Below are 122,236 nucleotides of genomic sequence, written 5' to 3' on the forward strand. Positions count from 1 at the left end.
TGTCATAAAATAATAAATAAAATACTTTTCTTCGCTATTCCATATGTATTTAGAGAGGCTAACACATGGGACCATTACGCTACAGTGGTTTTTTTATTTATATTCTCCCCCTTCATCTTTACCTAATTTATACAGATTTATTATTCTCAATTTTATAACAATATGTTAGTCGTAATTATCTTTGAAGTTATTTATATGAATAATGAGAGTTTATCATGTTTCTTTTGGTAATTAAAGGTTTATGTGAATGTGGAAGAACTCATAAACAGTGTAATGACTAGAAATATATTTATATGAATTTTTATAGTAGGGGATCATGTACTTGGAGCTCAAATTTTAAAAAATTATTTCACATCTTAACTATCAATTCTATAAAACCCACTACTTTAAATTAGCAAGTATATATAAATTATTAGATTTTCCTAGAATTAATGATAACTATATGAAATAATTTTTTAAACTTAAAACATGTCTCAATTAATATTATCTAAATCTAATTAAAACAAAATACATTTAGAGATAAACAAGCATTCTAAAGTATGACTTATGAATAGTGATTTAGGAGAAATGTGTAATATCTGCTCTTACTTATTTAGTTTCATTATCAAGGATAACATATAGACCTAAAGTCTTTAGAGGTTAGATTAAGATGGGCACACAGACAAACTAAAATTCATTCTCAAGGTTTGAGACTTTGGACTGTGCCAAGCCCAGTAGTATATTCTTAATAAGAGTCATCATAATAACAAATAATATATTCATTTTTATCTAGGTCTCACACATTATAATTCTTCATGCAATAAAAATAATATCTATTTTTTTCTCACAATGACAAATATTATTTTTATTCTTACTTGAATCTCATAAAATTTATCTTTTTCTTACAACATCTATCTATCTTCTCGGAAGGAGAATAAAGAAAAAATGTGCATTTCCCATTAAAAACAACTATTGTGTAACTCTAACTTAAACGAATATAAAAGTTGTTTCATCATTATTTCAATTATAAGGAAGGAGCGTATCTTGATAAAACTGCCAAAAGAGAATTGCACCGGGATTTGCTGATAGCTAAGACGGTGTTCCTGTGTCTTGAGTATTCTATGGGACCCAGAAGAAACAATGAGCAGCAGACTTTCACAGAAACAAATCTGGTTATAGCTGTAAGCATCAGAGCCAGAGATGGATTTTAATGAAAAGCTGTCTGATTGAGATATTGAGACTGTAATTGAGAGAGCAAGAAAATAAAAGCACCATTATTGGAATTGATGAGCCATAGCACGCAATTGCAAATGAAATAGTTCTGGTTCTAACACCTTATTTTCATTTCTTAAATTATTTTGTCCTTCTTATCATAAAGGGGTGCAGACGCGTGTTACTGAGTGTTGTCATGCGTGTAAAGGAGGGGGAACCGTTATGACCTTAGAGAAGGTTACTGTAGATTCACTATTACACTCTACAATCCATACATCCAACAATATAATTAGATTAGACATGAATGGTAATTTGCATTTTATATGTAAATTTTAGAAGTCATTTAACTTTCATTCCTAAATATTTGCAACCACAAATCATATATAAAACTCACATGTGACATATTTTTGTTAGTTTTCTAAAATGTAACATTTTTATTGACAATTCTGAATTAATCTCTTCTAATGTTTATGGTTATCCTTTCCAATAAGTTTCGCTTTTAGGAATTGAATATTTAGTCTTTTCATCATCCTAAAAATATAGTGAGATTTTACATAGTTAAACCACTTGACCAACTCCTTATTGGTATAACATTACATTAATTACAATTCACTTAACTAACCATAAAATTAAAACAAAGTCTGTATAATTCCCAGGACTAATTAAGATAACTTTTTATTATTATATGGACTAATAAAACAAGACGCAAACATTTATATTTTCTCAACTAAAATCTTAATCTATCCAATATATTTATTTCATGCAAATCAATAGTGTTGCCAAATATTAGATATTTTCATTTTATTATACTATTGTTTTAACTATGTTAAGTTATTAAATTGAGTTATATATATATACCATCATAGTATATCATACCGAACTTATATAAATTAATAAGGGTTAATATATAAATAATATAGATTAAAATAATATAGAGTCAATATTTATCCATATTTAATATAAAGATTTATATATAATCATTGTATTATTTATTATTTAATAGATTAGTTTTTTTGAAGAATAAATAGTAATTAAATATAAATAGTATACGATGCATTAGTTAATAGAACTTTTTTCACAATAATATAGTACGTTGATAATATAGCTTAAAAACAGGGTCAGGGAGACGATTTAAGAAATATAGTGATAGTAAAGATAACACTTAAAAGTTCCACTCCTACCCATTATAAATATTAAATATTAATATTTGACCTAAAAACACTATTTTTCAAGTTTTATAATAGATAGAAATATAGAATCTCAACCTCGGAGGAGAACGGTGTCTAAGTTACGGGTTAGAGAAACTCTATTTTGATTTTATTTCCACCAGGGCTATATTGTCCGGGCTTGTTGTCTCCTTCTCTTGATTCAATGCATTGAAAAGCTGATTTCTCATGGATCTTGTTTTCTGACTATTGATTTCTTCTTCTGCTTGTCGTGAGAAATATCAAAATACATGCCTTCTTCTTCTTCTTCTTCTTCTCTCTCTCTCTTTCTCTCTGATACTCTTTGGAAAGAAATGCTTCCTGAAGCTTAATTCTGCTCCTTCTGCTGTCCCCCCAGAAAACTGTCAATTTTTAATTCTTTCCGTGGTCAGTTTTTGTTGCCATATTCATTTTTTATTCTGTGTGCGAAAAAGGTTTCTATTGTCATGATAATAATCCACAAGTTGGTCTACATGATATTATAGTTGATACTGATTTTTATCAGGCTTACCCGAAATAACCAGATAAAAGGAGGCACTCATCAAATCTGAGTTTTCATTAGAAGGACACATTAATAAATTTCTCATAAGTTCTTCGTGTGACATCAGTTTTTGGACACAGCAACCATGCTAGTGCTTCAGGTGACATGGAGAGATATCATGCATGCATAGTACTCTTATCATTTTACACTTTTTACTGATTTCAGCATCAGGATCTGATTATTATTTTCTCATTCTCTCCTCTTGGTCTTTTTTTCCTCCATCAAGGATAGGTAGGTTGTAGTATGGAAGGCATCCAAAAGTTTAAGGAAAAAAAGTGATAGAGAATGATGCTACTCTTTTTTGCTTTTTTCCTCCCACTTTTTATATTCTAATCTATTTACTTTCATCTTGTTTTCATTCATTCAAAACAAAGGTTTTAAATAAGAATAGTTTTTATCTAGTCATGAAATTCTGTCATTTCAAAGTATAAACATTTGAAAATTATAGATGTAGTTGCTATTACGATTATATTGTGTTAATTATTGTTGTCAAATAGAAAACATAGTAAGTGTGATGGTAATCATGGTTATGATACAATTGTTCAGACTTTTAAAACATTTTTTTTATTTTTCCAACATTCTCAACCATGTACTAGCTTTTGGCAATGTTTGGTATTGAAATGAAAGTATAAGGAAAGAAAGTGGAAGGAAAGAGAATTGATAAAGGAAATAAAAGTATAGAAAATGATATGATAATTTTATTGTTTAGTATGATTGAAAACAGAAGGAAAGTGAGAGGAAAGAAAAATACATTTATATATAATATATTGAAAATGACATAAGTGCTCTCATTATATTTATTTAATATGTAAATATTTAATTTTTAAATTACATAACTAAGTAATTTATTTTTAATAATATTAATTAATATTTTTTAAGTAACATATCATCTAAGTTTAATAACAATATTTGTTTATAAAATTCAAAGAAAATTATTAACATTTTACATACATTTTTTCACAATAGTGTGTCTAGAAGAAAATATAATTGATATTGGCAATCACTTTTATATTTTTAATCACCTCACTTCTACATATGTGTGTTTTGTCTTTCTAATTTATTTATTATTTGTTACTTTGTTGATAATTTTAAGTAATAATTTTTCTTTTTTCTTTTCACTTCATCTTTTAGTATACATAATTACGATTTATTTGTGAGCTCAAAAACAACAAAAATAAAATTAAGTTAACTAATTTTAATATAAACAAAACATTTTACTATATTGTATTTATTTTCACTTAAATTATTATTTTTTCAATTCATGATGAAGGACAAATTTGGAATTTTTGATGGTTTTCCTTCCTTCCTTTATTTTCTTCCCAACATAGGGAGGAAAAGTTTTTTGTGGGACTCATGCATATTTTTTCCTTCCTCCCTATTTAATTTTGAACCAAATGGTGGAAAATGAAAATTTCCACCACTTTTCTTTCCTCCTCTTTTCTTTTCTCTTCTTTTCTATGCAACCAAACATAGTTATAATTTTTGGTTCGTTTTAATAGTATCATTTTTTGCCAAAAAAAAAAAGACTTTTAAAAACATAATGTAGTTGCAATCACACCTTTACAATATTATTATTATTATTATAAATTTCAATTTAAAACTATATGGTCTCTCTCATTTGGTAGACAAAATAATAATAGAAATGATATAAATTAATTTATCTTACCCTTTTGAAGTTTAAAGTTGGGGAGAGATTCAGTTACTACAAGAGTAAAAAATTTGAACTTACTTATCATCCTAGCCCTCAATTCTAGCTAATGGTAGCGACTCATGTGAATAATGATTATTTATCCCTAAAGTCATGTGTTCGAGTCACGGGAGACTCCCCTTTGTGGGGAATAATATTGTAGGGGTATTTATGCTGGTGGGTGGCACGCTCAGTATATTCATGGGATGGGGAGGTCGCATGTCTAGACTGGGGTGTTATCGGTGACTCACTCAATATGTTCACGAGCTTGAGATGTCACATGTTAGAACTGAGGTGTTACAAATAGCAGCACTTATTTGTAGGAGCAACTATGAACTTCCTTACCCAAAAGGATGAAATATACATTTAATAGTGCAAAAAAAGACATAGACTAGATATAATAATAAAGTTTTTTCCCTTACACCCATATGCCTAAACATTTTTATCACATCATGTCCACTACTAACCTTGTCACCATCACATTATTACCATTTTTATTTGGTGTGCATCAAATACTGAACAATAACATATATAAGAGTTTATTCAGGATATATCATGTGTGAGGATCCTCTCCAATACTAGAGAGGCCAGTATTGGATAAGATTAAGATATGTGACAAAAAATTATTTTAACGATTATGATTACATGTTATTTTCTAATAAAAAATAATTCTTTGAACAAATTTTATTCTTATATTCCAGTACGGGGAGGAATTGAACTCATATATCATATATAGTTCTTATCATGCTATCAATCATTTTGTTCTTATCCTATGTCCACCAAGCCATGTTATATTGACGAGTATGGAATCATTATTAATTGATGAGAGAGACTACCCATTGAACCTTAGTTAATTATTGATTGAATAACATTAACTTAAAATACTAATATATAGAGTATATTGTCATATATCATTATTCTAACGTTTAAGCCACTTTCTAGCTACCAACAGGCCATAGACCTCTTGCCCTTTTAAACCTATACACCAGACAAGTCCATGTGATATCTAAATTCTTAGTTTTCACCCACAATATCAGTAATGCATGATAAATAAGCAGCATGCATTAACACCTGCATATTAAATACACTGAAAAGCTAGACGAGTAATAAGGAGTAATAAACAAAATAAACAACCCAAGTAGGAGGAACAACTTCTGAGCCGCAGTCAGTGTAACCATTCAAAATGATAATATCACAAGGAACCACAAAGCTTCCTTTCCGTCTTCTCAGGAAATGAAGTTTAAGATTTAAAAAATAAGAAAGTTCACAACAAGAGAAAAGTAGCTTTATCATCCCTTCAATGAAAAACTCTATTCATCATTACATGTGATGTTATTACATGAATAGATGGAGACCTTGATACTATAAGGAAAGCTTGTTTTATCTTATTTATCAGATTAAACGTAATTTTCATGGCTTAAAAATTTTCAAGGATAAAGGAGTTAGGGAAATCTGTAAAGATCCTAAAACCCATAAATTACTCCACTTTACTCCAGTTTCAATAAAGTCTTCAATCATAACTTTACATGAACCAAAAATGGCAATTTCGATTATTCCCGAATCCCTTCTCTCGCCCCACTGTATCCTTTCTTGTGCTCTTGGAAATAGTATAAGGCAATTACTACCAGTGAGTGTATTGTGCTCTAGCTGTCACAAGTCACACAAATATTTAATGGCAATTCCATATAATTGACATTTTCCAAAAAGGGTCCTACGGTAGTTCTAGGGCAATGAGTAAGTAATTCGAAAATAAAATCATAGTTTTCAATCTCTTACCGTAATCATTACCCAAAAATACTCTTACATTAATTAATATAATACTCTTCCATGCAATATTTTTATTTTGAAATTTTAAATGGCGTTTTGGATATTTATTAATACTACTTTCCAAAATTATAGATTTATTCAAATATATGATTCTTTTCAAGATTTTATACATATTAATTAATGTTGTTATCAAAATATAAAGAGAAAATCATTACTTCATAAGTCTTTATCTTTATTGTTTAAGGCTAATGTAAATAGATTAATAAATTAATAAAAAATTGTATTTTAACTAAAAATCGTTACGTGTTTTCCTAAAATATAAAAAAAGTATAATTAATAAATAAAAAAGATGATATATAAAATTAATGAATTGTGACTGAATTTAACAATTTTTTTTACAAAGGCTTTAAATTATAAAACAACAAAAGAATACAACCTACAATTAAGGAATAAAGAGAGTAGTTAATTGAAATGAATAGAAATTAAATCAGTTTCATTAATGAGTAATAATTATGAAAAATAATAAGTAATTATTAACAAATTTAATGATATAAACAAATTCCTTAGTTCACATAATACTACCCAAAAAACTCTTATAAAAAAAGATTAAATAAAAATTCATTATATGTTCTTTAAATAAAGCTAGAATTTACAAAATAAAGACTTTTTTAGCATTGCTAATTGGTAAATTGAAAAACTAAATCTAATAATAATTGTTGTGATAATTAATCATTTCCTAACATTAGTAATAGTACCCAATAATAACAAACTCATGTCTACATTATTTTATCATGATTTTGTTTATGATTTTTCTTCCATTTTCCTTTACAAATATATGAGAAAAAGTTATTAATATGCCAATAAATCAAATTTTATGAAATGTAAAGTTATTAACTATGATGTCAAATCTAGATTTAATTTAATGAGGTTGAAATAGTAATGCCTATAGTTTACCCGGTATAAGATAAGGTTAGTAATGTTCTTTTTAAAAAGACAGATGTCTAAGGAACCTATCTCCATGCGTGCTCGATAGGGGATAGCTGTAGAATTTGCATGAAAGACAGACAGAAGAAATTAACATCAGGCCATGCATGCAAGATGTGCAGGGGTGCTCATAAACATGCACAATGTTATTGTCCTTTTTAAACAACTTGTTACCTCTAGACTAATATGAAAACAGAGACAATAAGCTAGACACAACCACCTTCAACTTTTAGAAGCATGTAGCTTTTTCTTTTATTTAGTCAACGGTTAGTGCAATAGGCTAAACACTTTTATAAATATGGTATTGGTATCTACTGGGGGATTCCATCCAAAAATTGGTTCCATAGGAATACAATATGTCAACTGTATTAGATATACAATTGAGTTAGTCATTCCTGGTGAATGAAAATTTGATTATTTTTAAAATGACACAGTGAATATTTAAATCTTAAATTTGGTAGTTGTTTGTAGCATAGAAAATATTTATCAATATATTATAATAGAGAAAAGATGTATATACTAACAGTTTATGAGTTTTATACATTGTCCTTGCATTATCATCATCATTGATTTTTAATTAGAAAATGTAATCCAAATGAACGATGAATCTTGAAGTGCATGTGTATAAATCTTATTATGAGTGTATACATTTTACATTATTATAATATATAATTTAACCAATTCTTTGACTAGCGTACCAGTATATTAGTATTTTGTCCAGTTTTTTTAACCAGTTAATTAATATTAATAACATTGCATCCAAAATTAAAATGTTGTATTTTGCTTATTTGTCTCGTGAAATAAATATATAAATACAATTAAATGTCATCACATCAATAATTCTATTATTTAATTGTCGATATTTTATTTTTTAGAAACTTAATTTTATACAACAAAATGACTTTTAAAACTTTTGAAATTTATTTATGTCATGAATCTTTCAATATCTAATAGTTAGTAGTTACACTCTTACCTTTGAAGGAGCCTTAAATAATAATTCTATATCCATCTAACTTTACTTCGACCGTTTTAATATAATTCAATGATATTTAGTTTCACCTTTTTCTTAGTTTATTTATATTTTAATTTTGTATTCATACATGTGTGGTGAAAAGTAATGTGTACACAGAATGTATGTAATTAACATTGTTCTTCCCTTATTCTTTTGTTGTTAAAAAATTCCTTCAAAACAGTTTTTCTAAAGTGAACACAAAATATAACTACTTTCAAGTAATATTAGGTTATTTATTGTGGAAATTTGAGCACACGTCAATAATAAAAAATACATTAAATAAACAAATCACATTTCAATATAATAAACGTGAAATATTTCTATATATGCTTGCACATGATGATAAAACCCAAAACAAATTCATTTTATGGAAGTACTCTCCTTTATTTTGATATTTATGTGTTCTCACTTAAAGATTTATACCTAATTACAACATCATTTTATTATTTATATTTAAAAATTATTGATCATTTAATATAAGTGTTGATGAAACAGTATAACAAACTTATTGTAAGTGCATATATTTTTACTTATTCGTTTAAGTAAAACAAAATTAGAAAATTGCAATCCTATTTGAAAAACCTTCGTAAAAGTGTGAACAATAATACAAGGTGATGTGTTAGGCATGCACAATGAAATCAATCACTTTCCCAATATCCTTCCCGGGAGAAAATAAAATCTGGCAACATCCATTACCTTGTTGGTGTGTGCAATAACTATAATACTATCCTACTATAAACTAGAATCACATGTTCCAAAAAGTTAATATATCAATATATTAAATCAATTATATTCATATATATAATATAAAAAATATATTTTATATTTTTATTATTTTTCTTTTAAATTAATTGTGACTTTTTAAATGAGACACCAACATTCCGTATACACAGTCTATAAATACGACCAAAGCACAAAGAGTTAAACGTAGCAGCATCCAAAACCTCCTTTTTCACTCTTCATAACGTTTCTTTCTGTCTTTCCCTTTTTCCTTCGCCACTTTTAGTCTTCCGTTTACGCCTTTTATTTCTGTAACTGCCATATGGAGGAAGCACTAAGGGTTCTCAACGGCATGCCTCCGATTCCAGAACCCAACTTGCAAGACACCATTATCACCACCGACTACCACCGCGGCAAGAAATCCTCCGCCGCCAACAAGAGAGCCTTGCGAGAGAACGGTTCTTCTGCTGCTCCCTCCACCGGTGGAGCCCTGAGGTACCGCGGAGTTAGGCGCAGACCGTGGGGCCGTTACGCGGCGGAAATACGAGACCCTCAGTCGAAAGAGCGGCGCTGGCTTGGCACTTTTGACACGGCGGAGGAAGCTGCTTGTGCCTACGACTGCGCCGCCCGTGCCATGCGCGGCCTTAAAGCTCGTACTAATTTTGTTTACCCAACTTCACCACCTTCTCCCGCCACTGAATTTTGTCACTTCAATCTCCCAAAAAACCCTCACCCACAACAGCAACAACACTTGAACACAATTTCACCCTTTTCAGCTTCACCTACCCATCACCACCAAGACCCTTCTTCTTCCCTTCACATGCTTCTCTTTCGCGATTTCCTCAATTCTTCTTCTAATCATCACTTTCACAATTACAACAACAATGTCACTTCTGCTTCAACCCCATTTGTGAACTGTTATGCTAATAGTGCTAGTGTTAATGCTAATAATATCACTCGTGGTGCAGTTGAAAACTGTTATGGTAACAAAACCTATACTAAAGCTGATGATGAAAATGAGGACTTGGAATTTTATGACTCTGGGTTATTGGAAGAAATAGTTCACAGGTTCTTGCCAAAATCAAGGACGAAGAAATGTGAAACTCCGCAGAAAATTGCGGAGACTAATTTCTCTAACCCAGTTTGTTCTGATAATGTGTTACTTTCCAATGCACAGTGCTATGAAGAGATGAAGAGTGAGCTTCCCAGGAACAATGGTTTTGGTTGTGTAGCCTCTTTTGATTATCACCAAGGTTATCCCACGCAGCAATGTGGCACTTTCGACAATGGATTTAACGTGAATGCTGTGCAAGCTGTGCCTCCTCTTGGGAATGAACAAATCATGATGAATCATGCTGAGTACACTTCCATCATGGAAGATATTTTTCCGTACCCTGATTTTCTCAATGCTTTTTCACTCAGGGTGCAAAATGCTTAGTTTATTTATATTTATCTGTCTGTTTAAATTTTTAGTCTCTAACATTCATCTAGGTGAAAATGTAACAACTCCAGTGGTCGTTCTTGTTGTTTAATCTATCACTATCTTAAACATGTGCTTAGCCATGTTGTTTTTGGTCTTTTAAAGAGGAAGTGCTCTTTAGGGTTTTGTTAGTTTGTCCTATGGATAACTCACTATGGTCTCTTCTTCTAGCATCTACTATCTTTTGGAAAGTAATATAATTTAATATTTTAATACTTTTGAAAGTCATATCAATTAATGCTTATGTTAAGCACGCCAATTACCCTTTTCACACTACTATTAGTACTATATGCTTTGTGTTTGTTCGTGCCTGTGATCTGAAAACTCAAAAGCTGATGAAAAGGTAGGGTTCATGAGAACGACAGACCTGGAGTAAATTGGAGTAATTTTGTGCCTTGTGTTTCAATAGCTGAATAATGTGAGCTTTTGCGTTGACCGTGGAACTAGCGAAGTTTGTGTCTGTTGCACACACACTCTCTCTGCTTTGTAGTATGAATGGATCTATGCATATTCCTCCTACATTGTATTGTTGTAAGTTGAGTAATTGCCGGTTGTGTTGTCGTTTTCTTTTAGTGTTTGTTGCTTTTGGTTGTTCCGAATAGTGATCATGGAACAGAGAGAAGAACCAAGTCCCAATTATTCTTGTACTCATATTTTAAACTAATCAAATTCCACCGACTAACATAAACAAATTATATTTTGTTTTTATTTATTTTCTTTTTAATTATGTTGCAATTTTCAATTGGATGAGAACACATTGGAACACAAAAATAGGAAAGGTGATGTTTACCTGCATAGAGAAATCTTAGGGAAATTGGAATTAGAGTGTGTCTTATGGGAAAAAGTGTAAGCTAATTTATGGAAGAGGCCGCAATTGTTGCCAGGGTGAGGATTGTCAGTTACACGACAAAATACCATGTAGATTCAATGTAGAAGGTCCATCTGCTACTATTAATTTGCTTGTATTTTACTGAAGTTCTATAATGTGGTTGTGTTTGTTTTTTGTACTTGAAATCACCAAAGAATTACTAATGTTCTGCACCATCTAGGTGCTCTACGTAAACATATCATGAACCAATTTGTCTCAAACTTTTATTAAGGACCCAATGTAACCTTTATGATTAGCTATTAAGTTCTGATTCTTTCTATTTAACTTTACTATCTCAATTATCCTATTTATAAGATGTTTTTAATTAAATTATATATAACAATAAAAATGATTATTCATCGTTATATCATTTAATATTGTTTCTTAACTAATGTACTTATTGAAAATAACAAAAATATAGATAGTCAAAATATTTCTTATAGGAAATAAGAAAATACTAATAAATGCTTTATAGAAAATTAAAATATCATACAAAAAGGCCTATGAGATTATTTTTTGTCAAATATTCTATGTTCCATATCTTTTGATATTTAAGATTATGCAATAAAAATATTTCCATTTAATCCATACTAGAAAATGAATTTAAAATGATGAAATATGTGATGAAAAAGATGAGCAATAGATAATGGTATGTTTGAAAGAAAAAATATTTAGATTCTAAAATAATTAGTAATGAGTCTTTAAAAGAAAGTGTACATGATATTATATTCTCCTTATTTAGTGAATTTAATAACTAACGTTGCTTACTCCTTTGACATGATAAACAAGGATAGTACTCTCCTCCTTATCTTTTATAAGATTGTAATTAATATTTCTCTTAAATCTTCCTTTTTTTGCTTTTTCATTCTAAAACTTAATTCCTAAACAAATCCTAAATCCTCCATTCTATTTTGAGCTATCTTTTATAGTATTGAATTTGTGATACAAAATTGTGAAAATTAGCATTTCGAATAACTGGTTCAGTTACCTTTTACTCACAAATTAGTACATGGTCTTAAGCCCTCAACACAGGAGACAAAATTTGACGAAATTATCAAGGTTAGAATTTTCAGATTCACCAAGTAGGTGTTTGAGTTTGATTGTAGAGTTTTGATTGATCTATCAATTCAGATAGTGAGGACTTGTCTGAGGTTGGCATTGTTAGGAAGTACACTGTTGAATTACATTAACATATGTTATTATTTGCCACTTTTTCTTTGTTTAAAGGACAAGTAATTTGGCTGTTCCCAATGCGGCTAGATGGGTGATACATGTTTCTGTGGATATGGCTTGTTTGCTATCTAATCTTTGAAGTGAAGGAAAAAGGAAGAGGGAAAGCGATATGAACCTTCTCCTTCCTTTATTTGGGACGATTATAAGAAGTGGAAAAATGAAGTTACGGATTTTCTATTCATGGTTCCAACAAAATCTGGGTCCTTTCTATTAGAAATTTCTAATTTCTAATTTTAAAGTGAGTATCATTTATTTAATATAATGATATCATTTATTTATTTTTGGGTTACATTATAAATGATCTAATTATTGACCCCTAAAAGCTAATAACATATATAAGCTTAATGGGTGAATACTCATAAGGTTAACTCATAGAGAATAATGAGAATCATATAAGTTAACACATAAGGAATGTTATGGTCTCCAACACATCAAATCAAATTCAGTTTTCTCATCTCCCCATTAGAGTGAAAACGTAAGTCCAAAGAGGAATTAGAGATTTAGTTGAGAAAGACCATCATACCACAAAACCTCTTTGAGAAACGTAGATCAAAGGAGCTTATCCAGAAACATGAATTCAAGTATGACATTGATTTCTCTTAAATCTTCCTTTTTTTGCTTTTTCATTCTAAAACTTAATTCCTAAACAAATCCTAAATCCTCCATTCTATTTTGAGCTATCTTTTATAGTATTGAATTTGTGATACAAAATTGTGAAAATTAGCATTTCGAATAACTGGTTCAGTTACCTTTTACTCACAAATTAGTACATGGTCTTAAGCCCTCAACACAGGAGACAAAATTTGACGAAATTATCAAGGTTAGAATTTTCAGATTCACCAAGTAGGTGTTTGAGTTTGATTGTAGAGTTTTGATTGATCTATCAATTCAGATAGTGAGGACTTGTCTGAGGTTGGCATTGTTAGGAAGTACACTGTTGAATTACATTAACATATGTTATTATTTGCCACTTTTTCTTTGTTTAAAGGACAAGTAATTTGGCTGTTCCCAATGCGGCTAGATGGGTGATACATGTTTCTGTGGATATGGCTTGTTTGCTATCTAATCTTTGAAGTGAAGGAAAAAGGAAGAGGGAAAGCGATATGAACCTTCTCCTTCCTTTATTTGGGACGATTATAAGAAGTGGAAAAATGAAGTTACGGATTTTCTATTCATGGTTCCAACAAAATCTGGGTCCTTTCTATTAGAAATTTCTAATTTCTAATTTTAAAGTGAGTATCATTTATTTAATATAATGATATCATTTATTTATTTTTGGGTTACATTATAAATGATCTAATTATTGACCCCTAAAAGCTAATAACATATATAAGCTTAATGGGTGAATACTCATAAGGTTAACTCATAGAGAATAATGAGAATCATATAAGTTAACACATAAGGAATGTTATGGTCTCCAACACATCAAATCAAATTCAGTTTTCTCATCTCCCCATTAGAGTGAAAACGTAAGTCCAAAGAGGAATTAGAGATTTAGTTGAGAAAGACCATCATACCACAAAACCTCTTTGAGAAACGTAGATCAAAGGAGCTTATCCAGAAACATGAATTCAAGTATGACATTGCATCCTTTGTTTCATATATGTGTGTGAGAATCATGAGATTCAAGATCCTAAGATTGATATTTCACCAATTATAAGGAATTCCCAACAAGTGGTATCAGAGCATAGGTTATGAATTTTATGATTCTCTATACACGATGTTTTCCCAAATTTTGTATGAACCCTACTTTTAATTTGATGATTTTATGTTTCTGCTATCATGTCATAAAGATTGTAGTCTCATTGTTGAATCTCATTATGTGTCAAGATATTTATTTGGAATCATGTATATTGCATTGTTGAGTTAAATTTCATTGGCTGCACTATATATATTTAAGCATTACTGTTATGTGGATTTTTGTTTCGATACCTCATTTACGTGTTTCAAACAGTTGTCCTAAACAATCCTACACATGCATTCTAAACATGCATCATAAACATGGTGAAATATCAATCTTAGATTCAAGATCATAAGATTGATATTTCACCAATTATAAGGAATTCTCAACAAGTGGTATCAGTGCATAGGTTCTGAATTTTATGATTCTCCATACAGAGTGTTTTCCCAAATTTTGTATGAACCATACTTTTAATTTGAGGATTTTATGCTTCTGCTATCATGTCATAAAGATTTGGAATTTATGGTTTAATTTGGAAAAAATGTGTAGTCTCATTGTTGAATCTCATTATGTGTCAGTATATTTATTTGGAATCATGTATATTGCATTGTTGAGTTAAATTTCATTGGTTGCACTATATATATTTAAGCATTACTGTTATGTGGATTTTTGTTTCAATACCTCATTTACGTGTTTTAAATAGTTGTCCTAAACAATCTTACACATGCATCCTAAACATGGATCCTAAACATTGATCCTAAATTACAAAACAGAAATAACAAAACAAGTAACAGAGGAACCAGTTTCATTCAGTTCAACAATGCTCATCAGAACAAAAATTCAACATCTTCAACATAATCATCATCAGCAGCAACATCACCAGCAAAATCAGTTCCATCTGCAGCAGGTCCAGCAGCTCCTGACCCTTCCGAAAAAGTAGGCCTGGCCTTAGGCCAAGGAAATTGTTGAGTAAAAGTGTCTATGGATCCCCAGAATTGGTTCTCCGGACTCAACTGCTAGAAACCTGTAAACAACTCTTGTTGCTGGAACACGTGTCCTTGTCTCAGCATCTCATCATTGGAAGGCAGTCAAACGTGTTATGCGTTACTTGAAGAGAACAAATGAGTACATTCTCACCTATCGGAGGTCTGCGAATTTAGATATTATTGGATACTCTGACTCTGATTTTGCTGGATGTCTAGACAGTAGATACTCCACCTCTGGATATGTATTTGTATTGACTGAAGGTGCTATCTCTTGAAAGTCTGCGAAACAGACGCTTATAGCTCCTTCAATCATAGTTGTGGAGTTCATGGCTTGCCTGAAACATCAGACCATGGCATATGGTTGTAGAATTTTGTCACTGGCTTACGTGTGGTTGATGGTATTGAAAGACCATTGATGATTTATTGTGACAACAAGTCTGCAGTTCTTTACTCCAACAACAATATGAGTTCTACAAAGTCAAAAGACATAAAGTTTCTGGTTGTTATAGAAGGTGTTCAAATTGGACAAGTTTCCATAGAACATATAGGGACAAACTTTATGTTAGCTGATCCACCGAATAACGGTTTGGTACCTAAAGTTTTTCATGAGCATGTTGCTCATATGGGTGTTGTTCCTTAGGGTACCTTAGTTCATTGGGAGTCTCTATGTTTTATGTTTTGCTTTGGATATTATATACAATTTTTATGCATAATAAAGTTGATGGGTTACTGTTTCATTTTGAAATTGTGCATTGTAACAATTGTGTTGCAATTAAAGACTTTGGATTGATCTCACTAAAGAATAAAGAAGGACTAGTTGGAAATAGACATGTTTGAGATCACATTGAATGAAATTTCTATGTCACTCATACATATTTGATCTATGTCATTGAGTATATTAAAATGGTGATCATTGTGGTCGAGTCACACTTAAATGTGATGAAAGTTGCGGTGGTTCCATAGTTGATAAATGAGATGAACAGGTTGTATTGAGGAAAAATTTAAACGTAAATAACATATAGGTGTGCGCCTAAAGAACTTGTGATATAATTGTTTGAGGAAGATATGAAGCCCAAGTGAGAGATTGTTAGACATTTATAATTTCTAATTAAGCTGTGCATAATATATTTGGTACAATGATATTAGCTATTTATTTTCGGGGTTACATTATAAGTGATATAATTACTGACACCTCTTAGATTTCTAAAAGCTAATAACTCATCAGGTTAACCCACATGGGATAATGGGAGCACTATAAGTTAACGTATAAGGAAGGTTATGATCTCCAACACACCAAATCAAATTCAGTTTTCTTCTATCGCCATCAGAGTGAAAATGCAAGTCCCCAAGAGGAATCAGAGATTTGGTCGAGGAAGAACATCGTACCATAAAAACTCTTTCTGAAACGTAAATCAAAGAAGCACATCCAAGAATATGGATACATGGATTCAGATATGAAACTGCACTATTTGTTTCATATATGTGTGTGAGAATAATGAGATTTAAGTTTTTAGGATTGATATTTCACCAATCATAAGAAATTCCCAACACATTGATGTTATGGAAAGAGAAGGAAGAGAAAATGAAGGAATTTTGTTTTTAGTGAAACCTTTCCAAATGTAAACGTGCCTCTTCATTAGTTTACACACGTTTTCATTTTTTTTATCCTTTAATAAAACCAAGCAAAAGTAATGAAATCACCGTGTCATTTTGGTTGGGTGAGGTGATGATACCAAACAAATAGAGTGTAGTATTTCTGAAGTAAAAACAGAAATAGATTGAACTAAGTACAGATGCAAACTAAAAGCAGATTACATAGGAACTGAGTCTGTAAGGTGTTACTATCTTTCCTTTTCTTCAATTTACCCATAAAAGAAAAAAATGCTAATTAATCTATGCTTCGATTAAAGTATTATTCCCCCTACAATTGGTAGTGTTGGCCAGAATTTGTTCCTTATACTCCCGGCAAGAAAACAAGAAGACTAATACCTCAGGAGTGTTGAAAAACAATAAATTAAAGGTGGAGAAAGCAACTACCTAAGAATATAGAACAATAAATTAGATCCTATTTCGACGATCCATCATTTCACGCCTCCATCGTCTGCAAAATAGGTTGTCCCATCCACAAAAATTGTCTAGATTTGTGTTTCACTGGCTTTTTATTTATGGTTACCAGATGTGAAATAGGGAAAAGTTACACACATATATATATATATATATATATATATAGTGTAGTCAAACTACGCTATTAGATATTTAGTATATGTTTCAAAATATCTATAGAACTATGGTAGTTTTTAGGGAACTTGTGGATGAAATTCACGATTTTCGGGAAGTTATGGATTAGGAATGTGACTTCTCTCACATATTCTCTCTTATCTATGAAAGTCGTGTTTCTCATCCACGACTTCTCCTTCTTTTTAGAAGTCGTGTACTCTAAATACGATTTTCATTGTATATTAGTAATAAAAATAATGTATAGCCTAGTGGTTCTTGGTTTTCACGGTAACTTATAGGTCAATGGTTCAACACCTACCTAATTGTTTAAAACAATATGTCGAGTATAACACGATCTAGTTATAATGTATTAGAGTTCTTGTACAAATAATATATACAATGGACGTAATCTAAAAACCACTAAGCTAAAACATATTTTTGTTATTTATATACAATGAAAGTCGTGTTTTGAGTACATGATTTCTAAAAAAAGTGAAAGTCAATGGGAAATACTACTTCTATGGAGGAGAGAAAATGTGTCAAGGATGTCACATTTCCGGTGCACGACTTCCCCAAAGTCGGGGATATTGTAATGGTTTTTACATTATTAGCAACCATTCACCATTTATATGTTGAACATTATTTATTCTCAAATAAAAGTAATAAAAAAATTAGATTTTTTCTTAAATAATTGGCATTTTTTATAGGGTTGGTCCATAATAAAACACCAAATAATGAACATGTGATTTCCATTTATACTTACGTGTCCTCACCTACGTGGAACCAGACCACCAATGGTATCGTGCTTGAAGCTACTGTCTCTTCCGTTATTTAAACTTTTTTCAGTTTTTGGGTGGAGAAAGCTACTGCTTCTTTATGTAACAGAATGAATTACAGAATTACGCTGCATATATTATAGTATTGCTAACCAGTGCGATAACGATATTGGTTACAAAAATTTATGAAAAAGGACACATTTTTATTCAAGAATTGTCACCTTATTTCTTACTATATTAATTTCATTGACTTTTGATTTGGTTCAATTTTACATATATTTTGAGTTAGGACCAGAATATGTTTTTAGTATAAAATAATATATGATCATACTAAATCTTACAAGTCACACAAAAATTGACTTATATCATAAAATGATATTTGATATTTTGTTTATTAATAATTAATTTACTTGTGACATATATCTTGTAGATAAAGAATTTAGTAGTAAAATATATTATTCTTTTTTAATAAGTAGGGGGTTTACCAAAGATGGCAACAATAAAAAAAGAATATCAATGAGAACCAAAAAATCACTAAAAAAAAGAATCAATCTGAAATTTAAATAATTAAACAACATCCTATTCGTTTAAAACAAGAATTCAATTTAAGCAACAAAAAAATGAACCTTAATCTCAAATCAAATATAATTAACAATTCATCAAGATCAATATTGATAAATATCAGCTTTGACAAACTTCCCACGCAGTCAAGTGAAATGATGTGCTGAAAACGAATATGAGAGCACGTGAGTCCTTCAGCGATTCCAAAGGCTAAGGCTAGTCTTCAAGTTTCTCTGTCCCAATGGACCATAAGCCCAACTCATTGGCATTATTCTCTCACTGTTTCCCTTACTGGACCTGCTTCATTGGGTAGAAGCTCGGTACTTTTCTGGATATACACATTTCCCTAGCTTTACTCTAATGGGCCAATTAATCAGATAGTGGTTCGGGTATTCACCATTGAAGCATTATGACCTAATTTTTTCGAATTTCAAGTGTATACAGGAATAAGATATTTTCAACAATTACAGTCTTAACTCTTAAGGAGGTAGGAGTATGATAATAGAGAGGTAAATACATCAAATACAATATATAAAAATAGAAGGATGTAACATTTATATTCTTTGGATAAAATGATATGACATTTCTTTTACAAAGTGTAAATACAAATAATAATTTATCTCTTTAGTACTAATTAAGATAGATTTTTTTCATTATTAAAAGCATTGTAAAAGTAAGATAAGATAGAAGCTTATATTTTTAGATTTTGTGTAAGCAGGAGGTAAGATTTATTTTTTTGACATCTATACCTTCATTTCTTTGATAGAAAGAAGAGAGTGAGAAGAAATAAAATTTTATTTTTGAAATACAGTAATACTTTTAAAACATTGAGAAAGTAAAATATTATTATAATTTAAGATCATATTTGGTGAGAAAGGAATTGGTGTGGATCTAACTTATTTTTTGTTTCGATTAGCCTTTTATTTTTTCTATGATTCTCTACTCTCAACTTCTTTCATTTCATTCTCTAGTCAACTAAACAAATACTAAGAGTATAACTTTCTGTTATAGAAGGAAAGTGATATTTTTTAGAGTGGTTTACACTGATATCCCATGAGTTTTAATAAAATTACATAAACTAAATTCGGTTTATAAGTAATATACAAATCATCTATAATTATATATATGCATTACAGTGAATACTTACAGTAGATATAAGTGTAATTTCTTAAACAAAAAATAATTATGAGTGTAATTAAGTCAAACAAAATATGATATATTGTGAAGACAAATCCAAATAATATAAGAATCATTGTCTACTTATTATTTTATGTTTGTTACACATTGCTTCAATAATTGCAACTAGATGTTTAAATCACTTATACTATATACTAATTGGACATGTCTTCATAACATATCATATTTTCTTTAACTTAATTACACTCTTCGCCATTTTATATTTAAAAAAATATATTTATCTCCATACAAAAGTAGTCAATATAATAATTATGTATGTGACTTGTGATGATTACTGTATGTTTAAAAATGATGAGGGATTTCTATAATTTTATTAAAATTAAAGGAGTGTCAACAGAGTTTACTTTATTTTTTATGTGTAAAAATAGATATTAGTTTCAAATCTCATGGTAATCTATATAATTCTATATACTATATAAAGCTAAAATGCTTGTAATTACCATCACCATGTATTTTTTATTTTTTTATTTTACCCTTGACCATTTTTCAATTTATAAAATAATCATATACTTTTAAATAATCATCATTGACACTATTCTTAAAAGGATAAAAGTGTTACATATTGTGTTTTGAGTGGTAGTTGTGTCAGGAGAGGATGATTACTCTTAGTAAAAGGCCAAAAAGTCTGTTATCCTATTCCATACGAATATTGCAATTATTTTGAAGGGATTAGGCTAGACTGACGTGAAACATTAGAGTACATCAGATAATGGTGGAGAAGACGTTCACCAATGATGAGGGCATGAGGCCGACATTGACGAAAGAGGACAAAAACTTGGTTGAGGAGTTGAGGTACAAGAACATGACGAAGGATGAAAGATTGACGAAGCAATACGTAAAGAAATTGAAGAGTCATATTATAACAAAGGTTTCCAGAGTAATTTGTGTTTGTTTTAGAAATTTCATTTTTTTACAGCTAAAAAATTATTTTGCTTATATCTGTCCGTGTGTAATATGAAAAGCTTATTTTCTGGTAAAAACTGGTAATACTGTAGTGCCAAAAAATAAAAGTTATCGATTTATAGTTTTTGAAAATTAGCTTAGTGTTAAGTAGCTTATGCACCTCATGTTAGTTTGTATTCTAAAGTTTCGGCTAATAATGTTGTATGACAATCTATTTAGGTGGTCTTTCAGAGATATGATGAACATGTGGCCTCGAAGGCCACATCTTATATCCGAGGTGTCCACGAGTTCTCCAATTCTCCCAGCATATACCTTTTTCTTTTTTTTATTCTTTCGCTTTATCATGTTAACTTAAAGAGTAAGAAAATATGTGTGACATAATTTATCTCTATTTTATCTTTCTTAAACACACTAATACCCAAGAGACATATGAATATAGGATAACACACTTATCCATCATTTTTTTATCTCCTTGTTCCGGACGAATCAAACTTTATAAAATATTAATTTCTATTTTTATAATTTTTCTTTTTAAATTAATGAAGTTTTATGATTAACTTGGATGAGGACATGTAATCACTGTGATAAACCTTTTCAGGAATTAGAACCAATATTATCTCAAGTTCGTGATCTTAGGATAATGATATGTTGTCTATCCCATAGGTCTTTGTCCTTTAGCTTATAGCAAATTAGACTACCCCCACCTGGTGGATCGAATTACAAAAAGTTTAGCTGAACTTATTGAAATTCCGTTCACTAACAGCCTTAGCAAATTATTTTTTGGTTCAAATAAACCCTGGAATTTATATCTGGAGTCCAAACTCCATCGGACAATCTTTTTTTTTGGTACAATCTAGGTGGCTGGTTCTTTAACAAACTATGTAACAAATAAAGTTTTAATTTGAAAAAATAGTATAGTTAATATATTTGATATCCAAAAGTTATGTTTCTTTAATATAAAAAGACACAACTTCTAAATTTTAATTTTTTATTTTCCAATATTAAATTTTAACTATCATAGATCTTTACCACAAACTTAGCTTAAAATTTTCATTTGTAGGTTAAAAAGGACTAGTAATGAATGATTGCTAATTGGTGATTTGAATAGTGTAACATATGTTGTTAGTGTACAAATTTATACATAATCCTTGTATCATTTCTATTCATTTATATTACTATTCTTGAATAGTCAATAATAATTAATTATAAATGTAGATAGTGGTTGTATATATAAAACTTATATACTGTAGATATATATTTTTCTTTATTTCAAGGCAGGATTCGTATTAAAATGGTGGTATAACATTTTTTTAGGGAGAGATCCCAACCCTGAAATTAAATGTTTCTTCGGAGTCTTTCGGTTCTTCCCTTTGTATGTTACATGAGTGATGGTCATTCTTTCTCCAAGACCAAATCCTACTTTTTGACGCTTTCTTTGGGGAATTGACGATCGACTCGGATTCAGTTAGTTTTTTTCACGTTCTTCTGTGTTCCATGTCTTAATATGTACCATACAAAAGAATATTAGTATATCGTTTAATTTCAAGTTATTCTGGTGAATTTTCAAGTGCCAGCTATCCCCTGAGATAGTTTTAATTTTCATTTGGATCAGTCCATTTTATCTCTTGCATGAGTCATCTGGTCCCCCAACCATAAGTGATAAGATTACTGTCTCAAATAATATCCAAATTATATATCAAACCAATAATATAAATTAAGAACAGAAAAAATAATAAATAATTAATTTTTTTAATTAAAATGATATGTTTTTTATTAGTTCGAAATATAACTTGGGATATCATTTGAAAGTCTTCCAACATCACATTGCATCGACATCCCTATTTTGTGTTCACGCCAATGAAGATTCAAACATGTTCTCCGGTGTTCATATTTCATGGTAGCACTTCATTTGAACCTGGCACAAATTTATAACGGGACGTGGACATGATTATTGGTTAAATTCACAAGTAATTAAACACCATAAGACAATTTATGAGGAAGAGAATACAGTAAACAGTACAACGACGCAAGTTCTAAAATAACATGAATTTTTTTTTATGATAACAATTAACACGCATACTCTTACTCTCTGTCCTCCAAAAAAAATGTCATTTTTCAATTTTCCGTCTAAACCAGTATCCTTCTTTATTTTCAAAAAGTATAACTGATAAATGTCAAAATGATTATTTTCCCAAATGATAAATGGGATGTCGGTAATTGATAAATTGCTTAGCAATAGGATAAAGGGTAATGATAAATAAAAGGATAAAGGTTGAAAAAAACTTACAATGGAAACACACCAAATGCCATCTTGCATGGGTAAGATTTATCAGCCTTGTGCTTAAACCTGCAAACTGAAGAGCCAGACTATTAATCAATCCGTGTACAAACTGACAAAAATAATAATAAAAACGATATGGAGAAAGATTGTAAGAACAGTGATGCCAATGAAGGAGGATAAGGCACATCGCAGGAAAAGAAAGTAAAATTACTACAAAAAACAAGCACGGCGCCTTAATGGGATATTGTGGAAGCAGAGCAACTTGGCTATGAAATTCACAACAAATACACAAACGAAAATAACAGACACATGGTATAGAAATGGACAACGAACTCACCATCATCACAAAAAGGAGCCAAAAAATTTGAGGTAAATTCATTAATTGGCAAACAAGGATGACAATCTAAAACCGCAAATCCGCAATCCTTGTCACGATTTTACAGTCCCACGGTCCTTTATATCACACAAATATATACTGGGTCCTTTTCTTTTTCTTTCCATCCCATTTTAATTATCACTTATATCTATAATTATGGGCTAAAGTCCTTTTTGCCATTTTCTTAAAAATGATAACTGCTTCACAATCTTTAAAGTTCTATTCCATGATTTCCAATTCCATCATCCATGGGCAAAATCAAATTCATATCACTACTGCTATTGCCAATGATTGCTGCCGTTGTGAACTAGATGAACATGGCCAGCGTGGCAAGTCTTCCCTTGACCCTGATTTTGGTAACCGTAACGGGGAAGAGGAACATTCCTCCCACTAACACTGCCAGTTTTCCTCTCCACCATAACTGAGTAGGTCGCAGGTGATATCTGATGGACGCAGCGATTGATCACCGGTGCCGCTGACTTCAAACTCCGGACAGAATTAAAACCAGAACTACCACCGGTAGCGCTGTGATATGATGACGAGGAGGAGGAGGATGAGGAGGTAGAGGATGTGGAAGACGTTGATTTTGACAGCGACGGCGACGGAGGTACGGAAACCTTGTTAATAGATCTTGGCGGTGATAGGAAGACTTTGATCTTCATCGACGCTGACGGCGACGCCGCGTGATCGTATTCCTCGATGAGGTTTGCGAGATCCTCATCGGAGGTTATGGATACCAAAGCGTCGAGATCTTCGGTGGGTAACTGGCAGCGAAGGTGCCTCACGGAGGTTCCACACAGTTCTTGCAACTTCAGTAACAACTCTGCATCACAACGCGATTACGGTTATAACAATTTGAAACACTCTCAATTACGTTGAATAATTTTGAACAGTGAGAAAATAAGAAAGCTAGGGTTGCGAAGGAGAGAGAACTGACCGGAAAATGAAATGGTGCGATCAACGGCAAGGACGCGGGTGTGGCCGCCGAAATATCGGAGCTTGCCGTCGGGATAGCGGGGTAGGATCCTGCCACCGTAGCTGCAGAGGAATTTGATGGTGGATTTGGGAGAGGGCTGTGAGGAACCAACCATGGTGGATTCGGGTTGAATGGGGTCCAGTTTTCGTATTCTTATGGAATGATGATGAGAATGAGGAAGATGAAGATGCTTCGAATTTTGTTTCGGGTAGGTCCTTCAAGCCTATTTGTTGAAGCATATGTCCCTTATTTATAGGGATTTTCGCATTGACGTGGGCCCAGTTGTTTGATTTTGATTCTTAATTTGAAACGGTAAAAAACTAACAAGGTAAAGAGTCTGGGATATTATTTTCGCGTGATATTAATTGGCCTGAAAAAAGTAGTTCGTATTTATCTAACAGTTCCTATTTTCAATCATTTTCTCTTTTTTATGATTTTTTTCCATTTTCGCATTCGTAAGTTTTGAAAAAAATACGTTTGTTTTTTAAATGCAGCATTTTATCTTCTCTATCTCTGAAAATTTCTTTTTAGTCCAGTTTTATGACAAAATTAATTACTACAAATATTCTTCGTCATTATGGTCACCAACTTACCAAACCGGGATGGATGATGAAAATTAAAAATAATGAAGGTAATGTGTGTAGGGCATAATAATGGAGACAAAAGTTACTACTAGTAGCAATATGGAGGGAGAGACAATAATGAAAAATGTAATATATTTATTATGGATAGTATTCGGTTGTTTGTATCTTTTTATTTATTATGAATACTTATTTATTTTATGAAAATTTAATGATTCATATAATTTAAATTGGTTAATAAATTTAAGTCATTATATTTCTATAAAATGAATAACTAAAATGTGAAGTAAGTATCTATCTTCTTCCTAAATTAATTGAAATGCATGGTGATATAAATATATGCATAAGAGTTTTATATATTAATATTGTATTATTTATTATTCATCATTCATATTTAATTATTATTAATTCTTCAAAAAATAATCTAAATGAATAATTTGTTAGCTTAGCACTAATAGGTATTACACTTAATACTTTTTTAGTCTAAAAATCATTAGTATTTGTCTAAAATAAGATTCGAATATGAGACTGCATCTTTGTGAAAAACCAAGCTTTTGTTTTGTGAATTACATAATTACTTTAATGGATTCTCTCCGTTCTTGCTGTTCATCCTCTCCAAACCTGTGAAATTTTCTCCATTTAGATGAATGAAACTAGCAATGAAATTTCAATTTCTTGGGATGGTTCAAATGCTCAAGACGAAGCAAACAGTATCTCTTCATGATCTACTCAGATATAAACAATCTTCGTCTACAGACCAATATACGTACTAGTGTCAAATACATTATTATTGTTATATGTTACTTTCGTTGCATACCTAACTTACCCTTCTTTTATCTGCCAATCTAAATATATATCCAAAACTCCCTTCACATTATAAACTGACAAAAACATTTTTATTTCAAACTTTATACAAAGTTGGAGGGATCAAAATTCTGGTAGAACAGGGAAGAATTAAAGGCCACACGAATTCGTCCTAGGCTGAAAGCCAAGTATTTGCGGATTCATAAGTTGAGGATAACAGAATACAAAATTTGCCATAAAAGTGGGAATTGAACAGTTAAGGATACACTATCACAAGAGTTTATATGGTGCAACTGTAAGGCCACGTCGTGCTTTGTATCCATATCTAACTAACAAGTCCTATTCATACTTAGCTATAATCTAGATGGAACTTATGGGTTCCACATCTGCTTGGTCTGAAGGATGATTACCATAACCCAAGCTAGATGCTCCATGTGGACCATATTATAGATGTGCTTCTGAGATGGCATGGTATAATAATTGGACCGACTTTCATTTATTTTCCCTTTTATTTTGGTTATAATTTAAAAAAATTAAAAACTACCAATATCCATGTATAATATATAACTACAATAAAATTAAAAAATTGTATAAACAAATATTGAACTTTATGTTTTTTTTGCAAATAAGAATGAACTTTTTGGGTATATAGATTCAAGTGTTAAATTCCATATCATTGAAGGAGAATTGATCCCCTCATATTTTTATACTAATTATAGTTTTTTTAAATGTATATATAATTATTTAATATTAATAATATACGTACTTAACAAATTACAATCAACTGTGCATATTTTGTAATATATGAAAAATCGGATTTTGATCACTTCAGAAAAATGAACATATATTTGAAGAGTATATAACCACGTGGATAATTTCACGCTAACCTATTAATTTGAGATCCAACTCCTCTCTTATTGGATTTTTTTTCTTTTTCTTTTACCACAAACACAACTCTTGGAATATGTAATTAAATATATATTATAAACACACATTTTTTATATGCAAAACCTTTGAAGGAACTTATCTCAAAGTCGAACTAGGCATAGTTGAAATTACTTTTTGTTCAATACACAATATATCCCGTAATTATCCGAGCCGAGGGAGCCATTGAGTCCTTTCTCAGCTAAACATAATCAAATGTGGTCCAACTCTTACGTGGGCTGTTTTCATTTATATTATTATAATTTTACAATGACAAGGATATCGAGATAACATTATTAAAAGCATAAATATACAAGGCTATTAGATTATATGCATCTATTTGTATAATATATAATAATATCATTTGACGTTTGTGCTTTGAAGCGTTTCCTTCTGTAACAGGCACCAAGCATATCCACTTTCTTGTCATTGGGCTGATGCAATTAAAAATAACGCACTTTGCCTGTTTCATACTTCATTGGCCTTGTTTAAGAGATAGCAAGGAACACAATTAAATTCCAACATTGAAATATTCACAAGCATGGAAAAAGATTAAAAGTTGTATTTATAATTTAACAATGGAAGATAATTGTACCCAAAAATATAAAAAAATATCACGCAAGCTCAAGACATGTTTGTCATATTGCTCAAATTACCACTAGTTTATTAATTCCTATTCCACTATCACTAGTTTTTCAATGAAGCCACGATATCCTCCTAGGTTTCCGCGTCATGCACGCGCATGGGACATATCAAGCTTCCAAAGTGGAGTATTCCTTTTTTGCAATTCTTACACTTTCTATAATCAGAGAAATACATTCACATATTTAAAATATGGTTGAAAATAGAAGTGGATCTGTGTCCCAGCTTTGATGCGTGATGCACTTTTCTTTACCCAATTTCCTTTTATTCTTATATATATCTTTGAAAAGATACTGTCTTTTGGGTTTGGGCTCCCTTTCTATATGGAGAAAGATCAAGTTAGGCAAAACTCCCACTTAATCAAATAGATAGAGTCACATGTGCTAAGAGGGTGTAGGCAATTTATATAAAAGAGACAATTAAAAAGTGAGAGAAGATAAGAAAACTCAACCCGTCGAGAAGCCGTGAGAAACTCGCGACTATGTCTTCATTCACAGTTGGATCGCGCTGAAGTTTGGACATCAGGTTCACAACTTATAGTACTTCATTCTGAACGGTTGGATCGATGAGACAATGTCCGAGGTGGTAGAAATCGAACTGTTACAGCAGCTGTGTTTCTGGTTTTTTCTGGTTTTTCTTGTTCTCATTTTCAAGCTTGTTGCTCTGTTGTATGCCGTATTGTTGAGCATGTTTTGTACTGTATTTTGAAAACACTCTTATATTCCTATTTTGATTATAGTGGAGTTTGATTGACAGTTTGATTGACTGGTTTGTGCCCGTGGTTTTTACTTCTCACTTTGGGAAGGTTTTCCATGTTAAAATTCTGGTGTCCCCTTGTGTGTTACTGCTTGATATTGCTATTCTAGCAACTTGAGAAAATTATTATATGCTGCATATACTTTGTTAGAGTTTACATTGTTATTGTGTTGAATTTCTCATTAGGGTCGCTACTCACTTGGACACTTGTTGCGATGCTGATAGAGAAATGTGTATGGGGGAATATCACAATTCATTTTTTTGTTCCTGTCTGTCATTTTCTTTGGGAATACTACATTTTTTATTTTATGTATGTATAAGGTTCAAAATTATTTAGCTTCATATATTTACATCTACGCATGAAAAACAGTCAAATTCAGTATCAATCTAATCTTAATAAAAATCAAGTCACTTTTAAAATGAGTAAACGTGGAGATTAATTTAATGATGCATATGTTCTTACTTATTTTACATTTGTTTCCATTTTTGCTCTCATTGGAGGAGCTATATATTTCCACAAAAAACAACTTCTCTGCATAACTTTCTTTGCTGTACTCTTGATCTCTTATGCTATTTTGGGTTTTGATTTTTAAATTTTGCAAAGCTTGAGTGATAAAGCCTATATGTGATTGTTGTTCTCATCTCCCTTCTTTATCTATTCAGAAATCTCTGTTTTTATAATAAAAAACAAATAAGACACCGCTATACCCTTTCTCTCCAAGTACTATATCTCCTTCTCTACTCTTATATTCTTATGCATTCATTATAATAATGAAATATAGGTAAAAACTGCAGTACAATTTGAATAGAAAACTATATAATATAGTAGAAAACGAAAAATGATACTCTCTCCCTTTTCTATTTCTTATTATAAGATATTACTTTTGAAGACTTTCTTAATTCTTTTTATAAAATACATTACATTTTCTCTGTTATATTTATTGTTTTTTTTACCTTATTTACACTTTGTTCGCGAAATGATAAATCCATGTACTTTCGAATAAATTTCCAGGATAAAATTAAAATAGTATAGTTTTTTAAAATGATAAAATTAATTATTATTATTGATAGGTATGATTTGATTAAAAGTAATTTATAATAAAGAGGTTGGAGAATATATAATTACTTTTTCTCAGGTGAGATTAGTTCATCATTGTGTGAATCTCATACTACCGCATCTGATTCAGTTCCAAATATTCATTGGAAACTGGGTATTGGAATGTTTTGGTCCTGGTCATAGTCACATAACAAAATAACAAATCTATATCTATTCTATTATCTACTATCTTATTAAGAATAGAAGGAGTCTTTGGTGTTTTGTGAGCATGAAATCCTCTTCAAAATCTCTTAATGGTATATATGATTGTGTTAACTTTATTGTGAATTTATGCTTTATTAACAAATACATGTTTATTATATCATACATTGGCAGTGTCCTTGTGGATTTTATAATTATTCTGGATAATATAAAAGTTATAAAGAGAGTGGTCATATGATAGATATATATATGTCAAATGTAAATTGAATGGTTAACATATCCAATAAAATTAATTCACAATGTTTGTGTTTCTATATTTCATCAAATTATTACACAAAATATATATATATATATATATATTATATATATATATATTTCATTTTATATATATATTGATATATACTTGGAAACAAACATAAAATTAATCTTTCTCATGCTAATGCATGACTAATATATATTTTTAATCATGTAAATATATAAGTAATATATATGTTTTTAACTATATAAACAAATGCACTAATTATATGTTTTTCTTAATCATGTGAATACACGAGAAATATGTATGTTCTTAATTATATGGTCAAAAAATCTTATCATGTGCGAATACACGGATAACCTACTAGTAGCTATGAAATGTTGATTATATTATGTGGACATCCGTTAATTGCACATATTCTTGGGATAAGCGGCTAGAATATGCCTTGGATCTACCTCTTTCCTCAGATATAGGTGCTGCATGCCAAAAATGACTCAGCATTGGAAATGAATGTGGCGTAGCTGTGTGGAGGTGCAGGCTCAATATATATTGTTCTGTTTCTTGAATGACATGGATTAATGAATTATTGTCTTCTTGAGTTTGTGAATGGTGGTGAGACGTAGTATTTGGTCCCACGTTAGGACATTCACGTTGAAATTGATTCTAGTCGTCACATTATTTAATAATGAAGATTTATTAGGGCATTATTTAGGTAACAAAAAATAATTTTATATTAAAAAATATTGTACTTGAAATTCCTATCTTTTTTATTTCAATTTTCTTCTTCTATTAGTTAAAGAAAATTTTATAGGAACTGCCCGACATTAATTATTTTGCTTATAGCTTCCAAGTGTAGCTTGCCATCATGTTTAGCACTTCTTACTATATTTAGAGTAAAAAATAGAATCACAAAAAACTGCACAAGTAGTTCTTCATCCCACAAAGGGAGAGACGTCTCAATAATTTGACATAAAAAACAACTTTTATTAATAAGGATTTAATATGTATATATTAACAATGTAAGTATTTTTATATTGTCAACAAATCATCCACTATTGATTTATTAATCATCATTAATTCTCAAACAAAAGTAATACAAATCAATGGTAAATAATTTGCACTGTCAGTGTATAGATTTTAAACTCAATTAATAAGTAGAGTTCTCTCTATTCTCATTTCACACTTATTACTATATATTTGTTTTATATGTACTATAAATCTATGCACTATGCAAATACTTTTGAAAACGTATTTTATATGATTATTAATTATGTTAAGATTTGAATGCTGAACATCATATTTGTTTCAACAAAAAATTTGTTAGTATAATTTGGAAACTCTGATCATTTTTGTATGAGAAGGAAATATGTATAACTTTTGAAAACCTTTCAAATACAGACGTATGATAAAATTTCTTTACGCTAATAATTTAAGAAAATGAGTAATGTGTCGGTCTAGGAAATTTTAGGCGCTTCTAAAGTAAGAGATTTATTTCCGTTGGTGTCAAATATATATGTCTGACATAAGTTGTAAATACTTATAGTTAGGGATGACAATAAAAATCGAACTCGTGGGTACCCGCCCGAACCGAACTCGAATTTAATGGGAAAAACTCGATGTGATTGGGTACGGGTTCGGGTTTTACCCGAGTTTAAATTTTGGGTTCGGGTTTGGTATAGCAAAGAGCCTAACCCGAACGGCGCCGAAGTAAGTTAATTCAATTTAAAATTGAAATTTCTATCACTTGCCAATTATTTTTAATTTCTAATTTTACGTTACATACTATTGGATCTTCAAACAAAAAAGAAATGAAATAATATAAGAGAAAATAGAAATGTTAGAGAAAAATTATACGAAAATAATATCATATTTCCTTAATACTTTATCATTTTCGGATTTTTTTTCCGAGTTCGGGTTATCCGAAACCCGACAGTTTCGAGGATGGTATTTTTATTTTCATATTTCCTTAATTGCGTACAATGATTCTAGATTCAAAATTGAAAAAGAAATCAAACTCTTAAAGACGATAGAAGAATAATACTAAATCCGATTATATTTTCAATTTAAGGAGATGATGGTAGAAGATGCTGCATATCTTAAATGTCTTGGAAATATAAAAACATTTCAATTCTTTACTATTTTTTTAGTAGTATGTGAATTTATAGTTTGACATAGTATAGGGATTTAAAATTATTCATCTCCCAATTAGAGGGTATCATATACCTATTTGAGCTCAATTCTTTATTTGGGCTGGAGACACCAGTTGAGCCCAATATATCAAAAGAGCCAGGCTTATTTCTCTTCCTTCTTTGACAATGTTAGGCAGATCACAATCATATTATGCTTAGAATGGGCCAAATAGGGGAAGAAGCCCATCGACGAATATGTCAAATTGCAAAATGGAAAATATTTTTTTTGGCAAGCTGAAAAATGTTTTTTATCACCCAATTTTGATACTTATCAAAGATACCTGAGCCAATCAAGTGTTTATCCTAGACAACTTATGTGTTAACCGATTTAACTCGTCTGATTTATAGAACGAGTTTTTAGGAAATGGACAACTGATTTATATTAAACTTATTATTTAATTGGTGTCTACATAAAAATTGAGCATCTGACAATGGGTGTCTAAATAACATTTATTATTTAGTTAGGCACCATCCTATTTTTTCATATTGGTAAAAAAACACATTTCCATAAACTGGTGGAGAGATTAGTATTTGAGTTTAATATATATTTAATGAATGATGATATATTTATACACAAAGTTTATACCAAAATTACATATATATTAAACTCTTACTAATTATTAAGAGATTATTAGTTCCATTGATCAATTCATACAAGTTTTATCTCTTATATTTTCTTAAAGTACACATGTAACTCATAGAGGCATTGCATGATAATCAGATTTTGTGAGCTTGTTGCCTGTGGGTGAATTTGTTTTTTTTCTCAATATTTCTGAACACTATGTTGGTATATGGATATATGGTTGATGAGGAAAAGAAGTTGCTGAAGAATTTACAAGCTACAACAACCACTCATTTCCTTCAACCAAAGCAAGCATCTAAATCCACACACACTCCCTTTCCCAACTCCTCTTGACAAAAAAATAACTATACAAGCCATCAAAATGCACATTCCCACATTCCAATATCAATCTCTCTACTTCTTCTACCACCCTTCTTCTTCTACCTTCTCTTCCTATTTCTGAATAATAATCACATACATATTCCAAAATACACACACCCTTCTTTCCCTATATCAGCCTTCAATTTCCTCTAAGAGACATGAATCCACCTTGTTACCTTTTTTCGACTAAAAACACAACTTCTCTTCCAAAAGGGTTGTTCCATCTTGAAAATTCTCATTTATTCATCTCAAAAAGCTCTTCTCCTTTCCTTATAAATGAGGCTCACCATGCAAACAAACCTTGTTCTCTTTCACAACCACTACCAAAGCCTTCTTCTGCTATTCTGAGAATAAAAAACTCCAAACTATGGCACCCTTTTGCATCTCTATCATCCTTTGCAGAAGGTGGAGGGGACGAAGAACAAAAAGATGGCATCAACCTCAATGTACATCACCAACAGCAGCAGCAACATGAAGCAAAGACTAAGGAAGATAATGATCACTTGCCTGAGATTGCACAAGCCTTCAACATATCTCCAAGCACTGCTTCTGCTATATCAATATGCATTGCATTGGCTGCTCTAATTTTCCCTTTCTTCATGACTTCTTTGGGGAAAGGTTTGGCCTTGAAGACAAAGTTGTTATCTTATGTTACTTTGTTGTTTGGGTTCTACATGGCTTGGAACATTGGTGCCAATGATGTTGCAAATGCAATGGGAACTTCTGTGGGTTCTGGTGCCTTGACACTGAGGCAGGCAGTGTTGACAGCAGCAGTGCTGGAGTTTTCAGGAGCATTGTTGATGGGGACTCATGTGACCAGCACAATGCAAAAGGGTCTTCTTGTAGCTGATGCGTTTCAGGGGAAAGATACTCTTCTGTTTTCTGGGTTGCTCTCTTCACTTGCTGCTGCTGGTACTTGGTTACAGGTGATTTTGGTTCCAATTACCTTTTTAGAATGTATGCATATTGATCTAGTTCTACATCTAATGAAAAGTGGATTTCTGTTTCAGTTTTTTTATGTGTGAAAGTCCCATGTCACTAGAGTAGTTAAAAGGGATTAGTTTCTGTTATATATGCAAACAATCCAACAAAAATGCTATTCATTATTTTGTTGTTTGCAGGTTGCATCATATTATGGTTGGCCAGTTTCTACCACTCATTGTATTGTTGGAGCAATTGTAGGATTTGGTCTAGTCTATGGAGGAGCTGGAGCAGTTTTCTGGGGTTCGCTGGCAAGGGTGGTTTCTTCATGGGTTTTCTCACCACTAATTGGAGCAGCTGCATCATTTCTTGTCTATAAATGCATAAGGAGGGTATGCAGTTGTTATTTAGGATTTTACCCTACATGATTATTGAAATACAACACACACTTAAAAGATTTACATTTGCTGAGTTGCTTTCAAAAGCAGTTTAGGAACAACAATGTCTCTTAAAGTTCAAACATATTTTTGGCTTAAACCTTTTACTATCATGGAAATATTAGTAGTCATTTTCTTGAATACACAACAGGGTAGTCACCAATGTCTCTTACCTAAATTCTTGCAGTCTCTGAATGAGATTTGAACCTAGAGCAAACACCTTTGAATTAGAATCCTTTCTATTCAATTTGAGGCCCTTTAAGAAGTGGCAGTTCGAGTTGATAGCGCAGAATTATACAAACTTTAATCTTGGTGGTTTGGCACTTGTGCTTCTACCATTTATGAAAACCCTTTAATCGTGACTGTGAAATTAAAGAAGCTTCAAATGATACAATCCAACCTAATACACAGCCATAATTATTTACCCGAATTTGCCAAGATTCAAGTGCGGTGGTAAGATAATCATAGTAGTAGGACCACCCATCCAAAGGTTAAAAAGTAAAAATACATGGAAAATCATTCGGGCAAAGGAATTCAAACTATTTAGTATTTTCAAAATTGAAATTGTTGACAGGATAATCTGTTGAATCCTTTAGTCCTACTAATATTTTCTCCCATCCAGTTTGTGTACAGTGCAGCAAATCCAGGACAAGCAGCCGCTGCTGCAGCTCCAATCGCTGTATTTCTGGGTGTAACTGGGATTTCTTTTGCAGCTTTTCCTCTTGGAACGACCGTTCCTTTGGCTCTCACACAGGCTTTAGCTTTTGGAACAGCTTGTGCTTTTATATTTGACAGAATAATCAGAAAACAGCTTGGTCATCTCCTTGTCAAGCCTACTACTACTCAGGAAGCAGAGTCGAAACAGGATACTGTCCACAAAAATAAGGGATTCCTTTCTGATATTGCAGGTCCAACTGGTACTCAACTGGAAATAGTTTATGGAGTATTTGGATACATGCAGGTCCTCTCAGCCTGCTTCATGTCATTTGCTCATGGTGGAAATGATGTTTCCAATGCCATAGGTCCTCTGGCTGGGGCGTTATCGATTCTTCATGGCACTGCCGGAGGAGCTGAGATTGTTATTCCAACTGATGTTCTTGCATGGGGAGGATTTGGAATTGTTTCGGGGCTTATGATGTGGGGTTATAGAGTGATCGCTACAATTGGAAAGAAAATAACAGAATTAACACCAACCAGAGGATTTGCTGCCGAGTTTGCAGCAGCATCTGTGGTTCTGTTTGCTTCAAAGCTGGGACTTCCCATCTCAGCAACTCATACTCTAGTAGGTGCAGTGATGGGTGTAGGATTTGCAAGAGGACTTAACAGTGTTAGGTCAGAAACTGTGAAGGAAATTTGTGCTTCATGGGCAGTTACTATTCCTGTTGGTGCTATACTATCAGTACTCTACACATGGATCTTGACTAAGCTTTTGTCTTCTATTTTATGAGTGTGCATTCTATCTAAGATATGAAGAACAAATTATGTGTGTGAGTAATTCAAGTTACTAGCACCGATGGTTCATATCATTCTTTCTTGTGGTGCACATCAGAGAAGAGGATGGGAGTGACAGAACAGGTATAATGAATCTTTAAGTTTTGTATGTAACTCCAAACCTACTAGTTTGTAACTATGCCTAGTTCATCTCTGAGAGAATTTAATAATTAAGAAAACAAGGATGAAGAACTGTCTGCTCCAGCATTTTAGAAGTCGTGTTTGTCTTAGATGTGTTGAAAGATAAAGATTCTGCAAAGTTATTCTGTACTTTACTTAATAATGTGATTTTCAATTTCCCCCCTCTTGTTTTAATCCACACTCTTAGCATTCTTCAGTAATAGAGTAATGGAGCACATGAATCAAAGGGTACGTGAACACCTTGAAACAATCTTGAAATCTAGATTAGTTCTTTGTGGAAAGTTTGATTTAAATTGAACAACTATGTCGTCCCTGTAAGTAATAAATATAGAACTGAACTAGATGACAGGAAGACAGAAAAAGTTTAATATATAGGATATGATTACATCTCAAAGGATATGAAATTTCAATTTTATTCTAATGCCCAAAATTCATTTTGAAAATGCATGTAGTTAACTTTAACTTAGTTCCATAATCAATTATCAACAAAATCGTGGGAGAGAGCTATTCCACAAAGGTGAGTTCCTGTTGAAGTATGAAGAATTACAAGAAAATCAATTAAAGAGGACTTAAAAACAAGAAGACAATGTTACCTAATTCTACTTTGATTATTAGAAATTAGTTTCTTAGTTTGTTATAAGTTGTTAGTTGGTTATTTAGTTAGTTTAGTTTTTCTTTATTTTGGCAAGATAGTGTGTAGTATATAAATATTATTAGGTTTCTTCTTGTTAATCATCAATATTATTCATAATGAATAAGAGAAGCATTTTCAATATTTCTTTTTCTTTCAATTGTTCTTGAGAAAGCAACAAATCCATGGAGAGTTTGAAGTTTGCACATGGTATCAGAGCACCTTGAATAAAGGTGACTTTGCCAAGTTTTTCCTAGCTTTTTCTTCTTTCCTTTTTCATTTTCCCTTTTCTGTTTCACTATGCACTTCTTGCACTTTCTCTCTCTTCCCGATACATTCACATTTCATTCATCCAACAACAAGTTCAGAGATTCATCAAATTCAGAATCCCTTCCCTTCTCCTCATCGCAAGCTGCATACTCATTCTCTCTTCCAAATAATCATTAACTAACCAACAACTTATAACAAACTAAGAAACTAATTTCTAAGATACAATCAAAGTAGAATTATGTAACATTGTCTTCTTGTTCTTGAGTCCTCTATAATTGATTTTCTTTTGATCCTGTTAATCATCAATATTATTCATAATCAATAAGAGAAGCATTTTCAGTATTTCTTTCTCTTTCAACCGTTCTTGAGAAAGCAACAAATCCATGGAGAGTTTGAAGTTTCCACAATTCTATATAAGAAAAGTGTAAAGTATGTCATTTGAACAGAGATCACCTACCTCTTTCCAAGCTTCTCTTCAATGGCTTCTTTATTTCTTCTTGTTCAAAAAAACAAGATTTTTTAGATACACAGTCAGTAGGAAAAAACTCATATTTTTTTAGCTCTGGAAGTAATTTGATGAATCACTCTCTTCATTCTATATTCTGACCAATCACATTTTAACAACTAATATAAAATATTATGTTTTGTATTAAAAAAATTTCTTTTTACTTATGCAGCATTATATCCTTTTCTCACATTAAAACAAATAATTGAACCGCCTTGTGTACATATAATCTCTGTTCATGCCATTTGTTCTAAGATGTCATGCTATGCTCACATAAAACTACTAAAGCAGTGAGGTCACAGGATACTGGATAGACTTGCACAACCTTTTCTCTCACACGCGATTCGGATTGAAATCCATGATTTTAATGTGATAAGATTTTCCGAACAATTAGGCCCTTTAGTCCTTAGCTAACAAATGAACCCAACTAAACTCATTGACCCAATCCAACATTTGTTTGTCCAATGTCAATTTTACAATAGTACCCTCCTTCAAGGTGTGAACAATTATCCCAATCCTATAAATTACACCAAACCCTACCTTCTCTCCGTCGTTGCGAGTTGCGACGCCGAAACACAATGACGACCCGTTTCAAGAAGAACAGGAAGAAGCGAGGCCACGTCAGCGCCGGTCACGGTCGTATCGGGAAGCATCGTAAGCATCCCAGCGGTCGAGGTAACGCCGGAGGAATGCACCACCACCGGATCCTGTTCGACAAATACCATCCCGGTTACTTCGGGAAAGTGGGTATGCGTTACTTCCACAAGCTCCGTAACAAGTTCTATTCCCCCATCGTCAACATAGACAAGATCTGGTCCCTTGTTCCCAAAGAGGTTAAGGATAATGCCACCAAGGATAAGGTCCCTTTGATTGATGTTACACAGTTCGGATACTTTAAGGTTTTGGGGAAAGGTGTTTTGCCTGAGAACCAGCCTATTGTTGTTAAGGCCAAGCTCGTGTCTAAGATTGCTGAGAAGAAGATTAAGGAAGCTGGTGGTGCTGTTGTTCTTACTGCTTAGGTTTAGGTTTGAATGTTACTTTTTGTTTCATGTTTTTACATTTTTGTTGTACTTGGTTCAAATTTTTAATCATATTTATAATGCTGAGTTTTATAATCGTTGATGAAATGTATACTTTCGAATGTTGCTAGTTATATTTATATGCCCTGTAATAGTCATCAATCACGGTAGATTTTGATTAGAATGATATATTTGGAAAATAGTAGTTGCTATTGGAGTGTCGTTCTTTAGACATTAGGAGTATAATATGATATATATTCAGGTAAACGTTATGGCTATGCTTGTTTGAGGTGAAAATTTGCTGGCTAAAAATGATATGTGGAAAATGGAAAACTTTTGTTGAGCATCTGAAATGGGATACCCATATAAACACTTTAGACATTGGTGAGTCTGAAGGTAAGTTGTATTTAAATGTAAGGTTTGTTTGTGTGTTATAGCCATTGTAATTAGTGGAAATTCAAAATGTATTTGGAGACAATTGTCATTTATGAATTGGAATGAGGCCATTGGCATCTTGTCTCCTCTCCTCTCCTCTCCTCGATAATCAGCCTTGATTTTGTGAAATTAATAATTAAATTCTGATTGATTTTTAAAATCGTGTGTGTAGGCAATTTGGATCTGCTTTACGATTGTTTCATTTTTTGCTTTACCCATTTTCACATTTGATAAAGCTCACAACTAATTTGTCACCTGGCATTTGAAAAATCTATAAATCTTAGGTTTTGTTCCAAATTCAATACTGTTCCTGAGAATGTAATGTCACTGGCTTACAATTTTGTTGAATGAGTTAACCTTGTTTTGATGGTGTCCATTTTCTGCTATCAAATTCTCATGGTTACCTAACTGCATCTGAATTTGTGCATTCTTTTGAATCTATGCTCTTGTTATTTGAAGCTAGAAGGAGGTTATCATGGTTGGTATGCTTCTTTCCTTTTCTGATCATAAATCACGTTCTTTAGATGCCATGTTAGGTATTTCTGTCTCATTGCTGAATCAGACTTGTCAGTGGAACCAAACTTGGATGAAGACTTATCTTTGTTTCCAGCAAGTTTTATTATTTTTTGAAAATATATATAAAAGAAACAGGTGACTTTACTTACTCTCTTCCTATTCCCATTCCCTTCTTTAACCTCTCAATATTATCTCCATGGCCAAAGCTTCAGAACCCCCGCTAGCCTACAAATTTATAGAAAGTTACATTCTCTCATAATACTTTAGAAATGTACAGCAATGTGGTAAATAAAGAGTCAAAAGCATTTTCCATATACGTCAAGGTGCTGTCATTTTCTATTTGCACCCTTTTTCCTCCCATCACCTAGTCCAATTAACATGGAAATGGATCTATTGCTGAAACTTAAAGTGAATGCGTTCCATCACAACCATCAAAATAGCAAGAAAAAACTAGAAATTAAGCTAAACAGTACGAATTGTTGGATTATTGACTACAATGACGATAACAAAATTATGAAGTTCGCACATCGTGGTCCAATTAAAACAGGAGTCATTTTTTGTGCACATAAATTTTCCATATCTACTACAAATGGAGAGCAATTATCTCATTATTACAAATTTAATAATTTGTTTTTAATAGAAGTTAATTTATTTTTTAACAAGTCAACTATTTTTCATTTTTAAGAAATAGAGTGGTACATGTGAATCTTATTGTTAGTTTAATTACTCAGCAAATGTATTTTAGTTACATGAAACTTTACAATATCTTTTATAGGAATTTGGATCCTCTCCTAATTTTAACTCATTTTTTAATCAAATAAATTATAATTATTGTTTTCCCTTATAATTTAGTACTGGACTCTTCAGTACTTGAGAGAAGTTGAACTCTGTTTATAGTATAATCAATGGGATGTGTTAATACTATAAGCGGTGAATTAATCTCTTTTGAATTATCTGATGAGCAGTAAAGTCTTATAAAGCCTAAATCTCGAACAATGCACGCCTAACTAGTCACTAGACACTCAAATTAATGCTAAGTTTTTTGAAGCCATGAAGAACAAATAGTTAAGTATATTGTCAATTATGTTAAAGTTCATCTTTGCAAAACCATCAACTCCAAAATCCGAATTATCTTGTTAGTCTCCCTTAAACTAATCGTTGCTAAAATTAATGTACGACATCTAGACATATCCGTATATGCCAAGTAACTTTGTTTATCTCAACGTTGTCTCCAATAATTAAATTGAAATTAAGTGTTTTATTTATTTATTTTTGATAGACAAATATTAGTATTTTATGGTAGATATGATTTGAACTCTTAAGCTCCTTATCAATTCATTCTTTAAGCTTTCTATCCGTACTATTTGACCACCTTATCACTCCCAAATTAGTGTTTTATTTGTATAAGTCATTTAATTTTCATCAACTATATGACACATCATTTTCCCGTGCATATCTGCAGTCTTCTTTAGACGTGTTAGAATGTTATTCCCTCAATCACAACTCAGATCCCAAGAAATCATTGTTTAATTTACAATACTGGGTGAACCCCCTTTGATCACTCTTGTAACATATTCTTACCTTTTTTTTGGTACCATTTCCACAAATTAAACTATTGAGGTTCTGCTATGTGTGATAAACATTCCATATTTGATAGTACCTATGACACCAAATTAGTATACTAGTGTTCTTTAATATGTCAATTATTGGCCTCCAAAGTTTAGCTTTAGAAGTGCAAAAATAAGGGCTATTTAGCTAGCATAGGATTCTAATATTCCGCTCCACGTGATTTATCGCTTTACCACATAATACTATACGACCTAATGTCACAAATGAATTTGCAGAGAACCATCCCACTATATGATATGAAGCACGGATTCGTCAAACACCCTCACATGTCGGTATCTGACACATATCCGACACGGATATGCTCGGATTCGCGAAAGATATGTATCCATAGAGTATCCAAAAATTAAAAAAATAAAATAAAATAAATAAGTATTAAAACACGTATTCGATTCGTTTTCAATAAAATATAGGATATATGGATTCGTTTTCAGTAAAGTATAGGATATATAGATTTGTTTCTAAATAAAACAGGAGAAGATATATTCGTTTCTAATAAAACAGGATAAGATAGATTTGTTTCCAATAAAACATGATAACATAGATTCGTTTTCATTAAAATATGATAAAATATATTTGTTACGGAAGACAATAATTTTAGGATAGATTCGTTTTCATTAAAATAGAATAAGATAGATTTGTTATGGAAGGCAGTGATTTAAATTTCCATATTTTTTACTATGGATATTTTGATTTAATTTATAATTTTATCATATTTTATGTGTTTTTATTATTTTATACGCGTATCTCTGAATGTATCGTATCCTATATTTTGGAAAAAATATGTGTCAACGTATCAGATACGTATCAGTATCCGTGTTTCATAAATCTCACTAATATATGAGTTCGAAGTTGGAGGGATCATTTGCACGTATATTTATGTTTGTCACGGCTAATTATATTTTTTAAATGGTAATATTTTTAATAAACTAATTTATCTTCCTTTTAATTTTGTTTTTATCATTTTTATTTTCTCTCTATTTAAATACTTATTTCAACTACCCCTCTTAGGTTGTGAAAGTTGTAAAAAAGTCATGTGATGTTTTTAAAAACAGACCGATAAAGTAAACAACTTCAGAATTTTACAAATTTTAAAAATCGTATGATAATAGATATATTTTTAATCTAACTTGTTTGCCGGTGCACTAAATTTGATCGAGGAAAGAGCTATTTATCTACTGAGATGTGGGGTCCCCTGAAAGACCCTAAACAGCTAAACTCCACAACTTGTTTATATGTACTAGTGATTTAACTTTGGACAATATTTCATTCAAATTTTTGTATACATATATATACAATATATTTATTTCTTTATATATATAATAGGATTATATCTGCATGCATTTACATTTATATATGATGAGTTTTTCATAAACTTAAATATAATAGTATTTAACTTTACATATATAAAAATTAAAATGTACAGCAAATGGAGTATATCAAATCTCGTACTAAAACTTTTTTCAACTCTAAAAAAAGAAGATGGCATAAAAAAGATGAAGTAACTGGAGCTGTAGCTACATGACTAAGTGGTTGTGTGGGACTTTGGTCTTCGTGAATTAACTATCAAAAGCATATGCCAACCTCATTTGAAAATAATTATAATCCTACTTTCTATTTTGGAAAACCAACAAAACACATGTTGCTGCTTACCTAGGATTTCGAATTGGAATTTCTCATTCTTGCGCATGGTCATGAATAGTGAGTGACTCACATAGATATGCATACAGGAATTAGCTAGTTCAGGTAGACATTTAATTTACATGAATATATAAATGGAAGAAGTACTACTTCAAACTTTACAGATAAGAAAAGATGACCTTTATACCATATCAAACGAAGCAAAGAAACACACACTAGACAATGTTAAATTATACCCTCATGTAGTTCAGTTGCTATAGGATCTTTTCTTTTACAGGCTAAACATAAAACGAAAATTCATAAACGAAGAAGATATTTAAGTCATGCCACAGCAGTAATAAATATATGTCTAAGAAACCCATAACCATATTAACATAATTCTTTTTTTAAATATAATTATATCAATAGGGTAATATATATAATCTTGAAATATATGCATTTATTCAAGCGTGTTAACATTTCTAACGAAGAAGTTGCCACTTTTATTTATCTCTACTGCTCAGTGCTCTTTATACAGCAAATAGTCTTAATCTCTGAAGTCTAAAAAATTGAACTAAGCTCTAGCTAGAGCAGAAACAACACTTATAAAAAAAGTTACACAACAGAACCAAATGCTACCTATAGCTCTAACTAAGGGTGATGATGGTTATTTCCAATACCTTCATGATAAAATCACTTAGCACTTTCAGCATGGCTTATAAACACAGTTTCTAAGTCAGGTGGAGTGAAGAACTCTCTAGCTCCACCACCACGATAGTTGTACTTCAAAGAAGGTTTTCGCTTCTTAGGAGCAGGTGGACATGTCAACGTAGTTGGAACCCTTGCTTCTTCACCCGTTGGCGTTGTTGTTGAACACTCTTCTTCTATGTCACATTCTCCTTCCTCTTTCTCCACTGGTATTGTGTATATTGGCTTCAAGGGTTCTCTTAAAGCAATTCCATGGATTACCCATTTTCTGTTATCTGATGACTCTTCCACTTGTGGTTTCTTAGAGAACCCCATATTTAACAACCAAAAAGTGTTTCAGGGATATATGTAGGTATATAGCAGCGAATAAGGGAATAAAGGTGGTTTCTCTTTTTTCTCTTTGTTCACTTTTCTTTTGGGCGTAAAACTGGTAGGGACTCGGATGAAACCAGTAGGAAAGTGTTAACTACTGGGGGAAAGGGTGGGGATATGAGAGTGAAAGTGAAGAATAAAGAAAGAAATTTAGAAAGAGTTCGCACTCAGAAAGATGAGGAAAATAAAAGAAAAGGTATTATGGTTCAAAGTAAGAGTTTCTTTGAAGCTTGTTGAAGGTGAGGGGACACTGAAAGGTGAAGTTAGAGTTTGGATACTTTTATAGGGCATTTGGTACGAGTGTAATATATATCATGCAAATCTTAAATTCATTGAGATTTTTGGGTGACCTCCATCTTGCGTTGTAAAATTTATCTTTGCATTGTTTTTTATAAAATAATACGAAACTGTTTCTGACGAACATAAAGTTTTGGTGGTTATCTTCATTTTTTGGGTTATCAGCATAACTTTCCATGTTGAGATGACTTAATGAAAACACTTATCTTTATTCTTTTAAAAAATAACATAATGTTTTTTTTATAAGATTAAAAACATAGGTTTTATATATTATACAGGATTTTGAAACCACACATTCATATTTCATATCCTATAATCGAACCAATTAAAATTTCCCTAAAAGTGTTTTATTATTTATACTTATATAATTTAAATTATAATTGAATAACCATACCTATTTATGTTCTTTATCGTCGAGCAAGTTGAGTTCAGCCTATTGAGAAACAAAAATGATAATCATTAGAGTCATCGCGATAATTTTTATGATTTATAAAACAAAATTATTATTTTATAGAACCAAAAATTATTGTGCAAATTTATACATATAACACTATCCTTAATTGGGAAATTTAGGCAATGTCCGCATTCAGACCCTTAGACATTTAGACATTATTGGGAGTGGAGTTTTGAAAGAGAAGATAAAAGATAGTTTTGAAAAACCTTTCCCTTATTTGAGAGTTGGATGAAGACGAGAGGAAGGTTTTGGAGGGTTTCTCAAACCATCCAAAATTCTATTTTTAAAGTTTCCCCAATTTAAAATTTGTTTGGAGATAAAATGTCAAAATAGCTAAATATTTTTAGTAAAATTACATAAAGATAATTTCTTTCATTTTCCCTTCTCTTTCTCTCTCTTCCTAACCCTTTGATCATTCTCATTCTCTTCCCTCATAATTCCCATAAAAATCCTTAAAAAATTGAATGTGCAGAAGGTGGCCTTAATTTTTGAATAGAAACTTGGTCTTGTATATATAATGAGTGATGAGAAACCTCAAGAGAAGAAAGGTTGGCATCCGATTTAAATTGATATAGGTTATACTTATTAAGATTTTGGTGCTTATAGTTTAGATATTTAAAAAATCACTAGAATCGTCTACATTTTTTTCATTCATTTGAGTTTTTTAGTTAGAGTTTTATCTTTGGCTGATAAAAAACCTCGTCAATTTTATGCAGGCTGTGGATTTTGCAAGTGCTATGCCATAAATTGTGTGTATTTTTTAATATTTTCGTGTGCTCTTACAACTTAAAAGAAAATTATAAAATATACACTTAACATCTGGCACGTATTTGCTCTTTTTTTTGGCACGTATTTGCTCTTTTGTAGGGTTTAAAGTTTTATTAAAGATTAAATAAAAGAAGTTTCGTAATATAATATATATTCATAAGAAGCATTTGATATTACTCTAATAAAAAAAGTTCGGATGTTAGATCTCATGTTACCTCAGCCCACAGTAGAAAAACTTGGACTAAATTGCATTTAATCGAGTCGGTATAAATTAACCTGGATTAAATTCATTAATTCAACTATCAAGTCTTAATGCATTTTATAATGATCATTATATTAGCCTCTATTTTCTTTATTAAAGATTAGTTGAGACCAAATCTGAAATTATGGATGTAAAAGTAGGGATAGACATGACCAAATTAAAAAGTTGTCTAAATACATGTATGAAATGCCTCGTGATATTTGTGAGTGAGAGAAGTTGAGATGAGAAAGATACGGTATTAATGTGGAAGAAAATGATATCAATTTGAATATTGTATTACAAAAGTAGTAGCATGTCGTATAAACAAAATGGAGAGAGAGGAACCACACGGAAGCTCGTGACATAAGCAAAGACCATTTAATAACAACACTGAGAGACAGGGAAATGTGGGTGCCCGTGACAATAGCTGACCGTTGGGCAAGATCTTGAATCGTTTGAGAACCTTTGATGCCTTGAGTTTTGGTGCCGAGTTTTCAGGTTATCGGGATCACCAATGTTAAGGTTGTGTTAATCACAAGTTATTTATATCTTAGTGATGTTATATCATTTTATCACATTTCTTTTTACAAATTTTTAAAATTAATCATTAATAAATAAAATATTATTTTATAATAAATGTCACTTTTTTATGTGTATGAAGATTTATAGGAAAACTTACTAAAAAAATATACATTTTCTTTTATCAGAAGTCTCATCTTCCTCTAAAAAAGAAGTCCTATGGGAACAAATCACCTTTCTTTTCCCCTTTTGAATAATTGACTTTGAGAATCAAATCAATCGTTTGTCAAGGAATTTTCGACTATCAAAATGTTGTAGTGTAACTTTCGTCTTTTTCTTTTCTGATATTGACTTATTAGTGACTGATGTTCATATCCTTTATCATTTGTTAGTCATCCTTGGATACCCTCTAAACATTTAAAACTCCAACATTGAAGATGATAGTAGAGGTTTTAGGATCACCACATAAAAAATTAGGAAGAGTTCATATAATCGAAACTTAAGCTATATGATTAGAAATGTTTCATGGGTTTAGTAATACTATTAACTTATTTGATAAAAAAAATGGGTGATACGTTGTTGTTTGGAAAAATATTCGTTTCAGTAACCCACGAGCTTATAAGCTCATATTTCATTATAGCTTATGATTCTATAAACTATAGACTTATTTCATTTATTAATTATGGCAGTTGATTTATTAGTTAACCTTACCTAACAATTATAATTTAAATACCTACTTTATCAAACACATATTTAACCTTCTTTTAATTCAGGGTAAAAGATAATGGAGGAATGAGAAGAAAGAAAAGAAGTTGAATATAGCTAAGAGGTTAAGAGATTAGACATTAAAAAGGTTTGGAAAGGTCGACCCCTCCCAATATTTTTTAACCTTCTCTTCTTTTTCCACACTAGTTTAAAGGGCCCCAAAATTGGCCCCTGCAAAGTGCAAAGTATCATGTTTATGGGATATTATTATCTATAATATTAGCGTGGTTTGTGGAAATTACACCTCACTATTCATGTAAATTTCGTTCTTAACATCTTTGCACTTCTTGAACCAATAATTGGTCTATTTTTTAATGCTTGAATTTTCAATGACAGCGATTATAATAATAAAACCAAACACTGGACTAGGTACCAAACCAATAAGTGATGTCATCAGGCATAACCAAAACCAGTATATGAACCCCAATTTCTTATTATACAGTCTCTAACCAACATTTTTTAAATGATTTGTCAGTAAATGAACCCCACAACCAAGGTATCCTATCCCTTTCTATTAAACAATGACATTTGCATATCAAACTCTCCGTCATTCTTAAACTTCACTTGTTTGGGTTAATAAATAGAGAGAAAATATGTATTGAAAAAAATATTATGTCTGTGTACCTAAGGACATGTAAGAATAATGTAAAGGTTTTATTTACTTTTTTGTTGGCAAAGGTTAATGTTTAAATGTATTACTCTTCTATTAAATATCAAAGCTTGCTATTCTTTTTGGCTACATTAGTAGCTTGTTATCTAATGCTTGTAAGCTATATGAAACTTTTAGCACTGAACAGCTATGCCTATAAAAATGTTATTGATTCAAATAGTGCATGCTTCGTTGCTTCTAGTTCTATATTCTAAGCAGCATTATGCAATTAAATGATAATCACATCGGTTGTGAATGATAACAAATCCTCATCTGAACAAACAATGCAGTAGTCTCAGTTTCATGTCACAAGGGGCCATCGTGTAAAACCTATCCATGTTGTCCATTTTTCATCATTAGAAGTTATAAAAGACGTGACAATGAGAGAAATTAAAGTATCATAATTAAGAAGAGTGATAGTTCTTGCCAAAAAATAATAAATGTGCTAGAGATACATGAAAGATTGTCAGTTTATTTAGAGGTGATATATATGGAAGAAAATCATCTCCAATATGCTTTTAATGGGATGGATTGAACTGCTTAAAAAGCCCATTATTAGTATAATGCAACTTTTAAGATGATTTTATTACATCCTTGAATAACCTCTCTGGTCTTCATATTGCTCCATGAACTCATCATTAAATTTTTTGAAACTATCCATGATAGCAGGTATGTCTTCTTCAGCTGGTAAAATAGTTGTCCTCAAATGGAAGACCCTATATGAAAGAGTTTGAGATAAAGAAGCATTAGAAAGTAGAAACAGAAAATCATTGGAATATTTGTTTTCTTCATCAGAGTTCGCCTGAGGCCCAAACATAAGGGTAATGATGCCCTTGCTTTAGACCAAGTTAAATCACAATCACATTGTATGACAAATCCATGGGAGTAAGCATGTAAAGGATCACTGTTTATGAATGGCATAGAAGAAAGTATAGAATAAAGGGTAACCATCAGAAAATAAATGAAAGAGTATGTACCCTTCTTTCTGTCCAAATCCTGAACCAGGAACAGTGGATATGCCGGTGGCTTCCAAAAGCTTGAGACAGTAGAAAACATCTGGAACCTTTCCAGCCTGTTTAGCAACTTCTATAGCTCTGGGTGGCAATCTTATTTGAGGGAATGAATACATGGCACCTGAACAAAACACAAAGAATCACTAATGACTTATCGGATAATCAACGTTTGAAATATCACATTCTTTTGGAACAACTGCTGTTTATACCCTCTGTAAAATTGCAAACAACATTTTTGCAACTGTTGAATCCATCAGTCATTATCCTCGCTCTTCTCCTCAGTGATTGAAGTATTCCTTGGCTGCATATATAGAAAGTTTTCAATTCACTACATAGACATGCCATCTTTTCTCATGACTTCAGATGAATGATAAGGTATATTTCTCATGCTCAAACATGACCTATTTAAACATCTAACAAATTAGACTTGGCATGGTTACCTTTCACTAAAATATTGGTCATAAGAAATATCTCCAGGTTTGGGTGGATTGACCATAAGCCCCATCTGTAGAACAAGGGAAGAGATTCTCTTAAAAGGACGACGAAAAAGAGGGAGGGGAAAGCGAGCAATACCTAATGAAGTTATACTTTGAACAAATATTGAGTCCAAATTAAAATATGTAAAAGAAAGACAGTTAGCTCAAACTCACAAATATTTGTGCTGAAACATTTGGACTCAGTGCTATTGATGCAATCTTATAGATCTCATCAACTGTCTGCAAAAGAAAGTAAGAATCAAAGAAAAACATCAGCAGTGTAGCTACAGCATAAATTGAAGGTCTAACACTGTGCTTCAACACCCCACATGTAAGTCAGCAGGTCCTACATCTAGACAAGAGGCAAATGAGTGCAAAAAACTATTTTCCAATGGCCAAATAATTCAGTTCATTACAATACATGTAGCACCAAGTATCAACATTATGGTAAATACATAATAATGTAAAATTTGGGAGCATTACAGTAATTGACATCTTGATATTGTTGTATGTATTTTGTATGCCTTGTTTATGTTAAACAAGGTTCTACCACACTACGTTTTAACATGAGTTCCTCGATGATTTGAATAAATCAACAGGTATTAGGTATAATAATATATCTGTACTCCAAATTTTCCGCATTCCAAACATCGCAATAAATCTTGGTTAGGAACTCAGTAAGTGCAAGAACATTAACACATGCAACAAGCTATAGCAAGACAAACCTCTGGAGGAATATTGGTCATTTCAAAGTATCCACCTCGCTGTCCACATTCACCCCAATACCCTTTGGACACTGTGTGAAATGAAATAAGTTGGACTTCCTTGCTCAAAGGTTCCCCCAAGTCCATCAAAACCTTTGTGTATAGAAATATATAGTATTAGCTCAAGTAAACGACTGAGGCGAAATATCGGGTTAGCAGCACAGGGTATACCTTTTTAGCACTAACAAAGGGTCGTTCATCCTGATATATATTCTGCTGATAAACCTCATCTCCGAGCACGACCAAATTTTCTTCGTAGCAAAATCGCAATATGTCTCTCACATTAGCTTCACTAAGGCATTGACCAGTAGGGTTTCCAGGATTGATGATCACCATTGCTTTAACCTGATCAAATTTCAATTTTTAAGAAAATTAGTAGAATCCAGGAACTAAGGCATCATATGAATTGATAAGATGTGATTTCTGACAAGAAAAAGGATATTAAGTTTTGAAAATCAAATTTTAGTATAACAAAACTGACTCGTTGATAGGGTGCGGGAAAGACCACCCATCACAAGGGTGTACCTGAGGAGGCCACGTGGCAGCAGGGGAATAAACCCCTGGAGCAGTTTTGGTAACTGCCGTGGGTAGGGGGAGCAGAATTCTCTAAATAGGAGTGAGGGGGGTTAGTGTGGGTAGTTTTTGAAGTATTGTGTAGGAGGGGATTTGATTCAGGGAATCAATCTTGTAATGTGTAATTGATTCAGGGAATCAATTAGGGTTCTTCATTGTCTTCTTCTAATCTTGCAATCAATAAAGAGGTATTAGCATCCATAATTCAATTGATTCCGGATCGATTTTGTTCGGAACTTCTACTTTTGTGCGTTCTTTTATCGGTGTTATCACTCGTCATTAACTGATTTCGGCATTGGCAGAAAAACTGTTCTAAGAAACGGTCAAGGTATTTTATAATTACATCTGGCATGATTATTCACCAATCAAACAAACACTATAATTTATTTTCTTTTCCATCTGATGCATGAAGCCGACCTTACCTAGTACGATTAAAGCTTAGTTGTTATTGTTGTCCTGTTGGTGCATGAAACAACCAACCATTTCTGGTTGTCAATATGAGAAGGTTCACGTCTTCACATGGATTCAGTGTTTTCACATCTAGTTGAAAAAGTTTAATCTAGAAAAAAGTGCTTATATCGCATCAGTAAAGACAAAACACATACATTTATTCCTTTAGAGCGAGCCTGTGCAACTGATCGACGAAGTTCAGTAGTATCAAGACCCCAATTTGCTGTTTCTTCAAGGTAATATGGAACAAGAGAACCACCAAGGAGAGCAATTGTTGCTGAGTAGAGTGGGTACTGTGGGACTGGAACCAAAATCTGGCAATAACGAGTGTTGTCACTTCATTGAAATGGCACTGTGAATATAGAAAACCAATTTGCTAATAAGAAAGAGACTTTATTACCCCGTCCCCAGGACCTCCTATGATAGTATTTAAGATCTGCATTACACCCTTGCTGGCACCATCAGTCAGATATATGAGCTCTGGATCACTGTAAAGGGAGCAAGAAGCAATTAACTCCTTTGCCTAAAAACTAAGAAACTGAGCTTAAGAGCCCCTGTAAGAAAATGGGTTTATGATATAAAGGGCAAAAAGGAATGGGACAGTAGGTAACCTTGGATAACCATCACGCCTGTGTATGAACTCTGCCACTTCCTTCCTTATTCCTGGAAGGCCTCGAGAGTCACTATAAGCACCTGTAATATACCATTAGTTGCAGTTCATTAGTGGAGATTCTCAGATCAAAGAAAAGTCTTAACCCCCAAGTCTAAGGAGAACAGTTGGTAAACCTCAATGGTACACTAGAAAGTAATAGCAAGATGTAAAACTTAGATGCTAACAAGAAGTATTTGCAACCAAAGAAGAATGCTAGTAGGCCTAAAAACTTTCTGAGTTCCTATTGCTATGAAATTAATATGGTCTATTGTATTTCCATGTGATAGATTGAGAGTGGATGACCACTGAATATGTAAAGACTTGCTAAACTATTCCCTTATATTCTGTCAGTGTAACCATCTATTTGAAGCAGTTTCATTGTTGGTTAACGAAAAATTGGTCTGAGATCCTTAGGCAAGAAAAGAAAATATATAAAGGAAAACTCAGAAATTTTATAAAGGCTACCTTAAATTTCCGGGTCATATTCTGGCATTGAATCAAGAATTCTCAAATAAACTATAAATACCAAGACCTTGACTGGTGCACTCAAGTAATGAAAATTGTCTAAATTTTTCAGAAAACTATTGTCATGAACCAACACTCCCAAAAGCTCAAGATGTTAGGTAAAGTCATATGAACAACTTTTAATTGTATATCTAACATACACCCTAACACAAATGCCTTTTGGACTTCAAGCATGGACAATGCACAAGCCAATCTTAAATGATGTGCTTATGCAACCCTTATTTAAAAGATTTGGTGAAGCAAGGATTGAATTTTTGGCCGCTCACTTAGTCACAGAGGATTTGATAAATGTCACCAACCAACACTGCAAAAGCTTAAGCTTCTAGGTGAGGTCACACAAATGACTTTTATCGCATGTCTAAAAATCAATTAGGAAGGAAAAGCAAAATAACTGTTCATCACACAGCTTTTATTTTTCATGAACTAATTTTAGTATTTCCCATGATTTCTAAGAATTTAGAAAAGGCTTGTTTTCACACTAAACTTAAAGCGACTGATAACTGAAAAGTGGTAGTCAGTGCATGAGGCTCCCAGCCCCAAACCACCGTCATGTTTTGGGAGGTTAGATGTACACATCCTTATCCTACCAAGTGGAAACTATTTCCACGATTTAATACTTTGACAATGTTACAAAGCCAACCTTACCATAAGGGCTCTCCCTCTAACCAACTGATAAATGTGATCTATTATGTACAGCGTATAAGTGGTAAAATAGATTTCATCGAATGATGCAGCTTTTTGTTGCCAGATATTGCTTCAAGTATTAGACCTAGTTCTTCAAATGTAAAATACTACCATAGTTCCATGTTATAAAACAATGGAGATGGTTGACATATGAATACCTAAACCACCCGAGGTCAATGAGAGATAGTGTTTAGCTCTTGCAATTGCATCAGCAGGGAATAGCAATCCAGCATTAGGATCATCAAGTAGGAATGGAGCCTGGCACAAAGCAACAACCTGCAACAGAAAAACTTGTAGTTTAGCATAATCAACACTCAACAATTTAATTACATAAGAATATGTTGAGCAGTTAACATTATAAAAATTACAAGGGACATCCAGTATAAGTAGAAATATGATAGTTATACCAAACCTGGCGAGGGAAGGTCAATGGTTTTTGTCCCAAAGCATGTGGGTTGCCAACATTAGTGAATATAATCTGCCAACAATTGAAAATGAGTTAGTGTAATATGACTGGAAGCAAGAGCTCAGATATAGAGACGACGCCATGAATACAAAAATAAGACTAAATTGTTTAGTGAATATAAAAAAGCAACTCAGCTATAAGGAGATGTAAGCATAGTATGCACAATAAGACTAGATTTATGTAAGCACATATAGGTAAATACTTGCTCATTTATTAAAATCCACTCTCGGGATATTAAAATTGACAATAATTCAAATATAAATAGGTTCAATTTCAAGCAGCTAAAGAATTTGACACTTTACAACAAACAAACAAACAAAAAACTAGGAAAATATATTTTTTCAGCAAGGCATTTAAGCCATTAAGAACCAGAACTGGCCATGTTATATCAAGCTTACTTTAAAGATTCAAAAAGGAAAACTTGTAATGTGTAACATGCTACCATTACCATGATGGCCATGTTATAATGATCTAGGATTCTAGCTACATATACAATAAGTCAATAACTGCAAATTGTTCGACAAGGAGCACACTTATAGGGAACTCTAAAATCATCTGACAATCTATGAACAATTTGCAATAGCAGGCTTAAATTTACTTCATAGATAGGATACATCCTTTAAAATCTCTCTCCTCTATTATAGCAAATAAAGGACTTCAATCAAATGAATTTTAATGATCAGGTATTCAGGTCCAATTTAGTCTCCAACCTAAGAGTGCAACTAAAACAAACATAACTTTCTGCATATAACCTGGAAAATAAATGACATCTACCTTCTTGCCTTCCGTCTGAAGCTCAGAAGCTCGAAGGTATAATTCACCTCTAACAGCATATTGAGCCTTCTTGACATTTTCATTTATTGACTCATAGTCTAAGGGCTTTGGCGGCATTGTGAAGCAAAAAACTTCTTGCAGACGTTACTGAATAAGAAAAAACCAAAACTACCAAAAGATCAAACCAGTTGCCAACCAGAATAGTTCAGAGTGTGAAAATAAAAAAATATAAATCATCGCCTAGACATGACTAGTTAAATAAAGTAACATAAGACTACTGTATTCTACTCCATTTGAAATGTTATGATTCAGGAACATACGGATGCCGCTGCCGTCTTATAGATTCTTGAATAACAGGACTCAAACTATCTATTGCTTTATTGAAGTAAAGACTGAAATGATTTATGCAAGTATGTCTCGAAAATTAGAATTCTCTTTCTTAATGATGTCTTTAGCATATATCATATGTTGCAGACTAGTAGTATTTTAAGGAACATAGCATATTCCATATGGTGGAAAAATGCAACATCAACAAATTTGCAAGACAATAGAGAAAATAGAATTAAAGCAGAGCAGTAAAAATGAAAAAAACGTGTACGCTACAGAATCTAGGCTCCCAAGCCAAAATTTTAAAACATGAACATACAAAGTATAGAAAATTTGTATGATTATAGATAAACTAAAAAGACCCTGGAACAATGATACATGATATACAACCAATAAAATCACAATCAAAACGTAACAGAATTCCCAATCCATTTTAGATTCCTGAAAAAACCCTTTAAGCTCGTGACAAAGGATCACAAGCAGGATAAAAAATGAGAGAGAAACAAGCATCCCTCAAACAGACCCAGTTGACATAAACCGTGAAAAAATCGATTTTTAGCTTTATAAGTGGGTGCTATGGATCGAGTGGAATAGAGAAATGATTACATTTGGAATTGGTTCGAAGCTTTTGGGAACACTTGCTTCACTTGCAATTGAGGCGAGCCGCCACCTTTGCTTGAAGTGGTCGGCGAGAAAACGAAGGATTTCACAATGTTATACGTATCTGACATATGAGTTGAAGGACTGTTCCAATATAAACTGTGTTTCTAATTTTGATTTAAAAAATAGATAAAATGATGTATACATTAATCATATATAATGGCTTTTGAACAAAAAAATTCATAAAACTAAATACAGAAGTTAGATTAAAAAATTGAAGAGAAAAAACAAAAAAAAATCTTAATAAGTTATATGAATTTGAGCAAATCATATTACATAATACTTTTTAGGTATTATATCATAATTTATTTACATTTTTTAGAAAATTTTAAACACTAAAACTTTGTTTGGTTAACAAGAGAAAGGATGAAGAGAATAAAAATATGAAGGACTTACATAAAATTCTTGAGATAAATAATTTGAAATGATCAATATAACCTTAAAACTCATTTATTATTACTTTTCCATTCTATTTATTTTAAGGGTATTTTCATCTTTTCAAACATATCATTTTTCTCTATTGTTTTATATTCAACCAAACAATAAAGATATAAAAGAAAATATTTCATTTTCTTCATTTTCATTTTCATTTTACTCATATCAAACAATATAAAATCTAATCTCTTTCTCACATTTTCCTTTCTCTTTATTATCTTTCTCACATATTTCTGTCTTCTCAATTTCTTTTTATTTCAACCAAAAAAACATTAACCTTTCCATCCTTAACAAAAATGTCTTATCATGCACCTACCGGTTGCTAGGATGGAGATCACATGTCCCCAACCATGTCTCATTTCCTGTCCAAACCAATCACATGTTGACATGTGAATAAAAAAATATTTTAAAAAATAAAAAGTGATAAAAAATAGTACTCTGATTGACTTGGTACATAAAATGAGACACCGTTCGGAACATGTGATCCCTATCCCGTTTGCTGACCTCAAATCTTTTCAAAATAAAAAGGTAATCTTATTGCACACTAGTTATAATATATCTTATATTTGGCCTTGGAGTATCTTTTATTCGTTGAGTGTTTCTCAAACATTCATAATGTCATTTTAAAGGGAAGAATAGCAAGTTGAAGCAAAGAAGAAACTGAATGATTATTATTATCACCAAGAACAAAATAAAAATGGATGGTGTAGTGCCATGTATAAAGTCTTGGTTGTTTACACTACTTAAGCAGTGAGGCCATGACCTATTGACACATTTAGTTAGTGGACCTACAAATTATCCTCACTTGTCCATCATTCCCGGTCAAAACATTCAAAGAACTCAACTTAATCATCATCTGGGGAAACCTTTTAGCAAACAATTCAGGCTCAGCAGCCATCTTCTTCACAGTTGGTGCAGTTCTAGGATCATCAAGCAAAACATCATCAGTCATTAGCAACGATTTTCGTTTCTCTGCGAGGTTCTTGAAGAAGCGGTTGTCTAGTACTGTTGGTGTCTCATCAAAGTTCACTGGTGGGTTCCTATACTGGGGTGTCCCTGGAGCAGTGCACGTTTTTCTGAGTTCATCAACAAACAGTGCAGCCAATGCAGGGTCTGGTTTTTGAGTGCCTTTGAAGTCATATAACCTTTCATTGAACATGTCACAATGAGCTGAACCAACAGAATGTGCACCTAATAATATAACCATTTCTTCAGCTGTGAACCCTTTCTTTTCAAATATTGCTAACATTTGATCCACCGACCAGTTTGGCAAAGGAAGGTTATTGTCTTCTGCTAACATGGCAAGGGAAACAATGGAATCTCTACGGCCACCAAGGGGAGCCTGACGTGGAAGACCAGCTAGGGATAGAGCCTCATTGGTTGCAAATGCTAATGTGTCAGAACATGACACTGTTTGAGGGCATTCTTCTTCTAACTTTGTCTTAATATCATCAATTATATCAGTACCCTTGAGGAGTAAACCGTTGAGCAATGAACTTTTCTCTACTTGTTCACCGGATGGTAAAACATCTAGCAAGATTGAGGCATCACATCCCTGTTTGTCCATCATGGCCAAAATCGTTTTAGAAATTCTTCATAGCATAGTGTCTGAGAATTTTATTCTCAGTGATTGAGAGAATATTCATCTTGGTACACGTATATGCTTACATATGGGGTACATGTTAACATCTTAGTTCAGGGAATAAAAAAAAACATGTCTGGATAATCAGACGGTAATAATTGTATTTATATATATAAAAAGGGGGCTATGGTTTGCCAAAATAATTTTATTTTCCATAATGATCAATGATTATTATTAAAGTAATTTATAATTCTTTCAGTGCTGAGTTATTTTAATAAATAGAAGAAATTCACATAAGATAAGTACGTAAATGGCATTTGGGGATTCATGAAATATGATTTATTTAGAAAAAGAATGACAATGATGCATGTTTAATTGTATGGAAAATCTTACACCAACGAAGCAATCATGGAACTGAAGACGAAGGAGGTTAGGAACTGCATTTGGATTTGTCTTAGCAATCTGAGCAAGCTCTTCAGCCACAATCTTTTCTGCATTTGGGCAACTCTGGCTATAGAACCCTTCCCTGAGATTACCAGTAACATTTTTTACTTGTTCTCCATTTAGTTTCTCTTGTTCAGGATCCTTTTGATAACCTGGTAAGTCATAATCTTTATTACCATTAAAGACATCATTTCCAAAGCCACGATAGGTTGGAATAGGCTTGGAATGAACAAGTACCACGAGGAACATGAGAAGGGTTGCAAGGGAAACCCATGCCATTTTCCTATTGAGATTAAAAATAAACTCAATATTCAATGGCTTGGTTGGGTTTGCAATGGCATTAGAGGGGGTGAGAACCTTTTATAACCCAACAAGGGGTTTGTTTGAAATTTTTAGTTACATTTTTATGGCCATGTAATTTCCACTAGGTAGCCCTAGAGCCGTAAAAAACAAAGTATATTTGCTTGATTGAGGGTGTTACAGATATAGATGTTGTCTATATTTAGTTCCTACTTGACTGATAGACCGATGTGAGAGGAGGATTACATATTTTTTTTAATTTGATGAGTCAATCAACTTAGAGAGTCAATCAAATTTCTAAAACCTCTTCATAACATATTGTTTTAATTTGATGAGGTAAAACGGGATTCTGCATAACATATTTGACTTAATATATTAGTGACTTTTTTTAATCCAAATTATGATTTGGATAAATAGTCATTAATGAAAAAATAATTGTCTAAAGTGCAATGATGCACGCACCTCTTGGGATAAAATACAAGTGTAACATTGACTAAGAAATCAACTATCTACGCTATAATAAATTATGAAATTGTTACATCTAATCCATAGATTTTTTAATTGAAGGGGATAATTCCTCATTTTAGAATTTATGAAATTGAGATGGGTATGATTAATGAGTGTTCCAAAAACATTGTTAAAATGATAAAAAACAAACAAATTAGTCTTAGTAAACTAAGTTAAATATACTTTTCAATGTATTGAAACGAAATTTATATTCTTCATATTTAAACAACTTACTCAAGACACTTATTAATATTTATTAATTGAAATTATGGTATATATATATAACAAATTATGAAATTGTTTTTTTTGCATGCAGATGATAAAATAAAATATTATTATACAAAGCTTTCTCTTCTATTTTCATGATCTTTCCACCAATTATCTCCATTTTTGTCAAAAATTTCATAATCAATATTAACTTCATTTCCTTCTTAAGCAAAGTCTCGGGTTCGAGTCTTGTTGATAAAAAAATGTTCGTTGGGAGAGTTAGTCTCACGTACCTGTGGATGTTCCCGACTCGGACAAGATTGTCTCCGGTGCGATGATACATGTGGGAAATAAATAAAAAAAAACTTCATTTCCTTCTAAGAGTTCTCTACGCTGTGTCGTGTATCTTTCATATGTACTCCTACTATATATGTCTTTAGTTTCATCAACGGTTCACATTCAATGCTCTTATAAAATTTTAGTTCCAAATCATTTTAATTGGTTTTAGACTTTTAGTCGGTCCAATATTGGCCTTTGTTCATCCTGTGCCTATTTCTTGCTCTTTTATTATGATTAGTGCCTTAACATGGTTACTTGATTTAATTATGAAGGATAATGCATCTTGACCTTGTTTTCTTAGAGCTTCGTAGGAGTTATCTTCATGTCCGATTAATGAGCACATTACATGCAAACCAAAGGAGACAGAACAGTTCGTCAAAACTTTTAAACCCATCTCTTAAAGCTCACCAAACTACTCCATCTTTTTTCCTATCGTTTCTTCTTTTGCAAAATATTATTTTGTGTGGTTGTCCTTTTAAAAAGTTCAAGAACGTATTAATAGCTGAATTTTCATTTCTTACCATAGGATAGTTATGGAGTAATATTAATGATGATTATTAGAGAGATAAAGGATAGGGAAAAACTTAGATGAATTAGTGTTAAAATGGTAGAGCTATGCATGAATCTTGATAAAGAAAGAAAGAATGAGAAAATCTATGAAAAGAAATCTTTTTCATGAATCAACAAGTATGAGAGAAAATCATGAATGAGAAAATAGAAAGTTTCTATATAGAATTAAGTTACAAGAAATAAGGGAATCACAATTTATATACTACAATGTCTAATTAATAACTAACTAACAAACTGAAATCAATTAACAACTTTAACATTCTTAGTTTCTTAGCAACCATGCAAGAAAGAAAAGAAGAGAATTGAAAGAACAAAAAGAGAAGAAACTATTGAACTTTCATTATTGGAATTCATTATGCATAAAGACAAAGTGCAAAAAATTTATACAAAGGAAAAATGGTAGTTGCTTGAAACTCAAGCTACCATTTAAAGTAAAACTAATCTTAACTACCATAACCAAAAACTATATAAGAATGAGTCATTTTCATTTTTAACATATTAATTAACTATAATAAGCTCCGCACCTCTGCAAATAATTAGAAACAAAGCATATTATATAAGAAAAATCATCTCATACCTGCTACTTAAATATTTTGAATTTTTATACAAGATTTTATTACAGTGGTAACTTTTGGTTATCATACTTAAGTTTGTTGTAATACTAATTTTAATATAAGGTTGTTGTAAGGCCATAATATTTGAAACTATGGGTGAGACTAGGTTAGGCTGTTTGATAGGTGTTCCTAACATAACTCATATTTGATTTTGTTATACCTTATTTATTATAGTCTCTAATCATACTAAACTAGAAGGCTTTTGTAAAAACTTATTTAACTATAGATATAGGCTGTAGGAAAAAAAACTTTCGAACTTGACATATATATTGTCTATTTAAATAAATAGATTACATATATACATCTTTACAAGGAATGATTTGTTTATACCGAATTAAAATATATAAATTCGTACTTAGTTAATAATTTTTATATAAAATACGTTTAATCAAATTAACCATTGAATTGAAAATTACACTATATATCATATGAAAATTAAATCTATTTGATTATAACTCAATTGATATTGAAATTTGAAACAAGTAATCAAATGATATAATGATATATAGTTATTAATAGGATTGAAATTTTTTACTATATATCATATTCCTTTTTAACATAACTTCCTCGTACAATGAAAACTACACTATATTAGGTGAACATGATATATTCGAATGATGCATAATGCCCTCTTTAATTAAACAAAAAACACTAACATTCATTTATTTCTTCTCAAAAGAAATAATATCACAACTAATTACACTGACTCATACCAACATATTTCATTCTAACACCTCTCTTTTTGTTCATCTGCCTAACCTTACAATGGACCAGTCAACATCTAGTAATTTAAGTTAAATTAACCATATTTTATAGGTTATACAAAAAAATAGCTTAAGAGAAATGTTAATTAATTAATTAGTGGACCTACAAATCTTCCTAACCTCTCCGTCATTCCCAGTCAGCACATTCAAAGTATTCAACTTATTCATCACCTCAACAAATCTCTTGTGGAACAAGTTAGGGTCAGCTGCCATATTCTGAACAGTTGGTGCAGTCCTAGGATCATTCAACAAATATGAATCTGTCACCAGCAATGTTTTATTTTTCTCCACAATGTTCTTGAAAAAGAGGTTGTCAAGCACTGTTGGTGTCTCATCAAAATCCATAGGTGGGTTCCTAAACTTGGGTGTGTAAGCATCCACACATACTTTTTTTATTTCATCAACTACTCCTGGTGTCAAGTTAGGGTCTGGATTATTAGTTTCTTTGTAGTTATAAGCCCTATCCATGAAGAAATCACAGTGAGCTGAACCAATTGAATGTGCACCTAGTAGGATAACCATTTCTTCCTCATTGAACCCTTTCTTGTTGAAAGTTTCTATCATTTTTTCCAATGACCAGTTTGGAGCAGGGAGGTTATTGTCTTCAACCATTGAAGCAAGGGAAAGGAGTGCATCCCTTCGACCACCAAGGGAGCGCTGACGTGGCAGACCACCTAGGATCAGAGCTTCGTTGGTTGCAAATGCTATTGTGTCAGCACATGACACTGTTTGAGGACACTCTTGTTCCAGCTTTGCCTTTATATCATCAATGAGATCAGAACCCTTGAGGAGTAAACCATTAAACCCAGAACTTTTCTCTACTGGGTCACCAGACGGATTGAAATCTAATAAGAGCGAGGCATCGCATCCCTGTTTTCATCATATGGCCATATCCATTTTAGAAACTCTAATTTCATACCACAATTATTTTCTAGATCAATTTTTTTTTTACAGAAATTAAGAAATGCTAACAGAAAGCTTGCAGGGCTATTACATTTTGATATAGAAAGTTGTCCGAGTAACATTGTGGATAGCATTATTCAAAAAAAGGAGGATGTTAATCTGTACCTCTGTGCACCGATTAAGGATTCATGAATAGAAATTATTTTATTAAAAAGTATTGTATTTAACATATTACAAACCTTAAAACATCACTTTTGAATTATTAATAATTTTTGAATTTTTAATCAGTAACCTTTAAAAAATCCATTAAACAGTTGAAATGTTTCTTGAATATCAAGAAGAGTTCTATTATTGATATTTTTTAAAGTATACACCACATTTTTATTTCAAAATAGGGAACTGTAATATGTCTAATTTTGATATATTTTTGAAATATATGTTTATAAACGAAGATAAATAAAAGTACTATGTATAGTAAAGATAAATAATACTATATTAAAAAACAAATTTAAATGTGATGTTGAACACAAATAACATAGCTCCCAAGTCCCAACAGAAAAATCATGGAAATTTTTTATTTAGAAATATGTAAAAATAAAATAGTTGTCAGGAAGAGCTTACACCAACGAAGCAATCATGGAATAGAAGACGAACAACGTTAGAGACAGCATTTGGGTTTGTCTTAAAAGTTTCAACAAGCATATCAGCCACAATTTTTTCTGCTTTTGGGCAACTCTGCTTATAAAACCCTTCCTTGAGACCAGCTTTGGTAGGCATAGCAGGATCTGCAGTTCCTGGATTTTCTTGTTCATCACGTAGCAACACTAGTGGTTCTCCCGGATCATCTTTCAATAGAGGTTGTGGTTTCTGACCCTCTTTGCTTCCAAACCCAATAAAGTTAAACCAGTCACTTGGTGTAAAAGCTAAGCAATTAGGAATCACCACCAAGTGGAAAATGAGAATGATCTTAACAAAAACCCCAGCCATTTTCATATTGATATATGAAATAAAAGAACAAAAAAACTCTACTCGATGGCTGTGTGTTAATTAATTAGCAAAGTTGTTGGGTTTTGAGAGAAACCAAAAGGTATGAAAACCTTTAATAAGCCAACTTGGTGTTTGAAACATTTTCAATTACTTATGGTGGACAAACGTTTTTTCTCTTAAGGTGTTGATTATTCTAGTAACCTCTAAGGCAAAATTGTGTTTGCTAGTGTGGCAATAAAAACATGGAGAGAGGATTGAGTGTGTGACACTTATAGATGTTGTCCATATATTGTTTAAACCCTTTATACGTACGATTTGACTGATTAACCGTTGGAGGAGAAAGATATAATTAGGCCAATGTGAGAGAATGAAGCAGCTTTTTAAACCACTGTTTTTTTCTCACTTTCCTTCTGTTCTTGTTTTTTTAAATGGAATTGTCATGCGGAATTAGTTGCTCTAAATATGGAGTGCCTTAGAAAGGATAGGCTAACCACTAATCATAATTTGAGGCTACAATTTTTTTCTCCTTTTTTTTTAATGACAAAGATGGAAGAGGAGGAGATGGATTAATTCTTGATGCAAATTTTTTTTTGGTATTACTAAGATATCCCTCAATTAATTATGTGGGGTTTCCTAACAAGTGTTACTCTTAGGAATTGAACCCTTGACATTTTAATATTTCTAAGAATTTAGTGAGATCTTACATAACTAGATAAATACATGGTAGTAGAAAATGAAGAGAGATAAGGTTGAGTTTATTAAGTGTGAAATACGTGGCAGAGAGTGAAATATTTTATAAGTAGAAAAAACTTATAGAACTGATAGTTTTAAGGTTTTGGTTCAAGAAGTGCTGTCTTACTTGTGGCTGTTAACTCTTCTCATATTCTAATAACAATGGAATTCTCCGATGATTGAAGGCTCCCGGTCGCGGTCTGGTCCAACAGATAAAAATAAAACAAAGTCCCCTCCATAAAGATGAGGTAGGCAAATATAAAACTTACTTCCTAACATGCCCCTTCCACATATGCCTGTCGGACAAGGTTTCATATCAAAACCAATTAATAATGAAAAAAGTAGTTCAATATGTATTTAAATCATTCACGAAACAATGAGGTAGGCGATGTGAGACTTACTTCCCAACAACAAGAGCCTTCAAAGTAAACTATCCTGTATGTAGAAGTTGTCTGCAAGGTTAGATTCATTCTAAATACATCCATCTTCATTTATGTACCTATACTATCTTTGATTTTTTGGTACATAACCTTTAATTTATTTTCTTTTTGGAGTCGATCTATAGAAGTTAAGTTTAGAAAATAAAACATAGCAAAAAGGTAGCTTATTTTCTTTTGCTGCTATCTTCTTGGTACTCATTACATGCAAAATATAAGAAGACATGCAGCAATGAAAATTTAGATTTTTTTTACTGGATGTCTGAATCTAAAACTTCAGACTACTAGTGACTAGTCAAGGGCAAAAGAGCAAGCACCTGATCCAAATTTATTATATGTATTTTTCTGGAGTCTATGCATATAATGCTACTTTTCTTATCATGTATATTTATGCCAATATATATGCTTCCCTTTCATATGAATGTTGCAGATGGCAGAACTAGCTCATTGGTTCATGCGCGAAGATCCAATGGACAGGCCTGAAATGAGGGAGGTTCTCGGGGCATTATCACAAATTTTGATGCCCTTCATAGAGTGGGAAGCATCAATATTAATGGAAGATTAAGACTCTTTGCTACTTTAAGATACTGGTTTACATATGCTTGTATTTGCAGGGTAAATATATTAGTATGCTGCTGCCATTTGGGTTAAGCCCAGGTTATGGGGGTGTATAATATTGCATATGTAGATTATTATAGTTTTTAGATAGAAGAATAAGATTATAGGATTAAATCTGATCATGACTTCTTAATGTATTGAAAAATTATATGCTAACATTTGACAAAACGGAAACGTAAAACTAATTTTTCTGCCACTAAATGAATTGAAGGAGACTCATCTTTTTTTTTGTTCGACTGTAACTATGGCAGAATCAGAAGCTACTTTTGTGGTGAGTTATGCAGTACCACCAAGGACAAAATAAGCCACAATGAATACACAAAATTAGCTGCATCAAGAGTTTGACAATCTCACCATGTTAAAAAAGCTGTTGGCCAAAAACAGAATGTCTCGAAGAATTCCAATAATATCTTCTTGGCATGCTTGTAAAAAAACAAAATACTGAGAAGCATTTCAGGTGGATGTGTTTAACTTTGTTAGCATTTTTTTCTAAATGGATACCCCTCCATGTGTAACTTGTCTTTGTTATGATTCTAAGATTTAACATCATACACACAAAAATTTATTCCATCGTCCATTTCTATCAACACAATATAAGTGTGAAATTGTACTATTATCCAATTATGTATTCTAATGTTATTAATGATATTTCATTTTCATAATAGTTATCTCAAAACTAAATATATGACTAATTCATGAGGTAATAATATTTATTCAAATCATGCAAGGGAAAATAGCTTCTCATAATGAAAGTAGGCTATGTTCCCACATTTTATCAACACTTCAATCTTACTGTCATTACAGAGAACTTTATCTAATTATTAATGCGACTTAAAAGTTGGTTTGATAGTTATATTATGGGGTAAAACATATATTTGGGGCTATTATATAGACTATAAAACAATTAATTAAACCAAATTGTATGCCAACTTTATAACATGACGGAGTTAAGTTCCTGATATATTGTTATTTTTAATTGATATGACATATTTTTATTGGTTCAAAAAAGAATTTAGGGAAACAATATTAAAGAGTTGAAATTCTTTTCACATTTCTACTCCATGAGTAATATCACTTTCTTTCATTTTTTGTACTACCAAAAATATCTCATCACGTTTTAGGTAAAGAATTAATCCATTTTGGGGTGTGTGACTGCTCCTCCCAATAAATATCATATTAAATATGTTACATTTTAGTCATCCTAAAAATCTAGCAATGTTTTACCATATTAGACCAACAATTTGGTGTTATTCCTTTCCATTTGCTTCAATTTACAAATATTAAGAAGTAATGAAAAAAATATAAAGCATATGGGCAGAGAATAACTATAAATTCATTTAAAAATCCAAAACTCTTCCAAAGGAAAATAAAAAATTAGACATTATTTTCCCGTGCCACAACGTCGTCGTTTCAGAGATAGTCCTCCTCCTCCTTCCTTCTCTAGTTCTCCAAACTCGCAAGTCACAACGCTGATTTGATTTAGAATTTCAGGATCCAAATCGAGCAATGGCAGGGGCAGCCTCTGCTCTTTTCCTTCTCGACATCAAAGGCCACATCCTCATCTGGCGCGACTATCGCGGTGATGTCTCCGCCGTCGACGCTGAACGATTCTTCACCAAACTCATCGACAAAGAGGTCTAATCATTCTAACACTTCTAATTCATTTCATATCATTTTGCATAAATCAAAATATACTGAAACCGTTTTCTATTAACTTTTTGAATCATGATTTGAACGGCGCAGGTTGATGCGCTGTCTCAAGATCCAGTTGTGTTCGATAATGGCGTCACCTACATGTTCGTACAACACAGTAACGTTTACCTCATGATTGCTGCTAGACAAAATTGTAATGCCGCTAGCCTTCTCTTTTTCCTCCACCGTATAGTTGATGTAAGCAAACTGATATTCGTTGCTGATCTCGAGTTTGATTCTAACCATTTAAATTTTGAATTCGGAAACTAAAATGTTTGATCTGTGTTCTTGTTGCAGGTGTTTAAGCACTACTTTGAAGAATTGGAAGAGGAATCTCTGAGGGATAACTTTGTCGTTGTGGTAATTGCTTTACTAAATTCATTTAATAGCACTTTTGGTTTTGATTAATTTTGAGAGATAGACCACTTTTCTTATTATTTTAATTGTAAGGACCTTAAATTAGCTGATCCGAACATAAACTAAGGACACATTTGGCTAAATGGCTTAGTTTAATGCTTGTGCAATAAACGCTTATCTCCGACAAGATTGTTGAAATAAACTAAAATGGAACTTTGTAAGGTCGTAAGTTATTCTCGGTAACTCTGCCTGACACCTGTTTAAGTGTGTATATGATATGATAAGCTCAAATGAACTCTTCCAAATGCCCTCGAAGTCTGTAATTGTGATATTCTGGTTTCTTCTGTCATTGCCAGTATGAACTACTTGATGAAATTATGGACTTCGGATACCCTCAGTATACTGAGGCAAAAATTCTCAGTGAATTTATCAAGACAGATGCTTACAGAATGGAAGTTACACAGAGACCTCCCATGGCTGTTACAAATGCTGTGTCGTGGCGCAGTGAAGGGATAAACTACAAGAAAAATGAGGTGGTTACTAGAAAAGTGAAGGTTCTATGTCATTTTAAATTATAATTCGATGCTCTATGCCGTTAATTTTACTTTTCTGTTAAATGATTAGGTTTTCTTGGATGTGGTGGAGAGTGTTAACATACTTGTCAATAGCAATGGACAAATAATTAGGTCTGACGTTGTTGGTGCACTAAAGATGAGAACATATTTGAGGTTTGCTTTCTACTTTCCTTGAGATCTATTGAAGTTCAAGCTATTGGTTTGAGATGGGCTGTTAACTAACTTAGATTTCTACTATTGATTGCCTGATCTAAATTTTAATATGTTGGTCTATAGGCTACTCCATGGTCCGAGTTTTCTGGTTAAGTGCTTTTATTTTCGTGTCTATTTGTGTGTGGAGGGTGTATGATTATTGATCAGGATTCAAGAGCCATACATTAGGAAACCAAGCATGATCTACATATTTCTATCAAATATTTCTTAAAACTTGTTCCGGAAACAGTTTCTTAACTTGTGAGGGTAAGGTTGTGTACATCTACCTCCCCATATCTCAGTAGGTAGGAGCCACATGTATTGGGCCGCAATTTTTATTTCTTAAAACTTGTATAATGTATAGCTAAAATTTGAGGAATGCAAATGAAATTAGCAATTTGAAATTGGATTATGTTTAGTGCCTACTGTCTGACATGCTTACCGATTGATTTATTCATTTGAGATTGCTCAAGCTTTTTTTAGGATCTAATGCTAAGCACCCATGTCTCTTGTCCACCCATTAGATATAATGTAGGCAGGTCCAACCACCAGATGCATATTGCTCGCAACATTTACAGTTGAGGGTTGTTTGGAAGGCTGTTAACTGTGTAGTGCCTAGCAGTCGAATTAACTTACATGCTAGAGTATTTATCCGAAAACTGAAATGTGCTGTTCTTGGTTTATCTAATGCAGTGGTATGCCTGAGTGTAAACTTGGCTTGAATGATAGAGTATTATTAGAGGCCCAAGGTAGAACAACCAAGGGAAAGGCAATAGACTTGGAAGACATCAAATTTCACCAGTAAGCATGCTTGACTCTCTTGTCTTCACAAACTGATCCTCTTGGGTCAACATTTTATTTTCTACAAGTGTGTTTCTTCTTCTTGATGCTAGTTCTCAAATTACGTCTGGCATGTGATGAAGGTGTGTGCGTTTGGCTCGATTTGAAAATGATCGAACAATTTCCTTCATACCACCTGATGGAGCATTTGATTTGATGACTTACAGGCTCAGTACACAGGTTAATCTTTTTCTCTAGTTATTAAATAAGTTTATGTTTTTAGGGGATACACAACATGACAACATACATGCGAAGATAGATGAGCCTAGGCAAAAGAAAGAGAAGCCTAGTGGACAAGGTCCCACCTGGTGAGCTCTTGGAAGGGTCATTTTACATAGCCTTACCCTATCCATGGAGAGGTTGTGTCTAGGATTTGAACCCGTGACGTAGAAGGTCACAAGGCAACAAGTTTACCAAGATTTTGAAGAGAAGAAAAGAAGTTGAAGTGTGTTGATTCTACCATCTCTGTTTTCAGGTTAAGCCATTAATTTGGGTGGAAGCGCAAGTTGAAAAGCACTCGAAGAGTCGGATTGAGATTATGGTAAAAGCTAGGAGCCAATTTAAGGAACGTAGGTATGGAGATTTCTTCTTTTCTTATATCTGTTACTTTTCCTCCCCTTTTGTTCCCCTGATGTAACATGGGAGAATTGTTTCCCTTAAGTTCATTTACTGGGTTTTTCGTTCTAGATTTTAGACCACCCTGAATGTGTAATTCCTTGGCTAATGGAATTTATTTTACAGCACTGCTACAAGTGTTGAGATTGAGTTGCCTGTGCCTGTTGATGCAACCAATCCAAATGTTCGAACTTCAATGGGGTCTGCATCGTATGCACCTGAAAAAGATGCATTAGTCTGGAAAATAAGATCCTTCCCTGGAGGCAAGGTATGAGTTCACTTAGAAATGACATGGTATCCTTGAAAAACACCCATCTTCGTACCTCAATTTGATTGTGATTTATTGGACTTGTTTCCTCTCATTTATAATTTCAGGAGTATATGTTAAGAGCTGAGTTTCGTCTTCCTAGTATAACAGATGAGGAAGCAACTCCAGAGAGAAAAGCTCCTATACGTGTCAAATTTGAGATACCATATTTTACTGTTTCTGGAATACAGGTATTGCTACATAAACATACTTCTTCCTGTATTAGCGGTAACTTGGTAAGGCTATCTTCTCACCATTGGAAATCATGTTTGCTTCCTTTGGTGATCTATATCAGTCTTATTAAATTTAGTTAAATGTTTGCTCTATTCTAATATTATAATATTCAACCTTTTGCCTATTGGTAGGTACTGTTTCAGAACCAGATGCATCTGTCATAGTTTACATTGTTTTCACAGTCCAAGTAATATTAAAAAATTCACAACAACAGATGTTTATAAATAGTAATACTAAACTAACAAAAGGATTGATAGTCGGAAAAAAACTGAATTTGACATCAGAAACTAATACAGAATTTTAATTTTATACCATTTTCAAGACTAATGGTTTTAAGTAAGTTGTTTGAACCATATGAAATGTGTAAGACTAGGCCACATATAAATGAAACATTGACATTATATTGGTAAAATTAAAAAAAAAACCACATAATGTGCTGGTGTTGTTCAGTTAGTTGAAGCTTTGATTGATTTGATGAAAGATGGCAACCAACATGTAAATGTTTTGGTTTTATAGGTAAGATATTTGAAGATTATTGAAAAAAGTGGGTATCAGGCTCTACCATGGGTGAGATACATAACAATGGCAGGAGAGTATGAACTAAGGCTTGTCTAAGATATTGTATATTCACTTGATGCTTGTAATCCACTAAACAATTGTGTCATCTTCATTGATCAATGACTTCAAACCGGTGGATGGGAGAGGGACTCTTGAGAGAAATTAGTTAAAGTTTATTCTGCCAAGTCATCTCTATCTTGGTGATAGTTTTTTGGCAACAAATTGTAAGTTGCTCATTGTCTATAAAATTCTGGTCATTTTGTTCAAATCTGTATTGATTGGGAAAAATGCTATGTTCTGGGGTTATTTTTATCCACTCTTGCTTTTTATGTACAATCTGTCTATCTTTTCTCATGATCTTAAAAATTGTAATTTGATTTATATCTGTTAGAGAATTCTTGGCTTTTGTATTACTAAGATTGAATATCCCCCACCCCCTAATTCTATTCCTAGTCTGTCCATTTTTTTGTATTGATATGTAAGTAGCAACGTAATTTTAACCATTCATTCAGATAGATGGTTGCAGGTTAATGACTGAAAAGCAAAATTTGTGTGTTTTTATTGTAAGGTTGTGTCTGTAAAGCTGATAAATTTCAGATAATATAGACAACATCCGTCTGGGCATTAATTAAGCTAAAAAAAACGTTAGTTTCATTTTGATTTGGCCTATAAGTTTATACAGTTTCTCAAAAAGTCAATCTCAATAGCTAAAGCATACATAGATAAATAAACATTCATTCTTTATTTTACGAACCAATCTACAAAATATATGTTATATTGGATCGGGTTGACTACGATAAATATATCATGAATTTGGAAATGGATTTAATGACATTAGATTCAGTAACTTTGACAATTTTGAACCATTGGATGAAAATCAGACAACTTACATGAAAACTATGTTGACTTCGATTTTTAACAACATTGTTTCATCCAACGACTCAAAATAGATAAAGTAACTAAATCCAAAGTTACTCAAACATATCCCCATTAATAATGGGATTTACCCCAGGTCATATGCACCCTTACCTACGTCTGTATAACATGTCTTCACAATTGTCAGCTACCTTCTATACAGGTTGGTGTGCTTAATTAAGAGGCTGCAGAATTGCAGCTACAACTAGATCCGTTTTAAAGCTGTTTTTTAACAAAATCCAAAAAAAGTACAATTGAAAATTGAAAGAGAAAATTATTCACATTTATTTTGGCTCTTTAAAAACAAATAAATGATGAATGATGCATTAAATGTACATAAATCTTTACACCGACAATATATAGATATTCCACTCAAATTGAATTTGAATGGTGTCCCCCCTCTAGTTAAGTGGATTATATGCATATTTCTATCACGCATACACATCATATATGCACTCCTATGGCTACTGTTATAGACTTATATCTTCACACCATTCTTTTGCAGAACAACTTAAATGTGCTCCATGAATGCCATTTACTCTTCTGTCTGTGTCAATGATCATCATATGAGATGGGTCAGTGCCACCGGCTTAATTATATTGCCTTCCAAGTCAACTATTTCTTCACTCGTTTACACTCAATTAATTGCTGGTTTCATTTCGTCTCATTTAATTCATCATTATATATACCTTATTGCATATTTTATACGTACTAAACTAATAGGATACATAGTTGCCAAGATATTAGGAGTTAAATATAAGTAATGAACACCCAACTGTAGGGAACAAGAATGCAAGAAATACCAAGAATGGTAGTATATTTACTATTTCTTTTAATTTTTTTACATAAGAGTCCAGGTGATAATAGTGTAATCAGTGGATGACCTGTTATAGTCAAAATCCAAGAAGAAAAATCCTGATGAACAAAAGAAATATAATTTAACTATAAGAAAAAATTACCCAAGCTCCTTAATTGACCTTAGGAAAACCAATATCACCCAAACCCAAAAATGCCAAAGAAAAAAAAAGATTCTAATGTATACCATTCATCATTCCCTTAGGGACATCTCACATTTCTCCCAGGTCCACCATAGTAAAAATAATTCCCCCAAACATTATTAATCCCTCCTTGTATGTCATAGCAATTAGAGTGATCAGCTAGAACCCTTAGATTTGACAAGGGAATCAAGTTATTATCCCAATCCACAACTTGTATATTCCTAAAGTAAGAAGCTTTTCCAAAACCTTCACTTGCAAAGTGCCCACTACCCATTTGAGTGGAAGTGTGAGACCCTGTTTGCCTTGAATTCACAATTTCTCCACCAAATTGTACCATGCTTGCATGATCCCTTAGGTGTGTGAACAAGAATGATGGCCAATACCCAACTAGGATTCCGGATCCAAATTCAAGCCACCAGTTTCCATGCTTTGGATCCTACACAAAAAAAAGAAGCATATGTCCAATTATTCAATGACACTTTTTTGTTTGTTTTATAAGAAGGCAAAACTACTCATAGATAGACATAATTATGAAGAGCAACATGTTAACGGGTTAGTAAGTTAAATGGGTCAAAAAGAAAAGAAATAAAGGTGGTTAATGAAATTCTCAAAATATTGGGATGTTGCTAATATAAGAAGAAAAAAGGTCTTAAGGTATGAATTAGAAGCTCTTTGGTGGGAAAAGGAAGAGAATCTTATAAAGAAGGATAGCATAATAAGGGTTACAGTTCATTATTGAATTCACCAGTGCATGCGTGTAATGTCCCAAAGTATTAAAGTAAAGGTGTGCATCAGATGCATCTAACTAAGACAGGACACTGTACAAAATTTTGTGCTGTTCTCCTTTTAATTTCAAATCTTGATAATAAAAAATAGAGTTTAAAATCTATGCATCAACAATATAAAGTTTTTTACATTGTCAATACATAATAGATCATTCATTTATATTACTTTTATCTAAGAGTTAATGATAATTATGATGAATGATTTGCTAACATAATAAAAAACACTTCCACTATTTGAAATCTTAAAAAAAAAATATAGTATCCTCTAACTAATCTAAGGTTCCCACATGAGTAGTGGATTGAACTCCACCAAATTTTGACATAGATATACTAACTGAGTATAATATTCTGCATAACTCGTCATATTAAATAATCTAAATTAATTCGCATTAATTAAATGTATATTACAGTAATAACACTCTATATCATGATATTGAAAACTTAAGCATCATGTAAGGAATTAGAATAATAGTTATTATTTAGTTAAAGTTACTTCAAAATTATATATGCTTGTAGTAAAAATATTATTACACGCTTTTAAACTTTTAAAATATTAAATGTATTTTAATTTTAATACACTTAAAAGAAAATAGTCAAAATACAGTTAATAAAATTCAAGTGAAAATAACCTTATAAGTCAGAATATTCAATGGCATTGAGCCCACAATTGTCCATCTTATTATTTATATATAGATATATAGTTTGTGGGCTGCTTTGAGCCTTTGACTAAGAAAATTGAAGACGTTTAAGAACCACACAAAGTACTCAAATCAAACGGTAGGCATTAGCCACTCAGTACTATCGCATAAAATATTACTAGCAAATTAGCAATCCATTAGGTGGGTCCCTTTAGGTGAACCTGTACTGGATTTGGGATTTCAACTAACATGCATACTCTGAACAAATTAATCTAAATTCGAAAGTCTAAACCAAGAAAAAAAAATACCCTCAATCGTTTTATATGACTTGTTTGACAAAGTTCAACTTTTCAATCAACCGTAAAAACTGCACATAACATAAAAGAAACAATAATAAAAAGACAAAACTAAACCCAAAACTGGAGACTTGTAATAACCTGTATAGTATATTCTCAATAGTTTTCTAAGGTTAGTTTTGTAATGGAGCAGGAAATTACCTTCCAAATTAGCAAGCTAATATCAAATTGTCCACCAGCATATGTAGAAGTTGGTGATATTGCAGCTCCAATTGCAATTCTATTGTTAGTTTGAACAAAACCTGAGCACAGTAAGTTGTAGCACCCAGTTGCTTGATATGCATCACTCTGCAAATAATAATCAATTAAATTATTATTGTTATTCTGTTTCTTTGAAAGTCTTATAGTTATCTTACACTTCAAGCAGTGACCATAATATATAAAATTTCTAGAAGTACACTATTATCCTCTCTTTTCTTCAATGACTTTATACTTACCGTCCAATAAGTAAAGAATCTAGGGTAACTGTCCCCATAGAGCTCCGGGCTGACCTGCATAAAAGTCAGTTGAAATTAGTTTGAATGGCTAAAATACAAAATTAAGGACTAATCCATTACCCTTTTTAATGGTGCCAAAAGTGAGTTATATTTAATTGAGTTATAAAGTATTTTGTGATATTTCGTTATATTTCAATATAGTTTTAGACTTTTATTATAAATTTTAACATTTCAATAAATGTTTTCCAATTCAAGCTGGGTATCAAGGTATAATGGCATGTTTGCAACAACTCTCTACAATTAAATACATGGAATACGTAGGTGGGAATTCTAGCTGCATTTCTTTAATGCTAACCAAATACTATAATGAATTTAAGAAATGTATTCAAAGATAGTAAAAAGGGAGTATAAAAAAGAAAGAGTGTGTTTCTGTAAATGAAGAATTAATTAAGATGCAGTAATGGCTGAACCTATACATGCCTGCCAACCAGCTTCAATGGTGTTAAGATCATCTCCAAATGAACCAGATATGACCCACATTTGGGACAAGCTGAATTCATATCGATTTGCTACCTGGGGTGCCCACACATTTATGCTAGCCTTTGCTCCATAATATTTTTCTCCACTTACATACCCAACTGCATGCTGTGCAGGAACAAAAATTGTTTGTTAGGCCATTTTAAATTTTGAAGATGGTTCATAGGGGAAACTCAAAATTAGTTTATATTTCAAGTTGAGTTGTTTTGTTAAATGTTTCTACACAAGATAATGATAGTTGCAGTGCAGCACATATATGAATGAATGATAAGATCACTTGCTTTGGAGTAAGTGAAACATTAGTAAGCTGAGGAACCATGGAATTCAGTGATCATACTATAAATAGGAAAAAGGTTGAAGTTTCACTACTGAAAGAAAGGAATATAAACCCAGCTACTTAAAATTAATTATTAATGGTTCCATTACTGGAGAAACTTCATTACTATACTCATCTTCATAAAAAGAAGACAAATGCACATTAAAATATGATGAAAAAAGAAGTCAATTGTCATGTTTTAATATGTCATTTGATTCTCACTTTACTTGGGAGAGAAAAGAGAAGAAAATATGGGATTATGTTGCTCTTTTTTTCTCTTCTTTTTAGGATAGCTCTGAAGTGCATACCTCATGTCCATTGCTGTTTGTGTCCCTTCTAACAGGTTTTCTTATTTTTCTTCCAAATCTGCTAACTGAACTGGCCCTTAACATATCTTGCTCTGTTGTTCTTCTAATTGGAATTGTCCCTTCAGGACATGATTCTCCAGACAAGCTCCATAGCTGAAAATTCTCAGTCAATTCTTCCATTTGTCTGTGATGTTTGGGTTTTTCAGGAGGATCCTGCACATGCATGAAAATTTCTACTTTTTATTTAAAAAATCAAATTCTCAAAAGCTTAACTTCAAATTATAATCTAAAAATGTTTCTTTAAAATACAAGTTTAACAATTACCAATGGTCTATGTCCTTTCAAATGAGGATGATCAAAAGCTGGTTGTAGATGAGATACAACACAATCTATTATATCACCATCAGGACTCTATAAAGAAAGGAACAAAAGATCAAGTTATATTCCAAAACTGAGTATATAACAGAGGAAAAACAGGGGAATTGAAAACTTTGAAATACCTGAATTGTTTTAATAGAAGGCTTGTTAAGCTGATTAAGATGATTTCTTATAATGTTAAACTTGTGAACCTCTTCCTTTGGCCCAAAAGACTCATTGTAAACTAGGTAGTTGCCAATTTCTGAGGAACAAACAGGACAAACCAAAGAAACAAGAAGAAGGAAATGTACAAGAGTGGAAATGATTGGAGAGTTAAAACACAAGCTAAAATCCATGCTTGAGAAATATGCGTGCACTTGTTTACATTGGCCCTGTCTTCTTCTTCTTCTTCCACGAACAAAACAAAACTGTGTATTCCTAAAATGTTTTGATTCTGTCGAGGAAAATGAATCCATCCAACACAAAATGAGTATTCTAAGAAAACTTAATTACTACTTCTCCATTTTCAATGCCTTGGAAGCATTGAATAACAATATAGTCCTTATATTATATTTCTCTCTCTGTTTGGAGTCTTGTGCTTAAAACTTCTAATACTTGGTTTTTATTACTGACAACTTGAACCCTCAGGCATTAGGTGATTAAAATACATGTCTCTCAGTGGGATTTTATTTAAGTTTTGCCCATGTGGGTTGGAGGAATACTTATGAATGCTAGAGAGTGATGAAATCATAACACATTTTAAAATTTAGATGAAAGATAATGAAGTATGAGTTCAGCTTTTTAAAATGATTGTTTTTTATATTAAAGATGAGAATGATTATAAGTTAGTCAATGGATTTATTCTTCTTAACATGGAGTATAAAATACTTTTTTAAGTTTGCCATTTCATAGTTAAAGAGTAACCATTTTGAGGGCTAGAGATTATTGAATGGAATTTCACTTTTATAAGTTTATCAACAAAGGAGAATAATCCAATTTCTAAAAAGAACTCAACGATCAATCAACTATGCTTATTGATTCTTAGTTACATCAATAAAAAGTACAATTTTCATTAGGAGTGAGTTGCTTAGGTGGTATGCAAATTGAAATGATGTATTGAAAAAAAAAAGAAATACCAAACAAAACATAAAAATACCTTTTCAACAAAAAAAAACTTGTATAAACTTGATCCACTTGCCTACTTGAGGACCTGTATTAGGCCAACAGTTATTAATTTTTTATAATTAATAAAGCTTAGGTAATAACACCACACTAAATTTGGTTATATCAAATTTATACATTATTATCTTGTATAGTTTGTGCAAGTAGGAAAATCAAATATATTTTCTTTGCCAAATTCTAACAATCATTATTAATAGAGGTAAGATTAACAAATGATTTTTGTGGGATAGGGGTACTAAATCATAATTAGAGAGCTTCATTTAATTAAAAAGAAAAGTAAAAAGTAAAATTAATATTTTAATCTTATTTTGTGAAATTTGATTGACTAGGAACATAAGGATAGAAAAATTATGGAACAAACAATCATTATTCATTTTTATGATTGCCATCCGTAATAGTTTCTTTTTAATGCAAAATTTCTTTGTTCATGGTTTTTCATTTGAAAAAAAAAATTATACGTAACTATTTATGAAGAAAAGTTTGAATTATATATTTTGGAGGGGATAAAATTGTGTCAATCACAATCTACTTGTAACCATCAAAAATTCGTGCAAAGGCAGTTAAGGGAGAGGATAGTGAACCAAAAAGTATGAAGAGAGAGAAATGTAGTAAGATATGCTTCCAGTCTCATATACAAGGACTGAAACTTTAGCTTTTGTGCTGTTAAGTTTATAGGGCAAAATGTGGGACTCATTTCTGTTATTCCTTACTTTGGTTCTCAGGACAAATTGGAATTACAATTGGATTTCTGAAAGTTCACTATTTGCTTTAAGGGTCTTGCTTTCTCACTTCCCAAGATGTTCTATTCTGTGTATTGTGTAAGCCACCCCTTTTCTTTTTATGTATGTATTTTGTATAGTTTATATACCATTCCACTACCATGATCTATTTTCTTTAGAAATAATAAAGCCAACCCACTTTTATTACTCAAATCTAACACATGATTTCCTATACTTTTTTAAATTATAATTATATCATATGTCTTTTGCAAGATTTCAATAAGTAAATATGTTTACCTTTTTGCAAAGGTTAATATATATGCGCCAAAACTAAATCAATTATGTCTGAGTATACTTTTTCCATACATATTTATAACTTATATTAAACTAATTTACATAGATTATAAGTTATTACTCTTAATTTTATCTAGAAATATTTTAAAATTATCATTAGAATGATACAACCATTATTATATGAAATTTAGAATGGTTTATTAGAGTATTGAAAATAATAACGAGTAAAAACATAGCAGATATATTTGGTAGAAACTACTTAATACTATCTAAATATTATAAAGTAACTCATATTTAAAGAAAAAAACTTCTTACTTATAAATATAGATAGAAGTCTAGAATAAGTTAGTTATGTGGTTATAAATCACTTGAAAAGTTATAATGTAACTGAGAGCATGTAACCAATGCAAAAGCAGAATACTAGATGCTTATAAACTAATTAATTAATAAAATAAAACTATTGGGTAAGATTAACTTAATTATAAGCTAATTAATATGGGAAAATAAACCTCGTTCTTAACTTATAAGTCACAAGTCACCACTATTTCACCCGGCTTTTATATTATTGATCGTTAAAAAACTCATGCTATAAAAGTTATAATAGTAATAATAGTTGTTATGACTTACAATAAAATGTAAATATGTAATATTCTTTTATAAGATTTGATTTGATTACATCTAACAGCCTGGCCTTTTATTTAGAAATTTCATCAATCTCAGTAAAGTTGATATTATTATTAAATATACTTACCCTTGAAGAGTAGCAATTATATTAGAATCACAATGACAATTTGATGTTTTATATATCCTATGTACGGTGGAAACTGTGGTACTGCATTTCGTAAGGTAGCAAAGATGGGAAAGAAGCCAAAATTGTAGTATTTGTGGACTATGGTAGATAGGGATATGACTCCCAGCCTAATTGGCACGCGCGCACTTGGCTTTGAGCACTGCATGCTCATGCACCCTTCATGCGTATCATCGTTTGTCTAAGGTTTTGGGGACTCAATCTTTTCTTTTGTCGTTGCTTAAGTGAAACCACATTGAGTGCAAGAGCCATTAATAATAGTAATAATGTTTGTCGGCTTAACTACCTTAAGGATTTGTTTACGAGTTGAAGTTTGAAAGAGAAAGAAAGAAAATGAAAGAGTCATGAAATACACTACTGATAAGATAACTTCAAGATTTTCTATTTTTTATCCAAATCTTAGCTCGCAAACAAGGGTTTTATAGATTGAAATTATTGTGTCTTAATATTATTACAATGGCGGGACGGTATAATGGAGTTGCAGGTCAAAATGGTAACGATCTTTTTTGTAATATGTTAGGTAAGAAATCTAAATATTGGGAGTACTACCAAATACCAATAAACAATTAAGGACAACTAATTATATAAAACACATGATTAGTACATTGATAAATGCAAATTTTGCTATATTCTCTCTCCCTGCCATAAAAAATAGGGTTAAGCTAGCTCATTTTTTGCTTAATATACGGGGATCTATTGTTATTATGCACTCGTTAAAGTTGATAAATATTTCAAAAGTTTGAGTATTCTGCAGCTTAAAGTGTAGGAAAATGTCGATTTTGAATAGTTGGATTCAATTATGACGTTACTGTAGGGTCAGATTGTGTCATTGCTAGACAAGGCAAACTTTCGTGGAAAAAAATGTGTTGACTGTCAATCTAGCTTTGAAAAGAAACGAATCTTCTACCTATCACTGCATATAGAAATAAATAAGGATGATAAAATGAATCAACAACAGATTTAAATAGACATTTAATATAAGAAATACCTACCATTCCAGAGAAACTTCTCATATGAATGAAGTTATTTATCATGACTCGAATTTCATATATTTTACTCCTTATAATTATATTAAATAATTTTTTTATCCAATCAATGTCGTGCTCTCCACCCCTTCTAAATCTTAGTAGTCATATTAACCCGTTCACCTGCTTTCTATTTTTCATCCATTCTATAATATGTTTTACCTTGAACTTTAAAAATCTCCACTAAAAGATATAAGTTTGATTCTTCTCATTAATCTTTCTTTTATATTTTATTAATTGGTTAAATAACTTGTAAAATAAAATTCCCGTATATTTTAATAATATTATCTTCTGCGATGAAGACATTACCTTTATCCTTGAAATACGTTTCACTTGCTTTGATACATGATGTTATTTAAAATGTTTTTATTTAAAAAAAATCATGTCTTACATTAACCAAATATTATGCAACCGGCCAGTTAAAATTAACAATTTCCACAATATTAGTGCATGAATTATATACAATAAAACAAAAAGTTATTGCCTAGGTAAGTAATGAAGCAATTAATTATTCTAGCTTAACCAAAGTGTTTGAGCTATTGTAAATTCAGTTGGGTTAAATATTGGTTGGGAAAGCTTTATCACCATATTAAAACTACCCATCTAAACCATGATTTAGACAAAAGAACGATATAAATTTTAACATAAATGACTTCTCCCAATTTCATGTTCCCACCTAATAAAAAAATATTAATTCAATATAAAAAAAATTCTAAAAATATAAAATAACATTCTTATATTCCTCCAAGAGAGTTGATTGGCTATAAATATAGGACATAATAATTTTGGGACACATGATTCAATCATCTCATGAGAGCACCAAAGCTGCAGGATTTGCCTTTGTTTCACAGTGTTCCCTACTTTCCCCGTTTTGGGCTCTGGCAATGATGCCTACCACTTTGCCAGCAGTCTCTTTATTTCTAGCTCTAAATTCTTTAATCCACTTATTTTCTTACTTCTCAAAAAGACCACACCCACCACCAACTTCAGCAGCAAAAAATGGAAATTAAAGCATATGGAGAATCTGGTCCCATGTGTGCACTCTCATTACACCTTATTGGTTGGCATAAATAAATTACACAATTTTAGTGAAACCAGAAACCCATGTATATCTCTTACATCCAGAAACATTCAACTATGTACTTTATATAACTTAATTGAATGTCAAGAATCAAGATATTCCTATAGAGAAACTACAAACACAAAAGCCAAAGATGGACGTTTATTTTTTTCACTTTGCTTGAGTTAAAAGATACCGTTAACATACTCTTGGACAATTTCAAACAAGGGCTTTTTTTTTTGATCGGCTTCAAATAAGGGCTTTATTTAAGTATAGCCTGCAGTTTTATGAGATACATATACACCATTATTGTACAACCAAATTCAGAAGGTCCCCTAGTGAGTAAATGGCTTAAATAATTGCTGCAATTATCTTTTAAATTGTCCCGTATTTGTCATTCGTATAAGTTATGGTTTTCATGGTGGGTTAAGACTATATTGAATCCTTCCTTAATGGATATAGAGTTGCAGGCATTGGAACAAATGCAAGTGTTACTACTCTGACGTTAAATTTTGAGAAAACTAAAATACAACCAAGGTTGCTGCTACTGATTTTGTTTGCAAATAAAAGTCTATCAATCTTTCCTTTCTCCTAGGAAATTATTTGTGAGATGGTTTTTATGGAATAAGACTCGTCTTCATTAATGAATAGGAAAGTGGTGTAAAAAAAATGGTATGCTATGACATTTACATCCTTGTATCTATAATGATACAATATTAAGGATTCTCACCCATTTTTAAGAAGGGAAAATAAAATGTTTAAGAACTACATATTTAATCAATCTTTATATTCCCTAGAAAAACCAACCAATAAACAGTCCCCACGTAACTTGAGTTGAGAAAGGTATATTTTTAATCAAATGATTAGTTTCTTCCTTCCTAGGAAAATATTCCTATATTTTTAGTCTTGAATATTTATTCTTATTGCCTCTTATAGACACATACAGGCATTGACCATCCACAATCTAACTAATATAAAATTCTGATACAAAATAAAACTATTTGAAAACGATGATTCTTTCTGAACCTTCTGAAGAGTCGTTATCCCCCAGTATTGATTGAAGTCTCGGTCATTATTACATCAAAATCTTGTTTCTTTCCATTCATTCCATACATAGCGCTACATAAGTTAACTTTTCAATGCATTATATCATGTACTCGTCTATGTGGTGCTTATTAAGAGTTCTGAGCATTCAAGTCTGTAGTTAGTTATGGGTAGTCACTAGTCAGTGACTCACTTCCTTAACGCTCCTTTCCATCAGAAATTGTTTTGTGCATTAATATTCTAACTTGGGCCTATGTATACTGGTATAATGATGATGTCTCCCAGTTGAAGTATTAGGCTTCAGGCTGAGGCATATTGAAAAAGAGAAAAAGAGAAAAAGAGAAAAAGAGAGGCAGAAAGGGTCACTTTGTGTGGTAGTGTTTACATTGGCATTTCAGAGTGGGAGCCGAAATTCTTCTTTATTGACATTATTATTAATAGCAGTCGGAAGATTGCATTGACTCTAGATTATGGGTTTCAATGAATTTCACATCACTGTTTAATTGGACCATCTAAATTAAAATCACTGTTTTAAATTACGGTTGCGGTCACAATTATGGTTGCGGTTATTGTGATTGGACTAATTGCGGCCGTCGCAATGTGGATTGCAGCTGTTGCGGTGTGAATTATTTTGTGAATAAAAACATATTTTTCACATCGATGCGGTGTGATGTGGCACGATGCGATTGCATTGTGGCTACGATGTGACGCGATTGCGTTGTGGCTGCGATATGATACGGTTGCGGCGGACACCATAACCACAATATTACGGCCGCATCACGTAATGTTGTGCGCAATTTGATGCACCGAAATCACCCAATTGAACTTATGCAAACAGCTGCAAAAGCAATTATCTATGGAAATAATATTTTAAAATAAATGGATTTAAAACACTGTATAGTGTAATATGTTATTTTTGCATTAGAGAAACGATAGTTGCATGTATAGCACTGACAAGTGACAAGATGTGTGACTGTGTAAAATTTGAAAGGGGTATTTAAAATTGCAGAGAAATTGAAGTTTTTGTTACAGAAATAAAAGTTGGTGAATGGTAATTAATTTTCATAACTAGCTTCTTTGTTTCATTGTTTGAGTTCATTCAGAATCATACTAGATCGAATATGTTAATAGAGGGTGCTGTGACTGAAAAAGTGAAAGCACAAAAGAGATTTGAGAGAAATCTTTGTCGCCAGGGCCCCCGAGTTTAGAGACCACTTTGTCTAACTGATGACTCCATCGGCTCGACATGTGCTCCTAGATGTTACGGGTCATGCTCAGTCCATCCCAACAAAATTCAATCAGAATTTCAGGCCACCCCTAAAGCCAGTTGACCAAAATAATGGCTTTGGTAGCAACAATCATTAACATCCATTCCATTTGTTCTTATGGCATGGGCCACCAACTTCAAAAACAACAACCTTGATAAATGAGTTTTTCATGGATATATTTCAGCAAAAATTAGAGAAATTATTTAGTGGTTCAAAACCCAACATTTTTTAGTAATGTATTGATGATTTAAAATTGAATAACTTTATTTTAATTTTTAAATTAATGAAATGATTAGTAGCATTTATCTTGAGAATCTAATAATTTCTCAGAAAAGGGAGTGTCCCACTATATATGTGATGTGAGAGGAACAATAATTAAGGGATAATTCTTAACTTTCTTAGCTAATAACCTGTAAATTTCTGATAAATTAAAATTTTAAATTATTAATCAAATAAATTAAACTTTGTATTCACTATTCATTACTTTAATTTTTAATACAGTACTTTGTTTATTTTTTACTTTTCTATTTAATTTTTTACATCTTCTAGAAGTTAGGCTAGTTACCTTTTTATTATAAGAGAATAAAATATATTATAATTCCTTAAATTTATTGATTGTTTGACATATGTTTTTTTCACTTCTCTCTAAAAAATTTCAGTTTAAATTATATTATAAAAGAATCTCAAATAATCATTATATTTAAGGAAATAAGTTATTCTCTATTACGAGGAAATACATTATTCTCTAGATAATAGTAATTACTCTGTTCTCTTTGACTTATTAATTCCGTAGACCCTAAAAAACGTGCTATTCACCAAAGAAAAAGTTCTTATGAGCTGCTTACTCTGGTTAGCTTGTGGTTGTGGGGTTCAATTTGAAGTCTATAATAATAACTTCCACTACCGCATAATTATATCTGATCCCACTTAAAACAGAAAAAAATAGTATAATACCATATATAATACAGCTTAGAGAGTGTAAGAATTTAGATTAGGGTACATAGATTTCAATCAAAAATTCCTTTAATCCGTTACCTGGCTGTCAAGATTATTACTATAATCAGCTCCCTGTCTTTTTAAGCTGACAGTGTATCATGAACTCATGATAGGCAAGGAAACTCAGCATTTTACTCCACATTCTAAGCTGACAAATATATCACTGAAGCATTATTAAACCTAAAATGCAGGACATGCTAGATCTTATACATAAATAAGTGCAGGTTTTTTGGTTAAGAGAAATAACAGAGGAGTTTATTCCATGTTCCCTCACCTCACCCCTTTCCCAGAAAATCATATTCCACGCTAGATTAGCCCAATGCATCCATCTAACATCAGGAAAAAATTGTTTAAAAAGTGGGATGTTAGTAAAGTTGCTATATAAAAAGAAGAGAACAAATTGATGAGAATCAATGGAAGCTGCTTGGATTTAATTAAATGATGAATATCCTATCCTCTGGAATAGTGTGTATAGATAATATTTAGTACACAAAGGGTTTTTATAAGGTGTTTAAATAGAAATATATTAAGGATTCCAAGCGTGGAATAGTGAATTTAAGCGATGATTTTGTCTAAGGAGCTTAAGGGGCATGAACAACTTTTCCATGTTCAAAATGAAAACACAAGTAAATCCTGAAAAGGTTCGCAAAGTTACGGAAAATTTACAGATGTGGTGCACTTTGACAGAAAAATTACGGTTTTGGTGCACCTTTTAAAAATATTACGTGTATATTATAGAAATCGGCAACTCCATTGCCGACTTACGTATTTTTTTTCTCTCTCCTCCAAAAATCGGCACTGGGGAGGGAGTTTTAGTAAAGTATATTTTTTTTACACTCCCACCTAAATCGTCAATAGGGGAGGAGTTTTATACTTTTTTTTTTTTTTCTCCCCTAAATCGGCAACCGGAGATTTTTTGATTTTTTTTTAACTTGTGGGAGTTATATTATTAGTTTTCGGGTTTAATTTTTCAAACACAAATCCTAACAACACACAACATAATAAATTTTGTCAACTCTAACCCTAATAACATAACACAATAATGAAAAACACACATAATATATTATTAGTTTTATAATGTGTGTTTTTCATTATTGTGTTCTGTTATTAGGGTTAGAGTTGACAAAATTTATTACATTGTGTGTTGTTAGGATTTGTGTTTGAAAAATTAAACCCTAACACTAATAATATGACTCCCACAAGTTAAAAAAAAATAAAAAAATCTCCGGTTGCCGATTTAGGGGAGAAAAAAAATTAAAAAATATAAAAAAAAGTATAAAACTCCCCCTATTGACTATTTAGGGGGAGTGTAAAAAAAATATACTTTACTAAAACTCCCTCCCCAGTGCCAATTTTAGGGAGGAGAAAGAAAAAAAAATACGTAAATTGGCAATGAAGTTGCCAATTTCTATTTAAGTCAAGGTACACCACATATGTAAAAAATTTCAAAGTTGCATAGCGATTGAAAAACGTTGTCAACCATATCATAGGTCCAAAAGATCAGTGTTTGCATACACCATAATTTGTGGTGTATTGCATGCATGCTAGCATCATATCCTGGGCCATACCTTTATATGTAAATATGTAATACATCATCATCTACATATCATGAAGATGTTTCTCTAACTATACACATAATTTGAATGGGACGGTCTTTAAATTCTTTGTTATGTGGGCAAATAATTATGATTAATCATGTGCTTCATCCGCCCCTGCACATGTGCATGGTTGTAAAACTGATCCTTGCAGAAAGCTGTTCAGAGATGTTGGAGGTATATTTAAGCACTTAGATTTGGATATATAATACAGAAAATAACTTTCTGAATTCTCTCGTGGGAATAATATATCTTGCAAGAGTTTAGTATCATGGGCATTATGGAGGTTCTACCTCAATATCTTTTATAATCAAAGTTCTACCTCAATATGCTAGATTAGCCCAATGCACTCACTTTCTTGGGCCTTGAAAAAAGAATAGACAATGTGTAAAGATTTGACCCATAATCAATGTAAACTGTATGGCAGAGCTGTAGAGATGAAGATATTATAATACCATAGTATACAAAGATTTGGCACATTACACCGCACGATCATCAATGTAGGTCAGAACACTGATTGCAAAGTTTAATAATTTTATATAGTCCCTGTTATGGTGTTTGTTGTGTTTGCCATTCTTGCACACCTTGTTTGATAAAATAAAAACTGAATCATGAAGTTATCTTTAAGAGATATTCGTTCATTTAATTGGAGTTAACAAAGTGATGGTAAACTCAATATAATGAAGTTTGAGCTAATTTAAATAATTTGTATTAAAGTCAAATGGAGTTTTAAATTGAGCCAATAATTATTGGGTCGAAACGAGCTTAAGACAGATTTGACTTAGACTAATTTCAAATCCTGATAAATCCAACTAAAGATTTTTATTCGACTGCTATGATCATGGTGGGGTATGGTAAATAAGTTATGAATATCAAAGTCTAGACCCATAGTGAACATATGATGAGCCCAAACAAAAAATCCAAGAACAAATACTGATCTTGGTTTAATCCATGGCTATATACCGGAAATCTAGTTTTCATCGAGTTTCTTTTATGAGGCAGGCATTATTCTGTTTTATCTTAATTGAGAAAATGGCATCTAGGAATAGCCATTGTTGTAATGGTTCTTAATCTTCTAGGCTCTAAATACTGCAAGTTCTATATTTGGTGTCTAGTTCTGTTATATTTTATCTACTGTAAACTCATCTTTTCTTGGGTTTTGAAGACAAGAGTTTGAATTCACATACCTTTAAGCCATTGTATACCCCCAAAAAAACTTTAAGCATTTTGCTCTTCTTTAAATAGTTTAATCACCTATCTCCTAGTCTGGAAGAAAGAATGGTACCATGCATTGCTACAACTTTGTTCTGTCCCTCCCACTATCTTACATTCAGCATTATGTCATTTTTTAAGGAAAAGCTTTTTGTCTCTTTCCTTAACAGCTGACAAGAGTAAATAGGACATACCCAAATATTTTATCTCATTCAACACTGCACAAATAAACTAAGTCAATAGGTACATTCCTAAGGGAAAAAAGAACCAAATTACACCATCACCTTCACACTGTTAAAATATTTTTGTAGAAGGGAAGCTCCCATAAGACCCAAAACTAAAGCTGACAATAACATTTAATAATTGAATTAGTAACATAAACTATGATCACGTGACCTTGCTATCCTCTTGATTGATCCACCACCACTTCTCAAGCAATAATCAATGCTTGAAGGTAGCAAGGAGCCTTGTGATTTTCCATAAGAGTTCCAACATAAAGTTTGTTGAAAACCTCTATTTGTGAGGGATGGCCTCAGTTGAATGTCAGTTAAATCAACATCTGTGCATGGAATGGAATTGCTGCAAGCTAGATGGACAGGTTGTGTTGCATAACTACCACTTATTTGATCAAACTTTACTCCTGAAATCACCACTGTTCCTGTCTGGTTCTTGCAGATATGTTTGTCGCAGTAGTATTGATCGATTGTAATTGGATAACTAACATCATAGACTTGGATTCTGGAAAATGACACATTTTTAACAATACCAATGCCTCCCTATTTGAATAAAAGAATAATCAAATTAGTGCAAATAAATTCTGGAGCCTACTTAATTAGTTAATTATAGCCAAGGTTTAATTGCACAAGTAATTTGACATTAGGATAATACCTGCCATGTTTTGATCCTTGCTCCATATAGTGTATTTCTCATTGTGATATCCTCCACTATGATGTTAGATACACATGCCATACTATTGTCTTTCCCTAATCCTCCTAAACTATATTCAGAAAATTTAATGTACAGTGTTCATTAGTTTGCTATAACAATTACAATAAGGGTGCCAATTTGTACATAGCTAGATGTATACATTTTTTGTTCTTACCTTATACCATGCCCAGGGCCACAATTAATGTGGTGGACATGAACATTTGAACAACCGGTTTGGATGGATACACAGTCATCTCCTGATAATTTAAAAAAAAAATAAGAAGTTATTGATATTATAAGCTTCTGATGGAAAATTAAAAATTAATATATGTACCATGTAGTTCTGGTTTTGGTTGAATACCTACTGTGCCTAGTGCCCACAGTGTCACAAAAGTTAAAGTTAGTTCAGTTATTAGTATATTTTTAAGGCCTCACGTTTAAAAAGTTAGTTGCAGTGACAGTTTACCGTTTAAACTTGAAAAGGGTCTTTCAACTATACATTATTTGTCAAATTACACATCTTTTAACCTCAACATTTCAAAGTGGGCAATGCACCATTATGGTGACAATTTAACAATTTACTAAGATTCTACTTTCTCAGGTGAAAATGGAATGTACAATCATTGACATTAAATTAAAATAAAGGCTCACCAGTTCCAATATCAGAATGTTGAATTTCTACATCCTGTGTGTTCTGCAAGTGAATGCCATCAGTATTTGGGCTATTCTCAGGTGAAGAAATTGTTATATTATTAACATTTATCCCCTTTGAGCTGTCAAACTTTAAATGGCATAGAGGACTGTTAATGATTTTAATGTCACGAACTATAATATAATTGCTGGCGTAGAATCTTATAGCCTGGTTATAAGAACAATACACAAAACAAGACTAGTGAGAATTAATTGTCATAAACCAAACTAAAAAAATAATATAAACACTAATAAATATTATAGGCTGTTAAAGGAAAATCTCACTGTTGGTTTCATGTCTGGAATGTGTTTAGAATAATAGCTCTTCTGCAAGAATTCATCATGAACAACAAAGTTGGTATTTATGTTTTGAAATTTCTATTAACTTTGTCAACGAGTACTTTAATGTGTTTTTGCATAATATTTTGACCTGCATATCATAAGATTCTGAGGAGCTCCACCAGTTATAGCCTTGGCCATCAACTGTGCCAGAGCCTTTGATGGTGAGATTCTGCACCCATTTGAAATTTATCCACTGAAACAAACTGGACTTTGGCCAGGATGATGCATCAGGAGGAGCTAATAGAGTCCCATCTATCTGTTACAATTTAATTATATACCTTTAGCTTCATATTTCTACATTAAACATTTTAATTTTCAAAATGTCACATACAATGTAAATACCAAGGTTAATTGCTGTTACAGTTGTGGACACCATAATATTGTGGACAATGATAGAAAAAGTGGTTGATGTAATAGTAGTTACAGTTATGATATAGTTTGCCGAAAATTCAAAATCCATAGTATTATGTCCACAAATGTGGTTATGAAGCATAATTTTTTGGTACATTTGATGCATAATTTAGAATCTTAATTGGCTAGTAATATCATCAAAGAAATATAAAAAAGGGCTAGAAAAACTGCAATGTTAAAACTTATCGACGGCAAGTAAGAACATTGGTTAAAGACAATGACATAAAATATAATTTTAACTCTTCAACTTTATAAACTAGGAATTGGAGAGTAACTTAAATGACATAAAAAGAAGTGAAAGTGAACCTGAAGAGTAAGACCAGGCAAACAAGGGCCTTGTAAAGTAATGGGCATGATGAGGAACTTGAGTTTTGCAGGAATTTTAACTGTTGCACCAGCAACTTTGCAGGCACCATTCCATGCAGCTCTAAGTGCCTGGATAATAATGAACATTTTAAGAAAGTTACAACCCTAGCCTCTAGCTGTTAGCAAAACTCATCTCGAGATTCTAGTGTTTTTTACTTTACCATTGAATCATCAGAAATTCCATTGCCCTTGGCGCCAAAACACATAACATTGAAAATGCCCATTTGGGTTGGAGGAGGACCATAATGAGGAAGAGGAGCTGGCGCAGGAAGCGGAGAAGATGAGCCTCCTCTAATGTGGCCATTGCTACTGTTTTTGTGAGGTTTATGAAGTTTGTGTTTGTTATGAATCTTATTTCTTGCCTCCACATAAATTATAGAGAAGGTGACAAACACCATCATCAACAATGACATTACAAAACAACTTCGGTTCCTCTTCATTATTTCACAGGGGCACTTTGTTTGTCGCTTACATAAATAACAAACACTAGCTGAGTTGAACTCTTGTAACTTCAGGTGGTATATATTGTGGCTTTATACTGGGAAGTAGTATAGTACTTATAGACAGTTTATATAGTGAAATACGGCTCAAACAACTCGGTTTTCTTTTATTTTTCAAGCGCATGCCATTTATTAGAATATTGAAAGATAGTGGATTTGTTTCTGTCTTTTATTGAATCATTTTATAGCTAGATGCATAGTTTGATAACCAATGATTTTACTTTTCTATTCTTGGCATTATTTGGTGAGGATTTACCTTAGCCGTTCAGAGCCGATTTCTAATAGTTTTGCAGGCATTCTTAATTTCTTATATCAAGAATCTACTCTTAATATACTTTTGGTTCTTAAAGTTAGCCTATATCTCTTTATTTGGATATTCGACTTAAACTTTTGTGAGACTTGTTTTCATTTCTTCGCACAATTTATTGTGGGGAGTCATTGTTTAATGTTCCCCAATATATATGTGCTAATTATTTTTGTAAAAATATATTCGGAAAAAATCTATAAATGTTCATTGAAGGCAAAAATGATACTTTTAAAAATAAGATAATATTAAATAATTGAAATGAATATTATTTTATTTTGAATATAAGTATTTCTTGAGACATTTGATTTGTTTAGTGTTAATAAATCAAATTCTAGTAAATATAAGAATCTCTCAATAGATTGTTTGGTGCTAACTATGATTGGTGTGGGATTTCGAATCTACTTTTAGTTGGAAAAGAATACTTAATTATGCACTAGAATTGTGGTCACTATGATTGATGTATGATTAATGCCGTAGTTAGAGTCTCGAAGATCTTAAATTAGATGCATGGCAAGAGCATTAATGTTATACATTAGATATTAGATAGATAGAGGTGAATATACAATAAACAAACATAAACCGGTATAGAAAAACGAAATAATTATATTTTAATTTGTTAAATATATCATTTATTAAACTTACTTTTTAAGAGTTGTTCATCCTATGCAAGTAGAAAAACCCATATGTCGTATATCTAGATATAAGTCTATACAAGTAGAACAATCTATTACTAAGTATATCGTTCTCCATGCATTGAAATAAGCAAACACATATTCCCCTCAAAAATTTTTTTTTTAATGAAGACACATATAACACGTTACATTTAGAGACAAATACATTTATACTTGTTGGTGTTATTATTTATGATTAAATTTTAATCAAAATTAAATTTTTAATGTGTTGACAATATTTAATTAGTTGTATCCACATGCTTACGTCTCCATGCAAGTCCTTTTCTTCCCCTCATATAGAGAAATGTTGACCTTAGTTTTTGATTGCTAACTTCTATCTTTTGTACTTATTAATCAATACATTTAGAGCACTTGTTAACACAACCATTTTAAAATTACCATTTTCAGTTGTTGATTATTGATGAATTAACTTATGGCTGGGGTTTCATAGCGTAGTATATTATAGTCCTTTACTTTTCTTTGGTGTACAGTGGATGAAAAAAATGTAGTTTCATAGGCTAGCATAGTTTATATATACCTTCTTAGCTTTATTGTTATATATATGCTCCTTTTGCCCTAATAGCGCCACGTAGTCTTAACTATGCTTGATTGGGATAATATAGTTATATGAACAATTGGCTGTCAAAAGAAATAAGATAAAGACGGCTTACTCAAAAATAAACCAGTAATGGATAACCAGGTCATGACCTACTAAATAAAACCCTTATCTTCTCCAAAGCATGCACCGGCTTAATCATGAGCAGAGTCATAATCTCACAGATAAGAGATGTTTGTTATTATTATTTCATTTGTGCTACAATGTATTTTAGAAGAAGTCCAACCTGGTGTTAGGTGGTCCTAGGTTGTATTGTTGCAGACAAATAAGAGTGTAACACTAAAGCACTCACTATTTAAAGAGCATTATGGAAAAGTAATGACAGTTAAACAATTAAATCATGAAACATTGCATCTTAGTCATCTTATCCAAAAAGTCCTTAAATTTGTTTGTTATGTAATTTTTTTAATTAATTAGTCATCATATATGGAGGGTGTACTACAAACTTTAACCAGCTTCACACAAAATAAATCTTAATACAATTGGGACACACAAGAAATAGGCTAATTCTATAGCTTGTTGTTCAATTTCTTGTGGAGTCAAATTCTCGTCAATCTGAGTAAAGAGAATGGGACTATATCCTATAATTTCCATATAAAGGATACGACATGTAATCTTATTTCAACAATTAAAATTAAAAGATAAAAGTACATAATTTTATGAAGTAGAATTATATAATTATTAACCAAATTTTAATTTTCACTTATGACTATTTTTCATCAGCTATGAACTTAATGTGAATACACTTTAGCCCAAAGAAATTGTACAACTACCACCAACCTCTTCAGTAAAGAAAAAGAAGGAACTAAAAATTGAGAAGTTGTGTTTCTATACTTTATTTCCCCAAAAAACGTTTGCGTTGTACAATCTTATTATACAAATAAAATTAGTTGTATTTTTCCTAATAAAATTACAGAATCATTTTCAGAAGGTATGCTGAGCCCTTGCTAGGCAATTTCATATGGTTAATCATGTAGAAAGTAAGAATCTTCCGAGTTCCAACCTAAATACTATTTTATTTTAATCTTAACTTTATGCTATTATGAATTCAGAAGGTGGTCTACACGTATAATAGATGATTAAAAACTGGGGAGGTTCGTAGTATGGAGGTTGTAGAGTGAGCCTAAATTGGAGACATTCTTGGCTTTATGGAGTGCAAATTAGTGCCCAGCTACTTGGTCTGTGTTTGTCTAGTTCTACCACGCAGGAGGTGCACAATGACAATGGGACCCGTTAGTGCTATTCGTCTCTTTTTATGTTATAACTTTTAAGCAAAAGTGCCAAAGTTTAAGTTAATTCCTCTAAGGAAGGGCCAGTGCCACCTGGTGCAGCCAAAAAGGTGTTTAATTTGCATAAAAATACAAGCTAGATTCCAGGAACTTAAAGGTTCCTACTTCCACCACAAATTTTCAGACTTATCTCATTTTCAACGAAACTTCTCTATTTTTTATAGAACCCAATCATACTATTACTGTTATTAGGCATAAAATTAAGCAACAACCTAGTATTTCATGATAGCTTCCATGCAGAGTTGCAGACATGTTAAGTAACAGCGATTCAAAGAAGATTAAGAGTGCATACTTCATTTCTTTTACAAGGTTTGGAACCTATTGTTGATCCAATACACGAGGGATACTATCTGTCAAGGGAAGTACGGATAGTCCTTAATATAGGGTTGCTTTACATTGCGAATGTGATGATTGTAGTGTACAAAACCATATATGAACCCATTGGATTCAACTACTTTAACATACAAATCATGGGCTAAGGCCTTAGGTGGTGAACCCATTGGATTCAACTATCATTCACAATGTAGAAGTCATAAGTTTCACGCAGTTTTAAGACTAGTCCCCAATGTAGAAGTTTAGGTAATCATTGAAATAATGATGTGAGAATAAAAATGCAATCACATACTCTGATTTAGTATCTCGTAAATCACAAGCTCACAGCTGACTCTTGCTGGGATATTCTCCTGGAGAGTCGAGTACTAGCTTCAAATTCTGACTTATGACAACAAAAATTTAAGAATCTAAATTTTTTATTATTTTTAAATAAATTAATTAAAAATTTAAAAATTTATCATTCCCCTCACATTCCAATATTTAAGGGTCCAATCCGATAGAGGATTTCATTTAAATGTATAGGATGTTTATTAACCAAATAAGACCAAGTGCTCCTTAGAAACCTTCGTAGTTAAAAAGATGGGGGAAAGGCCAATCCCAAGGCTTTTAGACTTAGTGCGTGGCCCGTTTACATGTATAGTTTAGTAATTATAATTTTATTATATATTATCATGATACAATTTTATGATTGCTACCAAGTTTAACTCAGGTCCACTGGCCATTTCAAAGGCTTGTACCCTTATTTAAGGATTACTCTCTTCGCTTGTTATACTTTATGTGGATTTTCGAAGTATAGATCCGAAAAAGCTTTATGGTAAATAAATTATATGATCAAAATTTAGCACGTCACTTACAATATAGATCAGGTCCATTAAGTGGGAAGTATGGCACCCATAAATGCCTAATTGTAGAGCAAATAGAACGATCCAAAAAGCTCGGCCGAACTAAATAGCCGAAATTTTTTTTGGACTAGTAGCAAAATATAATTAATAACCTTAATTTAATTAGTCGCGGTGGCCTCGGTAAAAACACGATTTATACCACTAACTAAGGGCGAAGAAACTTTTTAATTGAATTTCTAATTATATTGTTTGTTTTAAATCTACCAAGCTACTCCTCATCCAAAAGGAATTTTCCTTTTTATTAACCATGTAAAAAAAATTGGGAATGCCACTTCTTAATTTGTTTAACATTTGACCCCCAAAAACCAAATTTCTTATCATTCATCATTATTTTTTCAATATTAAAAATAAGTTTATTGGCGGGCCACTGGGCCAGCTAACCTATCCAACTCACAACCCGGAACGTAGTTTAGGTATGCATCTAGTTTTATTCCTATAGCAGGTGCAGTGTACAAAGTACATTCCTTTTGATTATTATCCTTAAGAGTCGATGACCAAATATGAATTTTGAATCATATATTTTTTTTTGTTTCCCAAAAATATCCTTGCACTAGAAGCAATCATGTCTAAGTCAGAAACATCATATGTACATTCATGGCATTGAACGTTCTATCAAGCGTGTACCACTTGAACCAACACACATTGGTAACTATGAATTTTAAATCATGTATTGATAATATATAAAACTCATTCTATATGTCTTCTTCTCACGCTAAAAAAGCAAAATTTCATACTAATGTAACATCAACAGGCTAAGGACATTGAATCAAACTATCATTCACAATGTAAGTAGTTATTTATCAAGATTCAAGAATACAAGTGACGCACATTAATGTGACGATTTACCATTCTATTTCTGGAAAGTAAGCACTTTACCGTCAGTAATAATCTGGTTTCAATTTAGACTTTACAGAATAAAATACGAGCGATAATTAATTAATGGAGATATACATTAGAGAATGTCATGTACATTCACCTCATTCATCAGCTTGGAAACGCCCAGTGAGATTTTCCATCATAGAAAACTGCATATTCTCAGATGGTTTCCAATGACGCTTTCTTTGATTAATAAACCAATTGTTTATTTGCTTCGGGTCTAGTCCTGTTGTCTTAGCCAAATCAATCTTATCAGCTTCCTGTATATTCAAGCAAAAACAAAATTATGAAATAATCTTATTATGAATTTCAATAGTATTGAGCATAAAAAACACTAGCGATGAAACATTACAGTTGGGTAAGGCCATTTGTAGTGAAGATTCCACCACTGTAGCAAGGTTTGTCTTGCTTCCTTTGGTAGCTTACCCTTCTTTTTCTTTTTAGAGAACTCCAATTTCAAAGTGCCAATGTGACTCCCAAACTTACGTAAAAGCTTATCCTTAAGATCATTATCTTCACCCCTTGATTGCCCATCTTGAACATCACCATCTCCCGTACTAAAATATTCGTCTGAAGACACTCCTCCATCATCTACCCAAATAGTACCAAACAAAATATTCATTAATGTCGTACAATATAAATATAACAAACAATATATGATCTATTAAAATGAAGGGGAACAAAATGTTGCATAAAATTGTCAAAATCATAAATCTGAAAAAACGATGTTTATACATGTAACATGTCCATCAAATACATAAATATAAATTTTAGTTTACGGTGTCTTGACATAAATTAATCTCGTGAGAAACTTTTGCTATATATCTATCATTTTGGAACAGTTTATCTAAAATGGGGAATAGGGTTGAGGGAGTGGGCACACGAGCGAGCACTGAGAAATTGGAACTGGGTCGCACTCAAAATCCGACAAGGATTTGACCCTCGCATGAGAGTACACTGTACAAACTAGAGCAGTTGGTCAAAGCAGACTTAGGTTGGAAAAGTAAATAAAAATAAAAGATATCTGTGTCAGTGTCTGGTTCCATCCATGTCATTCACTCACTCCAACCCAAAACACTGTGAGTGACTCCCAGTTTTGTAATGAAGCAAACAGTACGGGCAGCTATCATCTAAACCCTCTCCAAAAAATCGAAAAAGTTCCCCACTTCTGAGCCCTATTACTCTATTCACTGATGATCATAATTCCCAACTCCCGTGTTTAACACAGAATTACAGACCCTTTTTAACCCAAAAATATATCAATATATATAAAGATGAATGATATATCGCATACGAGTTATAAGTCTTCCAAAAGACATATATAAGAATTAATAGGAATATATCAATTTGCATATATAAAAGTGTAATTGTAACATTTATTTTGTGTTCCAACTTCTCCATTGTTTCAGCATCCATCCTGTTACGCCATTCTCCTCCGTCCCTTTTTATTAGTTACTTGTAAATTGTTAACGAAAACCTTTTCTTTCTTTCCTTTTTCAGGGTATCCTTCAATTTAATAAGTGAAATATTAATCTTTCCCGGTCAGATGTCGATCTCAATAATATTTTTTTACATAGACATAAATGCAAAATCGAATCAAGATCGCAAATAAGGGACCCAACATTCTTTCACATCGACCGAAGATTATTAATAGAATAAAATGCAATTGTCGGTTGTTGGCAAGAGTAAAATTAATGTGTCCAAAAAATAAATGTTGAAAGAAGAGAGGCTCCTCTAGTATGAAAGCTTGATATGTATGCATCTAAACTACGAAGGTAACATCTATAGTCGATAAAGATTGATATACATTCAGTGAGTAAAAAAGTCTGTACATATGAAATTGATTAAACTAACCTTAACTACTTCAATCTACATGATCAAAGTACACATTAATTAAAGAAGCTATCCTCATGCCAACTCAAAAGAAGGCACAAAAGACCAAGGGTTCTTTATTTGGGAGAGGGGGCCTTTGTAAAAGAAAGGGAGAGATCTAAAGATCGACAAGTGTTGTGGGTAATGCAATTGTCCAAAGGGTGAAGGGCAGAGAAACATAATGGGGCATATGAGAACAAAAGATTGAAAAATGGAAAAGACAAGCACTAAGGAAATGCAGAGAATGCAGAGCAGAGTGCGTGGGGAAGATATACATTCATGGCATTGAACGTTCTATCAAACAAAAAGCTGTTTCAAATCTCAGCGAAATCTGCGGGAGAACATGTGAAAGTATTAACACGTATATCACCCGCTCTACACGCGCTTTTTCTATAAACTCCTATTCACCACCAAATATTATGGAATGACATCTTCTTTTCAAGAGATTCAATATTGGGCCTATATTTCAAGGACAAAGATCTGTCGCTAATTTCTTTTTATCTATTAGTCCCTTAGTGCCAATGTGACTCCCAAACTTACGTAAAAGCTTATCCTTAAGATCATTATCTTCACCCCTTGATTGCCCATCTTGAACATCACCATCTCCCGTACTAAAATATTCGTCTGAAGACACTCCTCCATCATCTACCCAAATAGTACCAAACAAAATATTCATTAATGTCGTACAATATAAATATAACAAACAATATATGATCTATTAAAATGAAGGGGAACAAAATGTTGCATAAAATTGTCAAAATCATAAATCTGAAAAAACGATGTTTATACATGTAACATGTCCATCAAATACATAAATATAAATTTTAGTTTACGGTGTCTTGACATAAATTAATCTCGTGAGAAACTTTTGCTATATATCTATCATTTTGGAACAGTTTATCTAAAATGGGGAATAGGGTTGAGGGAGTGGGCACACGAGCGAGCACTGAGAAATTGGAACTGGGTCGCACTCAAAATCCGACAAGGATTTGACCCTCGCATGAGAGTACACTGTACAAACTAGAGCAGTTGGTCAAAGCAGACTTAGGTTGGAAAAGTAAATAAAAATAAAAGATATCTGTGTCAGTGTCTGGTTCCATCCATGTCATTCACTCACTCCAACCCAAAACACTGTGAGTGACTCCCAGTTTTGTAATGAAGCAAACAGTACGGGCAGCTATCATCTAAACCCTCTCCAAAAAATCGAAAAAGTTCCCCACTTCTGAGCCCTATTACTCTATTCACTGATGATCATAATTCCCAACTCCCGTGTTTAACACAGAATTACAGACCCTTTTTAACCCAAAAATATATCAATATATATAAAGATGAATGATATATCGCATACGAGTTATAAGTCTTCCAAAAGACATATATAAGAATTAATAGGAATATATCAATTTGCATATATAAAAGTGTAATTGTAACATTTATTTTGTGTTCCAACTTCTCCATTGTTTCAGCATCCATCCTGTTACGCCATTCTCCTCCGTCCCTTTTTATTAGTTACTTGTAAATTGTTAACGAAAACCTTTTCTTTCTTTCCTTTTTCAGGGTATCCTTCAATTTAATAAGTGAAATATTAATCTTTCCCGGTCAGATGTCGATCTCAATAATATTTTTTTACATAGACATAAATGCAAAATCGAATCAAGATCGCAAATAAGGGACCCAACATTCTTTCACATCGACCGAAGATTATTAATAGAATAAAATGCAATTGTCGGTTGTTGGCAAGAGTAAAATTAATGTGTCCAAAAAATAAATGTTGAAAGAAGAGAGGCTCCTCTAGTATGAAAGCTTGATATGTATGCATCTAAACTACGAAGGTAACATCTATAGTCGATAAAGATTGATATACATTCAGTGAGTAAAAAAGTCTGTACATATGAAATTGATTAAACTAACCTTAACTACTTCAATCTACATGATCAAAGTACACATTAATTAAAGAAGCTATCCTCATGCCAACTCAAAAGAAGGCACAAAAGACCAAGGGTTCTTTATTTGGGAGAGGGGGCCTTTGTAAAAGAAAGGGAGAGATCTAAAGATCGACAAGTGTTGTGGGTAATGCAATTGTCCAAAGGGTGAAGGGCAGAGAAACATAATGGGGCATATGAGAACAAAAGATTGAAAAATGGAAAAGACAAGCACTAAGGAAATGCAGAGAATGCAGAGCAGAGTGCGTGGGGAAGATATACATTCATGGCATTGAACGTTCTATCAAACAAAAAGCTGTTTCAAATCTCAGCGAAATCTGCGGGAGAACATGTGAAAGTATTAACACGTATATCACCCGCTCTACACGCGCTTTTTCTATAAACTCCTATTCACCACCAAATATTATGGAATGACATCTTCTTTTCAAGAGATTCAATATTGGGCCTATATTTCAAGGACAAAGATCTGTCGCTAATTTCTTTTTATCTATTAGTCCCTTACCAATCAAACTTCACAAAATAATATTAAAATATTAATTTATGTTTATATAATTTTTCTTGTTAAATAAATAAAGTTTTGTGATTAACACATAAATGGAGACATGTGATCCATATCCATATTTTAATATCTCGGACCAAAAAATTTATAGATTCAAATTTTTTTCCAAAAAACAACAACCAATAAAATATTAATAATACATTAGAAATTTCATTCCTAAAAATAATATCATCAAAAAGTATAAATACACTTGTCTCTAAATGTGATGTGTTATATATATATCTCCATATAAGTTTTTCTTGATTTTTTTTATTGTGAAATAAATGAATAATTTATAAATTTATTTATCTTTCAGAAAATCTCATTTCCGATATTATATACTTAAATATTATTAGGTTTAAGACACTAACTTTATTTCCTATTTTTTAAGTATTTATTCATCTATCTTGAGCTTGTGAATAAAACAGAAGAATTAAATACTTAAAAAAACTACAAGCACTAATTTGGGACCAAATACCCGCTAATCTTAGTCTATCTATTTTTTCTCTCTTTAGAGTATTTAATGTCATATAGCATATTTCATCTAACGAAAATAAACACAGGCCTAAAATAAAGAAAACATTTAGACAAAAAGTAAAAGACTAAAATGCACAATCCGTAAGAGATCACTTGTTCTCCAGGTCACTTAATCTGATCTCGAGCCAATCAAACATAATCACATTAATAAAAGGAAATATTTTTGAAACAAAAAATAACATTTTTATATTTTTGTTAAAATATTATTAGCTCAAGAATAAGACATCATTGCTTCACACGAACTGTAAATGTACCAAGCAAACTATTTAAGCCATATAATGATATTATAATGACATAATCAATGTGTGACCATACCAAAGTCTCCCCACTCACACATTCCCCGCATATGCAGTTATTAGTATCATTGTATAGTTTGGAAAGGTACTATAACATCTGAAAAGTCGAAATTATTTTGGAGATTCGAGCCCCAAATGAATTTCAATGTGAAGGACTCATTATGCGCGCTTCAGAAGGAATTTAAGGAAATTTTCACCTTTCCCACAACCAATACCTTCTACCAACAGAATGATATATTGCATGCTATTTCTTTTCATAATTTTACTCCACGTGTTTAACAATCATTTCAAGAAGAAAAAAATGTATACAATAGTTTATAAAGCTCTATACATTATCGCTGCTTCTTACCATATTAATATTTAATAATTATTGATTATTCAAAAAAATAAATTAAAATTTAATGATGTCTTAATAACTTATATTTAATTTTTCAACGATACATTTTTGTATTACTCTAATTTCAAATAAGTACCTTATTTGATCTTTCACTTGTATTAGGTGGGCACTCCTTATCCCCGTATTAATACATTGTCCATATCGAAAAAAAAAGTTATTTATTACATATCATTGTCATTTATATATCTTCATTTTCTTTTGATTTTACTTCCAATGTACAAAATAAATTTCTTTTAATCAAAATTGTATCAGAATTCAAAGTATTTGAACAACCTTAAATACAATTCATGACTATAATAAATGCACATGTGAAGGTTCCAGTAAAACCTAAATTAGACAGGGGATACTATTTACTAATGTAGTCTTGCAATATCAAGAGACCGGGGAAGTACAAGCAAACCAACTACGACAATCAACGAAATTCCGGGAGTATTTTTTGAAAAGGGGTTTAAAATGAGTTTAATATATATGATAAAAAATGATCGGTATATCATTTATTGTTAAATTTATATTAATTTTTATAAGAATCAATAATGGTTAAACATAAATAGTGAATAATATATTGACATTATCTATTTAAAAATTCAGAAAAAAAAATGGAAAATTGTTGGCAAATAAATGATACAACCATGTTACTTTAATCAAGACCGTGTGATATGGCGAAGGATAACATTAGAGTTAATGTTGTTCGTTACTTTTAAGATCGATCTTCAAGGCACCGGATAAAAAATCAAAGATCGAATGTTGAATCAAAAGATGATGCATTCTGATACCATATTTATAAAACAATTTCATATTAAAACAAATAGTTATTTATCACTTTTTAATCTACAACAAAAACCAAGCATTTATTTGATTAGGTGGATCATCTAACCTACAAAATAATGTATAAGAGTATAAAAAGTTTGATTTCCACGAAATTTAGCTTTTATTTTCTTAGGGCACCAATTAATACAATCATTTCTTCATATCCAAACATTGGACTTAATCTCGAGAATCTAAGTCATATATGTAATCGGTAAAAATCAGTTTTCAATAATTAATAAGGGCTTTCAAGTCAATGCATCAAAGGTAAGTTTTCTTTAAGAGGAAAATATACATTTAATGAATAAAAATGATTATTTAGTTTCCCAATATAAACTAAATTTCATATGTATCAAGTGTTTTCCAATGTTTTGTTTTATGACATATGTCAAGGATATCTAAAATAGTAAATTATGTTTAGAAACCTAAATGTCTCATCAAAATATAAAACAACACATTTTTAAAAAATGTAATTACTTTGTTAGTATCCTTAAGTGTCTAATTGCAAGTTAAATTTTAGTGGAATGAATGACAAGGATATGTTTCAGAGTCAACCCATAAATATATTTCATAACTTCCAAGTCTTCCATTTTTTTTTTCATTCCGCTCTAAACTTCAATTCGCAAACAAACCTTAACAACAACATTGGAATCCTTGTTTCGAAATATTATTCATTGAAAATTTGAAGTTATATTATTTCGGTGTCCTTATATTATTTCCAAATTAATAAATTGAATATATCGGCTTAAATTGAAATTATCCTGGTTGTCCTAAATGACATTTAAATTAATGACACAGAAGATAGGCAACTCAATTCTAACCATCATTTCACCCCAAAACATAAATCAAAATGCAGCACATCACAATCTCACAAGTCCCTTTAGAGGACCATAGAAAACTGTAAAAAAAACAACAATGTCACTACAAGGATTCTAAACATAAGAATATTAAAAATCCCAAAGATTGATGAGGTTGATTACAAAACTATAGCCGAGTACATATTTGTATTATAATAGATCACTTAGAGGAGTCACACTTGTATAGATAGAAATTTAAGTTAATTGGAACTAATGTCAAAGTTAGGAGAATCCTCAAGGCCAAATATTTTTTTTAGATTTACATGTAAAAAACAAAACTTTCAAAAATTACTACATTCTTGAAATGCAGCATATTTATTGTCAAAATGATCAACACAGAAAAGCCAAGATTTCAAAAATCCAACAACTTCAGTACAGCATTAAGTTCGACCATTGCAAACAAGAAAATGCACCTCTAATGCTAAGGATAGACAAGAATATGCCACATTGAAAATAGATTTCAATCCAAGCACCTGAAAGTAACTTCTATATAAATACACAATCATATTTGATGCCCTCAGTGGTTTCAGATTTGCAGTTCATGGAAAAGAAATAAATAAGGAAAGAAAAAGAAAGAAGCCAAGACGATTTAACACCCTGTCAACTTTTTTGCTTTTGAGGCAAACATTAAGAGGAATATGGTATGCAAAAAGACTATGTAGGAGAAACCATCCAAGGACCAAGGATGCAATAAAAAGCCATTTACAAATTAAATCACCACGGAAAAGGTAATCTGTACTTTCAAACATAAACAACAATATCTGCCAACCATAGCCAACCTGACAATTCTTACTTTGCAGCATAAAAAATTCTGGAATTGAAATATAATTCCAACTATGTCAATCTCCACAATCAGCAAAAATCGGCATGGGAATGGCAAATGATTTTTATTTTTCAAGTATGGATGAAGTTTTATAATTAAAAAATCACAAACTAATACTTCAGGATGTGTAAGTCTTATATGGGGACATGGGGTTAAACATATAACTATAGAAGACTCGGTCACAAATTCAACAGACAAACAGAAAGAACATTAATTGAAAAAAGGTAGGAAAGCGAGCAATCAATTCATAATCAGCTGATTCAAATGAAACCTTGCTTCACATAAAATTCACAAGATTTATCTTTTTGAACGAAAGCATGCGAAACGGTATAAACCTAACTACAAAAAATGTTGAACTTATTCTTCTAATTTTTCTTACTCAACGCTACTTTCCATTTATTTATTCAAGAAAATCTAACCTAGCATTACTTTGCTGCAGACAGACTATCAGCCCCATAGACAATTCCCAATGAGCATTTTTGTATCTCTCAATAAACATCTCATGTGCTCTATTGGAACTCATACACCGATAAAGTATTGAAAGCAGAACCATTGCATGCCATTACTGTCAGATCATGTTAAGTACATTAATCTAAAAAGGTTATTATATTACCTAAGAATACTTTAAAGCATGGAAATTTTGCATGTGCAGGAAACAAAAATAAGAAAGTTCTGAACTTGTATTAATGAATTAGTTTTTTTATAAGTAAAATTTTTATAAAGAAAAAATATATAACACATGAGTATACACAACCAGCAAACTTAAGAGGTTGTTATCTCAGGAGAAGCACTTCAGATCTAACACAACCCTCGGACCCAAACATGTCAAAACCAACACAACAAGGCACCCCAAGTAAGCGGGAATTAATTACAATAACAATATAAGGGGAGTGTGTTTTGATGCCGAAGCACTACTTCACAGTGGTGAAGTTCAAATGTTGATATTAGAATCAATATTTTTTCTTAGCTTTCTCAATATCAAATTTTGCATAGTATGTATGCTGCATTATTCCACATTGATACAGTAATTTAGGTCTGAAATTCCACTCTAGCTACAAACAAAACAATTTCATGATAAAAAATCGTCTCCTTAAATAGTTTTTAGATATAAAACCTGGTCAGAAATGGCTTCTTCAAAACATTCATCATCTACAACCATTAGTTTATTTTAAATGCATTAGGAAGCACAAGAAGACCAAGTTATCATCACAAGAAAAATGCATGTTAACGGAGCAAAATATATGACATGCATGTTAAATCAAACATTTACCAGGAGACGAAGTAAATGGTAGAGGTAATGAGACGGTACAGCTTTATTTCCTTAAAATTAAGGGACCCTTCAGTAAACTTAAGGGGCTGCACCCATGCTTGGATGTTAAGCTCACTGAACCAAAGAAAAGATGTTGACCAGAAAATAAAACCAACAATGCAACATTTAATTGACTGCAGGGTCATACTAACAAGTACTAGTAGAAACCAAGTACTTAAATAGTTAAATGATTTTTTTTCTGACAAAGTCTTCTACAGTCCACAGCAAATTGATCAAAATAAGAATGCGAGAGGCATATGAGTGATGATGGATGCAAGTGCAGCCAGTCAACCAATGAGCTGGAAATAAAGACATCACAAGATGAAACCAAAACACAGAAAACCATTTGAAGGGTGGCAGATGAAAGAAGCAATCAAGCCCATTTAAGACTACTGGGTGTTACAAAACCATTATCTTTTGTTTCGTCAGTGCCTAGTGGCCTAGTATTAAGGCTACAAAGCAAATGAAAAGTCCATTATTCCTCAAACTTAATATTCACAGGCAGAAGCAGAAAAGAAAAATGGATTATAAAAATAGTGAGTGTGTGAAGAGAACAACAAGTCGAAAGTCCAAACAAAACAAATAAGACAAGATCAAAGGAAAGCAGTAGCAGTAAATAATTGAAAGAACTGTATAAAGAAGGAAACTGAAAAAGGTGAAACGCCGGTTCAGCACTGGTAACCTATGAATGACCAAACAATCCTAACTTTACTTCTCCTATAACGAAAGAAACATAGGATTACGGTCTAACAGTGAAAAAACAAGTTGCAGATTAACTAAGTTGAAGAGAGAGTAGATCGTAGTCATGCAAGCAGAGAGAGAAAGGAGTGATATGGTTTGTTAGGGTTTTCATTTTTCTTATTTTAGTTATATCCAAAGCAACGGTATCATGTCTAATAATTATTGTAACCACAACATCACTTTCTGCTAGCGATAAGGTAGACTATTCTGCGACGACTATTTACGTTCTACTCCACCAATAATTTTCCTTCAATCTTTAATAAAATATGAAAAAAAAATCGAAGGAGATAGGGACCCAAAATTCAGGAGGACGCAGAATAGAAGAAAACAATCAAATAACTAATTAAGAACCATAGAGGCGATGCTCCATTTAAGTTCATGAAGCCAATTCAAAGTATAACAACAACCTCACAAAACTTTTCTAAACCCTTCTTCGAAAGGGTAATAATAGCAGTAAAGTAGCACGTATATCCACGAGCTTCGGATCCCCAAAACTATAAACCATGGGTTGTAGTCATAACAAAGACTAAAGAGAGAATAAGTATAGAACATACCAGAATTAAGGGTAGGAACATAATTAGCACCAGTACAGAGATGACTGAGCTGCATTTCTATGCTGTTAAGGAAGCTAGTTGCTTCATCAAAAGGGCGAGCCAGGTCTGATTTATACTTCACCAGCATGTCACAGTATGTTTCCTGAGGGGAAAAACACAGTTATGTGCTAATCAGAGACACAAAAGGTTCAATAATTAAATAAATATATATGTGCGTGCGCATATAAATAGAAGGGGGGGGACCAATATGAATATGAATATATAACATACCATGAAATGGTCAAGCTCGGGATCGGCTCCAAAACACGTGGAAACAACGTTCCTCTTACAACACAGGTCATTTTCTCGCTGAATTTCTTCTAACAAACCCGCTATTTCTGGAGGTGCCCCTACCTGTTTAATTTAGTAACTCAATTTCTTATGTTTCTTATCTGTGACTGTTACCTTTTTTATGTTACAGTTTTGTTTAATTACCTTCTGGCAATCGATATAAGCTTGGAGGAGGCGAGGGTAGTGAGGGTGAGAAGCGATTCTGGCTTTCATCACCGTGGAGGTGTTGACCTCATACTGGTCCTGTTGTTGTTCCTGCTGCCGTTGAATTCCGGCGGAGGATAGGAGATTGTCGGATCCGAACATGGGAATCCGGGCGGAGGAGGAGGACATGAGGAAGCTGTGATAGTCTGCCGGAAAGATCAGATTTTCCGGCGTCATGATGGGCTTGTCAGCGTAATCTGCCATCGATGATGACGGCACTCCGTACATTTCCTCCATAATAACTATAAAACGTTGCGTTTCTTCCTTATCGGAGAGGCTTAGCAAATTCAGCTCCTGTGTTTGTTTCTGCTGCCAGAGACAGCAACTCTAAAAGGAGAAGAAAATAAAATAAGATAACCAAAATAATTAAATAAGTGAAGTAAATAATATAAAATAAAATAAAATACAGATACCGGGAGTAAGTAAATTTACATAATTCAGATCCAGAGTCCAGTACTACTGTACTAGGTAGGGATGTGGTACCAAATTTTTACTAAGGATCATGATTATTAATTATTTTTTAATTAAATAAATGTTAAAATTATGAAACATGATTTTAATTCACACCATTTCGACATTAGAGATTTGCTCTGAATCAGGCTCCTAAACTAAGGCAAATAGCTCAAATACATAAGAATCCGACTGATCGGACCAAACTGTCAATCAAATCCATTTAGCCAATTAAGCTAATAAGAAAGAAATAGATCAAAATAGAGTTTGAAAGCCGGAGAGTATAGGAACAGGTCCGGTAGGGAAGGTGCGAGATGATGAATGAAAATGTCTCCCTCAACAGATAAATCTGTGACTGTAGCGACTGAGGAATGAATCGATTTATTGTCAGCCGTCTTGTATCGAAGATCCTAATGTATCAGAGTTTAATATTAGTTGGTGAGATTGTGATGTACTTCGAAAATTATTTGTTTACTGACATAAATTTCATTTTTTTATGGATATGATTTTGAATTATTTTTTAATAAAGAAATCCTAGAATAAACAAATTCATTTTTCTCATATTCGCCAATACTGTAGAAGAGTTTTAACACACGACATAACAGTATGTAAAATTGACATAATTAGAGAATTAAGTGGACAAGTATATGTAATTATTATGTAATAATGGTAGTACAAAGAAACAATACCATTTTTTAGTTTTTGATTTATTATTGTATTCACATAATTCTTCTACAAGTATATATAATAACGACACAACAACACAATGAATATGGTGAAAATTATTAATAATTTGGGAAGTGTGACTTCTTCAAACGAAAACTTCAAAATTATATGTTAGTTAAAATTATAACATTGAGATATAGATTGGTTAATTAAAAGTTAAAACTAGTGAGTTTCAGGTTGAGCATCGAGTAATGAGTAGAGAAGGAAGAAGAACGTGGGATAAAGGTGGGACACAAAACACCTATTCGAGTCTCATTGTGAATTCTGCATTAATTACATTTTAATAAGTGATATATAAATATTATTCTTTATTCTTCTCTTTATTTATATGATAATAATTAATATGCTATAAATAAAAAAGAGACATAATTGAAGATATATGGTCTATCATATAAGGATGGATGGAGTTTGAGAGAATAGCTATCAAGTATATTATAATGATTTTATTGTTAGGTTAATTAGCTCGAATAAGTCTCTTTTCATTTTTTTTGGGTACAATTAAATATATATTTTAACCTTGCGTGAAAAACTAATTTTTTTGAGATGTGGATACCCCTCACAACAAGTATAATTCTGAAGAATTAAATATTTAACCTATAGATTATCCTAAAGATTTAGCAAATCTTACCGTACCATACCAACAAATATTATTTGATAAAGTAAGAATATTAACTACTTTTCACCATATATGTGAACCATTTACCCCAATTTTTTATATTTTACAATATATATAATTAAATGTTAAAAAATATGTAAAATAAATTTTATATGGCTTTTTCCCCCTCGCAACGTGCCTGATTCGCTTAGTGATCAACTGATCATTGTGCTTTCTCTTATTATCTCCTCGTTATATAAGGCATAAGCAATTTGTTTTTTCTTTAGTATGCGTGAAAGCAGGTTAATTCTGTGCTAATCATTAAATCGATTCCATATTTATGAAATAAATATCAAGTCTTAAAATAGTTATATTCTCCGACAAAAGACTGTCTCAAATTGATATCCCGAAGATTTTATATAAGAAATGTATTTATTAAATGTAAGACCGTCTAAATTAATATGTGATAATAATTAATTTGAAACGTTAACTTGTCAAACATATAGAAATGTCGGAACTAAATTGTAACTTTTTTATTTACTAAATGTGTTATTATAAAATATAAAGTATGGGTACTTGAATTAAAATTTGTTTATATGCATACTTTTTCATCTCCCCTCGCATAAAAGACCTTGCAACAACAAAATCTACCAAATGTAATTTCATATCAAAATTTGATAAATTTTGGTTTGAATTTAAATGTTTTTTTTTCATTTTGGTCTTTTAATTAAGTTTTTATCTCGCTTTGATTTCTTAATTTTATATTGTTTGTGATGTTAGCTCCAATGTTAAAATATTTCATTAGACAAACTTAAATAATATCTCTTGTCAACACATGGCTCAAGGATAGAAAAAAGTGATTTTTATCGGTTCAATGGAATATTTCAATATTACATAAAAACTTAGGTGAATTAATGATACAAACAAAAATATATCGAGCGCCCAAATTAAGACAGCAAAAAATAAGAGAAAAAACTAAAAAAAAAACAATTAGATAAAGATATGAAAACAAAAAAAATTGCCTTGATTTTACGTGTTGCACATGTGGATAAATATATGGATATTTTAGTTTAGGCTAATTTATTATCTACTCAAAATACAAACAAACACACACAAGTTTAGTAACTACATTATCTAACACGTCCATATAATAATTCTTAAAAAGAAACAACCCATACATATGAGCAAACATAGCACATACATGATAAATAGAATCAAATATGGTTAAAATGTAGTTAACATACTGGGGACAAAATATAAGGATAATCACCTTATACAATACTCATTAAGTAAGCATACCTTAAACAGAATTCAAATTCTCGCATTAACAAATTAAGACGAATATATGATTCTTTTTCGTTTATTTTAATTTGTGAAAAAATTAAAGGAATCTTTACTTGGTTGTTCAGAAAAGGATTCGATTCCTCCATTCAAAGACATGCACACTAAATTATTAAATAAACTAATTGGCATGAAAAGACCAATAAAAAAGAGGAAGGAATGAAGGCACCTTGGCATATATTGTCCAATTGCTCCTCAATCTTTCTCATCTAAGCTAAGTTGCTCTACATACTTCAGAAAAGAAAAATAATGGTATAAATTATGTGTATTAAATGTCCAAGGGTCGTTTATATTCTCTTACAATAGTAAAGCACTTCCATTAACTTCATGTTATGGAAATGAACTATTTTATTTTGAGTGAAATATTTATTTATTATCAATATAAATGTTTATATATTTACTATATTGTCAATAATTTATATGGATTATTTTTCTTGAAGAAACGGTGATAATTAAATATGAATTGTAAATATTTTTAACATTTTTTATTATATTTTTAATATTTATATATTCAAATAGTTGGCAATTACAAAAGTTGTATTGTATGCCTTTTCGAATTGTGATAGACACGATGCTTGCGGACGATAGGATCACAAATTAATTATGAGATTCACTAATTTAACAATAACTATATGCTTCTCTTTTTTGCCTGTCTCATTTTGCATCAAATCTATCAAATATTTTATTAAGTATCCTTCTGTTATTGTTGTAAGCTTGATAAATGCAGATTAGATCTTCTTGATGAAATACCATATAAGTGCCAAAATATGATCAACATAATCTTCACATATAATGACAGATTCTACTTAATTCATTATGTGTTTGCCTGAAGACATTGTTCTACTTATTTTTCTATTTCCTTTTTAATTTATGAACATATGGTTCTACTTAATTCATTGTGTTTGCCTCAACATAATTGAGTATTCTTAAATGAGGAACATGTTCACGTGTGGAAAGAACTATAAGTTCAGTAAGTACATTGCCAAGGTGTCATAAGCAGACGCTACAAAGCAGTAGGAGAAACCTGCAATCCGCTTCCTATCATAAGTACTAACATTATTGGATTGGAACTTCATTTATTCTACCCCCACTCTAGACCAGATTTCAGTTTAACATCACAATGTATATTTTGTTGGAAATTGGATACAATTTATTGGTAGTGATAAATATATCTACAAATTCTAATATAATACATTCGCAACAAAATAATTGATGCATCGTCTCTCATTCCTTTAATACATCATCATGGGAAGGTAAATTATTTTACCCAGCATGTACCCACCGACGTGCCACGTTAAAAGTGCATCCTATTTTATGGGACCATATCTATTGTTTCACTTTTTGTACTACTTCATGTATTATTATTTTTAATTGGTTAAAAAATTATTTAAATTAAAATTGTAATTATTAAATATATTTCTAGTCAATTATAACTTCTAGCACATTGAGTGATACAAAGAAGTAGGACCCATGTATAAACCTATTTTACAGACGATTGATTTATGGCAAGTTAAAACTAAAAAAATTGATCTCCTTTCCTTCACCAACAAATAAAAAACTATAAAACTGATTTTAATTATTCAAACCGGTTGAGACCTTAGTTTTTTAAACTGATTTTCTGGTTAAACTATGTAACTTAAACGGTTTAATATATATTTTTATTTTATCGGGTATTATTGAGTTTCAGAATAGTTTATAGCTTTAGATATGCATAATAAAGGAGTTATATTTATTGTCTTACGATCACTAGCAGATATGGTAAATGATATTTAATTATAATTTGTAATTAAGATAGATTGACTAGCAAATATATATATAAATAAATATAGTAATTGTTTTAAAATTTTAAAATAACATATTAATTTTAAATAATAATAATTAATAGTTAAAGAAAAATGTACGTTTATTTAATGTATCGTTCTTAATTAAATATTTCAATTCACTGATAATCGAATTAATTGTAAAAAATTTACTATTTATTTTTTAAAATAAATTATCAGGTTCTTTATAAGAATTTCATCTTCTATTTTTGAAAACTAAAGTAAAACAATAAACACATAGGATGTGTACATGCTGTATATTACATATCATACCTTGTCAAAGTTTGTCTGCTGAGTGGTTTCATTGTGTTTGGCTGGGCTAGATATTGCTTATAGAGGTAACCAAAACTACTGCAACTATGCAACTGTTTGGTTCTTATTCAGTTTTCAAGTTTGACTGATTGATGGATGGATGGATTGATTGATTGATTGTTCAATCTAGCTGCCTCACTCTGCTTCCTCTCCAGTGATATGGTTATATTTTAATCAAGCCTTTAATTATATTTCTACTAATTGTAAAACTTTATTTATAACTTGGCATGATTTGCATTTGAAAACACAACATGCACACATGTCAATTAACTGCACAACACTATGAAACTCAGTAAGAACTAGTTTTTTTGTTACACAGTAAGAACTTGTGGGATTACTTTAAAAAAATGTAAGAGCTTTATTATAAAATTAAAAACTTTAAATTATACGGTTATTTAAAAAATTAAAAAGTATAGAAAGTCTCTGGAATAATATAACTTGTTAAAGGCATAACACTAGTCTAAACGCACCATAAACAAAAAATAAATAAACTAGTCACCAATAAAAACGGGTTTAGGTTGGTGTCTTGCTAGATTGATACTCAGCTCAAAAGCTTGAAAGTATATGCAAGGTATGTTCTGGGCTTGTATGAGATCGATTGTGCTAATTTAACTTTGACAAAAAAAAAACTCAAAACTAGATTATTTAGATGTCTATACGTAAACATTTATTAATTTTACCACTAAATGTGTAAATCATATTATACAAGATTGATAGCCTACCCTATTAGTTGGTGATATGACATCTGAATATCGGATGATTTATTAAAAAATAAATTGCACTAATGTTTTTTTAAGTAGAATTTGCGTGAATAATGACAAATTAGGGTTGGGATACGTTTCTTAATTTGAGCTTTGTATGATGAGTTATGGGTATTTTTTCAATTGGACCCATTTTTGTCAGGGATGCAAATATTTTTAACATTACGTAAGAGCGAAACGTCTTTTCGTTTATATAGAATTCAAAGTTTAAGATCAATATTATATCGGGATATATATATTTACAGCAACTAAACCCTAGTACGGCTGGACAAAAATGCCCAATCAAACATGCTCATTCAAGTTTTAAATCTGGGAAGACAGAAAATTCTAATTAGTAATGGTTTCTACCTGCTAATGTCGGCTTACATATTTGGTATTAACTATTAATTCTATCTAGATTCATTAACCACGTCATAGTTCGATTTCTATGTGTTTATAGATAAAGACAAAATTCGCTTCTTTAATCTTAAGCCTAAAAGGGATTTACTCTCTCACCTTCTGTTGAGACACCTTGTTTCACATTGCCTCTATCTTAATTCTAGTCTAGGATCTTCTATCTTAATTCTCATCTGAAATCATCTTCCATACTATAGGAGAGTCTAATATTAAATTGTGAAGTGAAATTGAGTTTGTTAATTTATAATTTTATTACAAAATAACTTAAAACCTAGATCATTAAAAAAAATTAAGTACACATATTATATTCCATCGGGTACTGTATCCTCGAGGGAGAGGACCTGGTTTCATTAATTATCGTTCATATTTGCAATTAATGAAGTAGATATTAAATAATCAAAATGTAATTAATTGTTGTATGGGAAAGAGATATATTTATACGGGTACAACTGTACAGGAACAAAAAAATACTATGTAATGACATAAATACCAATGTCCAAGCTGTCTTGAATTCAAACTGAATTATGTCATTCTAATTATATCCAAAATGATAAAAAGATGTATACACTAGCTGTATAAAGTTTATATATTGTTATTATATCATTTATCATTCATATTTAATTATTATTGATTTTTCAAAAAAAAAATCTAAATAAAGAATAGATGATAGTGTACATATATATAAATCTTTCACTATCGATGTATAGATTTTAAACTTCATCCAAATATTTCTAAGAATGACGTGAATATAAAAAAATACCATGGGATAATTTTTAAGACTATAATATTTACACAGCTAAAATACAAAAATTTATATACAATTTAAATTATTTACTATTCATTTATATTATTTTTATTTAAAAATAAATTATGAATATTAAATAATATAATAACAATATAAAAATATCTTATTTATATATCAATTTTTAATGGGAAGATATGGGATATCACTCACTATATATCTGTTGTACGTGTAGTATTAAAACATTAAATGGAACCCCCAGCACAGGCTTACAGGATTCATATGAAACGGCATATATACCTGTTAAGAGGCCCACAAGTGCAGACTCGTATTATTACTTGTGCTAAGTTAGCATATCTTGCATGTACAGTCAACGCCTCTAGCAAGTCACTGCTTCTATTAAGAACTTGGTTACCATTTTGTTGAAGGAAGGTAAAAACATGTATGATAATTTGGTTAGAGAAATGAAAAATTGAAGGCTATAGCCAGACACAAAAATTTGAGTACAATTTCATGGTTGGGGCTTGGAAAGATAAATGGGATGTATCCTCCGTTTATATATTGTTGGCTGAAGTTAAAGGGTACCTCTTTCCATTATTGTTCATATTTCCTATATCCTCTAATGAAAAAATAACATTTAATTAAGAAGAAAAAACCTAAAAAATAAAGCAACATTTTTATATTAGTTGAAGAGAGTTGATTAATCATAGACATGAAGACATAATTATCTTGAGATAGAGATTGATATTCGTAGCTTTGATACCAAAGGATGAGGCCCCCGTTTAAATTAGTTATCTCTGAGATTAGAGAATCCAAATCATTAACTGTGAATAACTCACTTGTCTTCCACGCACAACGTTCTCGAAGTGCTTCCACATATTATTACTTTTGGTCAAAGTATGTAGCAGTATATCTTTATAAGCTTAAATCATTTATTTCGTTCACCATGGGACAAATTACTAAATAAAGTTGCGGTGACAAACTGTTTATAGTTATTACTATATATTATATATTCCACACGTGCTTAGTTTCCCTCTCAGATCACTTTTTGATGCGTAGATAGATGTGGTGATGGCTCAAATTAATTAGAATTGTGAGTTTAATGCTAAGATACGGTATAATTTTCTTAAATGGTTTGTTCAATTTACACATTATATTTTATAAGGTTTAATTCATTTAAGTTCTCTGTAATATCAAGATAATATTAAATAAATTATATTAAACATAATTCTAATAATTAAAATTTATATTTACTTCTTTTATATTTCAATAAATATTTCACTTTCCCCATAATAATAAATAGATTATAGATGAGTAATTTTGGAATGTTACATATTTTTTTGAAAAATTATATAATTATGTTATCATTATGGACAAATGAAATATATTATTTTTTTATTAATAATCAATACTCATCAATATTCTAATAATATAACAAATTATTTACAGTATCTATATTATCATTTCTTTTATATATATTTGGCTTCTTAACTTACACCCACCTTTTTTTTAAGTTGGAATGTTTTACTATTGTCGTCCAAAATTGGGGGCACTTGTGTTCTTTCTGAAAGAATTACTTAGTGAAGTAATTAAGTAATTTAAATGACTTTATTAAATGTTTTGAATGGTCATTTCCCGTAATTATTATATAGAGAAAATTTTGATTCTTTAAAAAAATTTAAGACAATTGCACGTTAAGTTTTCACAAATAAATTTATTATTAAAGATTCTTTAAAATGAAGTGGGTTGAAATGATTATTTTGTTTTGTGAGGTATGATAGCGGACACGTGTTTATAACACTGCCCAAAGTAGTGGTCAATCATGATATTTCTAAATAATAGACATTATTAAAGTATGGAAAGTTAGATTAGTTGGGAAAAGAAGAGATTCATAAACCACAACCTATAATAGTGCAGTGATCTGAGTAAATAAACTTATCATCATCACAGTCAAACCCAAAAGCTAACACAATCTCTTTTAGTACTATAGTAATTAGCAAAAGAAAATGGGGCCAAGTCTCTCTTATTAGCATAGAGACTTTTGTTATATGAGAGAGTTTTGACGCACATACCAAAAGTAAATAAAAGTCAAAAGGAGCTGAAAATGATTTTGTGTAAAGTTTAAATTTATAGAAATGCCTTATAAAGCTAGCCCATAACAAATTCGGCCGACAAGGTGCTTGTTCAGGATAGCATTAATTGACTATGTTAGCCCACTAACTGAAATGGAATTAAATTCTCTGTCGTAGCTGCATAGTTCAATAATTGTGCGTTCCAATCTTTCTTCCATATCATGTAGCAAATTCCAAACTATGTGGTTTCAAAATGTTAAAAAAGTGTCGCAAAGAGACTTTTTTCGGAATTTCAAACATAAACAATACGTATTGAAAATTTTGGTGGATCTCAATTTTTTGTCTGTGAGGATATTTTTAATGGTATGACTAAGAGATTAATCTTATTCAATATACCTTTGTTATTTATTAGAACAAGTATTCTCTAGATATCAAAACTCAACTTTTCATCTTATATGATACTTTGGGGTATAACTTTGCTGAACCACTAAATCAAATATGTGTTGATTCAAAATAAGCTTTGAACATTCCTTATGATTTATATACTTCATGATTATAAAACAAAAATCCAATTAAATTGCAAATTTTTTTAGAAAGGTTTTATTTTATTATTTTTACAATTCTAGGAATATTAAATCATTATTTAAATTTATTTATTTTAATTAAATTAAAAAATGAGGGTGGGTCTCACCCCAATAGTAAAGTTGTTTGTATGGAAAAACCTCTGAAGACTACAAGACTAACCAGAGTAAAATTATGTACCTGCTATACCAAAGTAGAATTCATGGAAATTGGGACCCAAAAACATGTCATCATATAATTCAATTTAAGAAGTATAATAAGCCCTCGTTTGGACTCAGCCCTCAAATATTTTAAACGGGACTGCTTAGATGAGTCTGTGTGGCTTAAAAGGCTTTCTGCTTAGGCCACGAGGTACCATATTCTCTCGGCCCTAAGGCCACTGCGATCCAATTAAGTGCACCATTTATAACTTGTTGCTGTGCTACACTGTGGCATAAAAGGAATGTGTTTATTTTATAATACACATGTTGAAAAAAATTATACTATCAACTAATTATATAGTATCCTCTAGGTAATATTTAGGTGTTAAATGTTTTTAATGATGTGAGATTGTATAATTAATGTTAAATAACACGGTATTAAAATTAAATTATCATCCATAGTTTGTGAACATTAGAATTTGAAATTGTAGTATATTTGAAGAATTTTTTCCGTGAGTGCTGATGCCTCCCAGTGGAGCCACTTAATAGACGAAACATACTTTTTATTTTTTATGACCCCTCTTTTACATGTGAATCACAGCTAACGCGATAAGAGAAACCCTACTTGGCAAGACATCTTCCTTTGTTAAATTCAATGAATGACGTGGCTGAACACTGTTTGTGATTGATTGTAAAAAATGCATTTAAGTTATAAAAAATAATGATTAAATATTTTTCTGACTAATCATAAATAATAACACAAAATATACATTTTTATGGGACAAGAGATGTTCACCCCTCTCTATGATGAGTTGATGACACTTAGAAACGACATCAATGCTGATATTTTCCTTTCCCTCTGAACAAACTTCAACTTCTTTATTTTCAAGATTTGCTTCTAAACTATATTCAACTTCTCCATGTTTAAGAATTGCTTCTAAACTATTAGCAAGTTCTTGATTTTCAAGATTTGCTTCTAAACTATCATCAAGTTCTTGATTTTCAAGATTTGCTTCTAAACAATCTTCATATCCTTGATTCTCTCTAATCATGTTCTCAAGTGGTTGCAAACCTTCACCCTTTTTTAAAATTCTTTTTACACAACTTCACAACTCTGAATGAAGTGAGATAGCAAGGGAATGAAGGAATATAGAGTGAGTGCAGTTGCTTCTCTTGTTGGTGATTCAGAGAGTAGACTCAATTAAGGTTGCATTGCAGCGAGATAAAGTCAAGGGTTTTACCAAGTATATATATATATATATATATATATATATATATCTTTAATTAATCAAGTTAGTATTTCGGTTGATTGGAATATGGAGTGTTGTTAAAACCGTATTGGTTATCAAACTGGTCAGGTACTGTCATCATGGTACACTAGTTTAACTGTCCAGTAATTAAATTACATGTCAGTTAAACTAGATATACCTACTTATATTTATATATATATATATAAACCTGTAACAAAAAATTCCAAATAGGTAGATAGTCAAATTTATAATTCATATTCATAATCTACTCAAAATTCATATAAACAAACAACTTTAAGTCTTTACCAAATTCAAAGTCTAAATTACAAAATATATCAATCCAAGAGTATCACTTAAGAACCGCAAAATATAAATAAATGACACAAGTTCACAACTCACTCCACGAAACAAATAAATTTGGAGTTTTAACATTTAACACCAAAGAGTCAAAGTTGTCTCATATTGATATTATATTTTTTCACCAAATTCTATCTTTAGACAGTACTCCAAGATTACATATATTCACTGAGATTACACACAAATGTTAGGAACCAAAATGTGTAATCTAAGTATACCCTGAAAGCATGTGTTTTGAAATGTTGAAAATATGAGTCATCTTGTAATGAATTTTTAAGTTTTTTTTTTTCAAAAAAAATATGTGTATAAACCGGCCGGTATAGTCAAGTATCGACTGGTTCACCGGTTTTGATCGGTTTGACCGGTTTTAATACTTGGTCAGTTCAACATCTGTACCATACTAGTTAGGGGTCTGATTCACCGGTTTTACAGTTGAACCGAGCGATACGGTACAATTTTTACATCATTAGTAATATGTATGCATTGTCATTGTAAAAATTTATATAAGCATTATATCATTCACCATTAATTTAGATTACTTTAATTTGAAAATGATAATTAATTATCAATAATAAATGATATAATGATAATATATCATTGTTGTGTATACATTTTTCCTAATTTCAATTTTTATTGCACACAAAGCTAAGTCATTTTAACTAATTTCAAATGAGTTCACTTTTATTTAACAATGATCACATGTCTCACAAAATTTATATATTCATATCTGAAGCAAATTATATTCTATCAAATAATATAAAAGAATTATTTTATATTAAGTGTTACAAGTGAATCATATAATGAATGATTAAAATTAAAAATTAACTAAAATTAAAAAATTATATGATCTTTAACAATAGTTATTTAATAGATTCAGTGTCATATTAATTATTCTTATTACTGTACTCACAATTATATTATGGTAGTGTATCTATTTTTTTGCAATGTTGGTATGGAGAATATTGAAGGTCTCCTAGTACCCTAAAATGGCTTTGTTTGACCAAGATATGGTAAATGGTGGCCACAGGAGAATCCTAAAAAATATTACAACTAGGGACATAAAATTAAATACAAATTTGGTCATGATGTTGGACTGCAAATAATGAGAACTGGGCCCATTACATTGATTCCAAATTGAAAACACATCATGAAAAAGGTCCAGTAAAAATCATTTAAAGTGAGCAAGTAAAAAATACCCACTCAAATTATGGTTTTCGACATACAATGAAGTAAAGCTGGGCACATTGTTAATATTGGGAGCATAATGTGTCATTAAAAAAAAATATTTAAGTTGAAAATTTAATTATTAAGTCAATCAAATTTAATAACACATGAAGTGTTATATTCTGTGAAAGAGAAAATGTTGTACCGTTAAATACATTTATTCTAGAGACAAACATATAAGTTTGGGAACAATCAATTGTCCTAAAGAATTCATATGACATAAGTGGAAGACAGCATTTATAGTTATTAGGATGATAACTACTTGAGAAGTCATCCAAGTTTGAACGTAAGTTAAACTGAACTCACAGTGAAACCTGGAAATTTTGAATTACTAGCGACCCAAGACTTGATTGCAAATTGGAAATAACGTAAGGACACTAACATTTTTCTGATGGTTATTATTTGTCCAGTTGAAAGTGGTGGACAAGAATGATTACTTAATGTTATGATTTATCAAGGACAAGAACAATAATCAAACTAACTAAACTAGAGTTCATTTTTCCAATTTTCCTTAATGTAGTGCTTCAATTCATCCCAGAGACTAATTTTGTTCTATTATTTTGCTTAAAGTAATAACTATCCAGATTGAATGCATATATGAGAAGATTACTAATTTTTTTTTCTTACTATCAAAGATATCTCATTACCTTATGGATAAAAAACTAACCATTTTAGGATACGTGGTTACCCCTTCTAATAAATATCATTTATAAGAATTGAACTTTAACTTTTTGATCATCCTAAAAATCTAACGGAAATCTATATCAGTAACCACTACACCAACTCTTGAAAATGTGCACTCCATTGATAAAGATCAAAGACTCTTTCTTGGTTTAGAGAAAGAAATGAATTCAATGCAAGGATAAAAGAAAAAATCAATGAACTTTTCTTATTGATCGAGAAAAACTTAATTACATTTACAAAGCAAGCAACAAAATATATAACCCTTGAGAACTAACAACTAACCTACTAACTGAAAACAGAAAAACAGAATTATTAACCCTATTACAAAGCTAAGAGAGATAGCTTGCATTACAAGAAATTGCTGACTTTTTAAGTAATTACAAAGAGATATATCATAAGCCTCTAATTTATGGAAATTGGAAATCCTACAGTTGGTCCAAAGGTCTTTGTATTTATTTGATTCATTGTGGTGATGAATCTGATCTGAACAAATGCTGGTATAACTGATTTGATGCATCATGGCCTTATCTGACCGAGACAGGGTCATCTGGTGCGCCATGGCTTGTCCTGACCGAGACAGGATCATCTGGTGTGCCATGGCCTGTCCTGACCGAGGCACCTGATGAGCCATGGCCTGTCCTGACCGAGACAAGGCCAACTGGTGCCCATTGCCCATGCGCATACGATGCAAAGCTGGTGACCGAGAGTGGCACACCACCTGATGCAGACTTCCTGGGCACACCTGATGCAGACTTGCTGGCCACACCTGATGCAGACTTCCTGACCGAGTATGAGCCAATTGGTGCCATGACCTGTCTTGATCAAGCATGTTCCTTATCTCTTTTGGTTCATGGCACATTGCTATAATCCCAACTGATCCAGTTTCCCTTTGATTCACATTTGAGTCATCTTGGTCATGATCCATGCTTGTTGAGTCATCATTAATTGTCCTACAACAAGCATATTTGTTTTTAGAATTCATCAAGTTTAACACCAACACATTTTTGGTATACGACTGCCATTTAATAATATAACACTTATCATGGGAAGTTTGGGTTATCCATATAGCTGGCTAGAGAAAGTGAAGTGACTCTTCAATGTAAGTTCAAGCTATTGAGTGTTGACTAAATGAAGGCTACCTTTTTATGACTATATAAAACCCAAGGTGATGATGAAATCACTCTTTCAATAATAAAGTTGAAAAATGCCCTCTAGAAATATGAAAGGAGGATTATACAGCTAGGTTAAACCACTTTGGTTATATAGTAGGGTCAAGGTTTCGAGATTTGAGCACACAAATCAGGATTCTTGTATATTTTGACACACAAATAAACTTTTATTTACAATTTTGAGGACAACTACAATGATATTATATGAGAAGGGGGTGAATTTTAACTTTGAAATGATACATAAATGGAGAAAGAGTTTAAAAGTTTAATAAATAAATATCTGAAAGTATAAAAAACATGGCTTAAGATTTAATTCTTTATATAAGTAATAGAACTCATTTTAACATGTTATTATGTATAATCAAGAAGAAAACAAAATGGTTAGTGGCATGGCTGGTACGAAAGAACGAAGTTGGTGGGCACTTACTAGGAATTTAGGATAATATATAATTGAAAGAAAGGAAACAAATCCTGTTAACATTTTTTTAATAGCTTATTAAAACATAAAGTTCTAGGTATTTAGTCTATAGGAGACTAAAAAAAGCATGTTATACTTTCTTAAGCAATAAGAAGCCATTAAGAGAATATAAAATTATTCTTAAAATCAAGGTGGCGATGAGCATCAGCCAGTGGATCCACTGATGCAATACGAGAAAACACCAATTATCAAAAGGATATATATAAAAAAGTCCAATAAAATGGATAGATGAGTTTTTTAGGTCTAATATGAAAGATTGGATCTATTTCGTGTGTATATAAAAAAAAATTATTCACACAAACAAAAATTTATTTTGATCCTTTCTAAATCCAGAAAAAATGCTCTCACTAGCTATCGACCGGATATCCCATAAAGAAAAAAACACAAATAAAAAGTAAATGATTGGTGCTCATTTTAAATTCCTTGAAATACCTTCGTGGCAGATAAAATTGCAGTGTCTATGATAGGTCAAAGTTAAACTGAAGTTTATGGGCAAGGACAACATACATGTCTCTGATATAAACGTAATTCGGGTACACCTTTATTAGCAGAGGAATAGTGAGATTATCAAATTTAACAATGATAATCCAACATTTATTTATTAGAACATTCGTATACTAATTCCTTTTGTGTAGTATATATATATCATTTCTAGAAGACACTACTTAGTAATATTGATTATGATATTTATAGCATGTTATTATAATAACATTCGACTTTGTTAACTGGGAATGTTTCCTCGGTTGGAGAGAAGAAATTGAGAAGAAAAAAATATATGAGAAAGAGAATAGAAAAAGAGAAAAAAATAAGAAATAAAGTATATTTTTATGTTGTTTGGTTGAATAGAAAAAGAGAAAAATAAATGTTTTTTCTCTATTACTCTTTTCCTTCCGTTTTCTCCTTATGTGAGACGAGAAAGAAATATGTTGAGCACTGTTTTTTTCATTTGATTTTCTCAAAGTATATTCTAAATCAAATAAGAAAAAGATAGCATTTATCTTCGACTTCTCTTGTCTTATTTTTTTTCTCTTATTTTTCTACTCTTCCGAGTAAGGCTAAGAGGTGATTGTAATATTTTTAAGTCTGTGTTTTTATATTAGGTGGTGCATTTAGCATTTTCCTATCATATCAGGGCTGTCTACAATATTTATTCCCATTTAGACTAGTACGAAAAAAGGGTAAAATAAATAAGTTAGGTCGGCTCTAACCTGGTTAGTATGAAATATCAAGAAAAGGTTGGGAATTAGGTTAAGGTTGACATTGTCATATAAATCAAATAAATGCTATTATCCATTAATTATT

At 31.6% G+C, this 122,236-nt stretch overlaps 12 protein-coding genes and 1 long non-coding RNA gene across 15 annotated transcripts; 5 read left to right on the top strand and 8 right to left on the bottom strand.

Annotated features, from left to right (window-relative positions):
• LOC109349166 (ethylene-responsive transcription factor ESR1-like) lies at window positions 9,366-10,681 on the top strand. Its single transcript, XM_019589871.1, has one exon. The coding sequence runs from the start codon at window positions 9,430-9,432 to the stop codon at window positions 10,543-10,545; it is 1,116 nt and encodes a 371-aa protein (XP_019445416.1). The 5' UTR covers window positions 9,366-9,429; the 3' UTR covers window positions 10,546-10,681.
• Window positions 23,148-24,883, bottom strand: LOC109349167. Of its 2 annotated transcripts, XR_002107927.1 has the most exons (3): window positions 24,604-24,883; window positions 23,628-24,489; window positions 23,148-23,356 (listed from the first exon to the last, which is right to left on the bottom strand). XR_002107927.1 is itself a non-coding variant. In XM_019589872.1 (2 exons), exons 1-2 carry the CDS (start codon window positions 24,755-24,757, stop codon window positions 23,945-23,947), a joined length of 699 nt encoding a protein of 232 aa, XP_019445417.1. In that variant the 5' UTR covers window positions 24,758-24,883; the 3' UTR covers window positions 23,148-23,944. The 2 variants fall into 2 exon arrangements, 1 of the variants encoding a protein (XP_019445417.1); XM_019589872.1 differs by having other exon boundaries at window positions 23,148-24,489.
• LOC109349168 (inorganic phosphate transporter 2-1, chloroplastic-like) lies at window positions 32,883-36,161 on the top strand. The gene is made up of 3 exons (XM_019589873.1): window positions 32,883-33,921; window positions 34,117-34,308; window positions 34,976-36,161. Exons 1-3 carry the CDS (start codon window positions 33,154-33,156, stop codon window positions 35,798-35,800), a joined length of 1,785 nt encoding a protein of 594 aa, XP_019445418.1. The 5' UTR covers window positions 32,883-33,153; the 3' UTR covers window positions 35,801-36,161.
• LOC109349169 (60S ribosomal protein L27a-3-like) lies at window positions 37,925-38,510 on the top strand. The gene has a single exon (XM_019589874.1). The coding sequence runs from the start codon at window positions 37,970-37,972 to the stop codon at window positions 38,408-38,410; it is 441 nt and encodes a 146-aa protein (XP_019445419.1). The 5' UTR covers window positions 37,925-37,969; the 3' UTR covers window positions 38,411-38,510.
• On the bottom strand, window positions 43,087-43,993 carry LOC109350756. The gene has a single exon (XM_019592051.1). The coding sequence runs from the start codon at window positions 43,628-43,630 to the stop codon at window positions 43,301-43,303; it is 330 nt and encodes a 109-aa protein (XP_019447596.1). The 5' UTR covers window positions 43,631-43,993; the 3' UTR covers window positions 43,087-43,300.
• On the bottom strand, window positions 47,815-54,868 carry LOC109349171 (glutamate--glyoxylate aminotransferase 2). Of its 2 annotated transcripts, none has more exons than XM_019589876.1 (14): window positions 54,755-54,868; window positions 53,758-53,904; window positions 52,930-52,995; window positions 52,676-52,793; window positions 51,268-51,349; window positions 51,057-51,144; window positions 50,812-50,970; window positions 49,805-49,978; window positions 49,595-49,726; window positions 49,044-49,109; window positions 48,834-48,898; window positions 48,603-48,694; window positions 48,358-48,514; window positions 47,815-48,096 (listed from the first exon to the last, which is right to left on the bottom strand). In XM_019589876.1, exons 2-14 carry the CDS (start codon window positions 53,872-53,874, stop codon window positions 47,967-47,969), a joined length of 1,446 nt encoding a protein of 481 aa, XP_019445421.1. In that variant the 5' UTR covers window positions 53,875-53,904; window positions 54,755-54,868; the 3' UTR covers window positions 47,815-47,966. The 2 variants fall into 2 exon arrangements, with proteins under 2 accessions (XP_019445421.1, XP_019445420.1); XM_019589875.1 differs by having other exon boundaries at window positions 54,691-54,810.
• LOC109349173 lies at window positions 48,084-48,426 on the top strand. The gene is made up of 2 exons (XR_002107928.1): window positions 48,084-48,161; window positions 48,307-48,426. It is a non-coding gene; the product is annotated as an uncharacterized LOC109349173 (long non-coding RNA).
• On the bottom strand, window positions 55,774-57,549 carry LOC109349172 (peroxidase 28-like). Its single transcript, XM_019589877.1, has 3 exons — window positions 57,155-57,549; window positions 55,936-56,734; window positions 55,774-55,803 (listed from the first exon to the last, which is right to left on the bottom strand). The coding sequence occupies exons 1-2, from the start codon at window positions 57,482-57,484 to the stop codon at window positions 55,955-55,957; spliced, it is 1,110 nt and encodes a 369-aa protein (XP_019445422.1). The 5' UTR covers window positions 57,485-57,549; the 3' UTR covers window positions 55,774-55,803; window positions 55,936-55,954.
• LOC109349864 (peroxidase 57-like) lies at window positions 60,390-62,777 on the bottom strand. Its single transcript, XM_019590890.1, has 2 exons — window positions 62,031-62,777; window positions 60,390-61,376 (listed from the first exon to the last, which is right to left on the bottom strand). The coding sequence occupies exons 1-2, from the start codon at window positions 62,400-62,402 to the stop codon at window positions 60,597-60,599; spliced, it is 1,152 nt and encodes a 383-aa protein (XP_019446435.1). The 5' UTR covers window positions 62,403-62,777; the 3' UTR covers window positions 60,390-60,596.
• Window positions 65,545-69,979, top strand: LOC109349176 (AP-1 complex subunit mu-2-like). Its single transcript, XM_019589881.1, has 11 exons — window positions 65,545-65,818; window positions 65,927-66,073; window positions 66,173-66,235; window positions 66,589-66,765; window positions 66,857-66,960; window positions 67,693-67,800; window positions 67,923-68,019; window positions 68,315-68,412; window positions 68,581-68,722; window positions 68,830-68,952; window positions 69,512-69,979. Exons 1-11 carry the CDS (start codon window positions 65,690-65,692, stop codon window positions 69,608-69,610), a joined length of 1,287 nt encoding a protein of 428 aa, XP_019445426.1. The 5' UTR covers window positions 65,545-65,689; the 3' UTR covers window positions 69,611-69,979.
• LOC109349175 lies at window positions 71,260-75,934 on the bottom strand. The gene is made up of 7 exons (XM_019589880.1): window positions 75,344-75,934; window positions 75,168-75,254; window positions 74,844-75,056; window positions 74,163-74,327; window positions 73,683-73,736; window positions 73,387-73,533; window positions 71,260-71,902 (listed from the first exon to the last, which is right to left on the bottom strand). The coding sequence occupies exons 1-7, from the start codon at window positions 75,674-75,676 to the stop codon at window positions 71,525-71,527; spliced, it is 1,377 nt and encodes a 458-aa protein (XP_019445425.1). The 5' UTR covers window positions 75,677-75,934; the 3' UTR covers window positions 71,260-71,524.
• LOC109349174 (polygalacturonase At1g48100) lies at window positions 86,591-89,680 on the bottom strand. The gene is made up of 8 exons (XM_019589879.1): window positions 89,301-89,680; window positions 89,080-89,208; window positions 88,451-88,618; window positions 88,306-88,347; window positions 87,982-88,189; window positions 87,506-87,587; window positions 87,292-87,400; window positions 86,591-87,179 (listed from the first exon to the last, which is right to left on the bottom strand). Exons 1-8 carry the CDS (start codon window positions 89,577-89,579, stop codon window positions 86,772-86,774), a joined length of 1,425 nt encoding a protein of 474 aa, XP_019445424.1. The 5' UTR covers window positions 89,580-89,680; the 3' UTR covers window positions 86,591-86,771.
• LOC109349177 (homeobox protein knotted-1-like 6) lies at window positions 94,508-106,287 on the bottom strand. The gene is made up of 7 exons (XM_019589882.1): window positions 106,249-106,287; window positions 105,776-106,162; window positions 105,572-105,694; window positions 105,302-105,443; window positions 97,029-97,150; window positions 94,986-95,102; window positions 94,508-94,893 (listed from the first exon to the last, which is right to left on the bottom strand). The coding sequence occupies exons 2-7, from the start codon at window positions 106,070-106,072 to the stop codon at window positions 94,735-94,737; spliced, it is 960 nt and encodes a 319-aa protein (XP_019445427.1). The 5' UTR covers window positions 106,073-106,162; window positions 106,249-106,287; the 3' UTR covers window positions 94,508-94,734.

This window comes from Lupinus angustifolius, chromosome LG06 (genome assembly GCF_001865875.1).
Source record: "Lupinus angustifolius cultivar Tanjil chromosome LG06, LupAngTanjil_v1.0, whole genome shotgun sequence".
Lineage (NCBI taxonomy): Eukaryota > Viridiplantae > Streptophyta > Magnoliopsida > Fabales > Fabaceae > Lupinus > Lupinus angustifolius.

What these genes read in the sequence shown, in the direction of transcription:
- LOC109350756 (XM_019592051.1), bottom strand. Translation starts at nt 43,630, where the DNA reads ATGGGGTTCTCTAAGAAACCACAAGTGGAAGAGTCATCAGATAACAGA.
- LOC109349174 (XM_019589879.1), bottom strand. Translation starts at nt 89,579, where the DNA reads ATGAAGAGGAACCGAAGTTGTTTTGTAATGTCATTGTTGATGATGGTG. An exon ending in CAGAATCTTATGATATGCAG is followed by an intron (nt 88,348 to 88,450) that starts GTCAAAATATTA and finishes GAATTCTTGCAG; the next exon opens with AAGAGCTATTATTCTAAACA. An exon ending in CAAGGATCAAAACATGGCAG is followed by an intron (nt 87,180 to 87,291) that starts GTATTATCCTAA and finishes TTATTCAAATAG; the next exon opens with GGAGGCATTGGTATTGTTAA.
- LOC109349167 (XM_019589872.1), bottom strand. Translation starts at nt 24,757, where the DNA reads ATGGTTGGTTCCTCACAGCCCTCTCCCAAATCCACCATCAAATTCCTC. An exon ending in TCGCACCATTTCATTTTCCG is followed by an intron (nt 24,490 to 24,603) that starts GTCAGTTCTCTC and finishes GTTGTGATGCAG; the next exon opens with AGTTGTTACTGAAGTTGCAA.
- LOC109349168 (XM_019589873.1), top strand. Translation starts at nt 33,154, where the DNA reads ATGAATCCACCTTGTTACCTTTTTTCGACTAAAAACACAACTTCTCTT. An exon ending in CTGCTGGTACTTGGTTACAG is followed by an intron (nt 33,922 to 34,116) that starts GTGATTTTGGTT and finishes TGTTGTTTGCAG; the next exon opens with GTTGCATCATATTATGGTTG. An exon ending in TCTATAAATGCATAAGGAGG is followed by an intron (nt 34,309 to 34,975) that starts GTATGCAGTTGT and finishes TCTCCCATCCAG; the next exon opens with TTTGTGTACAGTGCAGCAAA.
- LOC109349176 (XM_019589881.1), top strand. Translation starts at nt 65,690, where the DNA reads ATGGCAGGGGCAGCCTCTGCTCTTTTCCTTCTCGACATCAAAGGCCAC. An exon ending in GGGATAACTTTGTCGTTGTG is followed by an intron (nt 66,236 to 66,588) that starts GTAATTGCTTTA and finishes TGTCATTGCCAG; the next exon opens with TATGAACTACTTGATGAAAT. An exon ending in TTACTGTTTCTGGAATACAG is followed by an intron (nt 68,953 to 69,511) that starts GTATTGCTACAT and finishes TTGGTTTTATAG; the next exon opens with GTAAGATATTTGAAGATTAT.
- LOC109349175 (XM_019589880.1), bottom strand. Translation starts at nt 75,676, where the DNA reads ATGGATTCATTTTCCTCGACAGAATCAAAACATTTTAGGAATACACAG. An exon ending in CCATTGAAGCTGGTTGGCAG is followed by an intron (nt 73,737 to 74,162) that starts GCATGTATAGGT and finishes ACTTTTATGCAG; the next exon opens with GTCAGCCCGGAGCTCTATGG. An exon ending in GATTCTTTACTTATTGGACG is followed by an intron (nt 73,534 to 73,682) that starts GTAAGTATAAAG and finishes TATTATTTGCAG; the next exon opens with AGTGATGCATATCAAGCAAC.
- LOC109349171 (XM_019589876.1), bottom strand. Translation starts at nt 53,874, where the DNA reads ATGCCGCCAAAGCCCTTAGACTATGAGTCAATAAATGAAAATGTCAAG. An exon ending in GACCAATATTTTAGTGAAAG is followed by an intron (nt 48,695 to 48,833) that starts GTAACCATGCCA and finishes CTATATATGCAG; the next exon opens with CCAAGGAATACTTCAATCAC. An exon ending in TGTTTGCAATTTTACAGAGG is followed by an intron (nt 48,515 to 48,602) that starts GTATAAACAGCA and finishes TGTTTTGTTCAG; the next exon opens with GTGCCATGTATTCATTCCCT.
- LOC109349864 (XM_019590890.1), bottom strand. Translation starts at nt 62,402, where the DNA reads ATGAAAATGGCTGGGGTTTTTGTTAAGATCATTCTCATTTTCCACTTG. An exon ending in TCCATGATTGCTTCGTTGGT is followed by an intron (nt 61,377 to 62,030) that starts GTAAGCTCTTCC and finishes TGATGAAAACAG; the next exon opens with GGATGCGATGCCTCGCTCTT.
- LOC109349169 (XM_019589874.1), top strand. Translation starts at nt 37,970, where the DNA reads ATGACGACCCGTTTCAAGAAGAACAGGAAGAAGCGAGGCCACGTCAGC.
- LOC109349166 (XM_019589871.1), top strand. Translation starts at nt 9,430, where the DNA reads ATGGAGGAAGCACTAAGGGTTCTCAACGGCATGCCTCCGATTCCAGAA.
- LOC109349172 (XM_019589877.1), bottom strand. Translation starts at nt 57,484, where the DNA reads ATGGCATGGGTTTCCCTTGCAACCCTTCTCATGTTCCTCGTGGTACTT. An exon ending in TCCATGATTGCTTCGTTGGT is followed by an intron (nt 56,735 to 57,154) that starts GTAAGATTTTCC and finishes ATGGACAAACAG; the next exon opens with GGATGTGATGCCTCAATCTT.
- LOC109349177 (XM_019589882.1), bottom strand. Translation starts at nt 106,072, where the DNA reads ATGGAGGAAATGTACGGAGTGCCGTCATCATCGATGGCAGATTACGCT. An exon ending in CTTATATCGATTGCCAGAAG is followed by an intron (nt 105,695 to 105,775) that starts GTAATTAAACAA and finishes TAAATTAAACAG; the next exon opens with GTAGGGGCACCTCCAGAAAT. An exon ending in TACGTAAGTTTGGGAGTCAC is followed by an intron (nt 95,103 to 97,028) that starts ATTGGCACTAAG and finishes TTTGGGAGTCAC; the next exon opens with ATTGGCACTTTGAAATTGGA.